This window comes from Cydia pomonella, chromosome 3 (assembly GCF_033807575.1).
Source record: "Cydia pomonella isolate Wapato2018A chromosome 3, ilCydPomo1, whole genome shotgun sequence".
Lineage (NCBI taxonomy): Eukaryota > Metazoa > Arthropoda > Insecta > Lepidoptera > Tortricidae > Cydia > Cydia pomonella.
Genome location: NC_084705.1, coordinates 9,923,739 through 10,067,917, shown reverse-complemented (window position 1 = coordinate 10,067,917; position 144,179 = coordinate 9,923,739). Strand labels below are relative to the sequence as shown.

Genomic DNA, 144,179 nt, shown 5'->3' with positions numbered 1-144,179 from the left:
GACATCGTTAGCTCAATTTTTTTTCAACATTCAATTCTATGAAGCTGTAACACTTATGGAGTTTTACAATGATTTTAGTTAGAAAAGTTACTTAAATATCCGGTTATTTTAGTAATATTGCCGTAAATATGCGTGTGTACAAATTAAGTTAACTATATGTTAAGTGCCTTCATCTCCCGTGTAATTAAATATTTGATGTTTTTTGTGCCATTATGTATGGAATATAAAGGAATATTGACTTGTAAACTATAGTTAAAATAGATTATTTTACACCTTACACGAAATAAAGCAATAGAACATTATAAATGAAGCATAGACTGCTGTCATTTTCTGACTATTCCCTTTTATAAATCTAAAAGAACTATAATAAGTAGGTACGTAAATTTCACTTACATTTCAAATACTGATATCACATATACGCCCGTGTTTTATTGAATTTCGTTAACTCTGGGGTATGGATAAGTAGGTACGTTTAAGGAAACTAAGTGGCATAGTTAATTTAAAAAAATATTTATATAAAAAGTAATTTAATGTTGCATATAGCTTTGTTGTAACACGGGCATTACATTTATTTCAAACAATAGGAAACTGTGACATTTCAATGTCATTTCGAAAATCAATCGTCCGAGATAGTACTTACGTTTAGTAGCAAATGTATTCACTTGTACTAAACACTAATCAATATGTCAACAGGCCCTGAGGCAAGTGTATAACTGTAGATAAAAATTAAATATTGATCATCTCCGAAACGAAGTTAATTAGAATACCGGTGTCCTTGAGAAAGTTACTTAATTTAAGCTCAGGAATGCACCCTTGAAATTAACGGAAATAATAAAAACACGGTGTATGCTTCATATACTTAACTCGGCTAATTGTGCTGATAGTTCTCATAAAAAAGCAGCTGATTCGACTTGTCAGTCAAATTTATACCCTAAAGAGCTCTCGAAATTCAAAAACGCAACAACCGCATCAGGAGACTTACAGACAATACAATAAATTACATAGGTCTACTTAAGCAATTCACACATGCTTTTATCATTAACATACACTTACAAGCCGGTTTCAAGTTCCGCTACTGGCAGTCAACTAAATTCTGGCAAATGGGTCACCTAATTGCCGTGTACCGGGCGCGCATAAAGATGAGGACAGTTTTTGGCGCGACACTTGCCTCCTGATAAATGCATAGCGCAAACAAAGGTTACGTAAGAACAAAATAATAAATATGCTCTATATTGAATTGAATACAGTTAAAAAATGTGATTTCAAATAGGTATTAGTTTTATAATCTACAAACAGATAAATGTATTAAATAAAATACAATTGCTCAAAACGTGGTGTTGGTGTCATCCACGATGACGCGCAGATTAGTCAAATCTAACCTTCAATAACATGAAAATACGAGTCAAGGCACGCGTCGACGTGAATGACACGATTTATAGGTACGTACTTTACGTTTAAAATTATTTTTTTGAAAAACAAATTAAAACCCGTAGTCATGGAGCTGTGTGAGGAGGAGTGAGGAGAACGTGTGTCGCTCTTGAAATATTATTCAAATAATAATGACAATAATGTTGATACCGAAAATCATTTTATCTACACACATATCATATGTGAACCCTCTATGATGTCTTCAAAACCCGTAAATAATGGCCAACATTACGATAAACTGTTTTGTTACAACAAATTTCTTATCTGTGGTGATGATGTAATTTCTTCATAACTACATCAAAATCGATTTGGTTATTCATTCAAATTTGGATCATCTCTGAAAAAAAGAAACAATTCGATTTGCCCTCTATTCTAATATCAATCGAGATACTTTTTTGTTCGGAATTAAATGTCAATTGCATACAATTTTGACATATCTCACATGTTAGTTTGTATAGAATGATACGGAAATAGGCCCCCGACTCTAGTTTGTCTCTGAATTGAAAAAAACTACGAATGCGTGACATGCGTGAAAAAAGTTTTTATTTACCGCCATTTGACGTACAGTTTATCTTTTAATTCGTTTTAAGTATAAAATGAAAATGTTTTGTTGTTTTTAATGTAACTATAGCTAAAGGTGCGTGTGAAATGAGCGATAAAAATATTTCGGTGAAGCCACCACATATCCGCGAGTTCCGCCAAGAGAGCAAAGATGCCCCAACGTTGGCTGTAATTTGGGTTAGTGAATATATCATAGAAAGTTTATAATATGTGTGTAGATAAAATAGTGTATGTAACTGAACATAATTAGGCATTAAAACACTCGTGTGATCCTATTAAGAAACTCACTTCGTTTCTTAAACCCACACTCGTGTATTTTAATGCCTTTTATTATGTAGCAGTCACATAAACTACTATAAGCTACATATGTAGATATATATATACCAGTCAACACATGTCATTTCTAACTACCTGCATGTAGATTTCCTTGTTCAAATTACTTCCCCACCTGTCTAATAGCGTTGACAATGCCAGAAGATTGCGGTGTCTAGTTATGGCACCATTTACGAGCAAGTGTGATGAAAAAGTTTTAAACACATTTGCACATTTTGCTATTTCGTGTAAGGTTCATCTCATATCAACTTTGTCTAAATTTAAAGTTGATGCCGCTATTACAAGCACTAGCTCTTAATTGAACATTTCAGTTAGTACAAAAACGAACTAAATGTTTTTTATGCTTTACGTTCGATTCAGAATGGCAACACATTATCTTTTCACCACACCAGCTCGTATAGGCTCACTTAATTCTTCAAACACTGATGAGAAAGTTGCATTTTATTCTCAAGAGTGACAAAGTAATTTGCTTAAGGTTGTAACCCTTAAAGTGCAGATGTCGCTAATGACGTTGTCACAGTTGCAATGGTTAAATTCGCGGTGAATGACGGATGGTCAGCTGGCGCAATTGGTAACGCGTTGAACCAGTAATCCAAAGATGTGGGTTCGCGTCCCATGTTGGCCAGAGTTGATCATCGTTGATGTTTTCATTGTGATTAACATCTGTATATACAATTTTTAAAGTAAATTGATGTAAATTTTGAGTTGTTTGCTTATGTTGTCTAGTTTAATGGACTTTTAAGTGATAGTTTAATGGACTTTGAATTCATATTAATTATTTGATTTGTAATGTTTTTAACTGCCTTAAAAAAGGGGGTTCTCAGTTTGACTCATATGTTTTTATGTGTATATAACGAACATATGTTCGTTCGCAATTATCTCGCGTTTGGGTGAACCGCTTTTGATGCGGTTTTCAGAAAAGTGTTTGTTTTATCCTGGAGAAGGTTTTGGTATACAGGGATGGTTTGAAAAACTAATTGGTAGGTGGCGCTGCTATCGGTGTATCGTCAAATATATTTATTTTATTTCAATCAAAGGAAGATTACAAAAAGCCTTAAACTACTAATCTGCTAAACTGCAGTACAGTTTGTTGGCAGAAAAAACTAAATCTACCCTCCATCAAAGTAGGTATAATAAATATTAATAACTATAGCCGCTTTTGCATACGGATGTATATTGAAACCTTGGTATGTTAAAACTTAAACTTCACGAGTGGTTATCACATACTGTTATTGATCACAGGTCATTGTATTATGTAATTCAAGCTAACATTAACATTGTAAATTAAAATAACTGCTAAGTTTAAGCTAGTTATTAGTTTAGTTTAGTCGCTGTCGTACCCTTGTAAACAAATGATTTCACACATATAACCGAAACAAGCCTGTCCATACTCCTCCATAGACCCACCACAGAACATTCCCACAGAAATTGTCGTAGTAATTTTAACTTTTTTAAATATACGTGATGCTAATGACGTTTTTAATGTGGAAAGGCTCCACACCGAGTCTGGGATCCATCTGATTAGTTATCCTTAGTAATTCTAATCATTATCCTTAGTAATATTGTCCACCGAAGTGACATTTTTCTTATATAAAAAAGATCTATATTACTTAGTTAAGTATTTATACTTAGTTACGTAGTTAAGATAATATAAGCGAGTCAAGAATTCTGCTCGAACCTGTCCAATAGTGATTTCTTTAGCCTCTTTTTATACACAACTTTGGACACATCATGACAGGATCTTACTTGATCGGTAACATTATTTAAGATCATGGGCACCAAGTATTTCCTAGTCCGTTTCCCAAAATAGTTACAAGTTTTTGGTATCAATAGTTTAGGTACGATGAGTTAGCTCCTTGGTAACGCATAGTTTATGATTTAACGGTTTTTTGAACTCGTTACGTCTATATTGTTCTAAGGCTATGAGTAGTGAGCATTTTTCATGTACTGGTAATACATTACAAATCGAAAAAAGTTTATCGTAACTATTTTTACATGACCATTTTGTTTTTTATCTACTATAAATTTTAAAAATCTGACCTGAATTGCTTTAATTCTGTCTAGGTACGAGGAGAAAGTCCGACCGTAACTGCTTAGACCGTAAGATAATATAGAATCTACAAGTGCGTGATATAATGTATATAATATGGCCCTGTTTGCTATACTTCGTAAATGATAGAATTTTCCGAGCACAGTACCCCTAGTGTAAATATTTTCGACAGCGAAACGTGACGTACGCGTTTGCGTTAAGTGTCATTTTGTATGAGATTTTTGACTTTCCAAAACGTCCCGCTTGGCGCGCTGTTCAAAAACCCATACAAAATGAGACTTAACGCAAACGCGTACGACACGTTTCGCTATCGACTAAATTCACACTAGGGGTACTGATCTAAGTTTGTCACATACGTTATTTACGTGTGCTGACCAAGACATGTGACAGTCTACTGTCAATCCAAGGTACTTATAGCTTTCTACAAAGTCGATTTCTGTTCTACAATATGGCGAACGTATATACATGCATTTAGTTTTGCTAAGGTTTATAATAATGCCATTATCGTGAACCCACTTAATTACGTTTTCTAAATCCTTCTGAACTTTTTGCATCGCAACCGTTACGTCTTTGTCTGCATACAACATGCACGTATCGTCCGCATACATATACATTTTACAGTCACTTACCACATTACATATACTATTTACGTGCATGATGTATTTGATTTGCTGAAACTGATTTAGATGTTTTTTTTGTGTTTAGTTGAACCAACCGACCACCGACTTCAAAAACTAAGTAATTTCCTGGATGGTGATAATTTTTATTATTACTAAATATTAATTGCTTTTTGGCAGAAATTTGCTTTAGGACGTGATAGAGACTGGACAAGGATAAGGGTGGGGTATATCAAAATTATTTTGCGCTTTTCAGTGGGTTAGTTTTTGAAAGTGATACCCGTTAAAAAAAAAGAAATGATATTAAGTTATTTAGGGTTTGTTTTGATGTTATATTTGATTTACAGCTAGTATTTTCCTCACGTCGTTGCGGTGAAAAATGTTATGTTTCACTCGGTAGCAAAGTTTGTTTAACCCTAGTGCCAGTCGCAAAGCTCGAGATTCCACATTCGAACCAATTTTGGCATATTTCGCTTCACTTCTCTTGCTTGCGGGGAGGAGTTAATTAAACAACAATTTCGCCCACTTGTAAAAAAAACTAAGTATTAACAAATACTTTGAGTTGTAAGCTTGTTAAAAATATTAGGTGTAGGTTTATATGTACCAGGCGCTCATAAAGAATGAAGCAGTTTTTGGCGTGACACTCGCCTCTTGATAAATGCATAGCGCAAACAATGCCTGCAACGGCAACGTCAATATTTTGTGGACGGTTTAAAAGATATACGAACCCTGTGATAGCTTAGCAAATAGCATTACCTACAGGGAACACGATTGTTCAGAAGCACAAGTACTGTATAAATATTTAAAAGTTATGTAACCTAACCTATACAAACTTAAATCGAAATGAAACTTTCGTGAAGCATATTCTAAAATATTATATTAAATACCACGGTTACACCCACTTGAATTTTTCGTCGCTGCTGGCGTTATGTTGTATTTAAGTAGCGACGAAAAATTCAAGTGAAGGTAACAGTGGTATCTAAATATTTTTTGAATGGTAAAATCGTATCTATATATAAATATTAATAATGTCCTATAATATTTATATTTATATCCACCGTATAATAACGTTGTGATTTCGGATAAACGAATTAAATTTACAAATAGGTATCTTAATCGTCCTAATTATTGACTTCTTAAAGAACATGACTGCGAAAACTATTTTACAATGAACATCTTGTTATTGCACACCTATTTCGAATGTATTCGTAGCTATGTTACGTTTCTAAAGCTGAAGGGCGCACTTCTCGTTTAAATCACTAGACTATTGATGAACCGTCAGTTACCTAACGAACATCGACAACACCGACCAGACAATCGCATTCGTCAATGACGTGAGTTTTAATAAGCTTTTGTCTCGCATGCTCAATCCGATTCTGAAAATTTCAACTTTATATTTTAATAAATATCTGGTTTTATCGACATAAATCTATTATGGATTACTCAATATACCTGCTTAACTGGAGTGGGCATAAGAGTAGGTACATAAAGATCAGGGGCCTAACGCGAATATCGAAGATTGCAAATTGCGGGCATCTTTCTCTTTTACTCCCATTAAAGGCGTAATTAGAGTGATAGAAAAAGATGCCCGTAATTTGCGAACTTCGGTTTTCATGGTTATAGCCCCGAGGCGAATCCGGTCTGAGCGTTAGTTTGAAACGAGAACGACAACAATACCTCGAAAATTTAGATGGTTTTTTTAGGCACGTAACTTCTTTTTAAGCGATCGATGACTACACCGTGTGATCAGTTTTATATCATATACTCATAAAAAAAAACATTATCTTTCTCTCATTTCCGTAGTCGTTTAAACGACAAAGAATGCTAAAGTTAACAACCTGCTGGAGTATTGGCGCAGCCGCCTTTGCCCCGGGCGACCACTCCGTGATCGATTGCTCTCAAAACGCTTAGCGTCACACTCACTGCAAGCATTTGTGCAGAAAAATGTTTTTGGGGCATTGTTGTTTTAAGTAACTGCATCTGTGTTATTTCTGCGTCATATTAAGGCCGTATCGATGGTACAATAATCGAATCCGCGTAGGTACTCAATATTTATAGCTGACTTGGATTGCCATGGTAATGGATAATTAAAATTACAGGCGAAGCGGTCCGTCAATCCTAAATTTCGACCAAGGCTTAAAAATGTATTTTTTCATTACACTTGCTAGGCGATGCGGTCCGTAAGTCCTAAATGTTTCCCTTTTTTTCCCACAATTGCGATGAAAAATAGTATGTGTGCCACGGACGGTACAGGAATTACGAACTCGTGTCGTGCCTTCGGCTTTAGGTTTCAATTCACACAATGTGTTTTAAACACTTTCATACTCGTACGAGTTAAAGGTGATATTTCACGTAGATTTAGCGTCGTCATGTACCTAGATTTAGATTTAAAAATAACATAATAACTCCCTATGGAGGTAGTGGTTTTTTTTTTCAAATTAAGTCAATTAACCTATTTAAAATAAAGCAATTAGAATAGATATACTATATCGTAGGTACGTCGCTCTAAATGATCATAAAAAATATTTTTTTAAACTTTGTAATGGTACAGAATCCTATGGTTGCAGGTTACTGCGGGTTGGACGCGCGCTTGGCTCGTTCGTTATTTAGTGAATGTTTTCAATCTTTTGTAAAATATGTGATTGACTGTGTCCGATTTGTTTTCTCGACTTAGCGGAGGTACTGCCGTGCCTCCAAGAAATATGTGGCGCTACAAACTCTGCTCAATTGGAATAATCGCTGCTCCACAAGGGAAAACTTTTCACATCTTATAAAAACTTAATGCGGAAGTTGTATGGCTAAAATCAAAGCTCTTTAGAAAAACGGCACTGCTAAAGCAGGTTGAACAAGTATTTTGATAAGAAAATAATTGTCGAGTTCACATAAATTTTCATGAATACGTAGTTTAATATTGCGTGTAATTAACACACTATGAAATGTGAAAGCTCTTGAAATGTATTATTAATATTAAGTTATTTATTAAAGCCACATGAAAGAGGAAAATATTTGAAAACCCAACCCTATGTAAGGTAAAATCGAGGGTCCTCAAAGAAACAAATATTTGAGGCTTTACGCCAAGTCTGTGAAAGCAAGTGGCGGCACTTGCTTGCATGAAGACACTAGTAGTTGCCTATTTGTCTTTGATCTCCGGGCTTGATCTTTTACAAATCCCATTGTTTTTCCGATTTATTTGGTCGGAAGGATAAACTTATGTAGTTGAAACTTCATTTTAAACATTCAAGTTATGAGTTAAGAGATGATCAATATTTAACGTTATTGATGTAAGAAAATAACACGCTGAGTTATTGTATGCATATACTTTTTGGAGGCACCGAAGATTTTAAATAAAAGCCGGTCAAGTGCGAGTTCGTTTTACTCGCGCACCAAGGGTTTTGTACTTTGAATTATCTCGTATATAGAGGCGAAAGACTTTTAAACAGAAGTACTTATATGAGCTTTTCTTTAGTAGTGCACAATAAAGATTTTATTATTATTATTATTACTTATACTAATTATAATTATGTACAGCGCCATCTATCGGCAAATTGTCTAACTAATTTGCGCTATGTAATACGTATGTTGGTTTTTGAGAATAATTCTCTATCCTGTGATCTGATTTCAAAAATTGATCTTTTATTTGAAAAATGTATCCTTTATGTAATTTCATGGAAATTTCAGGTGTAACACACGTAAAGTTGGTTAAATTGCAAACCGAATTCGGAAAAGTTATTTATTCATTTTAAACAAGTTATCAAGATAGAGGTCTGATTATATTTTTGCTGCAAAATTTAGAGTAATGTTACTATTATGTAAAAAACATATATTTTTCTTCGGTAAACTTCGGAGGTAAGGGGGGGGGGATGGTTTTTTTTTAACATTTTCTTTCCGTAATCAACTTTTTGTCACTAGGATAAAAAAGAAAAAAAAAATTGAAATGTAAAATTTGAGCTAATAAAAAAACATACTTTCAATATGTCAGGGTTAGCGTTGTATTCCAAATTTCACATTGGTAGCTTAATTGGTTCTCAAGATATTTAGCGTTGTGACTGACAGACGGACGGATAGAGTCGCACCATAAGGGTTCTTTTTGTACCTTTTTGGTACGGAACCCTAAAAAAGATATCAATACTCTTTTGGGGATTCGTACTCAGGAAGCTGATTAACAATTAGGTTAGGAGGCTCATAAACATCTAGACACATTGTTCGTGTCGTAGCTTTCTCACTTTGTTTAGCAAAAGTAATCTCGAATGCTATAAGAAACATAATCTAGTAAATGTTTGAGTGCGTCACAAAATATAAGAAAATGCCCACTAATTAATTAAAGGCCATCATGTTTTCCTCGTGCGGGTGTGGCTATTCTCCTTGTTTGCCGACTAAGAGAAGAAGAAAGTTAGATTAAATGCGACCCATTGTTCGACCATTGTTGTAACATTTATACGGCATCAACTGCCTATATCACTAAAGAACGTATTTTTAAGGGCGAAATGATTAATGTTTAATCTTAAGACATTAAGTGATATTTTGTATTAGCAAGGTATAGATTGAAAAAATATATAAATTTGGTAATTATTTAAATAATCATGGACCTGGCAGTGGCTGTTAGTACTCCATTTATTAGCATTCCTCATTTACATATTAATATTATATTAAATAATAAAAACAAAATAAATTAGCAGAGCAGTTAAGATCCTGTCAAAACGTATCAAAGGTTGTATATAAAAAACGATTAAAAAAAGCATTCATGCTTAGACTGAAACAGGTCACATGATTAAAAAGCCAACCGATTTCTTTATGTATTTATGTAACAGGAATTTAATACTTGCACGTGTTGCCGTAAAATGAATAATGATGTATAGGTAGTATATTAATACACTCGGAGGCAGTGGAATGCTGCACCCTGATGACTTAATTATTTTACCTACACACTTTATTAAGCTTTACTCCGTATGTTTGTTGTTTCCTAGTGTCTGGTTGAAATGAAATCGAGCACCTATACCTACTGTTCATATGACAACAGTAACAGACTGACTAAATAGGTAAACAAATCTAATTAGTTTGTTATTGCAACTAATGATTATTGTTAGCTTAAGTTTATCTAAAATCTGCCTATCTAAAGCTGTTACATAACTGTTTGTTTGAAATCGCACTCGCACTATAAATATAGCTATAAATTAAGTACCTAACCAATAACTTACTTAACAATGGTGGACGGTAGAATAAGTTTTCTGCCAACAAACTGCTATGCAGTTTGGCAGATAAGTAACCATGACTGGTGTAACTTCTCTTTATATAAATATATTTAAAAAAAACTTACCCTTTTTGTAACCTTATTACAATGTAGTGAAGTAAAAACAGCGCTACCATTTACTAGTGTTTTTCGGGTCTACTATATTATTATAGCACGGGTGATATTGAAATAGTAAACTGGAGTCATAAAAACCTGATAATAACTTTCCCACGGTATCTGGTGTCAAATGGAAACTTCTCTATCTCGTTTATAATTTTATCGCTTTGATTGTACAATGTATATTCATAATAGTCTTTCCTCGAATAAATATCACGCTTTTATATGTACAATTTAAACTTATGGTGTAGGTTTTTTGGATTGGTCTTGTAAAACGAATAAGGGTTTCCGACAACCATTTTTTAAAGTGTATGTTTTCTGAAATAATTGCTCCGAAAGATAAAAATTGCGTCCCCCTCCCCCTCTAACTATTGAACTAAAAACACAGAAAACCGCCTGAAAAATATGAAAAAAAAAATCGTGAAAGAAAAGCTGGATGAATATTTTCAACGAAAACTATACCGAACATGAATTAAGCCGTTTTTGAGTTATCGCAAAAAAACTCCCCTTTATAGTAAAAAGACGTACAAAGTGCTGCGTAGGTATACCCTTTTGCTTGCAATATACACACTACTTACTAATAGACCCCGTCAGCCTATAATAACAGAAGGGTAAATACGGAACTCTACACTGAGAGTGGCCCGACAATGTCTTGGTCCCATAGATCTAAAAAAGTAAGGATAAGCCCATGCAAACAATTGCGATCGAAAAGTCTCGTTAAGCAAAACACAGCGCCATCTGTGTAAACTACGTAGCCGATGTTCAGAGCAAAGATACAATCAAGTCTCTTTGGCCAGAGATATACGCGAAAGTAGACTGCACTCTCGCTTCCAAAAAACGTGTCTAGAATAATGGCCCGAGGGAGACCTTAAGTGCCAATTACATCCACACTTTATCAGGCCTGATATCAGACTCGATTTATGCATAGACAAAAATATCTAACAATGAACATTTTTCGCAATTAGAGACAAAGTATTGTTTACATTTCAAATATCGTTAACGATGTGCTGATATTCCGTAAAACAGAAAACGATTATCAGGTCCGAAATCGGGACTGATTTCGGGCCCGTTATCGGGAAGTGTGGATGTAATTGGCGCTTTAGTCCCTTTTCTTTAGCGTGACGATGAAGTGACAATTGACAAAATGTTATCATTGTTGCCACAGCTGTCAACTCATGCTACTATTTTTATTAATATAAATATCATTATTATAAATTTTGCCGTACTAGTTCATTACGACCTTCTGAGGGCGTTGGTGGAGCGCCTCGACTCTCCTCTCACTCGCTACTGGGTTGAAGCGGTGATTGGCGGGGCCAAGTAGAGTAGATTCTTAACCTTGCTTGCCCCTGTCAATTGATATCATATTATTATATCGCGTTTTTTTTTTTGATTTATTTATTATCACAAATAGTATGGTACATTTTAAACTTGTGTTAGGTTCGCCAAACTTACGTTTAACGGCGAAATGAGGCACTCATTTTCAACGTTAGTACCTTAATCTAAATTATATGATTAACTTATAATACTAAGGTTAATACATATTTATATCATATTAACACAGTATAAGTAGTGTAATATATATATATATATATATATATATATATATATATATATATATATATATATATATATATATATATATTGTTTTTTTTTTCTATTGTTCAACTAACATAGGTAGTTATTAAGATACTCTGTAACTAACAAGCTATGGATCAACTTGGTCTGAAATCAATTATTTATTTATTTATTAACTTCACTTAAGAATATTAAGTAGGAATAAGTTACAACATATTCAAATTTGTTAGATAAATAAATTATTTTTTAATTACATACAAAATACTTCATAACTAAAGAAGCTTGATTTTCACTAAATGTCAACATTTACAAGGACTATTCTGTGAAAGTGAGTCAATAAATTAGCCTAACCTCCCTAACCAATAAAAATGACATTTATTTTAATAAATATGGTAATAGCGGAGGTCTTCCTCGAACTATCTCGCTCGGCACGATTTTTGGAGGCGACAGTGCAGTCTACTTTAATATGTGTCTGTGTACTGCGTCTCACATCACACCGTGCAAGGTCAATATGGAACAAAATTATCATTTAAAATTTGTTTTAAGCAAGAAATTAATGTAATTTGATATGAGTTACCGATGATATGAAATCTCATTAGTGTATTAGATTTTTCTGAAATAGTTTTAATACAATTTCACAATACAATTAGGCAACACAACTAAATACGATTTTGACACCCATGAATTGGCCCCATTCGTAGTGCTCGTAAGGCCAGTCCTTACGAAGTAATATATAGGTCAAAAGGGAGTGCAGTCTACTTTCGCGTATATCTCTGGCCAAAGAGACTTGATTGTATCTTTGCTCTGAACATCGGCTACGTAGTTTACACAGATGGCGCTGTGTTTTGCTTAACGAGACTTCTCGATCGCAATTGTTTGCATGGGGTTATCCTTACTTTTTTAGATCTATGGGACCAAGACATGGGTCCATTTTTTAACAAAAATGATTGAAATACAGCGAAGATCCGCAGGTTTTGGTTTGTTGCTTTCTTACTATATGAAGGTACCATATCCATTATGCATGTTCTAACATGCACTTGATTATTTTGATTAAAAAATGCATTTATTTTAGAAAAAATATGGTTCATATATATTTAATATGAGAATCACAGGAAAACCATACAAATAGAAACATCCGTAATATCTATTATTTGATGACTGTTTAGTCCAAGGGAAACGAAGCGAAATTTGAGAAAAAGCAATTTGTAAGCGACCACTGGATCAAAAGGCCGAATCCTGTAAGTTACCGGGGGCGGGCTATTAAATTTTGAAACTTCATTTTAGCGGATAAATTGCTTCTTCATTCAAACGATCCTTAGTATAAATACAAACTGTAATCTGCGACCTCGCAAACGAATAAATTTTAGTCATAATGATTTTCTTGTTTGTGTTTACCGATTTCAATTGAGTGGCAATCCTACTCGCGTAGCGCGACGGTTCCTGAGATCCGGTTGCGCAGAATGTCGTCTAGAGCACATACTTTTTTCTTTTGGAGCGGTTATTTCCGAAAATATTAACTTTATCAAACAATGGTTTTTGGAGACCTTATTCGTTTGAAAGACCTATCCGATACCCCACACTATTGGGCCAAAGCAAAAATAATATATATATATATATATATAATTTTGAATGTGAGCTACCAAGTACTAACGATCACGTTTTAGCACTAAGGATCACGGAGCAAAGCCGCGGTCGGACAGACATGGCAACACTATAAGGGTTTCTAGGTGACTTCGAAACTGGAACGATGCTGAGCACGACCCATGCGCCATGATGTGCGATATACCGACGTGATAATGATGTGATATGTCTTTATACACTTTGATTATATGGATATTTTCTAAAAAAAAAATATATATATATTAATACATAATACAAAATATAAATATTTGGTGACAATCTTACTTAGATCGATCTAGCCTTAGGGCTTAGTTTAGACTAAGCAAAGCTTGTACGTTGGGTATCAGGCGACGATATAAATATGTATTTAGATAAATACATACTTATATACATAGAAAACAAACGCCCATGAATCAGGAACAAATATCTGTGTTCATCACACAAATAAAAGCCCTTACCAGGATTCGAACCCGGGACCATCGGCTTCATAGGCAGGCAGGCAGGGTTAATGACGACTTCTTTGGCCTTGTGGGTAGTGAACCACAAGGCCAAACCAGTCGTCTTTATAGAACTGAAAGCCGAAAAATCGGCTTAAGGAGCTAGACCAAGATAAGTCTGCAGCGATTTTGATTGCAGATTGATTTGATTTGATGCAGTGATTTTAGCACACGCATTGCAAGTGTTATTTATACATCATAATTTCACAGAAGTTTAACGTTTAAAATAACACTGTAGGTACTGCGTGTGCTATCAAAATCGTTGCAGACTTTTCATGGTCTAGCTGTGAGCTGGTGAGGTTATACGTGTTTTTTTTTGTAATAGTGACAATATCAAAATACATTCTCAGTTAACTTCTGTCTATCTACATATAACGGTTCTTAAAACGAGTTTCAAATAATAACGCATAAGGCATAACGCGAATTCGTCATGGGCCTCCGGATTTTCAACTTCCCATTCCCTATCCCGCCCCATTCGTTATCGCCCATATGTTGATGCTATCAAATTCCTTTTAATCTGAAATGTTACAGTTGTTAGATTTATTTTTGAACATAAAAATTTGTATTTTTAACACGTTCGATAAATTATAAATACATTTAGCAGCGCACGTTTAGATCCATTTCTCTTCTTGCTCGACTAGCCCATTTGCAGATCTCCAAACGGCGCCATTACTCAGCAATAAATTGGCATTTGCGCCGTCATACATAAATTACACGAGCGCACCGAAAACCAACTTCCCTCGCACTCATTTTTTTCGGTATTACGGAATAATAAATAAAAGTCATAAAGCTAGTTCTAAACTAAATGGCTGGCAATCAAATCTCTATTTTTTTTAGTTTCAGCGGTCAAAAACTAGTGAAACTAAGTTTGCTAAACGGTCATTTGAATAGTTTGGTATTTCATTACTTCAGAAATTTCGTTGTAAGTTAATACACATATAAATTTTTTTCTATTTCAAGGTTCTATTTTGGTTTATATACACTCGATGATGTACTTAACTGGTTTACTATTAACAATTTGCTTCTTAATGGTAAGAAAACCAAATGTATACGATTTTCTTTGCCGAATGTTAAACCAGTCGAGACTAAGATACTTTTGAATAATGAATGCTTAGAGATGGTAGATAAAGCACTGTTTCTTGGTTTAACATTGGACAAAAATCTACAATGGAGTCCTCATATAAGAACGCTAGCAAACAAATTAAGTTCAGCCGCTTACGCTGTTCGGAGAAGAGAATCAGGCAATTGACCAATGTTGAGACAGCTCGCCTTGTCTCTTATAATTATTTTCATAGTGTAATGTCATATGGTATTCTGGTTTGGGGCAAAGCAGCTGACATACAGACTATATTTTTCTTACAAAAGAGAGCCATTCGTTCTATATACTCGTATAACTTAAGAGCACGTGAATCATTAAGAGAACTTTTCAAAGAAATTAATATTTTAACTGTAGCTTCCCAATACATCTATGATAGTAATATTTATGTTGTTAAGAATCTAGACTCCTTCACTAAGAATTTAGATGTCCATAACTATAACACTAGAAATAAAAATAAGCTTTCTATCAGAAAGTTTCGCGTCCGCAAAGTACAAAAGTCATTCGTTGGACAATGCATTCATTTTTATAACAAGTTACCTGACGATGCTTTAAGATTACCCTTGCTAGCTCCTAAGAATTACTTAAAAAAGTCATTGATATTGAAGGCTTATTACTGAGTCGAGGACTACTTACCAGACGAACATGCATGGTCCAAGCCAGAAACTGTAAAAACAAGTAGCAATTAAAATCATTGTAGTTATTATGTGTAAAATCATTGTATAGGTGACACAGCTTAGAAGTAAGAAAGTACATCAAATTTTTTTTTTAAGTATAGCAATCTGTCAGATTTATATAATGTATATTCACATTTCTTTATTAATTTTATTTTTCTTTTCCTTTTGTAAGAATTCGATATGTTTTCGGAAAGAGCTACGTATATTTGTATGGTTTGATACGACATATATATATTTTATCAAATTTCATTAAAGAAAAGTAGCTACTGTATGTAATTGAATGATTACTATAGTAATCTAAATTGTCTTTTTTTTCTTATTCAATGCATGTTAATTATAAGGTGTAGCTTTATTTGACGTTCATAAGCACATTTTAATAAGCCTACTTGAATAATAAACTATCTTTACCTTATCTTTATTAGAACATGGCCCCATACTAGTATGAGATTACTTATTAAGGGGCTTAAAGTTCTTATTTAATTGTATTTTTTGTAGCGATAAAATAAATTCACAATTAGAGCAAATTTTAACCGTTTTACTTTTCATGGGTCCTGACCATGATGAGCTTACATATAGATCCAACACATAGAAACCGATGATGTCATGTAGAACGACTGCTGGAACGCATTCATTATATATACTTACCAGCAAACCGGTCTCAGATAGAACCGAAGAAATAAGTTTTTGAAACTCATCATTGAGGAACTAAGCCTAAAAGCTGTTGGATCTGTAACGTCAAACGAAAACCATGAATGGAATAAACAATAGCTTATCGGTTTAAGTTTTATCTTTAGGGTTTAATATTTTTTATTGAAAACCAGATGTTATTAAGAATGTTATTAATAGCAATAAACACAGTATAACATTTTCAGTAAAATAAGTAAGACACACGGCACACCTTCCCTTTATTGAGTAATTTCAAAACAATCACGTCGCTTTTAATAAAGGCACGTTCTAACATGAATCGCTCGCGGCTTCAGTACTAATGAAACTCATAAGCATGGTTCTAATACCGGTCCATTAACACCTCCCAATTGCTCTTTGAAGGGAGAAAAACTCCCTTTCTATAAGCCGCGACCCTTTCCTGCCTTAAGGTACTATTTAACTTGACACAAATTAACTAAAACATAGCACCCCTACGCTTGAGGTAATTTTATTTCTAACAAATAATATTGGGACTGAAAGTATGGTCTTATTTTCATCATTTGCACTGTATCCATTGGCATTAGATACAGATTTTTGATGTTGTTCATGAAGTAGTAACATTTTTGTTTGTTGTACCTATCACGCAAACACATTGGTGGTTATTTCAAATTGATCGTTAGTTAAAAAGTAAATTCTTTAGGTTTAGCGTAATTTTTCGATAATAACTTATCAGAATTTTCTGACAGAATGTAGTTTTTTCAGGTGTAAATTAAGTTAATAAAAATATATTTTATTGGCTATCGATACTTGATTATGTGAGAATGGACAATAATAGGTACCATAGGCAATAAAACTACGAAAAGCTTAATTTGAATCAGACTGTATTCGGCGTGAAGTTGATTTTGTGAAAACCGTAGGTTCGGCTTTGGCTCTAGTTTTGGCCGAAACCGATACTGAAACTTACACAGAAATAATTAGATTGTTATTATAAGAACGCTTTTATATACATAGTAATACTGCTTCGACCGTTAAGTGGCACCTTCATTAGGGGAGTTATGTTTCCAATAAAATAATTAATTTTGTGTGTAAGTACATAAATCTGTATATTAATATTGTTGTCCTACTTGTTTCCCAACGTTTGGTCTTTGTCTCATAGTTTAGTTTCATAGTAAGAAGTACCATTTCGTATGTTTCGGCCCGGCCGAAGGGTTAGGCCCTTTTTTGGCCGATACCGAAACTACGGTCGAAACATGATTTTTTTGACAGAAACCGGCCGAGACCGAAACAAAATATTCGGTGAGACTCGAATTTAAACGTGTGACTCAGGAACAAATATCTGTGCTCATCACACAAATATTTGCTCTTACCGGTATTCAAACCCAGTCGATGGCTCCATAGGCTGGGTCACTACCGACTAGGCCAGACCGGTCGTCACGAATGATAAAATGAAATACCACTCGCTTTTAATTCGAATTCAAAAAATGATTCATGAATTTTGATATTGAGTAGACGTCACTTACCAACTGAAGGGATGGGAAAATTTTAAGCAATATAAGTAGGTAATAGGTAGCTTATAGCGATAAATTTTTGCTTAAACCATGTATGTAACTGATTTATTCTGTTATGGTTGTAATTTTAACCTGTATTGTGTACAATAAAGCGTTTGTTCATAAATACATACCAAGTGTACTTAATAGAAGGTAACAAATGATGCTGTCTCGAGTAACCACCTAATGGGACACATTCTCATTGCGACTAACTTGCGCCACATATATGCTCTTGTGGCACGGACGTGGACCGACTGGGACACCATAGATTATCTTGTCAAAAAAGTGCAGGTCGTTTTTCAAGACATGCATCGCTTAATGACATAATCCGTCGATCTCTTGCCACCATCAATGTGCCTGCTCTTCTTGAGCCGACTGGCATTATCAGGGATGATGGCAAGAGCCCTGATGGGGTGTCCTTGGTTCCTTGGAGCTTGGGACGGATGTTAGTGTGGGATGCTACCTGGGTAGACACACTGGCACCGTCCCACCTCCAACGGACTAATGTAAAAGCGGGCGCAGCGGTGGAAAGCGCCGAAATTTAGAAACATAATAAATATATAAGAGCCTCGGTAAAGAGTACCATTTTATACCATTTGGCGTTGAAACTCTAGGTCCATGGGGTCCCAGCGCGCACAAGTTTTTTGGAGAAATCGCGAAACGTCTGGTTGACGTAACTGGTGACCGAAGAGCTGGCGGCTTCCTCGCACAACGTATCAGTATTGCGATACAACGAGGAAATACCGCCAGCATCCTTCGTACAATGCCTCAAGGGCCTATTTTAGATATAAGCTAGTTATAGTAATCATCTGTATACATTCATTATGTATATTATTATTGTAAATAAATATATATCTACGAGATAACTTAATCTATAAATTATGCTTGGTGTGATAAAACCTCTTTGAACTAACATTTGAAACCTAATAGTTGGTTAAAACAATTTTATTACTCGACCAAATTAAGAAAGCTCCGTTTCCATGCATATTATTAGTAATCAGTTAACAGTCCTTAACTTAGTCGGATAATATAATGAAAAAGCACAAGTGTTATATTATACTGAAAAAGCACGCGTGTTTAATATCTAGGATTATGAGCCAAAAATCGGTGGAATAAAATAAAAACGCCGTTTTGAGCAAGTGTGTTGAAAATCACTATTTTCTACTCGTCGACTGTAATGGTTGAATTAAGATTTCGTATACCAAGCTATAATTGCGTATTTTTCATGTATGGGCTCCCAACTCAACTATAATAGTATTTTATCTTTAACACATGTCATGTCATAAACCCTCTATGATGCCTTCAAAATCCGTAAATAATGGCCAACATTACGATAAACTGTTTTGTTACAACAAATTTATTATCTGTGATATTGTTGTTATTGCTTCGTAACTTATCGAAATCGATATGGTTATACATTCAAATTTGGAACAACTCTGAAAAAAAAGCAATTCGTTTTGACCTCTATTCTAAAATTAGTCGAGATACCTTTTTATTCGAAATGAAACGTCAATTGCATACAATTTTGACATATCTCGCATGTTAGTTTGTATCGAATGATACGGAAATAGGCCCCCGACTCTAGTTTGTCTCTGAATTAAAAAAAAAACTACGAATGCGTGACATGCGTGAAAAAAGTTTTCATTTACCGCCATTTGACGTACAGTTTATCTTTTAATTCGTTTTAAGTATAAAATGAATATGTTTTGTTGTTTTTAAAGTAACTATAGCAAAAGGTGCGTGTAAAATGAGCGATAAAATTATTTCGTTGAGGCCACCACATATCCGCGAGTTCCGCCAAGAGAGCAAAGATGCCCCAACGTTGGCTGTAATTTGGGTTAGTGAATATATCATAGAAAGTTTATAATATGTGTTATAATATTTTATAATATTTTATCTATAAATAGTGTATGTAACTGTACATAATGAGGCATTAAAACACTCGTGTGATCCTATTAAAAAACTCACTTCGTTCGTTTCTTAAATCCACACTCGTGTATTTTAATGCCTTTTATTATGTAGCAGTTACATAAACTACTATTGTCTACTTAAATACTTAGCAATTTTTTATTGCTTATTTAGGTTTTATAGTTAAAAAAAAATTATTTTTGTCGACTCTTACAAAAAGTATTGTAGAATAGTGATATAAACAAGCTTTTCAATCTTGTACCTCACTTAGGTAGCTCAGCAGCTCCTTATTATATCACGATTGTATAAAATACTATTTAAAATTGTTTACGACATACCATAAAGAATCTATCTAATATTGTTGATTATTGTAGTTTCCTCGCAAGCTTGGTGCTGTTTGCAAGGACGTGAACGGTTTTGAAGTAGTTTTTAGTATTTATACAACAGCAACAACTCTCCTTGTGTTCTATACAACTATAAAAAGTGAGACCATGTCAAAGCATTTAGAGTTGTGATGATGAAAATTCATTATTTAATTTTAATAGCTGTACTGTTTACATGGCTTGGTATATAAAAATTTTCAACAAAATATCTAAACAAGATTACGATTTTTAATAAACGATTTATTTTATGGTTACATATATATCAGGGTTCACTTCAGTGAAATTGGAAAATTATTTCCGCTTAAATGCTGCCGTATATTGAAGGAAGCCCCTGAAGAGCCACTTAAATAAATCTCGGTGAGATGCTTGCTGCTTCCAAGTTTGCTTAATACTTTAAACTGGTAATGAAGGCATTAAGGCGCGCTGAATGCATAAGGAATGAGTTGCTGCCACAAGCTTCATATAATTAGCCCTTATTAGGTCTGCGTTATCCTCTCAATAATGAGTTATATAGGGTAAAGGCACCTATTACCGTGGTAGTTAAGGAACTTTTCAAAAGAGATCCAAAAATTAAGGGTATCAATGCTGTCTAACAGCCAGGAATATTTTTTTTTCATCAGAGCATTTAATGAACTTTCCGTTTCACACGTTTTTGGATTCATTTTAGGTTATTATATGTATTAAAATATTTTTTGAAGCCAAAATGACCAAATCTTCTATTACCGTGGCAAGGGACAGGCTGTGATTCTATTATCGCGAATTGAGCTTTCATTACCGAGGGTACAATTGGCATGATTTTTCTGCACTCGTTAATAGAAATCAAACTCAAAATTCGAAACCTAATACCGAGGGTTAAAACGACGTGGGTTCTGTATATTATTTTTGTGTCATTAACTTTAATAATGACACAAAAATAAAAAATAAAACTATAGGAGTATGTTTAAAAATAAGAGATATATTCGAAGAGATTATAATTACACTTTGGCACAATCAAATACTATTAAATAGTTAACTTACCAAGTACCCACGAGTACCTGTATAACAAGTTATAAGTTGAATGTTTTACATGTAAAACAACAAAAATTACTATTAGTAAAGTTTTACTAAGGACGTATATGACAAATAGGCCTGCCTGTTATTAAATAAAGTAATTTTTAAATGCTATAAAGATTGATAAGAATTTGTCTTACTGACATAATTAGCTGCACAAAAAAACAAGTAAGTAACATTTACTCATAAGGCACAGCGTAAATTATAGTCGAAATTTTATAAGCTGGACGTTTACCACCTAAGTGAAAGTTTACTACAGTGAAATGGTAAACGTCCACCTTATAAAATTTCGACTATATATAAAAACATGAATTTTTTTAATTCTAATATTTTTGATAAGGTAATTAAGTTAAATAAAGTCTCTCACATATTATGTGTTATAATTTACCCGTTTATAATTAACAAATCACAGTACTTTTATTAATAAAATTATATAAAAAAAAATCTAATCGGAAATGTCCGGCAGTTGGGTACCCTTCCTTGTCAGAGTAATAACTGAATCAGAAAACAGAAGAATTTAAATCTGATAATGATAACTGAAGTCTAAATTTTATCAACGAAATCTGTACTTGCGGTACCCTAAATGCGATATTTCAATACAATACCAAATAGTCACTCGGTAATAGATAACTCTTTAAGAGCCTATTACCGACTCATTCGATATTTCTCTGGGTCGGTAATAGATTTCTATACATTCTATTACCGAGGGTAATCTGATCATACCATCGGTAATAGGCTTAATTTGGAGTTTAATTAAACCTAATTCCGACCCATAAAAATAATAAAACACAGATGGTTTTTCAAATCAAATCAAACACGTATATTACAAGCTTCTTGTAAAGACAAAATCACATAACTGGCAAGTAAATTTTAGGTTTTAACTCAAAATAAAAAAAAATTGACAGATTAAGGGTTCCCATAGAAACAAGGAAATCGGTGCTGAAGTTTTTGTTAAAAATTAAGGGTTAGTTAAATACTTTCCATACCACGGAAATAGCTCTTTAATAGCGTGAATAGATCAAGATTGGAATAAATAAAAGAAATTATAAAATTGATAATTTGTACCAAAACTAAAGAGTAAATAACAAAACTACCACTTTTTCTATTACCATGGCATACCACGGAATTACTTACCACAGAAGTAATTGGCGCCTATCACCGCTGTATTTTATTTTCAATTTTAAACGTATTTCCGGGTCAAAAACTAAGTTAAAAGTAATTCAAAAGCGTGTAGAAAACAATACACAACCTCTTAAAAGGCATTGCACTAGTTTATTTGCCATAACTATTACGTAAAACACTAAGTAAGATTGGAGTGCACTTACCTGTGGTGTCACGCGTCTGTATGGAACAACCGGTTCTTGCGCCGCCGTCGCACAAACTGACGAATCGCGAGTTTTTTGTTACACTCACACAAATGCACACTAATGGGCACGATAGACCAATGAATGAGCTTGTTTTGTGTATGCTTTATTTCTTAGGGGATAGATCTGTTTGCTTGCAAAATGCGTATTTGTAAACACCGCGGTGTTAGACGTCGATTTTGATACCCGCGTTAATAGCCGCCGTTACCCTACATCTTTGAATTCAGTTTTGTTTCTGTTAATTTTCTCGTTAGTTAAAATCAATTATAAAGTTCCTTTTCCTTAGATTTTTGTAAATACTATGGCAAGTATGATCCATAGCTAAAAAAATCCCAACATAAATAATTATCTTAAAGTTTCCTTCCACATGCTAGGATCAATATTTAAAACAATCAAGGTTTTTAGTTAGTAAACTTCTAAGTGATTAATTGGCAAACATACGTATCAACTCTGTCAAATTACGAGTCACCCAAGTATTTATTTTAGAAAATGAACAGTGATATTAGTCGCCTTGTTAAAATAACCTGGTATTGAATTTGAATACCACAATTTACTGGAAAAATAGGAACAATAAAACTTAATAAACAAGAAACAGGACATTTTTCAGAATTCTTGTAGTTTCCTTTTGCACGTTTTTATAAGATACTTTCATAATGTTCAGTGTGCACACAAAAGTTAATGGATTACTAGTTAAACGCAATATCCGTAAGTGTCCCCGAACATTAAGTTACAAGTTTTATTGCCTCCATAGAACGCTGGGTACTTTTCATCGCTAGGCGCCTGAATTCGATAATAATTTCAAGTGAATAAATACTCGTACATCATTATGAAAGTTTGCGTAGTAGATAATGTGGACTAAATCAAAAATCATTTATTTTCAGGCAATTAAGGCCCAGAGATACATACATACAATAATAAAAATTATATAGCTACTAAAAAAATATATTGTTGTGACGCAATTTTCTGTTGCGGCGTCTCCTGTGCTGGTGTAGGATTCGGTAGATTCCCACGGAACCGCCGAAATATTACACCCTTCGGCCAGAAGTCCGTGCTTGCGATTGTTTCCAAAAGCGGACGCGGCACGTGCACCACAAACGAGTTGAAATGCACATAATGTTTTGATCGCAGCTGGAACACCTTCAGCTCGAAACAGGTCTTCTTGCGAATATATTCCACCACATCGTTTATCGTGGCGGAATGGCGGAAACATAGAGACGCGATACATATAGCGCCGTATTCGGCGTGGCAGCCCTCAGACCAGAAGCAATATCTGGCTCCGCAGTGCCACACAATGCCTGCGTGAATCCTTTTTCAGCGCGTGGTGGCATACCTATATTTTATCAATAAATATTTGATTACTTGATTGATTGATTGGTGGCTTCTCATCACGAGAAACACATATAGCACCATTGGAAGTGTTTGTCTCTATTTTGCAGCTGTAGCGTAATCGCGACGAGTAAATAATTTGTAGTTTGTTTTTTTTTTTCATATTTTTGATAAGAGTATTTTACCGTAATGTTTAGGCGAACTAGGGCAATTTTTATGAAAAAAGTCGATTAATTTGGTTAGTCATAATTTTCTCTACATAATTACGAATATAGTTTTCTAATTCATGTAGAACCTTCATTTTACATAGCCACATGCACATCGATAGTAGCTATTTGCCTACCGTTGGTCTAGGCATATTACGCAAAAATCCGGACCCGTGTATGGTCCGGGTCCGTGGACCCGGGTATGTCTTTAAACTACGTCCAAAAGAGAGGTATGGGCATTGTGAATGTCATCTCGCTTTGTGTGGTAGGGCACAGCCAGCGGATGTCATTCCAGATCTAGAGCAGAGCCAAACTGGGGAAGTACCTCCACCTTACAGAAAACCGCAGCCAAATACTACTAGACCCTACTCATAGTGTTGTATTCCTGCCGGTGAGTAAGGTTGCCAGACCTCAACGAGGGGGGGGGGGGGATGCTAGGCTCGGCAACGCGCATGTAACTCCTCTGGAGATGCAGGCGTACATAGGCTACGGAGACTGCTTACCATCAGGCGGGCCGTATGCGTGTTTGCCACCGACGTAGTATTAAAAAAAAACTTCCTAATATGGGTTGCAGTATTAACATGGACCATTCGAGATTGTATATACCTACTCTATAAGTATTAAAGTAACTTGTAGTACCTCCCGCCAAGTAATATCGCAACACATTCTGATTGAAAGGGTTAGAGATGTTGAGAACTAATACCATAAAGTCATTGAGGAGTTTGGCTGGTCGGTATATCGGTACGTTTAATCTTCATTTACTGCCTTCCGATCTTGTTAAACGGCAATTTTGACGTGTTAATAGGTAAAGTTTATTTACGCCCATCGAACTGGAGCTATTTTATTACAATACGCTTTCGGTATAAAGCCGCTTTTGGAATGGGGGGGTCATGTAACTACATACCTAATATAAAATTCATACATATATAAAATATGATTATATTTGATATATGTGTTACTGTAAAAGCCCGAAGTACGGTAAAACCTAGGATATACCGGTAAGACCTAGGTTTTACCGATACCGATCGGTAAAAGCCCGAAATGTTTAATAATTATTGTTCACTTCGGGCTTTTACCGACATGGATTTGGTAAATCCTAGGTTTTACCACGGCGACCGGTAAAGGTTGAATCATGCACTGGTTCTTGACATTATCAGATGAAAATCTTGTAACAGTGTAAAGGACGTTACATGTAGCGCCATTTAGAGTGATGCTCTGATGCTTCGTATTGTTTCGGCTATTTTACTAGTCATGTAGATCTAGGTCTTTCGGTTCTGCTGAAGGTGAGAGTGAACGCTTACGCTCGTGAATAATTGTTTGTAATGCTGCTGATCCAATGCATAGTTTTTGCTTAAGCTCTACGAATGTAATTCGCCAGTTCTTATGAATATTTTTTTCTACATTTTCATATATTCAAGAGTAACTGCGGTTGGTGGCCGCCTTGTCTTGAAAACTGCCACGCCCTCTTTTGAATTCAGCAAACAAATTAAAAAATGTTGAACGAGAACACGCAGATTCACCGAAAGTTGTAACATAAAGTTCAAAACATTCTTGCGGCTTTAAACTGTTTTTTAAGTGTTACGAAACGTTAAAAAATGCACCCATTTATGATCCTTATTCATTGTAACGGAATTAATTAATGTTTGTTATAAAAAAAATCAGCTTATAATTTCTATACAATTTTAATTTAATATAGTAAAATAATCTCATATTTAGTTATATTCAATTTGCATATTTTTTATTAATTCAAATATTCAATAAAATGTATAAATTCAATCATAATCCAATTCTCTATGTTAAAATTTATGTATGGCAATTTTGTGTTCATAGTTCTCACAGATTCTAGAGCTCTGCCGGAACTTTCCGGTTGTTTTCCGCATCCCCAACGTCTATTCACTTTGCCACCTTTTGGATTTTTGCAATTTGTAATTTGGATTTTTGATGGTCCTTACGAAGCCTCTGAATTACGAGAAGGCAAGATTGAGGCATCGAGTCGAGCTCCAACTTTTCAACGGACCTTCTCCAGTGAAGCCGTGGGTCATCCAGGTTGGCGTAGGGCACATCCAGCTACGTGCAAGCTCCAGAGCTAACACTCATCGCGTTCCAGCAGTCAGGACGACAAGTGAATAAAGCAGGGACGGACATACGGAGCATAATAAATAATAACCCGAAAATCACGTCTACTGAGCTCCATCGTCGCGGTGGATTCCTGCCAGATTCGTATGGAAAAAAATATTAAAAAATATGAGTCTGATTAACTAGTTGTTCCATTTTTAGGGTTCCGTAGCCAAATGGCATAAAACGGAACCCTTATAGTTTCGCCATGTCCGTCTGTCTGTCTGTCTGTCTGTCTGTCCGAGGCTTTGCTCCGTAGCCGTTAGTGCTAGAAAGCTGAAATTTGGCATGGATATATAAATCAATAAAGCTGACAAAGTCGTACAATAAAATCTAATAATTTAATTTTTTTTAGGGTACCTCCCCTACACGTAAAGTGGGGGAGAATTTTTTTTTCGCTTCAACCCTAGAGTGTGGGGTATCGTTGGAAAGGTCTTTCAAAACTAATAGGGGTTTTCAAGAAACATTTTTTGATAAAGTGAATATATTTGGATATAATCGCTCCTAAAGAAAAAAAATGTGTCCCCTCTAACTTTTGAACCATAGGTCCAAAAAATATGAAAAAAATCTTGGAAGTAGAGCTTAAGAAAGACATTAAATGAAAACTATAGCAGACATGATCAGTTAAGCTGTTTTTGAGTTATCGCAAAAAGTTTTCCCTTCATAGTAAAAAGACTTACTTTAATTAGGTTCTGATTATGCAAATTTGCCTATTTGTTTAACTCGGGTGAAAGGTACCGTTTCATCCCTTGGTTAACAATTTACTATACTTTAAGCTCCAGTTTAGCTTATTGTGACGGAAGAGTAACTACGGAACCCTACACTGAGCGTGGCCCGACATGCTCTTGGCCGGTTTTTTTACTTTATAACTGAATATCACCAGCCTTTCAGATGGTGTATAACATGCCAGTATCCAAGGCTCAGGACCAGTTTATATTATAAAATACCGGTTTATTTCGATTTTTCTTAGAGCTTTTATAAGTAGGTGCAGTAGTGGAAAAAATCTATCATATTGTGATTTTTCTGTAAAATATTTCAAATTAAATGAAACCAATAACTGAATTTGTTGATAACTAATCAAATAAAAACCGGCCAAGAGCATGTCGGGCCATGCTCAGTGTAGGGTTCCGTAGTTACTCTTCCGTCACAATAAGCTAAACTGGAGCTTAAAGTATAGTAAATTGTTAACCAAGGGATGAAACGGTACCTTTCACGCGAGTTAAACAAATAGGCAAATTTGCATAATCAGTACCTAATTAAAGGAAGTCTTTTTACTATGAAGGGGGAACTTTTTGCGATGACTCAAAAACCGCTAAACTGATCATATCCGCTATAGTTTTCATTTAATGTCTTTCTTAAGCTCTACTTTCACAATTTTTTTCATAATTTTTGGACCTATGGTTTAAAAGTTAGAGGGGGGGGGGGGACACAATTTTTTTTTCTTTCGGAGCGATTATCTCCGAATATATTCACTATATCAAAAAATATTTGTTGAAGACCCCTATTAGTTTTGAAAGACCTTTCTAACGATACCCCACACTGTAGGGTTGAAGCAAAAAAAAAAATCACCCCCACTTTACGTGTAGGGGAGGCACCCTCAAAAAAATTAAATTTTAAGATTTTATTGTACGACTTTGTCGGCTTTATTGATTTATATATCCATGCCGAATTTCAGCTTTCTAGCACTAACGACCACGGAGCAAAGCCTCGGACAGACAGACAGACAGACAGACAGACAGACGGACATGGCGAAACTATAAGGGTTCCTAGTTGACTACGGAACCCTAAAAAGGTTATATTGATTTATTCTCAACCAATTATACGCTAGCAGGCCGATACATATTTCGAAATTCAATTGGAATTATTATTTCTGGAATTTAGCGTCCGTCACTAGTAGTATTTAAGTCGATAAAAAACGGAATATCGTGCTAATTCATAATCATATTTATAAGAAATATCAGTTCCGTCATGGGGAGACCTCGTGGAAATAAAAACTTAACAGTAGCTATACATTATAAATGGCTATAGAAATGGCTTCACACAATCGACGCTGGCTAAGCAATTTCAAGTTCATCAGTCTACTATATCGAAGGTTTTGAAACGGGAAAAAGCTCACGGAGGTGTCAAAAGGCTCAACAGACCTGGCTGCCCACGCTGCACATCAAGTTTGGTAGACCGCAACATTTTGCGAATAGCAAGACACAATCCACGACTCACGGCGAGCGACATTATGCGGGAAATATCGTGTGGAAATTCAGTTTCTGTGTCCGTACGTACTGTAAGAAATCGCCTGATGGATGGTGGACTTCGTGCTCGTCGTCCTGCAAAGAAACCACTGATTTCCAAGAAAAATCGAGCAGCTAGAAAAAAATATGCGAAAGAACATCTTTCTTGGACTGCGGAAATGTGGGAAAAGGTAATCTGGAGCGATGAATCCAAGTTTTTACTATTCGGAACAGATGGAATTAACTACGTACGATGTATCGACAATGCTCGCTATGACCCCAAGTATCAGCTCCCTACAGTCAAACACGGCGGCGGCTCCCTTATGGTGTGAGGCTGTTTCAGTGCAAGTGGAGTTGGTGCTTTACATCGAATTAACGGCATTATGACGAAGGAACTTTATGAAGGAATATTACAAGATGTGTTTCTTCCCTGGGCACGCCAAAATTTCGGCAGAGCGTTTATGTTTCAGCAAGATAATGAGCCGAAACATTCGTCTAATCTTGTTAAACAATGGTTCAAAAAACGTAGAAACGTTCAAAGTCCGGACTTGAATCCTAAAGAAAACCTATGGAAGGAGCTAGGTCGTCGTGTGAGTGCAAGAAATGTCAACGAAAGATGTGAACAATTAAAGGAAGAGTGGAAACGCATTCCAAGTCCTTTCCTCGCGAAGTTGATTGCATCACTGCCCCGAAGATGCCAAGCTGTTCTTGATGCAAAGGGTTTCAGTACCAAGTACTAATCTAATATTTTGATTTTCAGTGCAGAATCTGTAATTTTTGTTGTTTTCTTTATTAATAAACCACTTTTACCTATATTTCGAGTATTAGTTATTTTATGCACTTTTTAATTACTCGTACAAAACGAGTTTCTTAATATATGGTGTCATACAAATGTAGTATATGATTTTACTCTCCATCTAAAGGACTTTCAAATGATTATCGTTTAGGCAGCTTTAGTCGTTCTCATAAAAAAATACTTAAAAAAACCGGCTAAGTGCGAGTCGGACTCGCACAGGAAGGGTTCCGTACCTTTATCTATAAAAAAACGGTCACCCATCCAAGTATTGACCCCGCCCGACGTTGCTTAACTTCGGTGATTGGATGAGAACCTCAAGATTGGGAAAAATTATTTATTTTATTCTGTTTTTAGTATTTGTTGTTATAGCGGCAACAGAAATACATAATCTGTAGAAATTTCAACTGGCTAACTATCACGGTTCATGAGTGGTGACAGACGGACGGACGGACGGACAGCGGAGTCTCAGTAATAGGGTCCCGTTTGACCCTTTGGGTACGGAACCCTAAAAAACACAAATATGATAGATTATTTTCCGCTACTGTACGTGAACGTTTTAGAACTTTATTGTAACCTAAATAAACCGGTTTATTCGACGAGCGACGAAACGGCCGAAACTGTTCTCATGAAAATAAGGGTTTTTCGAGCGAAACCGAAATTAAAAGGTTTTGCGCCAAGTACAGTCAGCATCAATAGTAGCGGATGAAACAACGCACCAAAAGTATCTGATATTCCGGATAACTTTTCCAAATATAAATAAATCTCTAAAATTCACGTTCAAAAGTATAGCTTTTACTGTCTTAATTGTTCTACATATAGAACCATCACTTTATGTTATGCTTTTACAGAATGTTAGATACTTTTGACACCTTGTTTCATCCGCTACTTTTGATGCTGACTGTACATGATACCTAACGGTATAAAAATTTTACCGGTTTCCGAGCCTAGCCGGTATCAAACATATCTCTATTTTATGCCGAGCCCCTCGTACATCAGTGCGAACGAGATGGATTTCGATCGAGTTCACGCAGTCGCTAGCGTAAACGTCTAATGTAAACTAATGGTAGTCGCATAGGTGACAGGTGTACTTCATTAACCTTCACCTGCACCAATGAATGATACATGATTATTTTAGATATACCTCTTAAAGTACAGTTCTCATTTGCATAATTACGTTAGATATAAAATGTTTTCGTCAACACATTAATAAAATTAAAATTCAAAACTCTCCCACTCCTACCATTTGAGGCAAAGAAGTCTTTTAAAATTCCGCCTGAACATACTGAGTAGGTTGATATTACGAACAAAAACAAAAAGAGATATTTACTTCCTGGGAAATTAATTACGAGAAAATCTTCACTGAAAGCATTCAAAACATGAGGAGGTCGTTCATTAAAACACTAATTGAACACGATTCATTATTCGCCAGTAAATTAATTCAGGTAACCAGTCATTTAAATGCTGTAATGGACATCCATTTATCATTTGTTTACATGTCAGTTAGTATATGTTATGTATATTGTTTTAAACAATATAAAAACATATACGATACCATTTAGGTATCCATATATACCATGGGCTGGTAAAACCCGACAGATTTTAAAGCTATATAGCAGTTAGCTATATCGAAAAATGTCTGGTGAATGAAACTTCGGGTGCAATCACAGTGGATCCTTCATCTAATGCTGTCGTCAACTCTAAGTATGGCCCGCCCATTGTAATCGCACGCTTACACCTAGACAACAGACTGATGACAACGTAACTGAAGTAACTTGAGTATGAATTTTTAAACGTGGAATAGCAGACAGGCCATTTAGAACGTACTCTAATATCAAAATGAAGTCAGTTAGTTATCGTGCGTCTTGCTCGCGTCAATACATGTACGGACAATATCAAATTTTGTTGTTCAAATACACCGTGCAAGCGGCTGAGGGAGGCAACGGGCGACCCCCGCGCGGGCAGCTTTCTCGCGCAGAGAATTGCAATCGCAATCCAGCGCGGGAACGCTGCCTGCGTGATGGGCACCCTACCAAGGGCGAAAAATTTTGATAGGTATTTTTTAATTTTTAGCTTTAGTTATTTTAATTGTAGTTAGATTTAGTTTATTATTCATGTTGTGAAATTTTTGTATTTTAATAAGTATTGTTAACACAATAAATGTATCACCCCGTGCTAGAATGTTATTATTGTGACATATTTGAAGGGGTGTGTAATGTTTCATATAATTATGAATAAACTATCAGCCACATGCCATAATGCCATTTCATATATTATTAATTGTTATAATGTACTTATTTTTAAACCGTAATTGATATAATGCCCAAAATAGCTTTAGATTTTTAACTGGTATAAAGACGTATTGTGCAATGGCTTTTGTTATATTATATTTTAATATAACATTATTGAAAAGTAATTATAAATACGTAGTGCACCCATTTGCTGATTTGCGACTTTCGGGATTAAATATTGTGATTATTATTATGTTTGGTGACAACTCTGTTAACAGCCAATCAATAATTATTTTCAATTTACTTATTTTACAATGATGTATCGTTAAGTAAATCCTAGTAAAATCCTTGAAAAGTTGAAAGCAAATGGCATTAAACGGAATGAGGTACCTCAGGGCCCTAGGCGGGTTTATACCGGGATCAGCCAGAGCACGTCACAAGATCCTTCCCGTTAGCTACGCGTTAATAGGATCAAAACGGGCTTTATTGGGGACGTGTCCACGCGATTTCACCTAACTTATCGAATTTGCAAATCGGCTTACACTTCGTTAACCATCATCGTATGTGCTTGGTCGGGTACGTATTGTCTGAGCAACCTATGTAACCGTGTGAAAAAACCAACGCTCGAGTTACACAACTTACACACAAACGCTTTTCATCATACTTGCGAAGAGTTTATCTTCGAAACAACGAACTACAGGTCGATAAAAACATAGTATAAAACTTACTACAACGTTCTATAAAAATTGTCCTAGATCATGATCGCTTGGTATTAGGGTCCCAGAAGGCTGACGGCATTGGCCCTCTGGACAGCAATGCTGATCCGCTGAGCAAAGTATTGTCCATCCCTCTGGTCACCCGAAGCCTCTATAAGAAGTTTTGCTAATTTCTTATAGAGACGACACGCGCTAGGCCCCCACGACCCCGGGCTTTCAACCCCGAACGCCGCAAATTTGTAACTAATGCTTGCGACGTTTAAGGCTTTTGGCCGAGGATGCGGCCAGCGTCAACTTTACACAAGTAGCATCCCAGATAATGGGCCGTCCCATACTCCAAGGCACCAACGTCATTACGTCAGGCCTCTTGCCATCGACCCTGTCCAAACCTTTGGGGCCGAGGACCGCCAGCATCTTGCCACTGACAAGAGCCCTTCGGATGATGCCGTTAATGCTGGCGTGCCGAGTGATCCTCCCAGCACGCCGGCTGCATGAGAGGCCGTGGTGACCTAGGCTGTGCTCTTTGGCACCGGTGAGGCATGTTTATTGATGCTTTTATTCTAAGGCCATGTGGCCAACCGGAGTGTTACGTTGTCCAGCAATGTGTCTATTGTTGGGGATGGAAGTGCCTGTAATCACAGACCCGATTCCCACTGCGTGGTTGCAATGAAACGAGCTCGATATGTCAGACCAAGAGCTCTTATAAAAAGTTACAACTGCTACCCCACACAAGTAAATTATTTCCAGTAATGTGGGTTAGGTTACGTTAGAACTGGGGCGCTCACGAAAAAGATCTGTTGCTAGTAAAGTGCAGTGTTGCCAGGCCAATTATCGTATTTGATTGTAAAAATTATCGTACGCCCTCCCAAAATTTCTCGCAAAATAAGCTTACACGTCCAATATAATTATGAATATATAATAACAAACAAAAACCCAATTTTCGTCTAATTGGGCAAAAATCAGTTTCATATTTGTGTATTCATTATGAGAGATCCAAACGGTTTACAGGAAATTTCGATATTCTTGACGTAATCCAAGGAGCCGAACACCCAAAAGGTACTAATTGTAGCCCATTTATGAAAAAAACTGTCATATTTTGCTTCAAAAGCTAGACTTTTTTGGTGGCATCGTCTAAGGGCTGAAATTATCGTACTTTTGCGTACGATAATGCTCTTTGGAACATACATCGTACCGGAGCCCAAATTATCGTACGTTTACGATAATTATCGTCCGCCTGGCAACACTGAAAGTGAGTTAGGTAAGGTTAAGACCGCGATCCCACATCAAACATATATATCCAGAAAACCGGGTTTGGTTAGGTTAAAACTGCGACGATAACGAACTGTTTAAAAAAAGTAGGTTAGGTATCATTGCTCTAGAAATTTAATGTTCAACTAAATAACTATTCTGTATCCTTAATTTTGGTAAACTGAATTTATAATTAATAACTTTTCTATTTACCTACCTACCCATTATTCTTTGAAATGAAATTCGTATAATTTCTAGTTTTATTTCTTGGATAGTTTATTCGCGAATAAAATGTTTAAGAAATAAAACTAGTTTTTATATTTACCGAGAAAACATATAGCACGATCGGATTAGGACCAACCTCGAAATCTCTGGAACAGTCATGAAATTTGGTATGTATATAAATTTAATTTTCATGCCCACAACATTTGAAATTTGGGGACCTCGGGGAATCGCATACATCATGGAAAATGTATACCATCCAGGAGAAATTCGTGTTTTACTCTTAATCTACGTTCTTTATTAAAATATCGTGTAAGGCAATATTCAGGCTTATTAAATTCTACACAAAATAGTCCTTGACATCTTTGCGAAAAAATACATCTTGCTATAAAAAAGACTTGCCGAACCCAGATTTAGCACTTATACACTTACCACTTACTTGCCAGGGGACATTCTCTTAATAACGACTTAACCAGAAAGTAGGGTTATGGGTTTATGTACTCATGATTCAGTACAACCTGTAGCTGAGGATACTGGACGGATTTTTTTTAATGTGATACCGGTAGGTTCCTCTTGCCCTTCATAACCTATTTACACTTGTTTTATTACAGAAACAATAAACCATCCGCCTTGAGAGGACTCCGAATATTAAATCATATTTTTTCTTCTAGTGTCTAAACTATTAAGCGGATTTCAAGAAAATAGACATCTGTAGATCCACAATTAATACACAAGTCCTATACAATACAAAGTTACTAAAATTAACGGAGGAAAACTTTTTAGGGCTAAATAATGTGACTGCAAAAACAGATTTCAGATCTTAACATTAGACATACGGCTTTTCAAATATTGTTAAAAAAAATTATTTAAGCTAAAAAAATTATGCCCGTAATCGATTATAAACAACGAAATTGTAATCGATTATATGCATAATATTTTCATATATCATTGTGTTAATATTTTATACTGGTAATAAAATGTCCTAGAACAGAAAAGTGCCACTTTGATCCCTCATAGCAGGGAAGAAAAAGCCCTTTTCATTGGTGATGTGAACATAATATTATGTTAAATCTAAAATATTGTTTCCTTGGGTTCGTTATGATCAGTGGACGAAAGTTATTGATTGTTATTTCTATTTATCCTTTAATTCATGGATTCTGGCATTTCCTCTATACATTATGTATGCGGATTGCAGCGTCGGTGGAAACAAAACAATTTTAGTTTAAGTAGAAAATAGACAGAGAACTTCCCCCCGCTTAGTCTGCTAAATTATTAACCTTTGTAAGGGCGATACGCAGAAAGGTTCCGTCTTGTTTACGCGTTAAGGGAGACAGTGAAGGGAACTTAATACCCTATATCACTGTCGGGATAATACAAACTAGCGGGGTCGCAACCTTTTCCACTAAATTACGTATCAGCACATGGGATAATCCGAACTTAGTTGAATAACTGCACGTTAAAGCGATGAAAACTAAGTGAAAGCTTTATCTTCATCTGACCTTTAATTATTCCAAGTTTTAGTATCAACATTTAGGACGAATTGTCCTACCTTACACGTAAACGTGCTTTTAACTCCCATAGGAGTAATAGCGCGTAATGTCTAAATGCACCTTTTATGTATTTAATTTATAGTATGTACAGTCAGCATCAATAGTAGCGGATGAAATAACGCGCCAAAAGTATCTGATATTCCGGATAACTATTCCAAATATAGATAAATCTCTACAATTTGCATTCAAAAGTATATTTTTTACCGTCTAAATTGTTCTACATATAGAACCACCACATTTTGTTAAGCTGTTTCAGAATGGTAGAAACTTTTGAAACCTTGTTTGATCCGCTACTTTTGATGCTGACTGTACATAAGTAATTATTGTATAATAATTCCTTAATTGCCCGGTATCTGTTAATTAAATAGGTAACTCAAATAATTGACCCTCATTGTTTGAATTCGCGGTAAATAATCCATAAATCAATGTTTAAGAACGAGAAAACCGACGCAAGGGCGCCGTTTGTTTCTTTATACTGAACTGTTTTCATTAAACTCGAAATCTGTGTTATAGAAAAACGTTTTCCGCTTATTTGGAATTAAAACTAGAAATTACCTTGTACAAAATAACTGATTTAAATTGAATTGAATTAAATGTGAAGTATAAAAAAACGTTTCGAGCAGAATAAAACGGATCCGGACGAATTGAGTATCTCCTCTACTTTGAAGTCGGTTAAAACCTAATCGTATTGACTGAGTAAGAAGTTTGTGGGGATTGAATAAAATAAAGATTTGGATTGGAGTATCCTAAAGTTGATTTCAGAACTTACTTTAGAATTCAGTAAAAATATAATTTAGTAATGGTACATTGCGCATAATGGAAGAAATAGAGTCTAACGCGAATCGTAATATCATCGTATTTTTAACCGACTTCAATTTCATAAAAGGAGGAGGTTCTGTATTCGGTTGTGGCTATTTTTTTAAATTTATGTTTACCGATTACTCCTACACCCGTGGTCCGATTTGAGTAATTATTTTTTGTTTGATAGGAGTTACTTCCAAGTTGGTCCGATTTTAATTTGGTACTGATCTTATGATGGGATCCATGAGGAATTGAGGGAACTCCTCATTTTTTAAAGGCACGTGTATGGTGATTTGGGTGTACTCTTAAGCAAATTGAGCTTTTTCTCTGAAAAACCATCAATTTAATGAAGTGGATCTGATGATGATGATTTTTTTGGTGATAATGATTTTTTGGTGATAATGATGATGATTTTTAGGGTTCCGTAGCCAAATGCCAAAAAACGGAACCCTTATGGATTCGTCATGTCCGTCTGTCTGTCCGATTAGGTATGTCACAGCAACTTTTTTCCGAAACTATAAGAACTATACTGTTCAAACTTGGTAAGTAGATGTATTCTATGAACCGCATTAAGATTTTCACATAAAAATAGAAAAAAAAAACAATAAATTTTGGGGCTCCCCCACACTTAGAACTGAAACTCAACAATTTTTTTTTTCATCAAACCCATACGTATGGGGTATCTATGGATAGGTCTTCAAAAATGATATTGAGATTTCTAATATCATTTTTTTTCTAAACTGAATGGTTTGTGCGAGAGACACTTCCAAAGTGATAAAATGTGTCCCCCCCCCCAGGGGAACTTCTAAAATAACAGAATGATAAGAGTAAAAAAAATATATGATATACATTACCATGCAAACTTCCACCGAAAAATGGTTTGAACGAGATCTAGTTAGTAGTTTTCTTTAATACGTCATAAATGGTACGGAACCCCCGAGTCGGACTCGCCCATGAGGGCCGCTTTTTTTAATGTAGTATGTTCACCAATTACTCCGACACCCGTGGTCCGATTTGAGTAATTCTTTTTTTGTTCTTGTCTCCGAGGTGGTCCTATAATATTTTTAGTTCTGATGATGATGGAATCCACGACAAATTGAGGGAACTCCTCAATTTTTAAAGGCACATGTATGGTGAATCGACTATATTCATAAGCAACTGAAGCATTTCCTCCCAAAAACTACCAATTCGACGTAGTGCAACTGTAGCCTTACCACGAGTTTGACCTATATATTTGCTGACGTGTTCGTAACTTACCTTCTATACATCTCGCTCGCTCTAATAGGATGCCAGTACGAGCGAGATGCATAGAAAGTAAGTTACGCTAACGAATATGTCAGCGTCAAACTCGTGGTAAGGCTACTTACTGATTATAAAGACCACGGGCGATATGTGGAACTTCCCTCTTATAATTGGGTGTTAATACACTAATATGATTTTGGATGCAGGTAGTGTTGGAAATAATAAGAGGCTAGGGATAGGTGTGAGAGGTTTGTGAGGCAGACGGTGGTGGTGAAGGTAGACGGGGGAGGTTGGGGGTTGAGGGGTTGGGGCTTGAGCCAGGGTTTGAGAGATTAGAAGGTTTAGGGGGCGGTGAGTTGATGTGTCCCCCGACACTGACGGGTTGGGAGTTGAGGAATCGGGGGGTAGGAGATGAATCGGCGGCTTCGAGGAATCGGGGGTTGGAAGTTGTGGAATTGGGGGTTAAGATTAGGAGTTAAATGTGCAAAGGTTTCAGTGATCAGGGGTTGATGTGCTGTGAGTTTGAGTGATCGGAGGGTTGAGGGATTGGGTCAGCGGCGGGGCGGAGGATAGATTTAGAGTAGTGGTAGGAATGATTTCTCAGACGGACTGGAGGAAATTCCTGATTATGTATTAAAGTTAACGAATTAAGTGTAAAACATGATTTTTATTTTCATTCGTGCATCACGCCTGACTCATAAGCTCTTAACAATGCCTTAAAACTAAAAATGGTAAAATAAAAACTTTTACAAAAAAAAAAACCGTCTACAAAAATATTATCATTTTTTAAGTAAGTATATGTGTTATCAACTGATATCTTTGAAGTCGATGCCAAGCCAAATAGTAACAATGCTGGTCAAAAATAACCAGGTTTATGTCTATAAATCACATTACAATTGTGGAATTAATTCTGTCTATCTCTTTGTTACCTTTTCACGGTTAAACATCTGAATCGATTTAGGTAAAATTTGCCCTGAAGACTGTCCTTGAATTGTTTTATATTTATATTAAATTTGATCTATACTATATACTAACTAGTACTTTTAATATACAAAAACAAAGAAATAAACATACATAATAAAACTTACTAACAACTTAAACTAAAGATAAAAAAATTGGCCCAAATCGGCGTCAATGGGCAAGGTGCCTAGAAGGCTGGCAGTATTTACCCACTGTATGGCGATACTTATACGCTGTGCGAAATAGTGGCCAGCCCTCTGATCGCCCGAGGCAGGATCCAATGGAAGAATCTAATATTTTCCCTATAAGGCTCTGAGCACCATGCACCGAGGACAAGAACGCAGGTAGAGCAGGAAAAACATAAAGCAGTAGGTTGCAGACGAAGAGCCAGCATCGCCAATTGTTGTGCATGTACTCGCAGAAGTTGATGCTACTGCTTTATGTTTATACACTAAAAGCCGACACTTACCACACAATAAATCATTTATGCAAATTAACATATTAGTGCATTTGCTATATAAATCAGCCTCTTGCTCTGTTTCTATGCATTTTTGTTTCCCACGGATATTTTTTAATGTTTTTTTACAAGACTTGCACTTAATGTTTTCCATTTTCCACTACAAAATGCAAAAAACAAATGCGGATAATATTATGTGTCAGATGTTATCAAAGCTGACACGTCATCGTTGATGCACTCCAAATAGGTTTATTAGAAGAGTTTGTATACCTACACACTAATCTTCAAACTGCACTGGTACTTCTATCTGTACATATAATGCCAGTGACTACTTATTGGAGAATCGTTTTTTTTTTGACATGAAGCACGAACATTTGTGCAAATATTTTTATATATGTATGTAGTGGAAATTAGGAGTAGGCTACTCATGCATATTTTTTTTGGAGGTGTACCTCCGCGAAAAGTAAAAAAAAAATTGGAAAGAAAAAAATATTTTTATTTTTTGCAATGAAGTTTAAGGACAGGATGCTGGTAAAAAATATGCATTTTGTAGTTTTTTTTATTGTTATCAAATATAATTTTGTTTGGTTCACGTAACTTGAATCGTTTATAAAATATGACACTTTCAATGATACCCTAATTATTTTACGTTATCCTGAATAACTCGCAAACAAAAGAGAATCGAGGTCTGATGTTAAGCATGGAGGGTCCTTAGGACCTAACAGTACACTACCAGAAATATCGACAAAATCCGTCGTTGGGGGCACTTCTTGTTCGCTTAGCCTGCTAGACCCTTTAAAATTTTCGCATCGATGAAATTTTCAAAGGATTGATCTAGGACGGGACAACCAAGGAAGTGAAGTGAATAATTGTTTAGAATTTTGATATCAGGGGCGAGTTGTTTAAAAAGGTTAATTGTATTTTCCTTATCCGGACAAGAATCGGTAATAAAAAGTTCGCACTTGGAAAAATTAAGTGAGAGGAAAACTAGTTAAACCTAAAAATAAAATGAAGTATAGAAAATAACACAGAAAAAATAAAAATATACTTACCTACTAAATAATAATAAACCAACGTCCAATAAGTCGGCCTGCGGCATAACACTGGCGGCGTTACCTCTCTGTATCGCAAGGGAGATGCGTTGAGAGAGGTACGCGCCAGTCCTGGGGTCCCCTGTTGTGTCGACCAGCCGCGCCGACAATGCCTTCATGAATGCTTTCATGTCGGCTGACCAGTTCATTTTGAAATGAAGTTCTCTGGATACGGGACTGGTAATAACTCAGTCTCAATTCCACACTTGCGTGCTATGGACAGTTCGAAAATTAGTAAAAATTGCTCTTTAAAAATTACGATGGCAAATAAACGCATTGGATTTATACTAATATACTGACCGACACACATGGTACGGACTGCACTAAGAAGGTTCGACCGCATGTTCTTAGGTACCTACCTACAGAAACTATGTGCATTGCTGTCGTGTAGGGCAATCCAACGTATTGTACATACTTGTATAGCCGCATCCTTATTGAATCGCCCCAAAATCATGGTATGCTTCAAAATTTGGCTTGGCACCGACTTCAAACATATCAGTTGGTAACGCATATACTCAAAAAATGATAATATTTTATTTTATCCTTTTTGAAGTCGGTTTACTTTTTTTTGTAAAAAGTTTTTATTACCTATCATACAGTTTCATTTTTCTGATTTTTTGTAGAAACGATAATAGATTTAATTCTAAACACGATAACATCGACTGGACAGTGATTACCACTAGTATAGGATATATGTCACGTTACCAACGGATCATGTAATAAAGCAAATAATACATAAATAATAAGGCATCGATTGTTGCCTGGGGCGGGCCGGTATCGCCCTACGTGAGACCTGTGACGCAAACGCGTCAATGAACGTTAATAATGGATTATATTATCCTGATAGAATCAATCTCAGTTAGAGGACTAAGGCGGTGTTGGTAAGTAATGACACCCTACTTAATAATTACCGCCAAATTTAAGCTAACAAGTTTGTTAACGTAAAACAACTAGGTAGGTATTGTCATTTTACTGAAAAGGTCGTCGCTACGGCATATAATTATAATTTTAAATAGAAAGTTATTCCTGGGAAGATACTTACCTCTCAACATAATACGAATTTTATCTCAACATACGCTCTTATTTACTAATTTGTAGGGTGGGTTGTGTATCTGAGTGGGAGCAATTTAGGTTTACCCGCCGATTTATTTAACTATGCGTTAATTAATCTAATTTGTAATTTTATAATTAATTACCTACGAAGCTGATGGTCCCGGGTTCAAATCCTGGTAAGCCACATATTCGTGTCATGAGCATGGATATTTATTTTGTTCCTGAGTCATGGGTGTTTTCTATGTATTTAAGTATTTATATAATATATATATCGTTGTGTAAGTACCCTCAACACAAGCCTTATTGAGCTTACAGTGGGAGTTGTGTAGTTATCTCCTATTATATTTATTTATTTATTATTTTTTATAATTTGCCTATGTATCAGAATTATTTATAATTTAAAATGTATCCACGAATCTAATGCTGTGCATACCTTTAAGACTAGCTCATACTTGCCTCTCACTATGTGAGGTCAAATAGTATCCTGAGTAAGGAATTAAAAATGTATGCAGTGAAATAAAATTGCTTTGTGATTTCACCCTCCAAAGTGGTGTGAGCAGGATTTCTCTTCAGCTCTCGGGGCGACCGTAACCTGGAAGTGCCACTTACCCGTTATTGAATTATTTACGAAACTATCCTGCTTATTAGATTGAAATATCTTAGCTATAGAGCTTATTCTGCAACCGATAGGCTATTACAGTAACAATTGCCTTCAATAAACTATGAGAAAATTTACGACTGAAATCGTGATTGGTTCTTGTCAACGCTGACCACTATTAATTCTTCATTCGAAAAAGTTTGTAAGGGAATCGCTGGAAAGTTTAACATCGGGAACCAATTACCGCCTAAAATGGATGTTAATTTAATAGGCCCGTAATGACGTGAACTTAATACGTGGTCCGTCGTCTACGAGTAGTTAGGGGAGTGAAGTTTTATCGGCTAATGTGTAAAGAATAAGTACTTATTTCCCGTTTATTGCTCTTCGACCAGTCAGTTCTGAGGCAGTTAAATTCGTCGGAGACGTCACATAAAACGAACGGATCGATTTCGCATAAACGAAAGACGTATAGCCGTGTAATGTATGGATACTGACCTCGAAGGCGGCAACGGCATCAATCAGAATTTCAAGACGATTACAATGTAACATGATTACATGAACAACCGAACATATGGGCAAAATGCACATAACAAATATTTTTTTTAACTAGATTATTGTTTTATATGTAATATAATTTATAATTGTAATTTGACTGTTCTGACGTGTAAAATTATTATTTTATAAATAAATAAATTGAATTGAATTGAATGTGTTTTTTAATCGTATGTATATTATGTATGTCTAATTCTTTCACACAGCCTTACAGCTTAACCCCGATTTTGAATACATGAGATGTTATTCGATTTATTTATCCTTAATAAATTCAAAAGATTACAAAATCGAAATGGATAATTTAGGCGCCAGGTTGTAAAGATGATAACAGAAATAGATAAATACCTACGTTACTACTAGCTCAAAGTCGCACTGGTTACTACTTATAGTTATATTAGAATGTAATTTAGAATGGAGAATGACAAAAAATGAATGTTACCGTTCGGCTAATTATCATGTACGTACACTGAATAGTAAGTGCGCCAACTTAAGTACCCACGTCGCCATACTAGCTGTATAGAAAAGAGGATACTTATGTTAGAGCATTGACTGTACACTTAATTATATCGATTCGAGGAAGGCTAATTCATAAACACTTGACAAGACAAGATAAAGTTTGGTACATAGGTTTTGATCATAGGGAAACCCTAATTCAATTACAACTTTTGGGCGTGAGTGACCATCAGATTAGGACGGGCCTTCCTTTAGATTGAAATTAATTGGTTCATCTACGCTTTATTATGGCAAGAACCCTTGTGAATTTACGTCATTCCGAAAGATATCGATATTCCAAGCAGAAATAGATATGAAAAATAAAACTAGTATCTTTTTATTTTAAAAATACACGTCGTATCGGAATTTCCTTTCGATTGTGTAAGTTTATTAAATTTTCATTGATAATATTATAGTGGTTTCGTCGCCATAAACAAGGCACTTAGTCTTTAATCTGCCAAAGTCCGACAGCGTGAAACCAAGATCGAGACTACGCCACGCAATACTGTAGGTACGTTGAAGTTTAGTTTGTGATGTGGCATGTTACGGTTTTTGTCGATATGGCTAATTTTATACAAGGAGACTATAAAATACTGCACATTTCTTAAAAGTAAGTAAAAACACATCTCTTAAAAACACACACACAGCCATTATTAGTATTTTATCCCGAATTCGTTGTACATTCGCTAAGGTGTTTACAATTATTTGAACAAAGCTTTTATTATCAAGACCTTAACATGCATGTTTCGTAATTTTTGATCACTTTGGCCGCTCTGATATATCTGATGGCGACTGTATAAGAGACTGTGTAATTGGATAACGGTTTGATTAACGGTGCCATCCTTATTCTTACATATTATTCGTAGTTAGAACTTTTGCGGTACGCACGTCTGTTAGACGTTTTAATCCAGTTCAATTTAATGCTGTAACATTGTGTGTTATGGACAAACTCAATATTTAAAAAAATATGAATCATTTCGTAATGTTTTAGCGGACGGGAAGTTGTACGAAAATCCATCACTGTATTGTTTTTTACCTTTTTAAAACATGAACCGACAAAAATATCAATGCAAAAAGCCAATTTTTAACGCTGTGTCTACACGATCCGGTACACTTTCCAAGTAATCGGATAGAGGAAGATAGGGAGATTAATTACTTAATATCGATGTGTATAATCGTGCGAATACTGCTTTATAAAATTAAGAGCTCTATGCAACCTTTATATTGATTAAATAAACAAAATAGTGTGTATAAACAAAATAGTATATATACCTATAATATAATTATTTTGAGTAAAAATGTCATAAAATAATTTTCGAATTGAACTCCATAACGTCGGATGTGAAAATGATGACATTTTATCTAAATGTCATTTTGGTCGGATTGGCAGCGATTTTGATAGCCTAGGCGGTGCAAGTATTGTTTTAAACGTCAAACTTCTATGAAATTATGACGTTTACTCAACTCTTGCACCGTCTGAGTTATCATAATCGCTGCCCACTTAGCTTGGTCTGACTCTTCTCTAATTCTATCTACAATTCGATGTAGGATTTGTACTGAGACAAAAATATTTGCCTAAAATTTGGAGTGAAGTGTGTAAGTATAAATACGACATTATCGCTCTCTAACTGTATAAGAGAGCGGACAAATCGAATATATTTTGAATAAATGTCGTCTTTTTAGATAGGTACTAAATAAAAGGATACTTCTCCAGAATAAAAGGTATAAAGTAATGCTGCCTTAAAAAAGGAATGGTCTGTTAAGCTTATATAGTTTATGCAATATTCGCAAACTAAAGTGTCAATAATGTTTTGGCTCTCCTGAAAAGTTGTATTTTTTCACATCCGGCCTTATGGAACTCGAGGCAAAACTTAAGGAGCGAAAAGTTTTTGACTGATGTGAAGGTTCGATTCGAGTGATGCTTGATGCTTAAATGTTTCCTTTGCCGTGGCAGGAATAGTAGTAATTCGTGGATACATTTTCGGTCGAATCTCATCTACAAATTACTATTTCCCGGTATCTGCAATAATGTAGGTATGGTCATATTATTAGAATAACTTATTTTATGAAAATTATTGTTATGAATTAATATTACACCCAAGGCCAAAAGTATGGAAACAAGGTTGTTCTCTTTAATATCTCATGTTACTATCTTTATTGTTTATTAATAACCTAAAACTTACCTCAGGCAACCCCAAAACATTGAAAATACTTGCAAAATATCAAAACATCCTAAAATATTGTTAAAAAGATTTTTAAAAATTTAAACGTTACGTAATTATACCATTTTAATGTACAAAATGTTTAACTGGCAACTATCGTAGCCATAGTTTGAGTGATTAACTTTTTAAATGTTCTATTATTATTTTTACCATTTTGTTTTTTAATTGTTAATGAGTAGTATAAATTACATTGCCTAAAAATGCATCCTTTTCTATTTATTGTAATACAAGCTTGTTTCCATACTTTTGGCCGGGAGTGTATGTTAGGCTAGTTATCGACCTATAACTTTGAAACTATTTATACAATATTTATTGCGAAAATTATTAAAATTGCAGAAGGTTTGGTGCAACTCGACCAAAATATTTAAAACCTATCTGAAATGATTAGGTACGGATGCCTTATGTTATTATAAATTATTTACAAAGGCATATTAATTATTGTAACATTTGTATCATTACAGATTTTGGAAGATGCATATATATGTGCGTCATAGAGTAGATGCCTCACATGCGCTTCACAAGCTTTGTAATATGATTCGGTCAAGTTATGTTCTCATGGATGGGAAAGACAAACAAATTATATCCAGCTTAAAACGAATGTAGTATAATACCTTTGGGTATGGTGCTATACGCACACTAGCGTCCCCTCCCCTCCCCCTGACGCAACCCCCGTTTTAGCATGAAATATGTCCCAGTTGATGATTTATTTTCATTTTTGAGAAAAGTATTAGAGTAGGGAAAAAAAAGTCAATGTAAGAAATCATCCTTAATAAATTCTATTATTTTTTTTATATGATGCACTATTTTCATGTCATAGATCTTATAGATCTAGATGGACTTCGACAAAATTTAGCCGTAGAAGGGCTCAATTTGAAGAATGAGATACGATAACGATAAGTTCTGGTTTAGATAAGTTCTCATTTAGATATCGTTTATATTTCTTATATGTAATTGACAGAAGCAGCTCGTTTCGGGCAACCAATGTCACTTTGACGTTAGAAATATAGTATATAGATCTTATTGGGATCACAGCGGAATCGAAATAAACGTCCATTTTGACATGTCGTTTAGCTATCGATCTTTCCAAAATCTTAAGCGTGTCTTAATCATTCTTCGAATCGGGCCGCAACAAGCTGGTTCTCTCTATCCGATTTCTTTCAGTATTATGTTATATTCAAGTTTATCTAGCTGTAACATGAAAATGGTGCATCATATAAAAAAAAAATACAACCGTGTTTGTTAAGAATTTAATCTATCTATCTTATTGTTTATTGTTTATTGTTTATTCATGCAACACACAAGCTTACAGTTCAGGCACCAAAGCGCTTACATGTTAAATAATAATATTAATAATTAGAATTATTTACAATATCCACAAATAGTTAAACATTACAAACTAGGTACAATCACTCAAAAACATATATAAAGCTGTGGAGAACGATCCTGGGGAGTCATAAAAGACATCAACATCAGGTCTTTGGATTGATAGTTCGTTTAGGAGTGAGAGTGCCCGATTGGTGGGAGCATTGTTGGTTTGACGCGTACGCACCCCGCCCACGGCGAACAGTCTTCTCCGGCGTCGCGGAGGCAAAGCGCCGCCCTCACTGGCGCCTAATACGCACGTCCTCGGCGCTGGAGCGAGCAATCCTATCCGCTCAAGCACCTTAACATTACTGATTCTGTTTCGCAACAAGTTATAGTAATGGATCACTAATAATATTTTACGTCGCAGTTCTAGCGTATCCAATCCCACCATTCCCGACACAAACATCGAGGGGAAAAGAAGTGGATAGTATCCGTAGATCCTTTTATACATATAGCGAGAAAACTTTCTCTGTATCCTTTCCACCATGAGAGAGTACTTTGCCTCGTGAGGATCCCAAATACAGGCACCAAATTCCAACCTACTGCGAACATACGCATTGTACAGAACTACTGCAACATTAGGATTAGAAAACTGCGACGATACTCGCATAATAAAACCTAGCATTTTATTAGCACGTCCACAGATCCCGGTTATATGCAAACGAAAATCCAAGTGCGCGTCTAAATATATATATATATAAGATAGATAAGGTAGATAGGGAAATGATATCGTTGTTTTTACTATTTTCCTCCATATTTTCTCACCATCTTAACCTTCTCTGGACTTCTACGAATATTTCTCAATACCAAAATTAGCCAAATCGGTGCAGTCTTTCCACAGTTATGCGATCACATATATTTTGGCGATTCATTTTTATTTATATATATCCGCCTTCCTAATAATAATTGTGTAGATCCCTGGCACGCCTTCTTTACAATGTCGACCCAGCGGATTGGTGGATGTCCACTACCCCATCCTCCATCCACCATGCCAAACATAATGCGCTTTTCGAAATTGTCTGGCTCCCGTCTAGCTACGTCTCCAAAGTAACTAAGGATTCGGTGGAGACAAATGAATGACAACCGGTACTGGATTTTTAATTCCGTCAGGATTGACGCATTAGTCCGGCGCGCCATCCAAGAAATCCCCAACATCTTGCGCCAACACCATACTTTAGGTTACTTTAATTTAATATTTGTTTCATTTAATAATTTAATAACAAACATACAGGGTACTTAAATTTACGTCAAAAAATTTGACGGGCTGTCTGGTCATAGACGAAGGTTGACAGCGCTTTTGATATTTAATTTTACTTCAAGTAAAAAAGCACGAATAAAGCAGCATACCAACATGACGAACCTAATTTGGACTAATTAAACTTTGTAGACACAACTATATCGATATAGTTCTGTCACTCTGTGTTTGTAGATGTGTAGCGAAACCAACCGAAAGTTGCCGAAAATAGCCGATCGTCGTAAAATGAAGACTTTTATGAAAATTTCTTTAGATGATTGTGAAGTAAGTACACAGCTATAACGGAAATCATTATGCTCTTGTTCTATTCTCACATTTAAACAATAGATTTGCGTAGTTTTTTCTCATGATACGTGCGCCGTATTCGAGAAACGCGTCACCTAAATTCCAAAAATTTGGTAAGGCGCCATCGCGCTCCGTCCTTCGTTTTTTTCCCTTTCTGGCATTTTTAATTTTATATAGTAGATGATAATAACAATAAAAAAAGTATCACTGTCACAAAGGATTGTCATTGTTGGTTGTCGAAGTTTATAGGTTCAGAAATGGAATATGGTAATTATTAGATTTATTAGAGACCCTAGCTATTTAAACTACAAATAAAACGAAATTATAATCAGACCAAGCTAAGTTAGCACCGAATTTGATAGCCGACACGGGGCATATATTTTTTTTAACGTCAAACTTCTATGAAATTGTGACGTTTACTTAACACTTGGACCGTCGGAGCTATCAAAATCGCTGCCAACTTATCTTGGTCTGACTCTAAAAACTTAATGAAACACTCAGAAATTGAATGCTTTTGTGATCTCTGATCAAGATGAAAATCGATAGGCCCTTTATTATGAATCGGAGGCTAACAAACGACCGCCATCTTGTATTTCTGCATTTTTGCTCTGATCAAGATAAAAATCAATATCTGAGGATCCGAAAGACGCTTTTTTATGAATCTGAGGTTAAAATTGCAATATCAGCCGCCATTTTGAATTACGGCATTTTTGTTCTGATCAAGATGAAAATCGATATCTGAAGATCCGAGAGGCCCTTCATTATGAATCTGAGGTCAAAATTGATAAAAATAACTACCGCCATCTTGAATTTCTGCATTTCTGCTCTGATTACAATGAAAATCGATATCTGTGGATCTGAGAGGCCCTTTATCTTCTGATTCCTACAGAGGTTAAATTGGACTAAACGTTCGCCATCTTGAATTTCAGCATTTTTGTTCTGATTAAGATGAAAATATATTGTAACACCTCTACAGACAGGTAGCATGTACGACACAAACCTAAAGCGATTCCATTTGCAATTAAATCTATGTGCATGTACATAATAAATAAATATTGAAATAAAATCGATATCTAAGGATCTCAGAGGCGCTTTATTATGAATCTGAGGCCAAAATTGGAATAAACGGCATTGGAATTCTCTGCCCCTCTATCACTTTTGCATATTCGACCGATAGAGATGCAGGTAACGAAATATCGATTTTTGTGTTTCGCGGTAGGCCTTGTGTTTGTTACATCTTATAAATAGGGAAATACCACAACCGCTCAAAAAAAATGTACATAGTGTACTTATTTGATAAGTCAGTAATATCTGTAAAAGAATGATTGGATAATCCGTGACGTGCTAAAAGGATACATTTGGGACTATACATTTATTAATACGAATACGATAGGTGATACGAAGTTCACCGGGTCAACAAGTAAGGATTATTTCTTTAATTGACTCTATTTCTAAAATGTATACTTTTCCCATAAAATAAAAAATACACTGTCAACTGGGACATATTTCATGCTAAAAGGGGGGGGGGAGGGGTTGCGGCAGGGGGAAGGGAGCCCTTTCTAATGAGCCTAAACTCGATGTGTTAGTGTTCTCCATCGAGGAGAAAGTACCTTTAGGTAATTTCCGACTGCATGATCAGATCAGTCCTTATTAGCATATTATTGCATTGTCAACGGAATTACTCCAAATTTCAACTGAATCAGATATCATGAAGTGTTTCAAATTTGAGATTAAGGATTTTATTTTATACAATGAAATAATGTACACATTGAAGCGAAATAAAATTGTGTAAAAGTACATTTTACGAGTACATGGCAAATATGACGTTCTTAATCATTTGATTGAGATTTATCAGAGAGGAAAATATTATTATTTATCATGATTATAGAGCTGAGCTACCAAACAATTCTTCATCAGGTATTTCTGGTAGTGCCGCCTCAACATTCAAAGAGATCAAACTAATATTTTACATTAGACAAAACATACATACTAAGATTATAATAAATTGTATTTGTAAAAGGTAATGGGGAGCTTCTTATAGTTAGCTTATGTTATGACACCGCTTTAACATTGAGATAGGAGAGAATATTTTTTTTACAAAGCTCGCCGTGAAAAGACGGAGGCATGGTGTTGCAGATTCACGAGTAAAATGGCACATCTGTTACCGGTTCCTTCGCTCCCCTGACTTGTAATAATGGAATTAACGAGCTGGTTATGAACAAACGGCGTCTTCATTTCCAGCAGCCCGTTTATTCGTCCTTTGCCCTATTTCACTGCCACTCCATTTCACTGAATTAAATAATGGACTCGACATTGAGTTCATTTGAAAGGTCTCCTCCACGTTTGCGAAAAGTAAGTGCCAACATTAGTGCGATAACAATTTACCAGTACCTCTGTAATGCAGCATAGCCCGACAATTTGGTTTTGAAGTTCTATCGAAAACGTTTATTCAGAATTCAGGGTCCGTGCTTCATCTGCATATAGCTACATAATTTACGCATACCGCAACAAGCTATTCCGCGAAAATAACACGTAATTTGCCAAAACAATTCCAGTTTAATTATGTTTACAGAGAGATATATTAACCAGAAAACAAATCGAATTTACGCTGTCACAGGGACAAAATCCATTCACTAAATAGCCCCATCTCGTATAATGGGAGCGACCCCGTAATCCAATTAATTAGCAGCGAGATGAAACTACACGCTAGTTGCACAATATACATCGCCAGGCCGTCCGCCAGCGGCTCCTTGCACCTCGGCTTCTTAGATAGTGTAATGGAGGTGCTCAAAAGTAACATGACCTGTTTCAGGCCACACTATGATTCCCTTGCGTGTACTGGTACTGACACTCAACACAAAACTAACACATTACAATAAGACGAAAGAGCTTGTGTAAAGATATACATATTAATCTTTATTAAAAAGTTTGCCTCCTACGTGACAGTCTGACAGTAGTATCACAATCTTAGTGTAAGGATGTCAATATTATAAAAATAGTCGTAGATACTACCCAGTTAAAGCTAGCGCTGATTTCACATGTCAATTTACTACTCAGTACTAATCTTGCGTATGTTTTTTTCTCTTTTTTTCCCACTTTTGTTCCAGGTAGAAACTTTTTTTTTAAAACCGTTAAATGGATTTTCAATCAAAATATCAATTATTTAATCTATATTTTATGTCTCTATCAAATGGTATATATGATCATTAGATTAAACGCCCTAAAACCCTTCTCCATTTCATTTTTTTCTTCTTCATGCTTAAATTGTTAACACAGAACGAGTAATAATATTTTTACAGTACATATTGGCTAGGTAGTTGAGCTTAGTTTCTCGTTGTTTGAATTATGAATAGAAACCGTCAGAACGAGGTAAAGAAACTGTTTAACCTATTAGGGAGACTTATGTTTGAGTTGTAGAAGCTTCAGTAAGCTCAGCTGAGTTATAGATCGTTTAGCGTAAAACTGTAAATCAGTGTAATCCGGCAAGTGTTCGACAGACGTACCGCGGGCGGCTGTTTGTCGTCGATGTCCTTCAATAAATCACCGACCCTTGTCCGCGAATACACAATGGACAACGAGTCAAAATGTCAGGCAAACCCAACAGATCCTGCGGCGGGTGTATTACACAATAATGCAATGTACATTGATTATTGATAGTTCCTTGTAAACCAAATTGATCATGAAAATTTGATTGCTACCAGCATATCAATATCGATTTCTTATTTATTCGTCCAGCCATACATCATAATCATTTTGCAGGAGCCATCTATCATGCTTGAAAAATGTCAGAGATGTTGTACAATTGAATTTATTGGGTATTGTGCCGGCGTGAAAGTTGAGTTAATATATAGACTATACGCCTGTGAAAAAATTGGTCTTCAATTATAACAAGCAATCAATTTGGATAACTTTCCCACGAACATTCGGCCCGATTTGAACTTTAAGTCAGAAATTTGATAACGATATATTATGATAGTGATATTTACTATAGCGGAATGACATGTTGATTATTTCCCGAACTCAGCATTTGTTGAATTAGGCCCTTTTTATTTAATCACTTTAATTTAGTTTTTTTTTTAATATAAATTTTCAAACACAACTCCTATATACGAGTTAAACTAACATGCCGCAATTTGATGGATGCCTTTCCTAACTAAGAGTGTTTCTAAGTCTTCGGAGTTTTACTTAGCGCTGAAGTACGCAGCAAACTTTCGCTGCACTCAGCGGTTCTTGCGATACCGGATGGAGGTTAATCGATTGTCTTTGTCGAGAATTAAGTGTACTGACATTGAGAATTGATAGCGTGGTTGATAATTACCAATTTATAAAATATCGTTTACTAATTTGATTTTTACTTGTATCCGAACTATTTAATTACAGTGCATGATTATGCGCAACTTTGTTACCATTACTTATTGTAACAGTTTTTGCAACATTTAAAAACTTGGCACACTGAAAACAGCAGGTACATTTATTCCTAAAATTGCTTACACATATCATCAGCCAAGCATGCAGTGCAGTACAAAGCGTTTAGTATAAAATATTTATTATTTCCTAGCAGTTTGAGCCGTTATAAATTGAGTGGCAGTATTGTGAAGGGAGTTTTACAGCTGCACTGTATTCATAGCGTCTGCGCTTCACGCTTCATTGGCTCGAAGCGACGAGCAGACTGCAGCACTGGAATCTATCGGTTAACGTGCCCTTGTACCCCTCATTAATATTGACACCATTAATATAACCATATACTTGGGGGAGCTGGAATAAAATACTTATTAAAACGTCTGGAATGATGAATTTCAACTGGAAGCTAATCTTTGTTAGAACTGACGTTTTACACACAAAAATACTCAAGACGCTTATTACTTACTAAAATAAACAGTGTGTTTAACTTATACATATTATATAGATGCAAGTTAGGTTCGTTGATAATATCTGGCCGTGGTTACCGAGGATTTTTGCTATACTTGACCGATAAGACGATTGAATAATACAGACCGAGAAGTAAAGTGCTAGTCAAATAAAATTGATCTTGTTATATATCGTCTCAAGCAGGGACAGGGCGTATATAGTTAGTGAGACACCTTAAGAGGCCGTTATCGATTTTAGTCGCAAAAATGTCAACTTGACAGATTTAGCGCATGAAATTGTACACCTTTTGTTAACTATTAGAAATAACAAAAACTGGTTTCTATTAGCACGTCATGTTATCTTTGAAAACAGACTCACTTAATAAGTAATGATTTTTTTTCTGATAGACGTTTAGGTAAACGCGCGTAAAGCAGTGATTTTGTCGATCTTATTTGTAAAATTCGTAAAGTTTGAACTGCTAAAAATGGTAATTTTGTATTACACATATCCTGTACTTCAACTTTAATAAACTACATTCTTGTTATTATATATTTGAAGTAGTGTAAATGAAAGTTAGACGAAATCAATTTTCTCCAGAAATTACTTCAAAACAAGTGACATTCCTCTGAAAATTGACTTAGTTTCAACGTAATTTTCATACTTAAATAATCTACAACATTTGCTGAAACTGTTCTTATACATCATTTTGTATAATTTACTACCATAATTTTTTGATGAATTTTTAACAATGTCCCTTCTCGTCACCTATTACCGGGGAAGCACGCTTGCGACCTCATTATTAAAAGAAAAGATGAAAAAACGTGCTAATAGAAACCAATACTTGTTATTTAGATATTACGTAACAAAAGGTGTACAATTTCAACGAATAAATCTATCAATTTTAAATTTTTGCTCTAAAATCGTTACCGGGCTCTTAAGTGTGACAGTATATTTAAAAACGTATATTTTCTAAAGACCTGCCTATATATACACACGTAAGGTTGCGCTGACACAAGGTGTAAGCGTTTATATTGCAATAAACCCTGGACACCTCTTGATTTGCGAGGACAACTTTCTTTGATCTCGACGTTCTGGGTTAATCTGATTGCGTTGGTTTTTCCTTCTTTTTTAGTTATGGTAGATTTTTTCTTCTTTCTTGAGTGTTAGTTCCTTGGTCAGGATCGCCATCAAATAACAAGAGGGAGCTTGAGAAGCTGTCCCAGCTCGAGAAGATATATACGTCTCGAGCAGGGACAGGTGAACATAAACACTTAAAGTGGCTATTTGCCAATTACACTGATAGTATATACAATTACACATTCGTTTTAATTAAATATTCCTAATAAGAAAAAATCGAAATAATCTGGCTAAGTCCTTAAACTAGAATAAATGGATTTGCTCCAAGATGTTTCTTTTATCTCAAGGAATAAACGCACTCCAAAATTAAGTCAATCACGATTGTTTAACTCGATTTTCTTTTAAGGTACCTATTACATGCCGCAGGGACCATTTTGGGGCTACGATCTAAATTGCTCTGAGGTAAAACGAGTCAATTTAAATGTTAAAAGAAATTCATTAAAAAAATTGACATTTAGATGTCTGACCTAAATGTGGATTTTCTAACTTTGACTCAGATTGTCCTTGTGTCTCATATTCTTTTAAATTGTGTAATTAACATAGAACGAATTGCTCCGTAATTAGAAATTCTCATGTCAGAATTTCATTTGGATAACTCAAGATTCAAGTGATTTTTAAAGAGAGGTTTGTATAGTACAGTCAGTATCAAACAAGGTTTCAAAAGTATCTACAGCTGATGTAGTGTATAATCCTTTCCCATCGTATTTTCTCGGGATCGTCCGTATTTGTCATGCTTCTTCAGTCTACCTCAGTACATTTTGTACAGAGACTGACTGAAATAGCATAAAACGTTCGTACGTTTCCGTAAAAAAAAAACGGTGGGAAAGAATTATTCACTACATCTGTACCATTCTGTAACAGCGTAACAAAAAGTGATGGTTCTATACGTAGCACAATTTAGACTGTAAAATATATACTTTTGAAGGTGAATTTTAGAGATTTATCTATATTTGAAAAAAGTTATCCGGAATATCAGATATTTTTGGCGCGTTGTTTTATCCGCTACTATTGATGCGAACTGTACCTACCTGTTATTTTCAACACACTTGCTGAAAACGACGTTTTTATTCCACCAATTTTTGGCTCATAATCACATTAAAGACGCGTGCTTTTTCAGTATATTATAACACTCGTCCTTTTTCATTATATTATCCGACTGAGTTAAGAAGGTTGTTTTATACTACGTCGGTGGCAAACAAGCATACAGCCCGCCTGATGGTAAGCAGTTTCCGTAGCCTATGTACGTCTGCAACTCCAGAGGAGTTACATGCGCGTTGCCGACCCTAAAGACCCTAGGTAACTGATTGCTAATAATATGCATGGAAACGGAGCCTTCTCGGAGAAATTCGGAGAAATTTGGTCGTGTAATACATTTTTTTTAACCAACTATTAGGTTTCAAATGTTAGTTCAAAGACGTTTTATCATACCAAACATAATTGCGAGTGCATTGGAATCGTGCGTAAAAAAAATAGCGCGCCAGCCATTTTCCGTATTTGTCATAAAATTGTAATAGTTTTGCATGTTTTTAGTTTATATATATTGACGAAAATGCTTGAAAATAAAGAACACATAAAATTGACGCTGTCAGTGAATACTAATAGAGGCAAGAGCCGAGAACGATAGCCTTTTACCATCAAAATCGGGTGAAAAATAATTGGCGGCATATGAAACTTTTATTCAATGGAAAATCAGCAAAAACGCTCAGTCTTTCTTGGAAAACCTGTTGGTGTTGGTTACTTCAATGAATTGGCGAATAAGTGCTTACAAGCCCAGCACGTTTTGGTGCAATTATTCGATGTTAAAACTGTAAGCCACCATTTTGAAAATTGTACTTTTACTGTTTTGACAAAAAAAAACTAATTTATAAGTTTTGTTTTTTCCTCGCACGTGTGTTGAAAAACGTCGTATGAAACGCGTGTGCATTAGTCATTACCCACATCGGCTTTCTTATAACGAAAATATCATAATGTACTGTTACGCTGTCGTGTAACATAACTTACAAAACAAGGTGTAGAGAAGACAGAGGACTGAAAATATAGCTAAACATCGGCTTTAGGAGCAAAATAGTGACATCACGTGTATTTGTTGTTTAGCAAATTTAACAGCTCATTTCGGATGATAGTGTAGGTAAGTCTAAATCATAAAGTGTGGAAGTGTCTAAGCAAATGATGTAGAGGGTGCTGTGTGGAACTTTACTTCAGACAAAAAAGATGAAAATTATGATAGTAACTCCTTTGCCGTTGCCACCGGTGCCTGCCTCAAGACGATTTCTATTATGAAATCATGCGCAAAACTTCTACAATTCATCGGACAGCTCAAATTAAAGAGCTGTAAGAATTAAAGATACAAGTTAAAAGTAACCAAATCTTGCCCCGACTCACGCGATCATGCCGCTTCGACGTACAGCGAACTGCACAAGTGCATACCCACTTTATGAATGGAATGCATTGATTAAATGGGTAAAGACTTTTGCAACTTGGTGAACATCGATATCTAAGCGACTGGATCAAGTGAGTATGTTCTTCTTGTGAGACTTCACATGGTACAATTACGATATAAATGTATACCTATGTAAGATTCTGAAGGATCAATTGGTAGATGTACTTAAGTTTTGACGGTTTTTAATTTTGGTCGGACATGAGCAGTTTCCCAAAAAAAAAAATATTAGGTGGCATTTTTTGTCATTTAGATTTATTGCATACCTATAGGTATACGAAATAACTAAACAAAAAGTAAATATACAGCAATTAATGAAATAAAACATATTTTTTTATTTGTGTCTACATTTTACTAATTTTTATTCAACATTTCTCGTAAACGGCGACGAAGAATTTTTCCTCTCGGGTTTCTGGGTAGTTCCGGAACAAATACCACGCCGCCCCTCAGTTGCATATATGGCGGTACCTGAATATTAATAATATTAAGTAATCATTATTTCTCAAACAAGGCTTGGCTTGATTCAGCCGTTGTATATATATGCTACCGTTACAAATAGTTTTAATTAAAAACGCATTTTTTCTAGTTAAAACTAATTTTTCGTAAACGGCTTGGTGAAACCGCGTTTTATGGTTTAAGACATTTATTATCTCATAAAGAATTTACAAAATTCACTTACATGAGATACACTTATATAACAATACTTTTAAGACTAGCGAGCACTATTTAATTTTATAAAGATTAATACGAGTATAAATTCTACATATAAGGTTTTGTTATGCATGGTAAAGTGGGTAGGAATCGGCAGCTTAGAGGACAATTTACTTCGACCGTCCTGTTCAGATGCGTCACAGCATAGATAACGAACAAGTCGTGTGAATACAAATGTTCACGAGTTATAATGTAAGTAGCATGGATGGATGCGGCATAGCTGTGCACACTACAGATGTGATAAAAATATTTGAATTAAAGGTAATGAACTTATTTATAGTCATTTTAGTTGTTATTTCGTTTTAATCTTATTTATTATTAATTATACAAAGTTATTATTTTTATTATTTAATATTAGTTTTTATGTATTTACTTATTGTTAACTATAATAGTTGAAATTACTGTACTAATTATAAGAAGATTTTAGATACATTCTATAATTATTTATAGATTTATCAATATTTTTAAATAATATCAATCAATATTTGGGTAATTTATCTGATTTGCCCTTTTTTATCTAATTTAATTATTATACTTAATATAACAATTAACTAGCTTATTATTATTATTGTAGTTATAGATTATTGAATATATGAAATTTTAGGTGCTTTTTTTAAAGTAGTTATAGTTTTAGACTCTTTGATATCTCTCGGTAGCTTGTTGTATATTTGCGCCCCTTCATAGATGATGCTCTTTTTTCCATAATTCGTCCGTGGTGTCCGTAGTATTAAATTATCCGCATTTCGTAATTTCATTTTTTGTACTTGGTGTTTTTTTGTGAAATTTATCTGTGAATGTATGTCTTTTTGGAGTATTTTACGGACTAATAAACATGTATAGTAGATATATGATTGGGTAATATTCATAATTTTAAGAGTTTTGTAAATCTTTTTAGTCGAGGTACGGGAATTATAGTTAAACAGGGCTTTTATCAGTTTATTTTGTGCTATTTGTACTTTAGATAGATTGGTTTTAGCTGCTGCCCCCCAAACTTCGATTAAGTAGTCAATATGTGGCTTGATTAATGAATTATATATTAAATATTTTACCTTTTGTGGGAGACAACGAGCAATACATCGAATAGCACCAGTTAAGGAAGTGAGTTTAGATTTTATTTTCTCAATATGTGGCTTCCATGTTAATTGACTGTCGATTATTAAGCCTAGATATTTTTCGTTCGTTTTATTATTTATAAGTTGATTGTTTAGTGAAGGTGGGGTATAATTCTTGATTTTTTTATTTTTTGCAGTAAAAATTACATCATTTGTTTTTGCAACGTTCATGGTAAGCAAGTTATGTTGAAGCCATGTATTGAGAAGATCTAAATCCATTTGCACTTCCATCATTATATGTTCTATGTCACGTCCATAGTAAAAAAGACTGGTATCATCGGCATATAAAGTCAATTTACCTTTTAGCCCTATGTTTTGGATGTCATTTATGTATAGAAGAAATAGGAGTGGCCCTAAAATGGATCCTTGGAGTACGCCATATGTTATTAGCCTTGGGCTGCTGACAGATACGATTTTAATATTTCATGGGCCTTTCCTATAATCCCTATATTATGAAGTTTAATAAGCAGTTTTTCATGACAGACCGTGTCGAAGGCCTTTTTGAGGTCAATGAAGACGCCTAATGCAATTTGCTTTTGGTCAATTTTGGTTTTTATTGTGGTAATTAGATCGATTGTAGCTGAGAGCGTATTTGATTTTGATCTGAAACCATATTGATATGGAGATATAATATTTTGTGATGTCAGAAACTTATTAAGACGAGCGTAGATAACTTTTTCATAGACTTTAGAGATCATAGGGAGTACTGAGATAGGGCGGTAATTTCCGGGGTCTGTTTTGCAGCCTGATTTAAAAATCGGCGTTACTTTCGCGGTCTTTCAGGTGTCGGGAAAAGTGCCCTGTTCCAAATTTTTATTTATGCACTTCGTGAGTTCATCAGTTATTATTAGTTTCACAGATTTTAATAGTTTCTATATAATATAATAGTTTCTATATATAGTTTTTACTAGTTAATACTTGTTTTCCGAAACGCTTTGGTGGAATTAGGAGTATTAAGAAACGAAAACGCGTTTTCAATAATGCGATACGCAAAACTAGTTTTAACTAGGGAATACGCGTCTTTACTAAAAACGTGTTGTTACGGTGGCATATGTTATAGCTACACTGGTGTATAATTATACAATAATTACGAGTAAATTTAAATATTTATTACACTTATATCTGTACTTAAATACATATATACAAAACGACATAAGCGTGAACAAAATATTCCTCGAATAAGTAGGTACCTAAGTACATATTATCGTCATGACCTCATGACTCCTCCCTTGCGTTAGTCCGTGTAGGAAGGAACTTGGAGACATTGGTTTTTGGAGAAAGCGTCTTCACCTGCTTCACTTTATGTAACTGGTATGTATTTAAGTAACAAGCAAACCTCTGCAGACACGTAGTCTACAAGCTCCTGCTCGGAGACGCACGCGCCGGGTTGCTTCACGACGAAGGCCGTGGGCTCGTCGCCGACGTCGCCCGCCGGCTTGCCCACAACGCCCGCCTCACGGACCCCGGGATGTAGCAGTAGTATGGTCTCCAACTCCAAAGGAGCCACCTGAAAGTCGGTAATCGTTGAATATTTTTTTTAGGCAGCAAGTGGCCCAAAACTAAACACCTCAAAGATTAGCATACATATCATAAAATATAACTTATTACTAAAAACACAATTTAGGTGACACAATGGTGTGGCTCCGTTGAATCGTCTGCTCTTGAGTCGGATTTGGCAGATTGTCCCGAAACCTCCGGAACTGAGACCGGCTTGGTTTGGTAGAGCCTTTTATACTTTTTACATGTTTGAATTTGATCATTTCATTACATTTCTTCTATTTTAAATGAAATTAAGTAAAAGCATAGATGAGACTGATAGATTTTTTAGAGGCTCGATCAAGGATGGTTGGTCAGCGGTGGTGGGTACGCGGGAGACTGGACGCATTTTAGGTGGCGGGTCAAACATTAGTAGGCCGGTAAGTATATCACTGCTCCGAGTGGTCCGAGTTGGCGAAAACGAGATCTTAAGGGGTGTGCGGAAGGACTTTTAATGTAAAACGGAAGTCATAAATGGACAAGGTTCGCCATCTTGAATTTCTTCATTATTGGCCTGATCAAGACTTAAATTGACAACTGACGATCAGAAAGGCATAGTCTAAATCGGTATAACCATTAAATGGATTTTGTCATACAGGACGTCTTAAAGAAACACTCACACCAATCACGTAATACCTACCCGTGGATTATATTTACCTACTATGCTACCTTTTGCTAAAGTCTTTTGCTAAATTTTTTTGGAAACAATAATCGGTTTAAAATCATCTAACTTATGATTTTATTTTCACTCGTTAGCCAATTTATAAAATATCTAATTGAATTAAAACTTATACCTTATTTCCATCGTATGACATTATTTCTTTCAGCCTATCGACAATGTAAAAGTATTTGTCTTCGTCATAGTAACCCAAGTCTCCAGTTAAGAAGAATCCTTGATCGTCTAGGTACGTGGATGGCTCAATCCCAATGTAACCTTTCATAAATACGGGACCGCGCAAACATATTTCTCCTCGCTGGTTTGGGCCTAAGGTCACGCGCGTTTCTGGATCTACAACCTGTAATAATAATAAAAAAAACAATGCAGCATCACAATATATAAATAGGTATCTTCTGACCCCCTTATTCATAAGGGCCTGATTTAGTTAAATTATGTCTTATCCCTTTCTTACAAATAAATAAGTCAAAATGACAGATTAAGACAAACGATTCACAGCTAATGCAGGCCAGTAACACATTTATTAATAACGCCATTAAGCTATAAGCGTGAATATATTCCATGGTGTTCGAAGAAAATCAGTACTAATAATATTATAAATGTGAAAGTTTGTCTGTCTGTTAGTCTGTCTATTACCTCTCCACGCTTAAATCGCTAAACTGATTTAGTTGAGATTTAGTATAGAGATAGTTTATTGAGTACCGGGGAAGTATAAAGGGTAGTTTTTATCTCAGAAATTATCCTTTAAAAGGGTGAAGAATATCTCACTTTTACCCCAAAAGTGAGATACTTGATGCATCGCCTGATAATTGATTCAAGGATCAAATTGATTGATTACCTACCTTTACACTTTATCAAGGTGTTATAATTGTCTCTCAAATAAGGAAGTTTGTATAGGGAATCAATAAAAAGCAGGTTAGATACCAATGAAGCTACCCAACATTACCAATTCCACGCAGATGAAATCGTGGTAAAAGATAATTTATATATAATATAATATAACGCCAAAAAGAAGCGAAAACGTTTCGAGAAACTGAGACTTAATTCAATTTTTGGCATGGTATGCTAATAATCAGGCTAATTACATACCCCGCGAGATGAATCCTCCGAATTCTCCCCAATTTCAATCTATCAAAAACTACTGGGCAATCATGAAAAAAAAAATTTTTTTTTTAACAAAACTAGTCAAATTGTCCAGGGTATCAATTCATTGCGATCTACAAGAAATCAACACGCCAAAAATGTCGACAAAAGTGTTGTGCAGAAGATGAGTGGGGTTGCATTATGAAAACAGTTCGTAATTATTTACATAACAGAGATTATTTTTAAAATTTATACATATTTGAAAGCTAAATACATTACTATTTAAAATTCAACATTCATAACTTTTTTATTTTATTTAAGTACTTAAAAAAATAACAATCTCTAGTGCGTACCAATTCTATATGAACTATGCTTTAGGACCGATTAATCGGCTAATATTACAAATTAGGCTGGATAGGATAGCAGTATTTCCCCACTACTCACTACATCCCTAATACGTACGTTATAAATTCATGCAATACTATTAAATATACCTACGTAGGTATGTGCATGAATGATTAATGAAAATAAAACAAGATTTATACTTACTTTCAAAGTTATTCCAGGAGATGCCATACCAACACTTCCAACCTTGGGGCCCTTAGTACCCCAACTTTCTGACGTCAGTTCGCCAGATTCGGTCATACCGTATCCTTGTATTAAATTTCTTAGCGTCGGAAACCTATTGGCAATAAAATTTTAACTAGGTATCTTGGAAAAACATCAAAACCAGGCAGACAACTGCGAACCTCTTACTCTTAGGTACACTACTTTAACTTAACTCTTTTAAAAATGCTACGCCGAATTAATTAATCAAGAGCATGTCCGACCGGCGCGGCGGTGATTAGCGAAAAGTAAGTAGCGTTGAACGATTTTTTTTCCACGCGGGCGAATGTTTCTTTCAGAAAAAAGATTCCAGTACCGTGTACCGTACAGTAATCATTGACGGTCAACTATTAATATACAAATCGTATATTCTGGCGTGATCAACACGGATACGTAGTACTTATAAGTTATACGTATATTTCTTGCGTGAGAAAATAGTCCGTCGCTACGCTACTTAACTGTCGCTTTTGCGCCGCAGGTCAGTGATGTATATTATAATAATTCTAGCTTTAAAATTGGTTCTGAATAAAATGTTGGTGACGTTCAGGTACTCAGACTTATGGAAAATAACGGTTAAGTACATTACTCAGATTTACCTTCTTTTGATAGCTTCAATTGTTTTTCCATGCAGCGGAGATGAGCGACAGTAGATAATGTTTAATGAACTTAGATCATATTGATCTACTTGTTCCGATTTCGACAAGTAACCAACGAGTGACGGTACTAACATGGTGATGTTTACCTAAAATTATACACTTATATTAATTATCCTCTTCGTAGTCTATAGTCATGGAGCGGAGCGGAGGAGGAATAAAATTAACTAAAGTTATCTGTAACACACTATGCTGCGGTTCTGTAATATCAGTGATACAATGTAACCTCGGCAAGTGGTTGAACTAATGTGAAAGAGGTGTAAAAGCAGGTGAATAAATCTACCGGTTGGTGTAGGCCGCCATGCACTGAGTAGCAGATTGACTATTCAATCAGGACAAAAATGGAGCAGGCGCGCCGCGACGACGGGCAATGGCGTTATGCGCTGGAATTCTTTTTTAAATAATACCGGAGATTACATAGAATTAGGTCTTTTGACGCTTCTAATTATGCTTATAATAGCAATAATTGTAGCCATAAACTTTAGACATATGTTACCTGACATCGCTGAATACTTTTCAAAAGGTTTTCAGGTGTGACATTGTCCACAAAAACTACTCTTCTCCCTAAAGAAAGGAACTTGAAAGTCATGAAGGTGTCGTAATTATGATACCATTCTCCGAATAAAAAAACAGTTCTTAGGGAATCATCTTCGAAACTGTAAGAAAATAATAAAATTAGTTTTTAAAACAAAACCCTATCTGAAATCATCAGATTATATATTAAAAAAAAACTGTAACTTCACTTGATTTGTTTGTTTGTCTACTTGTTTTTTTTTTGTTATTAAAGTAATTATTTACTTACTCTTTTGGTAAGCTGTTTAAAATGCAATTCAAATGTGTTAGTTGGACTCCTTTCGGCATGCCAGTCGTACCAGATGAGTACAGGATTAAAGCGGTATCTGTTTGTCCTTGTACTGTAGCTGGCTCAAAAGTTGTTACATCTGTTTGTTTTCTAAGCAAATTCTTCAATGATATCTCGATATCATCACGCTCGTCCAAACAAATATAATGTTCTATAAAATCCATTGTTCGCAGTATGTCTCCATATGTTTTCCAAAATAAATCAGAACAGATGAAATATTTAGGTCTGGTTAAATTTAGTTTGTGCTTTAAGCCAGCTGAAAAAGAATTTATTCCATTTTAAGAATCAACCGAAACAATGAATAGCCTATGGTCCGATAGACAATTAGCCTATTATATCCATTAAGAGGAGTTTAACCCAAAATTGTAGTTTTTACCTATATTTCATTGTTACAAATTTAATAAAGAGCGAATACCTTGAAAAAATTAATACGGCTTTTCATACAAACGTAGTCCACATTCTCCTCTCTGGATTTTAACGTTATTGAATATGGTTTGAATCAATTTGTTGTATATCAACCACAGCTATGCCCCTACGTTTGATGTTTTTTAGAATGTTTAATTAATGTTTAATAACATCCCCTATTTTATAATGTCGATATCCAGAGATGAAAATAGGGACTACGTTTGTATGGAGAAGCGGCCGTCCCCTTTCATCTTATATCATCACTATAACTATTGCATGTCAGTACCTATAGGTTACAAGTAGTTATAACTATTTAGTGTATTAGGTTTTTTTTTAAATAATGTGGTGCTGTTTGTAGATGGTTTTGCAATAAACGTTTTCTATTCTATTCTTCTATATCTACTCGCAATCACATCCAGAATGCCATTCTGATTAGCTCGGACGCGTCCTATTGGCGATGAGTTTTTTTTTCCGCATAATCGCGTAGAACCTGTCAGTATGGCTCCTGTACACGATTACCAATCGTACCTACTGGCAAACTAAGATGGGCCAGCGTGCAGTCCACGATATTGGTTTTTCGTCCGCATTTGCACATCAAAGTTAGTGGGCCAGCGATGGTGCATATGCATCACGAGGCCAATAGTGCGTACACTCACAGAAGTATAATTTTAGTACAAAATAGCTAGTAATATAACAGGTCACGTCACAGGCAAAAAATTTAAACAGATGTATAATTTGGTATAATTAATCGAGGTAAAACGTAATAACGCGGGCGATGACCTTATATATCTTCCGTCGCAGGTTTACGCGGTGCGCCATATATCTTTTGCTTCCTAATGATTTCTTGGTTTTACCACTCCTCCTCTTAACAATAAAGTTCATGAGGGTCTTCTCAGATCAGTTTCGCGTACAAGATTAGTTCAAAATAACAATAGTTCAAAAAATACGTGAGTATTTTACGTAGTTTCATACATATTTTAAGTCACTCTCCTCCTAAACACCATTGGGAGCCAATAAATGCCATTCAGAACTGAAATAATGTATGGAAATGAATTGACTTTTCGTCGCATCTGTCATCCCAAGAATTTTTACTTTTCGATCGGTGTTTGTCGATTATCGTCTTGGCTATGGTTTCTGGGGTCTGTAAGGTAATTTGAGATAGCACTGGACTCGGCAGTCTTAACCAGAACACGATCATAAATAACAAGTGAAGGTAATAACTATTATTTGACACGGTAGATGACGCATCAGAAATAGAAAGAATAATATTGGCATCGGCCTTAATATAATAATTACCTTACATACCAGTAATTAAATACTGACCTCTTCCACTTTGTAAATCATATGGCGTATAAGCTGCCCCGGTAAAAACAACAGCTAAGGCGGTGGGAATAAACAGTACTCGTTTCTCGCTGCCGATGCCAACGGTATGACCACTCTTCACTCCCAAATCTGTTAGAGCGACGGATAGGTTCACAGCATATTGGGTAAAATCCTTGTACGTTATAGCCTCCCCCGAAAGAGCGTTTTGCTAAAGAAATAAATAGACTTTAGTCGAAATCTGGAACACATCAGCCAAAAAGACAAACACAAGGTTGTGATTGGACAGGTTTGGGCTATATAAGGAACGGGATAATAGTTTTTGTTTGGTATTGTTTGGAGTTGTTGTGAGGGTTGTGAGCGTTTCTAGGGTTCCGTACCAAAAAGGTACAATAAAACCGTTATGGTGTGGCTCTGTCCGTCTGTCCGTCCCAATGTCACATTACTTAAGCTATCTATGTATTTCAAATTTGGAATAGTTATGAACAACGCTAACCGAGACACATTGAACGTGTTAGGTATTCTTTTTATTGCCTATGTAAAATGCTTAATATGAAAAGGGGGCAAAAAATCAGTCTAACTAGACCAAGTCTACAAGGCCAAGTGGAATATTATTTTAAATAGCTCAAATTGAACATTTCAAAACAAATTGAACATGAAAAGAATTTCATATGAAAATGTGAAAACAACTCCTAACCAAAAGTATGTCATGTTTATAATTAATAATATGAGATAATTGAATGTTTGTAGGGAACCCTCGGCGCGCAAGTTAAACGAACTTACTCGTAGTTTTATTATACTATACGATAATCGAATATTTAACAGAAATAAATATTATACGAAAATTTTACACAGATCGATCACGTTCCACAGTACAGTAAGTTTGACAAGGTTTGTGTGGTACCTATATACATGAACCTGATACGAGTAAGCACAAAAATAAATCCCTTAGCGGGGTTCGAATCCGGGACCTCATAGGCATGCTTCATAGGCAGGGTCAGTACTGACTAGGCTTTGAGGATTAGGCTGGGTTTCATGTGAGAAACTCCCTATACTATATAAACATACTGCGAAGTAGTCGCTTAAGAAAAGCCACATCAGTCGTATTTTTGGAAATGGTTACTGTATGTTCCACATTAATATCAAGTATCAAAATTACTATGGCGTACCTACTCTACAACGTCTTAAAGACTGTATTTTCATATAGAAAAGCACTGCCTAGTTTTCTTCATAATTTACATAAAACCTTGAAAAGACCGCAATATTTTTCTTAAGTGACACGAGAAATAAATTACGTTTGAGACATTTGACATTTCAGTTAATCATTGTTGTCATTTAAAGAGTTTTTAATAAATCTCAGTCTCATATTTTGTTATCCCTAATCTAGGCTACTACGCTGTTAAGTATCTGATTATGTTAAAAAGCTTTCTACTCCGCATGGTACAGTCAGCGCGGATGACACAACGTGCCAAAGGTATCTGATATTCCGGATTACTTTTCCTAAGATAGATAAATTTCTAAAATTCACGCTCAAAAGTATATCTTTTACAGTCTTAGTTGTTCTATATTAAAGAAATCACTTTTTGTTAAGCTGTTCGAGAATGGTATATACTTATGAAACGTTATTTGATCCGCTACTTTTGATGCTGACTGTACTTCTATATTCTGATATTAACGGACCAATTCGAACTTTAAGATATGTCAAATGTTAGGTCTAGATATTACGATATGGATCAGATATGTCACTGTCAAACGTGACGTTTTTGTTTAAAGAAACGTCACTTTTGACACTGACATATCCGATCGATATGGTATCTTGACCGAATATTTGACGTATATTAAAATTGAAATCGGGCCCTTAATTGTACTTTGTTATTCTGACGGTTTTTCATTTGTTTGCATTTTTAATGTTTTTTGTTGATATATTTGATTTAGAAATTATATTGACTTTGATGGTTTTTCGAAAAAGACCATTCCTATACTCCCGAATAAATTTTTACTGGTATTTGCGTATAAAAGGATTTTTTGTTGCTTTGCCGATAAACAACATATAATATAATAATTAGTACGTTTTATTTGCCCCTGCCAGGTATTAGTAGATTATTAACCAAGGGATGAAAGGCACTCATTTTTGTCGAGGTAGTTTAGTCAAGTAGGTAGAATAGTCCGGGACCGAAATGAAGGACTACGAGGAAAGTAAAATACACGTGCATTTATGTAAAAACAGCCAGAAATAAACTTCAGTAATGTCTTGAGGGCAGTTTATTAACAATTTAGGTAAAAATATGGTTATTTATAGAATTCGGAGATTTATCAGAGAGGAAAATGTAAAAAAAAAACCATTTAAAACCAATAAATTAATTGTTTATCGTAAAAAAAATAAAAAGTACTTAGAAAGTACAGTGGTCTATAGCAGAATCGTATAATTTTCTACACACTTTTTTAGAAAAATTTCGACCCACTTTCAGAGCATGAGAAATGAACAATTTATTTGAGAATACCAGCGGTAGATTTCGACAATATTTAAGTATATAAAACTGCATTTACTTTCATTAATAATTTGTCAGAGCTTTGCGTTTTTTTTTTTAATTTAATTGAACAAAGTAGATAGAAAAATGAAAAGCCTCAAAAGTAAATAAGATATAAAAGTTAAATACGAGTAGGTGCTTTTTACTTATTAAGTAAGATATCCCAAAAACTTACCACGGCTACTTCGCTACTTTTGCACGCTCTTTTTAACCGCTCCAACATGTATTTGCCGAAATTCAAGTGCGCCGGTACTTGAACATTTTGATCTCCGTAAATGTAATTGCTGTTATACATTGCGACGAAATATTTTCATTAATTTATTAAAACACATGCAGTCCCTGATTGCAACTGCAGTTGTCAGGAATATTATTAAACATTGCTATCGGTTGGTCTCTTATATATTCGTATTATGACAATATAGATAACAGTATTATTATGACCAGTGTATAATTATTATATTCATTAACAATTTGTTATCTTCCTAGAAGTCAATAAACGTTTTATTGTATTTGTTAATTAATAAGATAATAGATATGCGTATTCTCTTTAATTAATATTTTGCTCGGGACGGAATTAGGTTTGTAGGTAAGTCGGTGGTTCTGGTGGTTACAATAACCTTCTGTTATCAGGTTTACTTACAGGGACGTGCATTATACAAAAGTAAAGACAATATTTCGTAAAGTGACAGTCAAAACTCACTAACCACCCACAATTAGTTAGTAGCATACATATCAAAACAAGGTTATTTTTTTGGAATTAGTGTGTTTTGTTTGTTAAATTATTATTAAGTAAATCACAATTTGTAACAGGTCTATCACGAATACGGGTCTATGAGGGATCAGCGATGCAGAAGTTAAGACCCCGTAGTATCGTGTTCTTCTCTCACTCTCACTGAGCGCAAATGTGAGCGAGATGGATGTGCCTGCTCGGGAGCGCAGATATGTCATGTTTTTGAATTTTTGTTGTAAGCGTGAAAAAAAAGGAATCACTACTTTCCCTCAATTTTCATATGTTTAGTTTTTGTACATATATTGTTACAAATATTTAAAGTGCGTTTTAGACCTATGTACGTAATTTTTTTCTACTAAGCGAAGGTCGAAATAGTACATTTCAATGCAAGTGTGCTAAATGTGTCATTATTTACGAGTAAACAATGACACATGCGCACGTTCATTGAACGATGTTTTTTAATACATTTACGAAATATCATATTAAAACTGTTATGTTGTCACTAAGCCAACTGAAGGTTACTGGTATCAATCTATATTAGTCCTTATGTTAAGCTTGTGAATGTTGTGCCAGTCGTAAAGTCTCCCAAGATTTACCTTTAGGACATATGGGGCAGCACAGAGAAGTAAAGTGGCCTTGGCAAGTAATAGCTATGGATTTTATGGGTCCCTTTCCAAAAAGTAAAACTTGCAACACCATGTTATTAGTGATAACCTGCTTATTTAGTAAATTCACCGTTTTATTTCCTTTACGTACGGGTAGGGCGGATAAAATGTGCGAAATCCTAGAAAAGCAATTCTTGTTATTCGGTGCGCCTAAAGTCATTGTTTGCGATAATGGAAAACAGTTCGAGTCGCATCTATTTAAGGATTTAGCGTCTAAATACTGTGTGGAAATCAGATACACGCCGCACTACCATCCGCAGAGCAATCCGACCGAGAGGGTAAATCGCGTGGTATGCACAATGATTTCTTCTTATATAACATCCAAACAGCATAATGAGTGGGATAAAAACATAGATGAGTTAGGTCATGCAATTAGAACGGCAGTTCATGAAACTACGGGGCGCACTCCATCTTACTTGTTTTTTGGTACTCCAAACCACGGTCTCGAATTTGTTACCCTTGCCGTCGGCGCGTACAATAGTTATTCCAACTGATAGTGTTGCTATAGACACGGTACCCTATCTCGATAGTCTGGAAGCAAGGGGCGAGATATTTAGAGAAGTTCAGGATAAAAAAAAAAATGCGCACCTTAAAAGTAGTTATCGTTATAACCAGAAAACAAGGCTAGCGACCTTTGAGGTAGGTGATATAGTCTGGAGAAGAACCAAGTGTTTGTCTAATGCAAGTAATAACTTTATGGCTAAGTTAGCTCCAAAATTTGACAGGGCTGTTGTAGTGGAAAAACTTTCAAATATTGTATTTAGATTAAATAATGCCCATGGCAAGAATATTGGTGTATGGCATATCAAAGATCTGAAACCCTATTATGTAAAAAAATAAAATAAATGAGATTTATTTATTTTTATTGAGGGACGGGGCATGTTATGTTGTCACTAAACCAACTGAAGGTTACTGGTATCAATCTATATTAGTCCTTATGTCGTTTCAATACAGTACAATGGTTCAAAGACGCATAAACTGGTTACCTATTTACAACAGCTAGCTATGTCTCCTGGTGGTCCAGTGGTATTCGGGCTTGACTAGCAAATCGGAGGCCCGAGGATCGATCCCCGACATGAGTGAACTTTTTGCATGTTTCATTGGTGTGTTTTAAATATTGGAGCAATGTAAATGTTAGATTTAAAAAAATAAAATTTGCGGTCATGTCGAGAAAAAGTTGAATCGGACACTTGAACTTGCAACGGTGAGTCAAGTAGACATCGATCTTCCACTGTTGTGATATCGTATAAATGAATTTATCGAAATAAGTAATTTGAAATAGACGTCTAGACATCCTGCCAGTGGAAGTGAATTTATATTTATAATATTTTGGTTATTTTGTGAGTGCCGTCTCAACTGTATGAAGGGCGTATCGACATGCCCTTTTGGTTCACGGCTATTAAAGTATTTATAACCGAATGACTGAGCTGGCCGTTACAAAGGCAGTGGTTTGGATGGGTACCACGTCGACGGTGGCAATCAAGCATACGGCCCGCCTGATGGTAAGCAGTTACCGCAGTCTATGGACGCCTGCAAGGTGTTACATTCGTGTTGCCAACCCTTTTAAAACCTGTACACTCCTTTTTTGAAGAATCCCATACTGTAGACATTAAGTAGGTAATATTATTATCCTCACTCACTCTTCTGTAGAGTTCCGAAATAATCATGTTTTTTTAGATTTGTCTCATTCTTACAAACACACTTTAGTGTAGTGTGGACACGCCTTATAATAATTAATAAAAAACTGGACAAGGAACTCGCCCACCGAGGATTCCACACTTTATAGTATTTCTGTTGCCGCTATGCAACAGAAATACATCATCTGTGAAAATGTCAACTAACTATCACGGTTCATGAAATACAGCCTGGTAGCAGACGGACAGACAGGCAGACAGACAGATGGACGGAGGGACAGCGGAGTCTTAGTAATAAGGTGCCGTTTTACTCTTTGGGTACAGAACTCTAAAAATTAAACCAAAACTGCATTTCAATTTAGACGATAGAACTTTAATTGATTTTACTTTAAGCACCCTAAGTTAATGTTTTTTTTAAAGACCACACTCCTTTTCAAATCATATGCTATGCGCTTTTACATATTCCAGCGATAAAGATTTTAGATTTTTCGGTGTTGATGGGATTGCACAATTTGTTAAGGTTTTAAATTTGTTGTTATACAACCTTGCTGACGCCGATTTGTGCGCGTGAAATTCATACGTAAATCAAAAGTAACAAATCGTAGAATCCGAATACCGAACGAATAAAAAATGACGAATAACTTCGAGATGTATTTATAAAAACCTACCACTGCTACTTCCTCAGTTTTGGATGCTTCTTTTAGCCGCTCCAAGATGTATTTGCCGAAACTCAAGTGCGCCGGTACTTGAACATTTTGGTCACCATAAACGTATAGACTGTTGTTAAGCATTGTAGACAATTTAATTTAAGAACACAATAACGATGTCAAACGTAAAATAAAGCAATGGCAGACACATTCGGTACACTTTATATAGGTACTGATAGGATATCTTAACGATGTTTTCTACTAAGTTAACAATTCGACTAATGTTGTTGGAGTAAAGATGTAAAAACAAATATTTGGTCATTTCCAAATTGTAATTATAATTATCAAATTGTAAGAGAATAATGCCTATGCATTAAATGGACAAGATGTGACGATCTCTTCATAATTAGAAGTTGATGTGTTGAAATCTTTATTCTTAGTACTTATCCAAGGATAATAGTACTTAACCAAGGTCCACGGTCACTATACCATCTTAAGTTTGATACCTTAAAATCTGCTGTTTTCTGTAATAAATACTGCCACGTATCAGATAGTAATGCTTTATTTAGCCTTTTTATTAGCGCTTGAATTGTTTTTATCAGATGGGCCTCCCGCGAATACTGAAGTTTGCAAATTGCGGGCGTCTTTCTCTTTTACTCTAATTAAGGTGTAATTAGGGTGACAAACAAAGATTGCCGCAATTTGCAAACTTCGGTGTTCGCGGTAGGCCCTTAGTTGCTGTATCTTATGTATTATTAGTCGAAAAATACAATTATTAATTTTAAGAAAAATACAACACAAATATTGAATCATCGACGTATCAAAAGAAGCTTTGGCTTATAAAACAATGTAACAAAAATATTATCTGTAATCCTTCAAAAAAAAGATAAAATATTACAAAAGTGGGCTTGGTTAGGCACTGGGCCTTAAATGGTTCACCTTACCTTACCTCATAAAAGGGATGATATTTTATTTTACCCTTTTTGAAGTCGGGTTTTTTTTTAAAGGTTTTATTGGTAGCTTGTTCCATGAAAAGTAGTGAAATCCTATTTTTAATGGGACATCTTAATACAGCAAGGAACTAATTCTAAAACATTCTAGTCTGACTTGTAATGAAAATAATACGAATAATAAAACGTGAGGCCGTAAATTGCTAAGTATCGATTTGCCGAGACAGTAAAGGGCACTGCACCGAGATTGTTCCATGTTACCTATTAATGGGAATAGCGGTCTCGGTTCTGTTCGAGTAGTTACTCGTTCACATTGCCAGACGTGAATGGAGTTGGCAAAATAACTTGCGACGCCACTTGCAGGGTATTTTATACAACCATAATATGTCAAAGCCAATATTGCTCAGCTATTCATAAGCATGATATAAAACAATAATATGGTATGAAAAAAAATAATAAAAAAAAATAATGATATGGTTCAATTTAACCAGGGAATTCAATATAATACAAATTATCTTTGTTTGTTTCTGTACATTTATTATCAACTATGTGAGGTATTCAATAAAGAGTATTGTATTGTATAATTTTTAGAATTATCAGCGTTCACCTACAAAGAAGCATACCCGAGCATATTGTTAAATGCAAGTGCTGCTGTTAATTTGTATTTTTTGTTCGCAAAAATTAAGAAAATAAGTCGACAGAAGTTAGACTTACGGATAATTAGACGAGCGCTTCTCCATACAAGCGCAGTCCACATTTTCCTCTTTGGTCATTAGGGAAGATATTTTTACATAATTTGTCGTAGGTATATCAACAATATCCATTTCTCTAGAGTCCAGAATTATCCAAAATGTCCGTTCTAAACCCACTTTCCTCTAAACTTTATAGCATGCACTCGCTTTTTAATGTTATGTCTTTAGTAGACAACAACGATAACAAAATAAATGGATAATCATATCACTATTCTGACAGAATTTCTTTTTCTGTAATGTTTTAATATACCTATGTATACTCAAATATGAGCTTTACATTTTTGTTACAAACACTATGATTAATAACGAGATAACCTTTATGTAATGACTAATATTTTAATGAACGAAATTTTGAACAAAGTAATGATATTTTTATTACCAAATATCATTTTTAATGATAATGTCTGGTACGCATTTGAGTGGTTTTTATGTTATTTTGTGAGTTATATATGTTATAAACTGATGGCGCGAAACTTGTGGTCAAGGTTGATGGGCAGGATATCCAATATGTTGACGAATACATATACTTGGGCTAGACACGAGTAGCATCCTTCACTGACAGGCAGTCAAAAAAAATCGATCGACGTATCGAAGAGCTTCTCGTCCATGACGGCGAATGAAGGTCAACCTTCCACTGACACTAAAGCTTAAACTCCTCGACATGTGTATCCTGCCTATCCTATCCTACGGCGCCCAAACTTGGTCATTAACGGAAGCCCAGAAGTCCCTACTCGAGATTTGCCAGTGAGCAATGAGGCGCAGTATACTAGGAGTTCGCAGAACCGATCGGGTTAAGAACACCGAACTACGTTCCAGAACTGGTATCGTAGATGTGGGTGTTCAGGCCGCTAAGTTTAAGTGGGGTTGGGCCGGACAGGTCTTCCGTATGCACTCGGATCGGTGGGCCAAATTGGCTACCGAATGGACACCGCAGATTAGTGGAGGCAGAGGTAGAACAAAATAACCGGCCAAGAGCATGTCGGGCCACGCTCAGTGTAGGGTTCCGTAGTTACTCTTCCGTCACAATAAGCTAAACTGGAGCTTAAAGTATAGTAAATTGTTAACCAAGGGATGAAACGGTACCTTTCACCCGAGTTAAACAAATAGGCAAATTTGCATAATCAGTACCTAATTAAAGTAAGTCTTTTTACTATGAAGGGAAAACTTTTTGCGATAACTCAAAAACAGCTAAACTGATCATGTCCGCTATAGTTTTCATTTAATGTCTTTCTTAAGCTCTATTTCTACGATTTTTTTCATATTTTTTGGACCTATGGTTCAAAAGTTAGAGGGGGGGGGACACATTTTTTTTTTTCTTTCGGAGCGATTATCTCCGAATATATTCACTTTATCAAAAAATGTTTCTTAAAAACTCCTATTAGTTTTGAAAGACCTTTCCAACGATATCCCACACTCTAGGCGAAAAAAAAAATTCACCCCCACTTTACGGGTAGGTAATTAAATTTTTAGATTTTATTGTACGACTTTGTCGGCTTTATTGATTTATATATCAATGCCAAATTTCAGCTTTCTAGCACTAACGACCACGGAGCAAAGCCTCGGACAGATAGACAGACAGACGGACATGGCGAAACTATAAGGGTTCCGTTTTATGCCATTTGGCTACGGAACCCTAAAAAGAGATGACGGGATGACCTTGACGCTTTTTGCAGCGACTTGCGGGAATAAATATGTATCAAACCGTGATGAGTGGCGGAAGAGTGGAGAGGCCTTTCTCCAGCAGAGGGACACAAATAGAAGGATTCGTAACTTTTACTTTAATATATGACATCTATTTCGGTTTATAATTTACATATAGGAGGAAAGCGATTACATAAAAACACAAATCAAAATATTTCATATTCAAGTTGAGTTAGGTATTTTGTCGACGGGCGATTTACCAACACTGGAAACAGTTACACTCTGTAGATGATATATACATAAATTCTACATAACAAACCGTAGGTTGTATTGTATAGTATTTTTATTGTTGAATTTATTATAAAATTGTAAGTACTAATAATTTTATTCGTATTACTTATCAAATGAATCCAAGTTGAATAAAGGTTTTAGTATTTTTTTGTTAGTGTACCTACAGTACACGTAAATATTCCCTTACTTGATCATATCTAGGAAGGTTTGCTGTAATATACATGTCTCGTACATAGGTATAACAGCATTTGATTGGTTGACAAACCATTTGTCTAATGTAAGTGGCTTCCCTTTGTGGGCAAGCGGAGAATGCTCGCGTGCAAGAAATTCTAGCTCGATAAATCTGTCTCTAAAGTACAGGCACATTAGTGGAATCTGTAGATACAGGCAGCTGTAGCAAGTTTCCAATACCACCTTACCTCTCATTAGCAATTTTCAATTTACAAAGCAAGCAAAAAATGTTAAAAATATAGACATATCACATACTTAGCTGTAACTTTTTGAACCAATTTACACTCTGCACACTTTTTACAAATAGTTTGTGCTGTTTCTCGGGTCAATACGAGTCAGGGCACGCATCTTCGCGAATGACACGATCTATATGACGCGTACATTCGCGTGCTACACGGGCGGTGCTCGCTAGCGTTTTACGAGCAATGTACGCTTTAGATTGCGCGCTTATTTAGATCAACTCCAGCAATAAACTCTTTTGCTCTAACTAAAACTGATTCATTTTGTCTATTATAACTTGCATCACCTTCAAATTTTTTCAAAACGCCGTGTCAGTGTCAATTTTTAATTACTATAAAAAGGACGGCCTTTTTATAGTAATTAAAAATTGTTTTGCACAGGTATATTAAATTTAATACAAAGAGTCAGTGGAAAAATATGACACGACACCATCACACAGCACACCGGTAATAGAATCAGATATAAGAAGGTATATTTATTTTTGCCTTGATGTATTATGATGATTGATGAGTGGTGTAGGTTTTAAAGAGTCATCATCATCATCATAGCCAACGTGCCAATCGTTAACGCACTGTAGCGTAGCGTAGTCATCATCTCTCTTCTCTCTATCACTCTTCCGTGTTAGTGCGACAGTGACAGTTACGTTTCGTCCACTACGGACCGTAAATTATTGGCACGTTGCCTGCGTACCCTGGATAGAAATGGAATCGATTGGCATCAAAAAAATAGACAAAATGTCGATTTTGTCACCGACTGTGATATTTTTACAAAATCACTAAATGTCAATATTTTTTAATGAATAAGTAAGGGAAGGACTTCTAAGCTCATTTTGACGTAGCATAATGAAATCTGGTAGTCGTATTTGGACCTCCTTACCCGTAGACTTACTTTTACTCGTAAGTACTAAAAATTTAAAAACACTAAGTATTTGTTTCTCTCACGAGTCAGGAGTTAAATATAACTTAATAACAGATTAATATGAGAATGGCATTATTCTAATTTGAATTAGTGTATCTGTTTACTTCCCAAACTACCCAGCATCAAGTTGATAGGGCGACAAGATTGCAGACTCTAGTTATGATAGTTTAATCTTTCAAAAAAATACTAGGAAAATATGATAAATTAAATAAGATTTCGGTCAGGCATAGTTTATTCAATCATTTTGGCAGTTCTTTTTTTGCAGTTATATTACAAAAGTCTAAATAAATTAACTAGGTAATAGAGCAGTTTCTAAATAGTTATTCTAATACACATTTACATCAGAGCCAAACATTAAACCTAATCTGAAACTGCCTAAGTCAAAACCAAAACATTTACACAAGTCTACTAAAGCGAAGAGCGGTAGGATATGTAGGCACAGACAATACTTCCAGAGTTCAGTGTTGATACTACATCTTTAAGATAGGCAAGTACTTACTAAAATCTATTACCCGAAGCACTTATGTATGTAGGTACAAATCGTCGTTGTAGTTCAAAGCATTTATACAAAATTGATTATTAAAATTAAACCTACAAGCTACCACACACATCAACATGTTGACTTTGATCACAGCTCACGTGGGTGTTATCATTCATTCAGGTCATGACATTTACTTAGTAAACAATAAGTAATGTCACCTAACGGTATGATTTATCATTATGACATTATCACAAGAAAACAAAACGGACGCTTGATTAAATTATTAGTTTACCCGTATAGGATGAGCAAGATAAATGGGTCACAAGAAATGTGATAGTACATATAATACACTTAAGTACTACTTGAAAACGTGTCACTTTTCTAACTAATCCGTTTTCATCGACTTTGAGTGTATTTATATCTCACATCAAACTTTGCTATATTGACCTATGTGGAAAGCTCAAACTAGACACTCGTTCGAAATACCTACGGTCCTATGTTGTATGCTTATGTATATGTAGGTACGTCTGAATGCATGGATATGAGAATTGCCCAACTGCACTGAGATTTATGAAATTCTTCAAAATATTTACGCTTACGTAGTACCGAATGTACTCGTACCACTTAGAATTATGACCTTTCTTTCCCATCTTTCTTTCTCGTAGAAGTTTGCTTTGAAAATGTTATTTTTTTCTCAATAACATTTCGATTTAGATAACTTTGTATTTATAATTATTAATTTGGATGGATAGTGCTTAATGAGTTGTTATATACATAGGCAGTTGGGCATTTTAAAAGCATTTTAATTTGACGCCGGCAGTATTACTAAATATATAAGTTCTTTCTGAATACAGTGTGTATTTTTTATATAACCGAAAAGTTAAACGGAATGTAGGTTTTAGTGCTACGAGACGATTCTAGGTTAATGTATTTCGTACATAGTGCTAATTAGAGAGCGGATTTGAAGTAGCAATCTCAATATTAGTATGAATATGACTAGTGCAATTTGTGTATCTAACATGTCATTATCATTATGCAGCTTCATAAATTATTTTAAGTACAGTTAATTTAAAATACAAATACTGACATAAACCTTTTTTGGTAACATTAAAGTCTGGTATCATTCGTCTGAAAAATTCGTCGTAAAAATCATAGAAAAATAAAAGAGAAAAAACTAAAAAAAATTGACATAGGTATGTATTATTTTTCACATAGACCATATATACTTCTGATTCAATGATGCAAAAAATATACACTTTGGCTATGTTTAAAATTGCTGCAATAATGAAATATAAAGTACTGAAATTCCTTCGAGAGAACGAATAACGAGTTCTTTTTGGATGAAAAGGTAAGCCGTAGTAGAAGAAGTTTCACAACTCCAGAATAGTTTTGGCTTTGTAAAGTAGGCAATCGCTATTGTCATTAATATAATGGATTTCTTGGTTTAGATGGCAACTAGAATTGCCAAGAGATTTAAGTATAATACTGTTTTTGCAATCGTTACCATCGTGGACGATAAAACATGTGACGAACGGGTGAAAATGTATTTTTCGACGGTGTATGCTTAAAATGCAGTGTGAGTGAGTATCATTATTGCTTTGGCTTCATTTGTGAGGAAAAACCAATAAACTGCCTCGAAATTAATGAATTGTTCTGTGACCACTGTGGAAGCGAATTATTTTCATTTTTCATTTCTTTGAGTCGTAATAATATTTTTTATTGTGCATTGTGCCGAATAAATATTAAAGAAGAAGAACTTAAAAAAAAAACTTTTTCTAAATTTAACAAACGATGTTTTTATTTATTATCATCATAATTTTTGCCCAATATTTAAAAGCTTCCAAGAAGGTTTTTACTTTTACGTTCCGATAAAATACATTATTTTTGTGTGTAGAAAAAATAATAAATTATACAAGTCATATCCATATTAATATTGAAATCGCTCCTTCAAATCCGTTCTCTAGTGATAATTTGTGACAGTTGTCAAGTCGCATTTGAGTTTTAAATTAAAACAAAGTAGTGATGAATTATTTTATTACAAAAATAAAAGTCGTAGGTACTTTTTTTACAAAACCTGTGAAAGTATGTTCATTCGGGCCTAAGCTAGCTACCCTATGATTATACGATAGTATGAAAAATACTCGCTGTATAATGGATAAAATGGAACGGTACATGTACTAGTTACCTGAGATGTTTTATTGGACGAACTGTTGGAAAAACGAACAGGCAGGCTACTTGTACTTATAAACAGCAGAAATGTAGAATGGTTCGATATTCATTAAATTTAAAGCAGAATTCGTACCTACTGATTAGTATTACTCGTAGGTACTGCATTAGAACGCGCTTATGTATGTAGCTAGCGGCCAGGGACTATTTTAACTGAATTCAAGGGAATGTATGTAAATTTAATGTATCTCCACAACAGAATTCCATAGTTACCTTATGCTTCTAATGGACATCCTGAAATATAGACATGTATGTATCCAATTTTAAGATAGGTAGAGCCAGCAAAACGATTAGCAGCTCTACACACATTTTCATATGCAGGGGTGCTAAGCTAATAGTTTTGCTTTGCATAGTTTTGCATCATAGGCATACTGTACTACAAACTAAAGTTTGACGAAATACAATACAATACAATATGTACTTATTGTCTGTTCAGCTCACGAGAAAAGAGACAAAGATTTTCACGGTTAATTTAATAATGTGAAAGCTATGGATGTTTACAAATCAATCATCAAGACAGTTCCCAATTTCTTAATGTGTTTATCAGGCGAATGACACAAAAAGGAATCAATGCGTAATTTATGCTGCTTCTCCTGACATTTGATGAGTTTTCTTCGTCACCAAATCCTGTCAAAAATAAAATGTAGTTAGCATTACGTAAAATGTATATTAATTATATTATAGTAGTATACGTCTTCAATTAATTGTAGATTATTCAAACGTCAACAACGAATTATAAAGGGCAAACTTATTCGCGTGAAATAAAATTCAAATTTCTGTTCGCAGTGTAGACTTACCCGTTTGGCCAGTTGTCTAGATTTTCCTTTTTTTTTAATAAATAAAAATTATAGGAAATTATTACACAAATTGACTAAGTCCCACAATAAGCTCAACTAGGCTTGTGTTGAGGATACTTAGACAACGATTAGGTATTTGAGACTAGGCAAATAAATAAGTGACGTGAGTAGGTGATGCAGTAAGTGATAGAAGTTGAGCAAATAAAACAAACAGCAAGCAAACAACTGTACCTAAACATACATTCACTACGATACATCAATAATAAAAGAAATATCGTATCATTACATTTATAAATATATACACCGTGTTTTTTTGATTTCCGTTTATTTAAAGGGTGCATTCCTAAGCTTAAATTAAGTTACTTTCTCAAAGACACCGGTATTCTAATTAATTCCATTTCGGAAATAGTCAATAATTTATTTTTATCTTATAAGGCCCCTATGAGCGTGTGCCTTTGCCTTAGGGTCTGTTTACATATTGATTAGTGTTTAGTACGAGTTAATACATTTGCTACTAAACGTAAGTAGGTACCTACTATCTCGGACGGTCGATGTTTGAAATGTCATTGATATGACATACTTTTCAATTGTTTCGTTGAGTTAAATGTAATGCCCGTGTTACAACAACGCTATATGCAACATTTAATAACTTTTTATAAAAAAATACAAAATTACAAAATTACCCCGGCCATTTAGTTTCCTTAAACGAACTTACTCATGCCCCGAAGTTAACGGAAGCAATAAAAACACGATGTATAAATCGCACCAATGTGATTTCTAGTCATCGATATTAAAAATAAAATGTAATGATTTTTAGTTAACTGGTTAAAACAAACACAAACATTCGCGCGGAATACTGAAAATGTGAATAAAGTGGGCGAACAGGCGAAATTCGGAATAATATTTGTTATTTTTTTCCATTCACGTATTATTTTTATCTGTTCTTAGCACTGGAGAGGTTTATAATTTGAATTCTTCGCTAACGTAACTCAGGCCTCCAATATTTATTTGAATGAAATACTTATTAAATTAATTACCAAACGTCCGTATTTGTTCACCGTAGACTTCTCCTTGAAAGTTTGAGCTTACTGCATCGTTGGTTACTGAGTTTTCGTGACGCCCTGTGTGATAAAATACATTTAATGTATTTTGATATATTAATCAGGTTATTACACTATAGAAACCGGTCTTAATCGCGTATTAAATCTCGCGCGACTAGAAGATGTTGATGTCAAGTTTAGTCAGTCTTCTCCGAGACCACAGGGACAACTCCGTCCTAGAAACGTCGGAGGTAAATTTAAAACTAATACACGATGATGTCCCGTTTTTAATAATGTGTAAAAATGATGAAACTTTAAATCAGTGTTATTAATCAGGTTTACAAGTATAAGGACCATTCTCTGATAGAAAGCCACAATTCCATAAATCATTTTGTTGCCTACCTTTTTTCTTAAATGTTTGATTGTCCAAAACTGCTTTTGGCGTCGTAGAAAACGCTGACGGTGGCGCCGGTATTTCTAAAATAACAAGAGGTAAATTAAAATTGATTACAAAATTCCGACATAATATCTTATTATTAAATTGAAGTTTAATTTACCGTCCAGTTTAATAATGCCGTCAGTCTCTCCCAGAGAATTCTTGGCGATACACTTGTAGAAGCCAAAGTCCTCCTTGGTAATGTTTCTTATCTTGAGCATCATAAATTTGTTGTAGCCGCTGTCCATGGGGAAAGCTTCATACTTGCCACCTACAATTTCCATTTCTGCTTAAATGTAAAACCTCTGTATCTTACAATTTTAATAAAATTATAAGAGTTTGTGTAAAGACAGTATTTGGAGCATTCCATGAAAGTGTCTACTGTTGTCCCATACACACGCGTTTTTCTGAAGATTTACAGGAATTCTTTTTTGTGATTAATGGTCAAAAATATGCACAGAAAAATAATCTCCTGATTTAAATGCCGAAATAAAATCGCAACACAGGAGATAACATTCGCACGGGACAGTTCGTGGAATGCGCCATTTGTATATTTAGCAGACAGTTATTATAGCCAAAGGTATCGGTAACTTCGTCCAACATCATTTTTACGATAAAATTGAGTTCAAATAAACAGTTTTTCTAACTTGATTATTGAATATGATTATTGTTAAAGTGATATTGATAGTAGGTATAAAGCATCTATAATTTATAAAACGGTCTTATAGGAACGTTTACTTTTTGCCGTCGATATCACATCGATAAAGGCGTCCATTATCCGTTCGCTGCTTTAAATACCTAGTTTTACATTTAATCAAATTGTGAGGAACCTACGTGAAATATTCCAAAAAGTTCACATGTGCCGATAAAGCGCAATTCACAGTCGTATTTCATTCAGTAACTTTCTATTCAGCACGAGTGAATAAATTCGGGACGCTCTCGTTTCAGCTTCCATCGATACAAGAGAAACTATTTTCATTATGAAGCCATAAATCAACAACACAATCGAGCCATACTGTATTTGATATACATCACCATATGTTCTAGAGGAATAATGTGTGCTTAATTTAGATATGCATGAGTAATATTGTGTGATTTCAGCGTGTGTTTCATTACGGCAAAGGGTATTTTTTAATATTGTCACAATTACCAGAAATGATCATATCTCCCCGGTCGGTGGTCCAGTAATTTATTGAGGAAGGGTATGCCTCGGTGTGACACTCCAGTGTAACATCTTGACCTATATATGCTCCTTCCAACTGGTTTGGTATTGATAACATCGGTGGAACTAAAAAAAGAAGATTAGTAGGTAACAGATATTCATAATTACAACTTTGTACTTTTGACATAGGACATTTACCTTAATAATATTTGAAGCAGATGTTCGTTCCCTCGAATGGCATTTAGTCATATTAAAATCAACCAGAAATTGCTAGCTACTGACGATACAGTTATTGTTAAAATGATCCGTAAAACACGTTGATAATCGATAAGTTTAATGTTTAAACACTTAAATATTTATAATTGCAAATGCCTCATCAGACTTCAGGTCCGAAAGGTTATACTCACATTGCACCATTAGCATAATGCGCTTGCTTATAGACGGCGGCACCCCGTTGGATGCTATACATAAGTACGCCCCCATGTGGAGACGAGACACCTTGGATATGGTCAAGGTTTCTCCATCCACCACGCTTACTGTTGACAGAAATCATGACTGGATTTAAAATACAAAGTACTCGTAAATCGTTCGATCAGTGTAGGTTTACTTATTAGTAGAAGTCCCGGAGGAATAGGTAGGTTCTTTAATTTGATTATATTTACTATTTATACAATACAATACAAATCCTCTTTATTGCACAACCTCTGAAAAAAAAATGTACATGGAAACACATATAATACATGAAAATAGAGGTAAACAACAGGCGGCCTTATCGCTACAGAGCAATCTCTTTCAGACAACTTGTTATTTATATTATACTTTACTATTGAAAGTTTTAAAGTGAATAATGGTTTGTATAATGTATAAACAAACTGACCCATTTACAATACACTTCAAAGTAAGTATTATATTATATAACAAACATAAAGATTGAATATTGACAAACTGAATTTTTTATTAAGACTAAAGTAGGCTACCGCCCTGAAACCGCCTTTCCGTACAAACGTAGTCCTCATTTTCCTCTGTGGATATTAAAATTATTGAAAATATTTTGAGAGTATATCAACATTATCAACTGCAATACCCGTTTGATTTTTTTTTCACACTTTATAAACTGGCATGGAATATGCTTTTCACTCCAAACTTTTTAATAGTAAAATAATCGACAAAACTCGAACGTGGCTAATATACATCAAATTATTTTAGCACTAATACTTTTATTTACAATAACAATAGATACAACAACAAAGAACAACAAAGGATAACAAAGGATATATTTTAATTAGTTTGTATTAAATTAGTTTATTTGTTGTATATAAACTAACTATAGAGCCATGTAAATTGAGCGATCAAGATATTTCAGAGAAGCCACCTGATATCCGTAAATGGAGCAACGATGCCGCGATACCGGTCGTAACATTCGGTTCTTGAACACATCATAGAGACCTTATAATATGTCAAGCAGTGTATGCAACTCTACATAAAATATAGTTCGTGTCATCCACGATGACGCGCAGTTTTGACAAATCTAACCTTTAATGACATGACAATACGAGTCAAGGACCGCGTCATCGTGAATGAGACGATCTATAGGCCATACGTTATGCTGAATCATAAAAACGTTTCTCATTTGTATGTGTTACCAAACAAATTTTACCTGATTCTCCGTTATAATTAAAGTCCTGGCCATCCTCGCGGCGCCACATGACATAGGGCTCGGGGTAGCCGCTGGCGCGACACACCAAGGTCACGTCCGAGCCCTCACGCACCACCATGTCCGTCGATGTCATGTTGTCGATGATTGATGGAGGCACTAAACAATAACAAATTATCTGAACCTCACATAATTACGACAGAAAAGCTAAAGATAAGATACATTGAATGTCATTTATGTATTTTAGTCACATTTATAAAGTTCTTTGTGGTGTTCATAATTACTTTTGATATGAATCTATAGTGTCGTTACCCGTTTAAACTTTAAACAATAGTAAATCATAATAAATGTACATATGAGTAACAGTAAGAATTCATACATTTAACATAAACTCCATACTTGATTTGGCCTGGAAACTTAGCGTGGTCCGACTCTAGCAACCCATAAGTGCCAAAAAGCGAGCGGGTTCTTAAGTTACTAGCATTAACATTTTTTTGGACAAAACTACAAATTTAGTAATTTCTTGAGTGCTTTCAAATTCTGTTGGTCGCGCTAAACATAACCTAGTATAGAGGCCAATCCGAGTTTTAGTTATTAAATCTCATTCCAATATGATAGTGATATGCTGATCTGTCTGTGTCAAAATGACGTTTTTGAATTCGAATTGTAGTTATAAGACCTCATTTCAAAATGATACTGATCTGGCAGTGTCAAAAGTGACGTTTTTGATTGAAAATCGACATAATGCGCAATTTAGCAGGTCCTCTAAAGGAGATTAGAACTATCTCATTTGGAATGATGTCAGATTCATATTAGATCAGTGTTACATTAAATTGTTGAAATCGGCCTGTCAGTAACGGCAATGCCAGTAGGTGAATACCTGATTGCAGACCTTATGTGCTTAAATTTATGCTTTTAACTGTAAAGTGACGGGTTAAAATAGTTGAAAAATACGTGATAGTTAAATATCAAAAAAATATATTTGAGGGCAGAAAAGGTACCTCTATCTCCAAGCGTCGAAATATCGCACACTCAATTTCAAAACGGAAATATATGAGAAAAAAAAAGTAAGGATTTGGATACCGTAATCGTAGTGGGAGTTTGAGGTTTAGACGGGAACACTCAGCTAATTTTATGTACCTACGTAAAAACATATTATCATACATAACATTCCTCACTCATTATAATCGAAGCAATTAAAACCTAATCATTTTGAATTATACAATTTAAACTATATTTCAGATTTAATAACGATAGGCGTTCTCTGAATTAATTTTGGCTTATTAGAAATTACTCAATTACGCATACTGGAATAATTTCAGGTACAGATTTAGTTCTGGAATTTTCATAACGTTATGTTTTTGGGGCATGTACTTTTTTTTTTTTTTTTTTTTTTTTTTTTTTGTGGTTGATATATTTATTGACAATAACAATATACATAATGGATATATACAGATGATTACTATAACTAGCTTATATCTAAAATAGGCCCTTGAGGCATTGTACCAAGGATGCTGGCGGCATTTCCTCGTTGTATCGCAATACTGATACGTTGTGCGAGGAAGCCGCCAGCTCTTCGGTCACCAGTTACGTCAACCAGACGTTTCGCGATTTCTCCAAAAAACTTGTGCGCGCTGGGACCCCATGTACTTAATTACCTCTACAGATATTATATTTAGTGTATAGTGTGTATTTTAACTTCGGCTGGTATTAAAAAGATACCTAACCATTAATCAAATCAATTAAATTATAAACATTTAGTATACGTATATGACATTATGGTTACAATTCGAATCTTTATCATATAATTTAGTAGTACAAGCCAAAATGATTAGCAGATTAGCTGAAAATTTAATATCAACAGCTTTTTTTCAAATATTCGTTGATGTGGACCAATCCTCTGTCAAACTTATTTTTAGTAACTGTTAGCTGTGACTTCTAAATACGCACGCATTTTTACAAGTTAAAACTAGTTTTCACAAAGCCCCTAGGTTTCACAGTCCCTAGTTTTACTAATTATTTTTCACTAAACTTTTAAACTAGTTTTCACAAATTATTTAAAAATAATTGTAGTTCAAACTAGTATTGTATTGAGTTGACTAGGTTAAAGGTGATGATTAACGAAGCGAGGAGGACCATGTTACGTTAACCGTGACCAAACAGCAGTGAAAGAACCGACTTTAAGTATTTTATACTTGTAATGTTAAAATTAACTTTTTTTATTACGTGCATCCTCTAGTAAAAACTAGTTTTCATTTAGTATCACTTGTTGGAGTAGCAGGTAAGCCCTTGCAAGCTATTAATCTAACTTGACATCTATTTTGTGCATAAAATTGAGATTTTGTACCTTTTTACAACATAACAAAAGAAAGGTTAAGGTATTTATATATGAAGACTGTAGGTTCCAATTACAAATAGATTTTTGTCATTTGCATTTTGTATTTATTGTGCTTTCATATTCATATACATATTCTTTATTCACAATATTTATAATATTACATGTCATTTTTACATTAATAGGTTGTATAAGTATTTCGAAATAAGTAATAATAATAATAATTCGTATATAAGTGTACATTCGTAAAAGATCAACAACAAGTAACTAACTAAAGCTCAACATTCAAAAATTCGTAATATATAAAATAACTGTAGAATGTGTGTTCGAGAAGCCAAGCCTTCAGTCTAGCCTTAAAACATTGCAGCGACGGTGACGAGGTGACTGTCTCCGGTAACCTGTTGTAAACAGTTGGACCTATTATGTGGGTCACCTTATTAGACCTTGCAAGTCTACGTTTTACTGGGACAAGTTGTTTAGGGTTACGCAGCGTGCGGGCTGAGTCGGCGCGTTTTTTATATAGAGTCAGGTTTGTATACACATAAATAGCGACTTGTTGTATCACTATTGACGGCAAAGTCAATATACCTAGTTCTCTAAAATACGCTTTCGCGGAGGTATCCTGGCTAACCTGTGCCACGCACCGCACGGCTCTTTTTTGAAGACGGAAAACGCGCTGCCAGTCCGCGGCGCGCCCTCATATCTCAGCGCCATACTGCAGCACCGAATGAATTGTCGCAAAGTAGCAACTTCGTACGACATGCCGTGGTACGACCCGCGCCAGGCGGCGAAGGGCAAAACATGCACCACCCAGTTTACCACACAACTGGTCGATATGGGTCATCCAGATTAACTTACGGTCTATTTGAAACCCTAAGAAAGTAGTGAACTCAACCTGCTCCACTTTGATGCCGTCAGCTTGGATCTGAAGTGCCCTTGGCGTCCGACCTCCAACGTGAAAGTGCAAAAAGTGCGTTTTGCAAAGGTTAAGCGCCAAACCATTCGACTTAAATCACTTAGATAGCTGATCCGCAGCATCATTGAGGCGTGTCTCCAAGCTGTCTATATTTGGTGCTGATATAATGCCAGCGACGTCATCTGCGTACATTAAAATGTCGGCGGATGTTATCGCTTCGGGAAGATCGTTTAGTAATAATGAAAAAATAATATTAGACACTGACGAGCCTTGGGCGACACCCATGAATGTAGCCAACGGATCTGACCTGACTTGACCCCCGTCCCCTACCACGACTTGCGATCTGCCCCGGAGAATGTCAATAAAGAGGCCGTGCGCATTGCCACATATACCATAGTGCAGTAGTTTTGCGCCAATTACGCCGTGATCTGCCACGTCAAACGCCTTGGAAAGGTCACAGCAAAGCATTGCAACCTGCTATTTCCCCTCCAACGCGTCGAAGATTTTGCGCACAGCCTCGCGCGCTAAGTCGGTCGTACAGCGTCCTGATCTGTATGCGTATTGTCGATCGGATAATGCGTTTGTTGCATCGAGGAACGCTGTTAACCGAGAGCATAATCCGTTCTCCAACACTTTAGCGATGCAGGGTATAATAGAGACTGGCCTGTACCCATCAATATTCTCTCTTTTCCCTTTGCCCTTAAAGAGTGGAGAGATCTTACTAACCTTCAGAGGGTTGGGGTAGAATCCTTCTTTAAGGCATGTGTTCTTCAAATGCGTTAGGGCGGGTGTGACGGTATGAACAATAGAAAGTAATAAATCCATCGATATGTCGTAAATATTTTTCGTAGACTTGTGTGGAATACGCGTCGCGATTATATTGTGAACCTCTTTGACGGTGAAAGGGGTGAGCCTAATGGAGCGGTCCGCAGGTGCGCGCGCTGCGCTCAGCTGGTCGCGCACGCGGTCAAGGTCGGCGCGAGGCGCACCACAAGCTAATGCAGCGCGTACAAATCTGGTGTTCATGGAGTCGGCTACCTCTTTTTTTGAACTACATTTTACACCTTCTGGACTTTCCACTACATCTGTAAAATCAACGACGAGACGTCTTGTTTTCCCTCTCTCTTTATTAACGACCTCCCACATTGTTTTGGACGAATTCTGAGTCATAGACATTTTTTGACAGTAGAAACGCGTTTTGCACTGTTGCAATTCACAGTTATACCTAATTTTTAAACTGTTAATGCGATTTTTTAACTCAAGATTCGTTGGAAATTTACGTTCTAAATAAATGCACTCAAACAATAATGATTTGATATTTAAAATATCCTGAGTTATCCACGATTCGCTATTTTTAGAGCCACACCTTCTTTTTAAGGGAAAGCATAAGTTGTTTTTTTCTGATAAAATACTACTTAATTGAGTTGATAGTGATTCAGCAATATTATCGGCCAAAAAATCTCTCCAATCTATGATTTCCATCGCCAAGATGAAGTTAACACGATTTACTCCAGAGTAATCTCTGGTTACGCGAGTTTGTGACATAGTACTTTTACTCCTACTTGAAAGTTCTAGACGCACAGCACAGTATGGATCGGTAACTGAATACAGTGACTGACTTAGTTGTATACTACAAGCTTTATTGGAGCACAATACGTTTGTAGCGGATTTTGCATTTTTTACATGTAGTAATTATATATATATATATATATATATACGCGAACGAACAATACACTAGGAAAATTAACGTAGTACCAAAAACTATGCTAAATAAAACTACTTATCTAAATTGTCCCGTTTCGTTATCACTAATATAATACACTGAACGGAAGAGATTGTTGCAGAATGTTGAACTTCAATCGATGACAGTCTACATGACATCCGGAGTATCCGGACAGTATGAATTTAGCACTATTTTGCTGCGCTTATTCAGTGTTCGATCTTTCTCTTTTTTTAACAACTCCCACGGTTGACACCGTCTAGTCCTGTGTAATAATATAAAGTGAAAATATATAGTTTTCAATTATAATAAGATACTTTTATTCATCCACCAACAGCCACAATATTGAGAATTGTAAAAGTGGAAGTATTTTATTTCCACACCAGCTTGATAAAGGCTTATTCTTCAAAAAAAATATCAAAATGTAAAGTAATAAAATTCAAATTTTGAGTTGTTACCTCTTAATTCTACTCTTTGAACCATTCGTTACACTCGTAGTTCAATTTTGTAATGTTTCGCTTGCTGGGGTTTCGTTATTGGCACAACTTTGCTCTCTTGTAAAATATTTTTTTACGCGATATTCTTTATATTTATTCAACTACATTTTTGAAACTTTACAATTAAATACGTAGGAAAGATATTTCAATTATTGTATCGTTATTTTATTTAAAAATATTCATCAATACTACTCAGTACTCGTGCGAGTTTTTGAAATTTCCGTTATGACTCCGTTTTGAGAATTGGCTATCATATGAAACTACTTATTTAAACTTTACCTACCTATGAGTAAATATTTAATAACGTTTGATAGTATTGTGTATTGTGATCTTTTCAAACTGATGTACAAAATAGTACATTGTGCAACGAGGGGGGTAAGTGAAACGAGGATGTTATTTCATGCCAGTCGCAGGCTGGAGTGAATTAAAGAACCGAATTTGTAATATTTTTACCCCTGGAGTTACAATGTTTTTCATCACATTTGCGAAGAAAAAACTAAATTTTAAATGAAATTATTCTTAAATTTGGTGACATTTCAAACATTCGTCAGGCATCGAAAGCACAAGACCCATCTGGCAATTAGCCATGATTGAAAATTTTGTAAAAATATTTTAAACGGCTATTAAATTTACAAATTTCCTTCTTACATTTCTATAAAGTAAGAAGTCAATCGACCAAAGAACGTTTTTGGATGCAGTTAAGATAAAAAATCCGGAGATCTTTGAGTGCTTAGTGTTATGGTGCAACCTTTGCGTTAGCTTTCATTAAGGTATGATCTGGGAAACGTTATTTTTAGTCTGGCAACCCACTAGCATTACCCAGCTAACCTCATAGCTTAACATTTGATCGACATTGCCATTATGGAGAATATTCTTACATAATTTATTGTATAATGTAAATATAGTTTTGCGCCTTAGTTTGGTTTATATCGATTATTATAAGAGTTAGGAAAGAAATTAATTCTTTTTTTTAAAGCACTTAAGTCTCGTAATAACCATCGAAAACAAAACAAACAAAGAAGCAAAGCTGTGGTTATGGTTAGGAAAATGGGGACTACGTTTGTATTAGAAGTGGTCACGTCATTTCATCCCCTTTCGTCTTAAGGCACCGTGACTTCTTTAATAAAAAAAGTAATAGATTAGTTCGATCAATTTTCATATTTTTAGCTTTAGTACAAAAATTGCTACAAAATTTTAAAGATGCGTTTTAGACATATTGTGATTTACTTTTATTAGGTTTCTAATCGATGAAGTTACAGAAGAAAGGCCTTAAGATCCTATAATCATTTTTTGGCAACAGTACTATGATCTAAAAAAATCCTACGATTTTTCATAAACTCAGCTGGCTGAACCCACGCCACAGCACCTTAAGCTTAGTTAGACGGTCATCAGTGTTTTAGGAACAATGCCTCGGGATACACTTTTTTAACAAAGCATTAAAGTCTTTCATATTTATTGTTACATGAGATAATTGAAAGTTTTTACAGAAATCTCGGTGCATGAGTTAATTTGACATGGTACCTAATTATTATTAAAAATCTCTGTGGTAAATAAAAGCTTTGCTTCAACAATAATGTATCTAGTATTTGATATGCTTACCCACGACCTGCAGATATCCTTTCCTGGAGCGCATAGGGTCGGTGTTGACCTGGCACATGTACCACCCGCGGTCCACCTCCTGCACGCTCTTGATGTGCAGGTACCACGAGCGGTGGTCGTTGTACGACAGGCTAATGCGCGGGTTCTGCGTTATGATGTTGTGGTGGATGCTCAGGATTGTCTGCGTGTCCATTCTGACCCATGCCACCTATCAGGAATAAAATAAATCAGCAGTTTTTATAATGGGTGATACCTGCCCCTGCCCTGCTTATAGGTTGATTTTGAAATGGCCACTTTCGAGCGAATATTTGAGTTTATTTACACGCTTTGTTTAGTTTTGGGCTAAGTCGATCTGTGTACTATGTCCCCTAATATTTCTTTATAATTATTTATTTATTGTTTGCAACAATGAAGTCTCTATTGGGATCAACAATAAATGGTTAGCAAGATAATACTTTTTTGAAAGTATCTCACTTTTTGTTGAAAAATAACATTAGTTAATGGATGTAAATAGGGATACCCAAGAAAAATTATAATTGAAAGATGTAAGATTTTTATTACAAAGTACAGCGCAATCTAGCAAAGGTAAATTTACTATGCATTTTGGAAAGTCTTACATAATAATATGTACTCGTTAGTTTTTTTTTTTTCTCGGTGGTATAGGTATGTCAGAAAAAATATTAAAAACTTGATATCTTGGATAATTCATTTTGGACCCCTGGTTTGGACTAATTTTATTTTTTGCAAATTAATATATATATATAAATAATATTTTTTATGGGAATTTCCGGGTAAAGTAATCGGCATGATCTTTTTATATGTGTTTTATTTGAAACATTATTCTTATAAAGTGGATTTCAGTAAAATTAGCGTCTTATCTTACATGTAAGTTATAAAAAAATCCAAGAGTTAATTTACGATTTAAATAAAAAAATGTTATACTAATTGTTGGTCGTATTTGTTTACAGGATTATCGAGCAGTATATTCTGAGCTCTAACTCTATCAGAGAGATTTATTAGAAATGCTAAAATCATGCAACCTTTTTCGGTTAAAATTTGAATATTGATAGGTTTCGATTTATATATAAAATATATATTCCGTAATAGCATTATATTATACATTTATATGTTATTGGCGTAAATTTCATGCTTTTATCGCTGACTGTACTTTTATTTCCACAGGCAACTAATACACGTCGAAACAATTCTCACAACCCCAAACACAATTAGTGTTCATTATTTTATCACAGAGTTCCTATGGCCACCTTTTGTCTCCATCATCAGATTAGCTCCATATCATCATAATATTGCATTGTCATTCGATTTGGCATATGTATCCAAAATTTCAGCGTAATCCGAAATCGGGAAGCGGGTCAAATTTAATTTCCGAGATTTGACCCACACTAAGAAACTAACATGCATATTAATAGGGCGAGTTAAATAAAAAGCTTGTAACCAATTGTTAACAATCAATTTCCATGAATACATTTATCGTCACCGTCATGAATGACTGTCGAAATAAAAACAAATAATAAATACAATAAAAAAGAAAAAGAACGACCTTGTGTGAAAAAAAGAAGAATTATAAGTGTTTGTTAAGGAAGCCGTGAAATTTTAAAACTGTGTCACGTTTTACACCAACGTCACGTTCTTATTTGTTTATAGGTGTCCAGGATTTGGTATGTTCGCATTTATAAAGGTAGGAAAGAAGGCATAGTAGGAAAAGTAAGGAAAAAATTAGGAAGGCACCTAGAGTATTAAATTGAAAAACACCACTACTCAACACTATTGCTGGTCAAGAAGATATAAAACATTTTTTTTTGTCAAAGAAACTAATTAGTTTCATATATTATTTCGTTACAAATAATAAGCCGAAGGGTTTGTATATGTGAGTGCCGACTTGTCCAGGTCAGATACATTCCCTTGAAATTTGTAGTATACCTAATGTAAGGTTGTAGGATGTTTGCATTAACTTGGAAGTTTGTTGTGAAGTAGACATAAATTGTTATCAATGTAAATTAATTTGGTGTAATGCGTTTTTGAGAAGTATTGTAAGTATTGTACACAGTGGGCTGTATTTATTTTTATACCTATTATATCGGTATCTGTTATTATAATACATTGTTAAAATATTTTTTGTAACAGTATATTCTAAGATATACTCGTAATTATAGGTCATATCTTCTGAATACAACTTTTTTTGTTTACCAGTCCACTAAACTTACGTTTGAATAGCACATTCAAGTGGCCGCTTGTGAAGTCACAAAATTGGTCGCAATTTTTAAGATTCTATTACGTTTCGGCGTTGTGCGTATGTTCAGTATGCCGATCCCTTCTGCCACATTTTCCCTCTCGCTCGCACTACAACGATGGATAAAACAATCTTGATCCTTCGTGACGGATATTGAAAACAACCATAACAAAACGTTGTACAATACACGTGTGGAAAAATAATTTGCAACTCGTGTCGATTTAAAATTTATCACCACTCGCGAATTTTCTACTTTACCGCTCTAGTTCGACAATTAGCACATTACGTAACTATGTCAAAAATGACAAGGGCCATTTGTACTGTAAAACGTTGTACAATACACGTGCGAAAAGGTAATTTGCAACTCGTGTCATTTTAAAATACTGCCTTCGGTCGTGTTTTAATCTATCGTCACTCGTTGCGAATTTCCTACTTTTCGCACTTGTGTCGTTATGTACTATGACAGTACGTATGGTGCTACCACAGTGTAAAAAGTAACAGTGGGCCGACGCCTTTGATGTTTGCGTAAATGCCGACACCGCTCAAGGTCACCGTACCTACCTAGGGTTGTCACATACTTACGCGAGAGGAGGGTAACGTCTTTAGGTTTCATGTATGCATGTATGTGCACTAATTTTACAAATGACGTCCATTTTGGAAATAAAGATGGCGGACGGCACTTTTTTGAAAAAGTCGACATGGGTGTCATTTTCTAGGTTTTTGGGGGTGTAGATTTCAAAAATAGCATCCATTTTGGAATTAAAGATGGCAGACGTAATTTTTTAAAGGCGTCATGGGTGTCGTTTTCTGGGTATTTGGGGGTGTAAATTTCAAAAATGGCATCTATTTTGGAATTAAAGATAGCGCACATCACTTTTTTTGAAAAAGTCGTCATGAGTGTTGTTTTCTGTGTTTTTGGGGGTGCAGATTTCAAAAATGGCATCTTTTTTGAAATTAAATATGACGGACGTCACTTTTTGAAATGGGTGTCGATGTGTGTAGCAATGATGTCAACCATTTATAATTCCAAAATAGACTCTATTTTTGAAATCTGCACCCCCAAACACGTAGAAAACGAAACCAATACGGTTTTTTCAAAAAAAAGAGTAAATAATCTCTAGTCACAATTTCTTTTTTACTTGCAAGTGTGAAGAAAAACATTATATGCATCTTGGGCGGTATAGGAATTACCACCCATGATACACAATGTACTACTTGCATGGCAGTCTTGTTTTGTAATTCAGAGCTTGTTAACCATTTAAATCAAATACAATTTTATTATTCAGTATTTTATACTTTACCTACTGGATCAGCTTCCGTTTTCTTATTAAATTCATCTAGACACGCGATAACCAAATTCAAAATAAGAGAACGGCCGTGTGTCCGCCATCTTGGATTTCAAAATCGACGTCAATATCGTAATCGGAACCCCGCAGAACCTCAGAGATGACTACCATATCGATTATTAGGAAAAATTAATGCCCGCCATCTTGGATTTAAAATGGACGTCATTTTCGTAATCGGAACCCCGAGAATCCTCGGCTATGATACCAATATCGATTTTTAAGACAAAATTATGTCTGCCATCTTGGATTTCAAATTGGACGTCATTTTCGTAATCGGAACCCCGAGGAACCTCGGAGATGACGCCCATATCAATTTAAAAAAAAATTATGTCCGCCATCTTGGATTTCAAAATGGATGTCATTTTCGTCATCGGAATCCCGAGGAACCTTGGAGATGACACTCATATCGATTTTTAAGAAAAAATAATGTCCGCCATCTTGGATTTCAAAATGGATGTCATTTTTGTAATCGACACCCCGAGGACTCTCAAAAATAATGAAAACATACATACCTATACAAACGCACATGTATCGTAATGTACTAATAAATGTTGTTCGGCAGTTTGTTATATTACTATTTACTAATATAATACTACATATAAGAACAAATACAGTACTAGGATCAAAGTTTTTGGTCGCAGTTTACACACACACAGTATAGCGTTATACACGGCGCCCACCGCACAACGATAAAAAACCTCGTCGTCGCCGTTGAAAACGTGCGGAGCCGACCGACACACGTGCTGCCTCTACAAGCTCTGCCGCGGCTAGTGATGGGTAGGACATCAATTTAAAATGAGTTTGTATGAGTACCTCATTCTCTAAAATGAGGTGTTACAATGTCTTACTTCAAATGAGGAGAGGTACTAGCAGTTTTGCAGCATCGACTATTCCATCAACTCCAACGGCAGCAAACCATATTTAATGTAAATACATATTTAGGCATTGCTAAACTTCCTTTTAAATATTTAATTGGAGTGCAATTCTGGAGGTTTAAAACAGAACTTTAACAACAGAAGACATACATTTAAGAATCAAACTAAGGAGTTAAAGTACATACATCCTATTGCAACTTAATTTGATGCTTTTATGAAACTTGTTCTAATTTAGCAGTTTATTATTTTTATTGTTAGATTGTTCAGTATCAATTTTTGCTACTTGATATCATTTTAAGTTTAACATTCATATATTGAAATAAATACTAACCATAAACTACCAAACAAACAATTAACAAACTAAGGAGAACAAATCCAATATTTTTTGTACCATTATTATATAGAAATTACTAACTTACCACCTCATAATTTATCAGTAATAATATCATTGTAATATGATAACAAACGAAAGCCTCAATAACGTTCGCGCGGTAATGCCACCGGCGTGTAATATACACTTGATTTTTGTATGCAAAAGACACAACGAAAGACCCACAGGTATATTTTATCGCGAAAACAATGTTAATATATTGTTATTTTGGCATAATTATAAGAATGGTCACTGATCACTATTTATAAAACACAACTAAAGATTACGAACAACTTTTTCGAGTTTCTCGTATTATAAATATGTCAAAATCATAAATGATCGAAATAGTTTACGAAGCACGTTAACAAAAAGTATTACAAATTCAAATCGTTAAAATGTACATGTTTATTTCACCTATACAAATTATATTTACTTTTTTTATTAATAAACTAATGTAAATTATCATATTTTGTGTACGCCACTATATTATATTTCAATAATTTTAATAATATTTTGGTCTCTTAAACGATAACTGTTTTTAAGCAAGCTTCGTAAATGCCCAGTGAGACTTGGTTGGCATTTCAATCGCTTATCAAGTAACCATTTCACTGTCCAGTCTAATTGATTCAGATTATACATGACACCAGCAATATGAGTCTTGAGGTCAGGTTATACTGGTATGCGCGTTAGTACAATAATAGCTAACAAATATGGAGGCCTACCGCGAACCACGAAGTTTTGCTTTGCTGTCGCACTTACGTATGAAATTACAAGTGCGACAGAGAAAAAAAACTTTCTTCGGTAGGTTCTTTGATGACTTAGATTTTTCGCTTTTGACAAGTAACTTAGCAATGCTAGGATCAAAATGGCGTAATATGTATGTAAGCTTGCGGACGCTTACACTTGTTTTCTTTCGTGTTTCATTTTTAACGTATTTTCGATGAGGTGTTATTGAAGCACGGCGCGTGTCTGTCTCACTCCCTCTTTCGGTAAATCCAATTCATTGTTTCATTTTGAAAGGATTTTTGAGGGGATGTCACAGTGAAGCGAGTGAATGGTACAAACACAACGCATTTCTCGGTGGACCTTTTGTCCTTGCAATAAGGTTTGTAGTTGGGCAGTTGATAGTATGAGCGATGAATACGATGACGTCAATGACTCATTTCTTCATTTGAATGTCGGCGAGCACCGAGCGCCTCGCGACTCTCTTGCGAGTTGTGAGGAACGCGAGTGAGTTTGAAAGGCTGAGAGTTTTTTTTTAAATTTGAAGTGTTTGAGTGGTAAGAGCTGTGTGTGATGCGCGCGAGTAAATGAGTAAAATTAATTGAGGAGTGATGTATGACATTTATGCGGTGTGAAGTTCTGCGACAATTTAACAAAGTGAGTGGTACAAATGAGGTGCCTCACGAGTGAGCAACTCAACACTAGCCGCGGCACTGAGATCGCGAGCGCGCGTATCGTTGATATTAGAGTTGTTTTCAAAAAATTGCCAAAAAATTATAGCAGAATTTCACAAGCATTAATGCATACCGACAGTATAAGCAAATGTTGCAGATTGCTTGAGTATGAAAATGACTTCGATATGAAGTAGATTTTCGTAGGAATTGACACTTGTTACGAATAGAAAATTGAATTCATTTTGCTCTGATTTTCTCTTTCTCAAAGACATGTAAGAAAAATATCGTATCGTATTCCTAAAGTACAGGATATTAGTAATACAAAGTATTCACCTTTAGCAGAGTAAACTTCTCAAATTTTACAAATAAGAGCTCACAATTCAGTGCTTCACGCGGTTTTTCGTAAACGACTATCGGAAAAATATTCATTACTAATTAAATAAGTCCTTTATTTAATATTTAACATCGTATTCCTAAAGATAAGAAGACGCTCTTACTGGAACAAGTACTCTTTGTGTTTAATAATGAGCGTAAAGTTCTGAATTTCATCGAGGAATATTTTCAATTTTACATTATTTCGACTTTTTCTTGTGATAGCGCTCTTTTCTCACTCATGAAATGTTTGAATACGTGATAGCCCCCCTTTAGCGTGTTTCAATTGTCGTGAACGTAAACGACATTTTAAATCTGTACCCAAAACACCAAACTGGCGTGACATGCCTCTGGGCTACAATTCTTTACCTTGAAAAACAAAGATACTTACCTTAAATCCTCGTAAATTATCGACAACACAAGCGAGCAAGGCATCCCTGCCCACTGTCACCGTGACGTTCGGAATTGGTTCAGCAAACCTCGGGTACATGGATTCTGAAATTAAAAGTACCAAGTAAGACATAAATTACTATGTAGATACTTATAAAAATATTAAAATATGCTCTTTGAATTATCCTGGAGGCGGGGACCCAACAAGTATCTACAAACGATTTAATTAATACCTACTACTTAAGTGCTACGAGTTCTTATAGGCAGGAGGTCAAATTACCCATTCTCACTGGGGTGAATGATGTTTGATGTTGTGTGATGGTGAATGATGTGTGAATGATGTTGGTCATGGAAATCTGTTCCTGGCTCGCGGTCTAATAGGTGAAAACCGCATGACAATCCATTCAGTAGATTTTAAATTTATCGCGAACATGTCGTGACTTAGAGTAACAAATCGTTTTGACGTTTCATTTAAAGTAAGTAGCTGATTTTGCTAGGTGAAATGTTATGATATATGATATAATTATTACAAAAAAAAAACAACTTCTTTCCCCCAAACCAAGCTTGAAGTATAAAAAAAAGTTATTTGCCCTACATTACTAGTACGGCTGTGGTGGTTGTAGCTGTCTACGTGACAAAGTGATAAAGGCAGTATCTGTCTCTTTCAATCACATGGTGTTCAAAAGTGACATTTATTTTATCACGTAGATAAAACCATCTATAGTTCGCCTGCTGGTTTCAGTTAAAAATGACTCATTTGCTGTCCACTGAACTAGATAAACTTTATAAAATTTAACATTAGTAACAACCCAACCGGTTAGTCTAAAATTAGAATGTAATTACGTGTATAATTCATTCGCTGTATCCAATTGCACAGTAAAACGTCCTGTTACGGTTTCTTTTTACAACAAATTTGGTGTTTACAAAATAGTCTCTCTTAGTCCCAAAGGAAAGAGTCGTAAGATATCAAGCGATTCACCCGGATGCGTATACATTATGAGGCGGTAGCGTAAGAGTTAGACCAAGTTAAGTTGGCAGCGATTTTGATAGCCCAGACTGTGCAATAGTTTTTTTAAACGTAATACTTCTATAAAGTTAAAAATAATAAATAAAGAAATATTGTAGGACAACATCACCGCCAACAAACTGTTTCACAGTTTGGCGAAAAAATTAGATTAAGGTACTTAAAATATTGTATTTTTCTTTTGTTAAATAAAAAAAAATACACAACACGATGCCGGATTGGGGTTTCAGTCCGGGCTATTCAAATTGCTGCCAACTTAGCTTGGACTAACTCTAGAACGGTTAGTAACGGTATTTTTCTCTTTGTAAATCACAATAAGAAATAATTAATCAAAACGTCAATAAAAAAAATTACATATCAAGTGAACTCATAGTGGTTTTATCAATAAACCGTGTTACGCTCTTGCGCAACTTGCGCTGCTCGTGTTGTTATGTTTTACCATAAATTATTAACATATCATATCATTTATTCCATTGAAATCATGTTCATTTGTACATTTTGGTCTTATAGGTATATGATACCCTGGGGTATACAATTTAGGATTTTAAATGTAATTAATAATTTACATTAATTACAATTTTAAATCCAAATAAAACAAGTATTATAGCTGTTACTGTACTTATGGATGTTATAAGATATTGTGTATCGTATTCTACAAGCGTTTCTACTTCGCATTCCAATAGTAGTGAACGTACTAGATGAATATCCTTACATAACATATAACACCAAATGGTGTATGTAACCGGCTTTAGTATCCAACACAATTTTCATTAAATAAAAGTTTTTGCCAAAAAAATCATATTTGATACAAGCTTTTAGTGCTGTTTTTTCAACTTTAAATTAATACTCGTCTAACATTTTCGTTGAACAAACCCAAACACAATCAGGTTATGTTGTTTTATCACAGAGTTCCCATGCCACCTCCTGTATTCTTCATCAGATCATCAGATAGTACCCATAATATTGCATTGTCCCCTAGCTTAGATAATGTATGCGAGGATTCAGCTCAATTGAATCGGCTCACGGCCCGATTCGAAGAATGATTAAGACACGTTTAAGATCTTGGAAAGATCTTTAAAAGATCGATAACTAAAAGAAATGTCAAAATTGGCGTTTATTTCGATTCCGCTGTGATCCCAATAAGATCTATATACGATATTCTTAACGTCAAAGTGACATTGGTTGCCCTAATCGTATTGCTTCTGTCAATTATACGACATACAAACGATATCAAAATGAGAACTTATCTAAACCAGAACTTATCCTTATCGTATTTGATTCTTCGAATCGGGCCGTCAGCTTGCTGCGCTTGTCGCAAACGCTACTCGCGTGGCTATAGGCGGTCGGAGCCGCGGCGTTGGCGGCGCGTCTGCCGGCGCGGCGCCGCGCCGACCCGCTCGCGACGGATAGGGGTGCTTGATTTATGCTCGGCCCGCGAACGACAAATAGCGGTTTGTCGCGATTACACTCTTTCACATCCAAAATAACGAATCAGAAACATCACGTTAAAAACTTACTCAATCTAAAACGTTGAGCGGTAAAACAAGGATTCGCAAGGGAGTCGCTGTGCTATATTCTGGGATTTAAAAAAAGGAGTTTGGAGTTATTTAAAAGGAAATTTACTTCTTGACATAATGTTAGCTCTGTTTGTTACGACTTAACGGAAAAGTAAAGCGTACTTAAAATGTGTTCCTCAACTGGGTATAATAAATACAAATGTGTGTGGGAACATACAGATGACGTATTCGCTAATGCGTTGAACCGAGCTGGATTTGTGATTGAAACATTTGAATATCCGGTCTTGAATTGATTTGACTTAGTTAAATATTCTTTATTTATTTATCTGTCTACATATTTTTTTATAAGTGAGGGAGATACGTGCCCTTTTAACTGTTATATATATATATATATCAGGAAATTAGACTTACCGTCGGGAACTTCTATAGGCGCTACTGACACTACATTTTGCCCGGTAGGTAATTCCCGACCTGCAATTAAAATTAAACAATATTGGCACTGAAAAATAACAGATAATTATATTGTTAGAGGTCAATTTCAGTTTAGTAGTCACTTAGCAGATATTTAATAAGCTAGTCACTTTCAAAAGTTATTGGATCGTTATCAGCATTATTCACTTGTATCAATTAGGATAATTTGTGGAATTATAATAGCGTGAAAAAAGAAAGCTTTATAAGTTTCAATGTAACCAACATAATGTGTTTCAGTTAGAAAGTTCAGTGCGCACATAAAGCCTGTTTTATGACTACGTGCAGTAATCAAGTTTATAATGGTACCTACTGTCATTACTTTTAATGAACTTTGTGTTTCAATGTTGTTAAAGTAAATAATTAAAAGATTGTTGCTTTTCTTCGCCTTGTTCTTGAGCCGCCCTCGATATTTAAAATGATTGATTTGATATGATAATAAATTGACATTACTCGCAGTAGTTTTGCTTATACATTCATAGGACTGACGACGAGCATAGATTGCATTTATTTTATGCACAAACAAGTTGTGTTTTTTTTTTTAATTCGAATACGGCTCCTATCGACCACAATCAAATTGAAAACTATGACGTTTGCCAAATAGCTATCTATTTTTAGTATCCAGTTTTCTTGACCATTAACACGGAGTTATTTTAACAAACAACCAACCTAGGGGCAAGTATGTACATATTTTCTTAGTATAACAAAATAATCATCACAAAAATAATTTATAGCATAAATAAAGCTTGCAATAGGCAGTATTTTCAGAAAGCGTACAACAACAGAGAATAACATCGTTCGACATCTAAATTATATTTGATACGGATATGGAGAAACTATAAGGGTTCCTAGTTGACTACGGAACCCTAAAAATATAAAACATTTACGCAAAAACATTTTTGGTCCGCAAAGGGCTACCAACTTTGCACCTTTTGGAGTTATTTAAAGAAGACATATATTTAATAGTATGAAAATGAAAGCCTTAATTTTCGCAACGCCTCCGTGGAGAATACTATTGATTTATAGAAAAAAACCTGTCCAATAACTAAAAAGGTAAGCCACGCAGTTGGTACCAATTATTATAGCACACCGGTGTTAACATAAGCCATACCAAGCACTTAATATTTATTATCTTTGTGGATCGATAAAATATACAAAAAAAAAAACAAGTCAATCACCCAGCGTGTTCAGTTTTTAATGGTGTACTATGTTGAAAATACGTTAATTGAGGCACACGTAATTGTAACTGTCATCTCCTGCTATTTTAGCTAGCTGAGATGGTTTTCGTGGGGGAGTACAACGTAATATCGGTACGTACATTACGGGCACCGCTGACAGGCTCACTCGGCGCCGGCGACAGGATTGTTCCATTATCGTCGAACGGATGAATAATTGACACTTGCAACTATGCTTTCTGGAGGAGAAGATACATCTTCCGAAGTGGGATACTTTATATAATACTGATATTAACTAAGTACCTAACACATTTTATATACTTATTTTATTTTCCCAACTAGCAAAAAAACCAACTTTTAAAAGTAGCGAATTTTAAGTTAAAATTATTTTTATGTAAAATTTCGGCTATAAACTGAGATCGCCATATTACTATTAGTCAAATATACCTACTTGTTAGATGATCTAATAGGTAGATTGTATCAAGAACTTGTCAATTGTGAGTTCATAGGAAATAAACACTTTTGCTACTTTATTAGGAAAGCGCATTAAAATTTGGCCATCGTAAAACCGTTTAGCACCATAAATATTAACGATTATGCTTCAAGTCAGTAACGAGTGAGAATTAATAACTCACCACAAATGATGGCGGAAAGTTAAATGAGGGGTCCGTTCCATTACATCAAGTTCGGGTGCAATTATTCGTGGTGCTCTATGGTCGGTAATTAATAGGCCACAATTTGGCTTCAAGCAGTTAAATTTTATTGGTACACAATTAATATATGAGTTTGGTTTATTATATTCGAATAAATTTATATGGACAATAAAATAAAAATAAATGAATACATACATTATTGCGTTTCAGAGGTATCTAAATTTTTGGGTACCGGTATAATTTGGATTATTAAAATTAAATGATCTTTAACAAAAACTTTTTCCTTTATTTGTTCAATTGTTCTTGTGATTCTGAGTCGAAATAACCCAATAGTTGATAGTTTTTTTCTAAAAGCCCTCAGATCGCCATCTTATATTATAATTAGGGTTTGCACGACAGATCTAAGATACATGGGAAGATCCACGGGTCCGGATTCAGATCCGGATAATTTCATACATTTCGGATCCGGATTGCAAACACTAATCTTAATAAATGGTCATAATATTATTTGTACCCAAGAATGCCTGTTTGATGCTATAAATTCTCCTACAACGACTACTTTAAAGTGTGAACCTCCAGGTGACGTAACCATGGCAAATGAGTAGGTACAAAATACTTGTTTCACACAGGTGCATTGCGTCCTTTTAATTTATTGTTTTGGGTGACTCTGTGTAGTAGTATTCTTAATGTGCAGCAAGAGTCAAATTGATAGTTCTGTACGAATTGCAGGTCGCAAATCGAAGGGCAGCCCTTCGGCCCGACCGGGTCGCCGAGAGGGTAAACAAGCGCTTCCACTTCAATTTCCAACTTATCCATAAGTATATTAATTTCGCAGAACTTCCATAATCACGAGTGGATAGTTTATATTTATTCTTGAATATTACATCATTTTATAAAAATACATCATGCGAAGTTACTTTATAGAATATATTATGTATACCTCAATTGTAAATATGTCTGCTTATTTAATAAAAGCTATTTTTCCGATGACCAGCAACAAATAAGAATAGATTTGTGACGCGATTTTAGTTCAATGTCGCAAACCTTAGTCGTAAGGTATATAAAATATTGGTCCGTTTACTTAGGTATCATAACAGTAAATGAGAAAAGTACAGGTTACACTCTAGACGTAACTGCATCAGCCGTATCGTTCTTGTATTGTAATCCGTCCGTCCTAAAATAATGTAACAACCCGTGCTTGCTTGCAAAATTTAAACAAATGGTACATAGGTACAATCGTAACTAGTTCATATTGAACTGTGATTTTCTAACAAAAGCTATAGTATTCCTATACTTATGTTCTTAATAGTTGTTTATTTGGTATCATTCAAGTACTTGTAATCGGTTAATAGTTAATTATAATTAACATCATAAAAAATGTTGAAATGACAACATGTCGCTATTGATTTATAATTCATTCAGAATCGTATTAGTAGCTATCAGTAATATAGGTTGTGTACTCGTAGTGTGTATTTTTTTAAATGATTTTATTACTACCTATATTTTGATATACACGTAAAAAAACCTCCTTAGACTTTTCTAAAAAACATTGTTTGATAAATTTATGCGGTAAATCCAGAATAATTTAAGTAACATAATGAATACTGGTTTTCAATTACGGAAAAATATAGACTATTAAGTTAAGGAAGCTTTATTTAAATAATTTAAAGACCGCTGCTATTACTGCGAACTGATTTATGAAAAAAGTTTTACAATCTTCAAACCAATTTATGAAAAGTTTCTTTTTTGTTTTACGTGCCGGGAAAGAAAGCCGGACAAACTGACTTCATTAGGACGGACGATACACTCTTTGGAGTAATTAAGGAGTCATTGATTAAGTTTCGACAACAATGTAGCAGATTAAGAATAACATACAGCATTCTAATTACTTGCCACTATTACTTAAGGGTTATAGGTATAGTTAGCTGCAGTGAAAAGTTACCCTCCCTGCATAGAAGTTTATATGCAAAGATGCGAAACGAATAGTATTGCTGACTGTACTTGCCTACCCTAGTTAGTTAGTTATTAATTTAGTTTAGTATTTGTACAGTTACTGTAATACCCTTGTATATATCTATTATGTAATGTAGTTAACATTACAATAACGGCCGGGAAACGAAGGGTTTCAGGCGAAGTAAATATAGACGGCCGAGCGTATCGAGGTCGAATAGGGATACGCTTTTCTTAAATTTGAAGTGAAAAAAAATTTTTTTTTTTGGCAAATTATGTTATTCGTAAATGTTCACAGCTAAAAACAAATTAGATATCGACTACTATTTGATGATTGAATCAAATTTTGATTTTATTTTATTATTATTGCCAAGACGTGTCACAATTCGATGCTAAAAAAGTGGCTGTAACATAATCGGACAGACAGACGGACATGACGAATCTATAAAGGTTCCGTTTTTTTGCCATTTGGCTACGAAACCCTAAAAAGAAATAAAGCAAGCGCTTTACATGCCTAGGTGTGTAAGGCTGTATGAAATTCCTTTACATAACCTCTTCACTCATCGCACCAGACGTATACGTATTTCTGGCCCTAATTTGAAATAAGTCATGTCAAAATTTCATTGCAAGCTTGAAAAAATAAAGCATTTTTACTTGAGTTATATTCTAACATCCTATTTAACAACAGGGACCTATCATATTTTAATTTTGGTTTGTTAGGGAATGCTTCAAATAAAGGCACACTGAACTGACTAGTGGTTCAGTACCTAATAGATTACGAGTAAATGATGATATTGCTGATATTTTGTTTTCTATACGTTAACCATCTCTAACACTATGCAGTCTACATGTATGGAATGTGAGCGTTGCATTACAAGTTTAGAGTACTTTAGAGAATGGGACAGGAATCTCGCGCAGCTCTTCTCAAACTTCCGCTCCGTAAACACTGTTGCTTAGAGTTTGTCACGGTTTTTATTTGAACTCGCTAACTCTGTTAAAGTACAAGCTCACCTATTAGTCATCCGGAGCAAAGCTTACTCTCCTTAGAATATTGTATTGAGTTATTATTATTAAAAAGAAGCCAGAACAATAAAATTTTCGCAATCGGAAGGCGCTTACGCGTTTAGGTCGCAAGATTCACGCCCAGCTGCTATGGTTTGTTGTTAAACTAACAACAACTCACGGCACAAAATACTTGTTCTCCGTGCCGGTTCTATACGTAGTACCTAATAATAGTTCTCTTAGTTTGCGTGGAATGATAATGACGATTGATCAAAACTACCTATGTCCTTCCCCGGGCTTTAAAATATCTCCATACCAGATTTCAGACGGATAAAAAAATAACAGACAGCCAGTCCAACAGAAAAAGAAGAATATTGAATATTCAGTCAGAAAGAATATTCAATAATGTTTGCAGAGATGTTTGTTCCGATAACTTAAAGGTCTAATTGTGATAAATGTTTAATAAGTAAATAAATAAATTTTAAGGCACAATGTTACACAAATCGACCTAGCCCGATTGTAAGCTTAATAAGGTTTGTTTGTGAGTACGAGATGACAATATATATAGATAAATATCTACTTAAATACAAACAATATTTCCACCACTTAGGGAAAAATAAATATCTGTGATGAACATAAAAATACCCTGGACCTCCTGCTTCGTAAACAGGGTCACTAGACGACTACCGACTGGGCTTAAAATATTATAGAGGGTGTTCTCTAATTTATAGAATATTAACAGTTAATTGTTTTGCTAACGTCAAAATATTATTCAAATAAAGGGTGTTTTTAACAGTCAAAAAAATGTTGAAGTATTACAATAAGAGCGGGCTCCCAGAATAGTTGTCATTATGTTGGCAAAAAATGTTAACCAGCTACATTATTTTATTAATGGTATAAACAGCCGATAGGGTTTGTTTTGAGGATCAATTGTTTATATGCCTTAAAGCAATACAAAAGTCACAAATGATAGATCTAACAATCGCACTCTCGTATTAATCAAAAAATCTTTAATAAAAATACTAGCATGAATATTAAACATTTACAAATAAATTAACTAACTCAATTATATAACATTAAAATAATCTATGTCAAATTACAGGTAAATAATATTAAATTACAATAAACTTAAAGTAAATGTCAATTTAAAAACGTAAGCATATAATTTTTATTAATTACAATCGACGGACGGACTAGAAGGTTTGCAAACTGAACTATTATTGCCATGTTATCAGCAAATACATCAGCGTCCTGGATCTGTGAAAGACCACCATTCATTTACCAGTGTAATGGCTCTGGCAATAGGTGCATTGCAGGCTTGACGGGTTCGAGGTTTACCGGCTGTAATGTCAAAAAGATTTCGCCCGCGTCTCCATTTACGTTCACCGCGTCTGTGAAGTTGTCCGGTACAAATAAGCTAGCTTCGTTTTCTATGGAAAGTACCACGTGATCACCGATCAGCCATCATAGAAAATGACATGTGGGACGCCTCGGCCCGGATGGTCTAGCGTGAGTCATCCTTTACTAAGAACATCTGGATTGCTCACCCCATGGCGGAAGAGCAAGCAGTTCAAGAGTATACCTTGTCACAGTGAAAATCATTATGATGCCGCTAAGGATCTCATATTACCGTCACTGTGACAAGGACCATTTCGATACAGAAAACAAATTCCTTGACCGTAATTAGTTAGGAGATAATAGATATGTGTAGGTTACCTTAACATTTGAAATCAAAATCTTAACTTTTTCCTGGGATAATAAGTATAATAACAGGGTGTTACCCTAGGGCGGTTTACACTGCTCCGCACATCGGAGCGGCGTCAGGTGCTTCGGTTTTTATCTTTGACTATGTACATATATAATGTTGATATGTATAATTATTGTACAACGCAATACGTCAGAAGTACTTAAATAGGAATATAATGGGAGATCTGTGCGAAAAGAAATACGTGTTGATGGTAGAAATGGTGCAAGGCATGTTCATACGGTTTTTATACAAGCGGTACTATGGGTTACTCTACCCAACTCTTTTTCCATTACTCGCGTCATAAAAAAACCATAAAATCAAATTATTGAAGGTACAGTCGCCAACAGATATATCGGAGCGGCCTAGGCGCTTACAAAAATCCGAAGTCCAGGGCGTTAAAGTGCTTGTTCAGATATTTGTGAACAGCTTATCGACTGTACCTATTACTTGAAATTGCAATTACTTAGATACTCTTTCTAGGAGCGTGGGTTGTACCTATTTCAGGTACAAATAAAGAATTAAATTAACTGCTTTTATTATTATCCCGTATATTGATTATGAATATCCGATATAGCTAATATAGCAGTATACATAAAAATGTAAACTACCGGTTTGTCCGCAAAATCAATAAGTTAAGAGGAGGTGTAAAGCCAGGAAGAAAAAATAAAAGATACGGCGCGCCACGTGAAACTTGCGACGGAGAATATGTCCGTCGCGCAGGTTTTTAACTTTTATCAAAATTACTTTAAAATTTACTTTTGAATAATATTGTCTTCGGTTACCGCGATAGTAACTCATAAAATAAAACTATGAAAACGGATTATATTGCGTATAATGAATTCATAATACATCCCGACCTTTCGAACCCTTTACACCGTTCGTGGTCAATGGATGACTGAGGAAATTACAATGTGCAAAATTACCCACATACAAAAATAATGAACCATAATAGTCGTAAACTATACATTTTAAGCCTGGTTATACATAAAAAATCGGTCATAAGGCTAATTATACATTACAACTATACACATATAACAAGGACGTAAATATGCTTATTTAATATTTGCCTCATTACATTAAAGTATGTGTGTGACACGTATAAACATGTAGGTCGTAACTGTTATCAGTAGCAATACCTAATAGTAGTAGTATATGGTGCTGAATATAACTCACACAAGCTCTTATGATGAATTTGTGTTTATTCCCCTTGAAACAGATCGTCGCTATGACTTGGTTTAAAATATAGTAAATTAGATCATGTACAAACCTTATATTTATTAATTTTAAAATTACGATTATCTACAACCGACTCAGCTATATCCCCTAAAAAGTCCCCTTCGCGAAATCCCTAAGATTTTGTCAGACTTGATGCGTCAAACGAAATCAATCCCCAAGCATATCTGAGAAGCGGAATTTTACCCATCGCTAATGTTTATTGCAAAGATAAAATACATCCATAACTGTCATGGCCGCTGGGGATGACTCCGGATATCCGTCGATGCGTCACGGCTAAGCCGGCCCCTGTACATTCTGTTTGTGATTCTGCCCCTTGTTAACTGAGTTATGTTATAGAACACAAGTGCTTCTCGTCTGCGACCCTCTGAATAAATCTTATACTTGAAGGAGCGCGGAATTTATTTCCTTGAAAATTTTTGTTTAACTAAGAGCAACTTTTCTTGATTGCTTAATATACAATGCAGACCAGATAATATGTAATATAAGAGCATATACAGTACATATGGTGCTACTTTCCTGCACGCGTTCGGGAATGAGCACTTTCCGTTCATTTGTCGAAACTTTAAAGAGCCATATGTACTGTAAAACGTTGTACGATACACGTGCGAATAGGTAATTCGCAACTCGTGTCGATGTAAAACATCGGTCGTGTTTTAATTTATCACCACTCGTTGCGAATTTCCTATTTCCTGCACTTGTATCGTACCTAAATAACTGTTATATTTACAGTTGTATCAAAATGTGTTGTATTATCTTTTGGGAATTTGTATATTATTTCTACTTAGAACATTATATTTTAAAATTAATATTTTTATATTATAACTACTTAGAAAAAGTGTCCCCAAATGTTTGATCCGTTTGGTAACGTTTTCAATACAACCTTCTATGACCGTAATAAAACGGACAAAAATGTGTATGAAATTTTGGAGACTTTTTTTCGTATTAGAATCGAAAGAGCTCGTGATTCTGAGTGGGAATAATATAAAAATTTCAAAATCTAAAATGGAAGTTAGGGCTACAACTTAAATGCCCATTAAATAATATTATTTCTTAAATTATAACATTACTCGTTATTGAATGAAAATGTAACGAAGGCATGATAATAATAGGTATTGCTTTATTGTGGTGTCTGGTTCGCAATAGATTTACACCGAATTCAAACATATAAAGTAATAAGTTTTAAAGCATACTCTATAACTTATCAATTTCTATGCAGAATAAACATAACAGCATACAAAGAAGAAACAAAGAAAATAATCAGTAAGAGTATCAGTACTAGTTGGAAGATTGCCCATACAACTAATAGCACAACGATGCGGCGCCAGAGAGGCTATAGATTTTTGTAAACATTTTTTGTCTCTGTTAATTTTTGAACAAACGTTACAACTGATTGATTTTATCGTTAATAATTTACTTTCATTCGATCATAAACGTCTATATATATAAACATATTATATAGTCATATATTAAGAGTGGGTATTGTGGCCACTACTTATGTTTACTTTTCGATGAGTTTATAAATTGCTAATAGATCATATATTTAGGCATTATTGAATTGAACTTTAATTTGTTTTGCAACTATTTAACTAGTTGCAAACAATCGTTGTTTCGTTATTCTTTTCTCGTCTACCATTTTTGCATTACAACAAACCTGATACCTACATTCTATTACCTTTTAAAACAGTTCCATTTAAACTTTTCACAAGTTGTCGCAAAACTCAATAAAAATGCTAATTGCAACTCACCTGTCGTGCTGCTGCATGAAGTCAATAGCGCTATCCATATAACACAATATAAACGTATAAAAAGAGTCATTTTTGCATTCACATGAGTGGAAGTTCTCATCGAATTCATCTATGTGTTTGGGTGTAAGCGCGTGTCGTGGTCGTGGTAGACGCTAGGGCGGCGAGCGGGCGTCCCATCTCTGGGAGGGTTCCGGAGGCACTGCCGCGGGGTGCCGTGCCGTGCTGTCGCTCCCGCTACCACCCGGCGCCCGGCACCCGGCCGGCACCCCCAGATAAACAAGGGCGCGAGAACTGGGAACAAGCAGACAAGCCGTCTCGCTAGCCATCCGACGGAGATTTGCTGTGGACCGAATATTATTATAAGGCAATGCGCTTAATGTAATTTCAAACAATAATTCTTTTGAATCCACTCACGTCTCTTCGTGATATTTGCATAAAAGAGTTAGGATAAACAAACTTCATGCGTATTAAAGAAACGACCTCTACGTTCACTCAATGTGAATTTGGACGTCACTGTAATTGCGGAAAACTGTTTCTATTGTATACCTATCCTACCTATTGGAGTAGCATAGGTACTTAGTAGTCGTTATGAAGGTGACATCGGGATCGGAATAACGGAAAGCCCCATAGAAGAACATATCGCCCCTGGCAGTGGCATTTCAATAGTAGATTGTTAACCAAGGGATAAATATACTCATTTCTGTCGATGTAGTTTGGAACAAACGCAGTGATAACGCTAATAGTCCGAGACTGGAATGGTGCTTTTCACCCGAGTTAAACGCTCTGCTTTTCATTTCGAATACCAGGAAAGTAAAATACATGTGTATTAAAAAAACATGACTAAGTACAAAATTCCATAAGACAAGGTAAGACTATCACCAGGGCAAGACAAACACTTGTATTACTTGAATCGTCATACTGTTTGTCTTACCCCGAGCAAAATAAACTATGCTCGTATAAATGCTAAAATAAAGCTAAATTTCCTACATCATCAAACTAGATATACAAAATAATTAGAAGTACCACAGAATATGCCCAATTTATTAAGTACACCTTCTGTAAAACAAAAAGGAAAATTGTTGAAATCCGTTCACATAATGAAGATAACTCCCTGAAAAACCAACTACAAACATAAGACCGCAAACTTTAGTTAGCCGATTTGCCGACAGTTGACGTGGTTCATATACTTTACTAAACTTTTGGTCAAAAATCTTTCGTTTTTAGGGTTCCGTACCCAAGCGGTAAAACGGAACCCTATTACTAAGACTTTGCTGTCCGTCAGTCCGTCCGTCTATTTGTCCGTCCGTCACCAAGTTATGTATCATGAACCGTGATAGTTATATAGTTGAAATCTTCACAGATGATGTATTTCTGTCGCCGCTATAACAACAAATTCTAAAAAGTACGGAACCCTCGGTGGGCGAGTCCGACTCGCACTTGTACTTGTCGTCCGGTTTTTTATAGTTTCATGAGATAAATCAAAGTTTCTACCGAACACTCAGTGCGCGAATTAAATATTAATAAATAAATAAATATTATAGGACATTATTAGGCACAATCCACCCCAATAATACAGTTGGATGATTTGCCTGTGGAAGTTGTTAAAAATGTATATTGCCTTGGATTAACCGTGACCAATATTTTCTCGCTGGATGCAGAGATTAATACTCGCATTGGCAAGGCATCCACGATGTTCTGGAAGCTTAATACAAGAGTATGGGATAGTAAACATCTAACTATAACTATTTATGAAGATGATTCTTTATCATACATATATTTTGTTCTTACTCTTGTATTGCGCTGAGACTTGGATGTCAAATGCTAAATAGGAACGGACATTGAACAACTTCTTCGACGCATTTTAAACGTCTCGTGGAATGATCGAGTCATTAACGAGAATATACTTAGCAACACACGTTTACCCAGTAGGTATCACAGCAGCCCTGAGACAGAGACTTTTGCGCTGGTTGGGGCACGTGCACAGGATGGAGCCCTCTCGTTTGCCACTTAGACTCTCCTAAGCGAAATAGCCAACGCTAAACAACCGATTGGGTGACCAATGCTTCATTTTAATGATAGGTAGTGCAAAGCGAGACCTGTTAACATGTTTTCATAACGAAAAACTATTGGTAAATATGATATTTCGTACATAAGTTCTGAGAAACTCGAGAAACCTGCAATCTCCAGACTTAAAGTCTTACCGCTAGACTACCGATGCTTAGATACATAGGTATCTTAAATATTTATATGCCTGTATGTGTGGGTACAGACCCACACATACAGGCATATAAATATTTACTTAAATACATGTGCTAAAATTGTAAATAAAATGCTGCTAAAAATATTGTCACATTTCACAGAGGATTGCGGTGTAAACTGTAAACAAACTCAAACTAAATATTTATGTAAATTTTCAGTTACATAATTATCTATAAATTTTCAGTGACTTCAACAATAAACTTAGGCGATAGGATAATTGAGTTAATCCGCAAATCAAGAGCAGAGACATAATAAATAGACGCCTTGACCCAGTTGCCTGAGTGAAAACTACGGCCGAGAAACGGCACTTTATTCCCTGATAGGTAACCGACAGAGAAAACAATGTTTTCCTTCTATATTTTCTAGAACATCTAAGTATACGGAGTTAGATAATTAAGGAAACGATTGACTTTCTTGGTAAACTTTTTAGTATAAATAATAAAAAATAACTTAATGCCCATAAACAAGATAAATAATTAGGTTTAGAATTGAATGAATCATATACCCAGAAAAGACGAGTATAAAATATGCCATGTTAACCCAATAGCATTTTAAACTACAAGGAAGGTAAAATGTATTTATGTTTCAAACCAATCACTTGGCAGCACAATAACAATGCAAGATAACGATAAACACTACGGATTGTTTCTGGAAATAAAATCATTCGTTTTACATTACATAAGCGAATATAAGCAATGCACTGCATAACGAGTGTCTGTGGAGAGGATGTTGAGTGTTATTGCGATATCATACAACGGTCGCGACACCGCTCTCGGACGCTAGACACTACTGTTGTGAGACCACTGCATCGCAATAATGCTCTTCTTAAGTACAGTCCCCTTACTATTAGACTGCTTTTATATCAGCATCTTGTCGTTGAGTTATATTTCGTTGATCTACTTTAATTGATGTAATTAATATTAAATGAAGCGTAAAAAATCATATATGTATTTATAATAAAAGAAGGCAGTCAAACCTAATAAAAGTTTAGATTTTGTTTGACTGCCTTTTTCATCATAATTATTATTTTTAATTAATTTTTCATTAGGTTTGATTGCCTTCTTTCATCAGGAGGAAGTAATAAAACCATTTAAATTAAGTAAGTTTGTATTTAAATTAAGTTAAAAAATATAATTAAAGTACCTACTTAATCATGCTGCGTTCATAAGTATGTCAAAGTAACAATAATCCGAATTATGATAAAAATAAAAGGCGCTGTTCGTGAGTCATCAATAGGCTAAGCAGCCCAGGATAGGAATTTAGGATGAGTGAATTAACCGAAGCATATTTCATCTACACGATAGTAGGGCACGCGACTAAAAATCTTGGCAATCTTTATGAATATGCTTTATTCTCTGATCGAATAGCGGTTGGGGGGTCATCCGGCTGCCAAGCAGCCACTGAGTCGCCGCCGTCGCCGCGAAGTCGCGTCGCGAAGCGGTTTGTTCACCCCGAAATGTAGGATAACGACGTTTGTTACGAGTGTTACTATCACTCTGCGTCAGCCTTTTAACATTGTTTTGCAGCAGATAATGTGTTTAAAGGAATAGCACGTTTGTGACTAGGTACGTTTATGTTCAATGAAAAACGAGCTCTAGATAAAAAGCAACGCTTACTTCTCGCGGTCACAAACAGGTATTAAATTTACCTAAGAGGTACTTTGGCATTAATAATACGATCTTTTATTTTAGAAGCCCCTTCGATAACAAAATGTCTATATGATGGTGACCTTTTTGTAGTTATTATTTAACGTCACCCTAATTTATTATTACCTTCATGAAAAATGATTAGGACCCTACACTTACTAGTGCAGATATAAATATCGATACCTGTTGAATATAGCCGCGGAGTACATAATTTGGCTGCTCAAAGTTCATTTACATAGCAGCTTTTATCCTAAACGGATTCCCGTCACGTTCACTCCATTAGCTGATTTACAATCGGAAATGGCCAGAGAATAAATGCCGTATTTAAGAGAAAAATTTGATTCCTTCCTTCCATTTCGAGGAACAACAGTTTCCTATTATTCATTTTCGTTGCAGAGTACGTTTATGTTTGCAGATGATGACAAGGTGCCAGACGGAATTATGTTTACATTTGTGGCGAAGTAATAATCCGACAGTATTTTTACATCAAACATAATCTCTAACAGGAAAAAACGGACTTAACGAAACAGTTTGAAATGCCATTAAAATTATTTATCACCATGGTTAGAGATGGGTATTGAGTAAATACTCAGTATTTACTCAATATACCCGTAAATACTCGTTTATACCTAAATTGGTGGGTATTAACTATTTAGAGTGCTGAAAGGGGCATATAAATTTGAAATATAGATGTATATTGTAAGCCGCTACTGGATTAAGTACTCAAAATTGTAAGAAATATATATTTAATGGGGACATTCCATACATGTTACTATTTGCCGCAAAAAAAAATTACAGAAATACTTTCTAAAAAAATGTTAGATACATTACAAAAAAAAAAAACCGTTTTTAAAGGCCGAAATAATTTATCCTTCTATAACTTTCAAACCATAGTTCAAGAAAACTATGAAAAAATATCGGGAGATTAGCCGTAGAATAGAGTAGTAAAAAATAATACTTTGAACGTAATCGGTTGAGCTATTTTTGGGTTTTCTTTGAAAAACCCTGAATAAAAGGACTTACGACCTTTTATTCAGGGTTTTTCAGTATGTAGAACATCGATAGAACTTAAGTCCCATATTTTTAAAGTAAATACTTTCTTCTTTAAAACAAAATTGTTAACTACACATTATCAAAAATTGCCTCTCATTGATGATCATCTCATCAAGCATCGTATATGCTTTTTATTATGTACTTATATATATTGTTAATACACGTTAACACACTTCATTAAAAAATAATTTAGTTACTAAATCTCACTTTTTATTTTTTCTAACCAATCGTTTTTACCCACCTAAATGAGTAAATACTAGTATTTATCAGGTGCTTTGAGTAAATACTCAGTATTTTCTCACCCCTACCCATCTCTAACCATGGTGCATCTTCTAACGTTTATAAATTAGTCCAAAGATGTAAAATACTTGTCGATGAGGTTTTTTATTCTGGTCCTCATCAGTAGTTACATATCATTAAATGCTTGATTTATAGATGAATACTCGTATACAAAAATCGCTATAGATATGCGTATAATTAAGACTTGGGTAATTCCCTCAATTCCTCATGAAAACCATCATCAGAACTGGACCTTAACAAAAATGTTGTTACCTTAACCTTACTTGCTCAAACTTAACGGAGAAGACAAATCGCCAAACGTGAATAAGGGTCATTGAGGGTTACCGTTCTGCTCTTCATCAGTAGTTCCACTTCAACAAATTACACTTTTTTAATGAAAATGCCTGATTTGTTGATGAAAACACAAACATATATACAGAGGAAGTATCTATTAAACAGAAAAATATTTCCAAATCGGTCCACATATGACGGAATTCTAAGGTAACAAACTCAAAAAAAAAAAAGTTGAGAACCTCCTTTATTTGAAATAGGGCTTAAAGTTGGTTAAAAATATATACTCGTTTATTAAGAACTATAAAATCGCGGGAGTAGGTATTCGTGGACTAAACGACGTTTGCACCATAGGTACATTAAAACCTCACAAAAAACCTAAATGCATCCATTATACACGTTTACGCATCTTAACGATGTTTTCACTTATTATATTTTCTTCATTGTTTGCTTAATATGCTCCTTATGGTTTTATTCACTGGATTAAATTCCAATAGTGACTTATCTAGTTAGGTCCATATCTTGCCTCTCCCGTATGGAGTAGAGTGTGTGTCTAGCCGGACAAACAGAAATTCAAACTTAGCGAAGAGAACCTGAATAAAGCTGACAGCCATATAATTGTTTAGCTATTGGTATAACGTATTTTTGTGACTAAATTCTCGATACTATTAATCTATATATTCGATAACTTGTACAGTAGTTAATCAAAAAACTTTATAAATATTAGCTACCTAAATATGGTTAGTGACTAACACAATGCAAAGATAAATAAAGCAAAGCGATACTATTTTATCACAGTACTATTTTACTAATAGGGAAAGTGCACCCTGTAAGTACCTAATAGTTTTTTTTATATTATTCTTAAGAGGGAAGTATACCACGTGATCGTCCTTACAAAAAGAGAAAACGTTTTTCCACTTCTAAATATTTTCCTTTTTTTCAAAATTTGCAAATACCAAAAAAATTTTTTTAAAGCAAAACCTGTAAACCTAGAAATATTATGCTGATGGGATCGACGTTAAGATTTAGTTAGTGGTAAACGTTTCCTCCCGAAATGAAACTTTATAGAAACAGCAACGTTATTTTGCAAGGATCGCTAAGCTATTCTTCCCTCTTAACATGATCCATCGTATAATTCTAAACCTCCTTCGTAGATAGGTTGATTAGCTTTTCATTCGACATTCAATGCCAACAGTAACTGGTTAGTTTACTATTCAAAGACATGTCTTTACTGAAACTATTGCACCTACCGACACTATAATTAGATCCTTTCAAAATGCAAAACGAACCGTGTTGCCCGAAACATTCCAGTCACGTGAAACAGGGCCCGCTCAGTTGTTAATTTTCCTGAATACGTCTCACTTGTGTCGGTAATCGAACTCGAAACTTTATGAGTGTGCTATCAAATACACGTGTCTATGGAAGACGGGAGTGGATAGTTCTACAACGAAGTTACCTATACGAGACTATAAACATTCTTGATTATGTAGCTTTCACATCGTATATTGAAAGATACAGTCGACTCGACTGGTGAAAATGGCGATGTTTAACTGATTTGGGCTTTCATTTGACAAAAGGCATTTAGAACTTTAAAAAGTTTTAGGTTGATCTTTGTAAAATTGTTCTATAATATTTATTATAATCTGATGTCCAATGCACACTTTCGTATTTTATACAATCGTGATATAATAGAGAGCTTTTCGGTCGAGTCGAGATAGAGAAGCTTGATTATATCACTATTGAATACAATCCTTTTTCTACGAGCCATCTAATATAATACTTTTGTTTACTATAGCTACATAATTAATGACTGCTACTGCTACATAACTGTATGGAGAACAATATAGATATCATTCTACACAACAACAATATTCACTCAAATCCTGTTGAAATTTGTAACATTTTTAATAATCACTTTATAGGTTCTCAAATACTAGACTCTCCACCAAACAATCAGTCTTGTAGATCCGTCTTAACTGATGCAAATTTTAATACTATTTTCTTAAAACCAGTGGACGAAAATGAAATTTATAAGATAATTGTCATTATCTAGCGGCTACGACAATATTAATACAAAAATGCTTAAGTTATGTGCCTCTTATCTATGTGCTCCTCTTGCCCACGTAATAAATCTCTCATTTATAGGTACCTTTCCACAGGAATTAAAAATCTGTGTTGTGAAACCATTGTACAAGAAAGGGGACAAGCAGGATCCTAATAACTATAGGCCTATCGCCTTAATCCCAATTATTTCAAAAATACTAGAAAAGGCATTCTACTGCAGACTTAATGACTTTTTAACAAAATATAATATTCTTTGCCCTGAACAATTTGGTTTTCGAAAGGGCAAATCAACATCTCTCGCTTGTTTTGACATGGTTAAGTTTATTTCCATCCATCTTTATGGACATGACAAAAGCGTTTGATTTTGTCAATCATTCTAGACTTCTACACAAGCTGGAATTATACGGTGTGAGAGGAATAGCACTTAACTGGATCAAAACTTACTTGGAAAACAGAAGACAATGCACAGAAATTAGCCAAATAAAAGAAACAAAACATACAACACTAAAGCAATCATAAAGGTCTCATTTCAAAACCGTGAATAAAGGTATTCCGCAAGGCAGTATTCTTGGGCCTTTGCTATTCGTTCTCTACATTAATGATCTACCGAAAGCCACTTTGAATAAGAGTATAATGTTTGCTGATGATACAACTTTGATAATCAAATGTAATAACAAAATTGATTTAGAACGTGACATAAATAATTCATCAATTGAAGGACATTATTACCTGGATGCAAGTGAATGAACTACAAATAAATATTAGACATAAACGCGCGACTATTTAGTCCCGCCCAACGCCCGTTTAGTATTTTCTACGGGAGCGCGGTGGCACGTGATTGGTTATTTTTTTATAGTTGATTACAGCGTATCGAAATGAATATTATAGTTGAATTGGGAGCCCATACATGAAAAGTACGCAATTATAGTTTGGTATACGAAATCTTAATTCAACCATTACAGTCGATGGGTAGATAAGGTTCATCATTCAGGAACATTCAGGGTGAAACGCAATCCAGAAACAGTCGCACTGTTTTTGGTTTGACAATGCCTTTTGTAGTATATGTACATTATTTGTAAATTATTAGTACTGAATATTCGATTACGTTGATATAAATACTTATATTATAAGTAAAAATATGAACAAATGATGTGCGTTGCGTTTGTGAATGTATCTACTTAGAATAAATAGAAGAAGGTAAGTATTGTATTCACATAAAGTTAGGTGGGTCAAGGAGGACAAGTAAAGTGCCTTTACCCTTACTCGCTTCTTGTAATTCTAACTAGACAAATACAGAGTGCCTTTCCGTGTAATGAATATCAGAATTTATAAACGAATAAAATATTTTAACTTATAAGATATGAATGTAATTGTCATATTTTCATTCTACAAAATAAGTTTTAAAATGTACTTAACTAATACAAAATACATTAAAACTATTAGCACAATCGGAATAGAACAAACCTTGAAATCTCTGGAATAGTCCTGAAATTTGGTATGTATGTAAATTAAAGGCCCCTTTTTCATTTACACACCATTTGACCTTTGGGCACCTCGAGGAATCGCAGCCATCTTGGGAAATGTGTACCATCCTGAAAAAACTCACGTTTTATTCTAAATCTACATCATCTAGAAAAATATAACGTAAGACAACTTTAAAGCTTAATAAATTCTACACAAAAAAGTTCTATCTAGATATTTTTGCGGAAAAATACATCCTGTTATATAAAATACTTGTTGAATCTAGGTTTAGCGCTTATACACTTCCAGGGGACATTCTCTTAATAGAAAACTCGGAGGAATATGAATTCCACTTTTGTCTATACATTTGTACATGAGTCGCAGTCAACTATCTATACCCGACGGACCCGAGTATTCCCGAGAGTCGGTCAGAGTCTCCGTCGATTCTTCGTCGGTCGGAGTGGACCCCAAGAGATCCGTAGGACTCTCAACTTTGTCTTGCATTCATTGGCCGGCCAGAGTGGAGACGTTAGAGCTATATGCTCCAGGGGCGGAAGTGGGGTATCTTAACGCGAGTTGGCACAGTGTTATCAGCCACTGGGTAGAAAGCGGCGTACACTTCTTGATACCCCTGAGCCGTCTGAGTTTCAGGGACCCATCTAGCGGTAAGTCATCGCCTACCTCGATAACTTGTGAAAACACTGTTATGGCAAGTGCGTGGAGTTCTTTGCAATAACCCAGTCTCATTGTCCATCCAAACTTCAATCTATAGACCATTACACTGTTCACTTTTTCTACAATAGTCCCAATGCCTGCTGCGACCGGTTCATGGGTGTCGGTGTTGCGCCTGTGATTGGGTTCCAGCAGGCGTTCTCTCCAAGGGGCGTCTACGTCGTCCAAAAAAGTTATAAAAAGAATACCCCTTCCAAAACCTCTGCCTGCGGCAACATCGCGTTAGCTCTCTGCATGAGTATTGATATTAGTTAAAATAAATAATCTGCAATTAACAACTTATTAAATAGGCAATAACATTAATTACATGTTCATGAGATCTAATAAATTAAACGTTCTTCATTTTGTACATGGGTAGTAGGTACTCATATCACAAATTTAATTAGCAACAGTTTATTTGCGGTTAATTATTTTAGCATTTTAAAGGCTAAAATAGGTAACGGGCAATAATGCAGGGTTTCGCGCCTTTATACGATATGACTCGAAAATTATTTGATGTTATAGTATAGGGTAATGTTCCGTAATATAAATACAAATTTTATTAAGATTTTAAAGGACTTCCAACCCATTACGCTTTATGAGATACCTTCTTCTCGCTGACAGACCCCCGGTAAAAAACATGTTTCTTGTATGGGGGGTAGAGGGTCGATATTAACCAGCCTCCGTAGCAGTAGTGTCCTGTCCAGTTCTCAGTGCTGATGATCCTGCGTTCGGATTTCGCTAAGGACATATATTTAAGAGATGAGCAGAACAAATTGCTGGGGTCAAGTATAAACTCTACTATACCTACTATCCTAACTAAATTATTTCTTATCTTAGCTTACCAACCGACAGCCGGTCTGGCCTAGTGGGTAGTGACCCTGCATATGAAGCCGATTGTCCTGGGTTTGAATCCCGGTAAGAGCATCTATTTGTGTGATGACTGATGAGATGAGCCTGAGTCATGGGTGCTTTCTATGTATTTAAGTATTTGTATATTATATTTATATCATTGTCTGAGTACCTACCCACAACATAAGCCTTCTTGAGCTTACTGTGGGGCTTAGTCAATTTGTGTAAGAATGTCCTATATTTATTTATTTATTTTGTTTACTTACCAAACCCTTACTTTACTACGTTTTAAAATGAAGATGATTGATATATTAACATTATCTTGCATAAATTACGATTCCATAAACATATAAACATAAAAAATCAACAATAAAAAACTTACGGAAGTTTAAATGTCAGGTCTGAGCTACTTTCTAAAAACACACCGGGACCAGGAGGTCAAAGTATCAATTTCTGTAATCAAATGACTACAGCTAAATCAGGCTATATCTGCACAGACTTGGACGAAGCCAAGTGTGGTAGTACAATAATAAACGTCATATTTTCATAGAAATTTTACATTTATATTGACTTTTATGTTGAATTAGCTTCCTTCGACTCTACTAGTTCAGTGGAGATAATAAATATGTAACTATTTTTAACTAAACCTAATTTTGAATAATTAGTGAAAACTAGTATTAACTGAAAAATCGCAGTTAAAACTTGCGGCGCAATTCGAAGAATGAAATATGATAACGATAAGTTCTCATTTAGATATCGCTTGTATGTCGTATAATTGACAGAAGCAGCTCGATTTAGGCAACCAATGTCACTTTGACGTTAGAAATATCGTAGATCATTAGATAGGTCTTATTGGGATCACAGCGGAATCGAAATACCCGTCTATTTTGACGTGTCGTTTAGTTATAGATCTTTTATAGATCTTTCCAAGATCCTAAACGTGTTTTAATCATTCTTCGAATCGGGCCGTTGTTTTCACTAAGAACGGGTTTTTAATTAATGTACATACATACATGTCGGTTAATATACATGTCGCAGCTAACTGGTAAGTAGCCATCTAATTAGTTGGCTGAAAAACAACCAGCCAAATCATTGATCGCAACGTTTAACCAGATGGCTGAACGTCGTGTAGTTATTAAGTTAATTTGGACATTGATGAATTTGATGTTCGGTTAGGTTATTATTTTATAGTAATTAATAATTTATTTTATTTTATTCGCTCTCGAAGCGCTGCGTCGTTTCTTTTTGAACCCTTATAACTTGGGTTTGGTTCAACAACCAAAATTCTCGGGATATTATGTCAATAGTGGACCTATTAAACATAAAAAGTTTCAATTGCATAGCTTTTATACTGTCGATTTTATTGATATCAATAAGAAAAAGATTTTGTCACTGACGCACTCACTCACTCACTCATTCACTGATGATCATCAAAATTCTTAGGGTAGTTCCTGAAGTCCTAGAAAGCTGAAATTTGGTATGTAAGCTAGTATTAAAGTACACAAAAAGCAAAACAATCTAAAATTTGGAACTTTAACCCCCAAAACCTCAAACAGGGCATCAAATTCGTATGAGGGTTCCGCAAATTTTGATGCTAGAGGTCTGAAAATGTACATATGGACTCCTTGTTATAAATAATAAAACATATATTTCAGGATTTTTAGTAAATTAGGGGATAGATCATTATCATTAACCAACTAAAAAAGAAGTGAAATCCCATCAAAAACATTTTCATGTAAAATGTTGCCAAGATGAACTTGTAGAGTTCTTCACCTTAATCCACTGCAAGTATGAACCCGACTGTACCAATTTTGGTTCTAGGCTGGATGTGAGGGTTTTTTGGAAGTCTAAAACCAGTCTAGCGTTGTCATAACTAAGAACAAATTTAGCTATTATGATTCGAATTTGTCACACTATATTATGAAGACATCGATTTGTCCCGCTAAAAGATCATGAATTGTCTGCTTACGGTCCGAATCGAAGATACTCAAGATACGTCAAACATGTCCTAAAGATACGATATGACGTTTTACTTTGAAGAAAATAATTCTTAAAGTTCGAATTGGGCCTTTTGACAACCGTATTGTTATTTACAGAACTACTTCATGAAATCCTAAAATAGATCGAAATGAGACGAGACGGCTAGTAATAAGTAATTTTACGTATAGTTGCTAGAACTTCCGTCTACTAAGTTTCCATCCTGTATGAAAGTTGGTAAATCAGCAAGAAAATGCAGATTGAAGGAAAGCTATTTCCAACAAAACGCTCCGCATCGGCTCAGAAATTGGTTCCTCTTTTCGCTTCACTGCCCGAAGAAAGTTGCTGCGCTACAACCTATTTTTATTATTTCGTTCCTGTTTCTGTTGTCTGATAGATGTTTGATTTTAATCTCCGGTACAATTTTATTGAGATATGCCACGAGGAAAAACGGCTTGTTCTAGAAATATGGACAGCTCTCTGAGTCTTCTATAATAAGTATAATAATTCTAGATTACTACATTAACATACACATACACTTGCAGCGGTGTAGTCATCGTGTCATTTATTTAACAAGAGGAGAGCGGGGCTGAAAGTGCCGGAGGTAAGTTGTTACGCTGAGAATAAGAACGCAAGTAAACAACGAAGCAAATTGTATGATGATTGTCGCGAAACGTTAGGACATTAGGCAGTTGCAGGAGCAGTTTTCTTAATTGAAAAAAAAGCGGCCAAGTGCGAGTCGGACTCGCCCATGAAGGGTTCCGTACCATTTATGACGTATTTCGGAATTTAGTTTCGGAAAAAAGTGGCTGTGACATAAACGGAGAGACAGACGGACATGACGAATCCATAAGGGTTCCGTGTTTTGCCATTTGGCTACGGAACCCTAAAAACGACTTCACAACTAACTCGATGAAATAATATATGTTTACTTTTTGTTGTAAATAATCATTGAATTCGTCGAATTGCTATCGTTTAGTGTGTGTGAACTCGAAGCGACGGAACAATCAAATCAACAAATCAGTCCCATAGCTTCATCAGCCGGGGTTAGTAGTTCTATTCCGACCGATCACAAAACAATATCACTATTCAGAAATGCAAATAATCATTCTGTTATGTCTACCCTACTTAGTTATAATATATTTAAAAAAAACATAAACAAAAATAACAATTAATAGAATCAGGCGTGACTTTGCGGAAATCCATGCTAATTAATAGATAATATGCTAAATAATAAGAAATATTACTTTGCTAATCCGCGAGAAAATAACGTGCTAGTCAATCAGTGCTAACCCGTTATACTTACTTGCGTATTTTTAACTGGTAGAAAAACAACAGTTTTCGTTTTCTTACAATCCAGTGATTAGCAAATGTAAGCGTGTTAGCTTATAAAAAAACCGGATCGTTCGGAAAACTTGCGCGGCTAGAAAAAAAAACTCTACGACAAAAAACGTTATGTCCCGTTCAAAACGTGATAAATAATCAAAGTTAATGCATGCGATAAAATCTCTTATATAAACTAAGCTTGTGGGCCTTTATTTAAATTTAATTAAAGGCCTTCATTTGGTAAAATTGTGAATTGAATAATAAGTAGGTAGATATCTTTTTAACTATTATACCGCATATGGTAAATAAAAAAAACCTCATTTACTTGCTTTTGTTGAGTTCCCTCTTAAAACAAAAAACAAAGAAAAGTAAATTTATGGAAAACTTTCAACTTTGATTCCGCTGTTCCTATAGTTCTCACTTAAGGAGAATTTAAAAGTGTATGCTCTTAATAATAAGATATTTATTATGTCATGCCTTTATGGATATAAATAAGTACCTACATATTATACATATATGGATTTTATGCGATTGAAACGCTAGTAAAATATTAAGCAGCCCGAATTTATTCATGTGTTTTGCTTAAAAGGAGAATGAAAAATAAAATTGTCCCAACTCAATTTCGTTGTTCTCTTGAACAGACGAAAACCTTATCTCTCTGCCTTTATTATTTTCCAAGTCCGTCCGCAATATTATGCGAGACGGCACGGCAGATGGATCAGAAAACATAAATCTGACGTCTAAACATGTTTGCGCTGAAAACGCTTATTCTTAGAGGATTTTTCTGGCTCTCGTCGCATTGATATTACCGGCTTTCCTTTCTTTTTAGCACACATTACACTAAGTGATATCGACTGTAATCTGCCGTTTAATTAATGTCCACGTCTCGTTGAGCAAAGTGATCACGCAATTAAACGGAAAGCACAGTATCTGCCATTGTTTCCTAATATTATTGACTATATTATAACGATTTTAGTAAGTTCGTACATTAAAAGCTCAATTGCATACTTATAATATCCCACAACTGTAAAGGGTATTTTGCACTTTGTCAAACGATGCGTATCGTCACTTAACTCCCCCAAAATCCATTTCGAGCGCATTTTATTTTGCACCAAAAACCTCTAAAAAGGAACTGAACAACTCATGCATTCATTTTATCACCTCCCCTTACGTATTTATTAGCTTTCATTCTCATAACGGCCGTTCTCACTCTGGGGCTTTGTCAAATTGTCGGCATTCCTTACCCGCGCCGCGCATAGTTCTCACATGCCCGCGCTGCGCGCTACGCCGCCGGCGTTCGACCAATCCTACAACACAATTTTCAAAAAATATTTACCTCTAAAATCTTAATTAAGTATAGAGAAATTGTGGTTATGCTCTTGATTGTTGTAAGATTCCTGCATTTTTGCTCACCCTTTAGATTAAGATTAAATAGCCCATGTAATTTTGAAATACCTACTGATTTTATACCATAAAATGTAGTGTGTTCATTCGTAGAACTATATAATAAAGCCAATATAATTTAAGGTACATATAAATTCATAAAACATTCAATAGGTGTAAATATTTTTTATTGTGGAACGTACCACATTACAATATATAAATTGTATATACCTACAGATGTCAATCACACTGAAAAAATCAACGATGATCAACTCAATGTTTCAATGTTATTGAAGCAGTCTCAAACTTATGAATTATGTTTACAAAATACGTTATTTAATAATCGCATCTCTGTAATTGAAATTGTAATATCTATGTAATATGTAATATTTTATTTAAATAAGGTACAAAAACATGTCAGAAACAATAAATAAAAACTTAAAATTACAATTAATCTAAATACAGACTATACAAAAATAAAACTACACTAAACTAAACTAAATCTAAAAAAGGTCCCTGCGGCAAGGTCCCGATGATGCTGGCTGCGTTACCCCGCTGAACTGCCAGACTGATGCGTTGAGCGAGGTAACTGCCAGCTCTCCGGTCCCCAGTTGCGTCCCTGAGTCTCTTTGAAAGGTCTCTAAAGAGACTCAGAGCGCCAGGACCCCACGGACCCAGGGTCTCGACGCCGAACGGAACAAAACTGTATTCGGCACCGAGACCGCGGTATTTCCCCATAATATGTAATATGTAATTGATTTGTAATATCTAATTGTTTTATTATGTGCTGTATGTTTCCCAATAAATAATAAAATAAATTTACACAAAAAAAAAAAATCTAATGGACCATCTCGCTCTCTTGCACCTAAGCCAGCTTAACGATAAGAATGCTGTAAGAAATTTTGAATATATAATAAAATACTCAGTGCTTCCTCTAAACCTTTATTTGATTACCAAATACTACAGAAATAACCTATGTTCTCACTACTATTAATGGCACCCTCTGTAAATGAGATAGATATTTATTTATACCTGGCCATCTGAGATACTGAGTAAATGGAAACCACTTTAAGCGAGACAAATTTTCAGGTCTCCCGAAGTTCCACTTATTTAGGTGCCATGTGAAAATATATAAAAAAAATGATTTTATAACACTAAAATGAATTACGTAAGTTTGATAGTATACAACTGTTTAGGACCTTCAATGTTTCTAAATTTAGATAAGCGGCGGAAAACGCTTGAAGCGCGCTCTATGCTATATGCGAACTATGTCTGGCTGCCATTAACTTGATTGAATGCACTGGCTTCCCCATTCCTCTGGAGTTGCAGGCGTACATAGGCTACGGAGACTGCTACCATCAGGCGGACCGTATGCCTGTTTGCCACCGACGTAGTATTAAAAAAAAACACTGAAATAATTCAAAACAGAACATTCGTAAATAACTACCCGTAGGAATAAGACACTCATACGAACAGTTCTAGCAGGACATCCGTGTACATTTTTATATTAAAGGAAAAATGGAAAAATTCCTCGCTTCCGGCAATACTCGCATTTGTGACCTTATAAAACACCAGTCCGGTCACTACTACAATGTCTAACAACTGGTTCTCTAAATTATTGCCGAAAGTTATTTTGGCGAATGTCATTTCGTAACAAATTTTTCGCATAATTTATTTTCGCCGAATGATCAAGTAACAACTTAACACAATAATTCTTATTATTTCCCAACCTAACAGTTGTGAATGTTTGGAAAGGGAACGCCAAATACTTTCCGATTTAATCGACCCTCGAACCGAACCAAAGCTTGCGCGCAAACTATGTATATGTATGTACATATAATGCTAAGATGCTTATTTATATATAGTTTTATTAATAGTTTCCCACCCCTCCACCAGATGTCTTTCGCACGTATTAGAACTAGAGGCTTATTCTAATTGTAATAACAGGTTATGCATTAGATCTGGATTTGTTCTGGCAATTTGTCAATATCAAAAGTGACGATTCTTTAACCAGAAACTTCACTTTTGACACTAACAGACCAAATACATAACACATACAGATCGAATTTACAACCTGTTATTACAATCAGAATAAACCTTTTAGACGTAGACATTGCAGTCCATAAAAGTAATATATTACCATAAGTCGCTTGTTCAGTCCAATGGATAAGCTTCTGGTCTCCCCAAACCTTCACAAAACTAATAGCAAATATTTATGACAAACATTACCCAAGCCTTTTAGAATTAGGGAATTTTAGTCGTCAGTAGAAAATAGATTGTGTTTGACATGAAGTTGATCAAGTTGATAACGAAGAGTTTTTATATTCGTAATAAAAAACTTGAAATTTCTGCTACTTCTACTTTAGAAGAAGCGACGATTTTCCATATATATATGCATCTCACGCGCATGAATTATTGCAACCCAATGTCACATTAAAACAAGATCAACTTTTTATCAAGTTGTTAAAACAGAATCGGCCTCCAGAAATAATTGTGTTACAAATAGTTTTTATTATTTAATTATCATATCACAACTGCCGTGTCACGCCCGACTCCGTTAACTCGAATAACATGAGTTTCGGATAACCTGTCTAAATCGTCTTTAAAACCGATAAATATATGTCTTCTAAACTAAAATTTTGCAAATCTTAATTATGTACTGAGAAAAGTATATGACTAAGTCATGTAACTTCTTCTTTTTTGCCAACGGCATTCATAACTCAGTTAACTTGAGTTGCATAATATATGCATGACTGACACAACCATAATATCACCATTGTTTCTTAAGAGGGAATATACCACGTGACCGTACATACAAAAAGAGAAAACGATTTTCCACTTCTAAATATTTTCCATTCTCCATGATTTTTTACCTGACTGCCAAAGGGAGGAGGGTAATCTTTTTCGAGTGTATGTATGTATGTCTGTTTCTTTGTGGCCTCCTGTGGCTATGTAGTGATGGATTTTGATGTATGAGGTATCGTTAGATTCGTCTTGATCACGGGAGTGTCATAGGATTTTGGGGGTAGCTAAAAAGTTATAAATAAAAAAAAAATATTATAAAAAAACAAAAACCCGACTGCACACTAAAAAAGAGGAAAACAAGCCCCACAAGAATATTGTTGTTGATGGTAAGTATCGCAGGCGGGGACCAACAACCAAAATGACTATAAGTAACCCTCTATTAAGTAACCCTTTGTTTGTTTTGTTTTCTTCTTTTTAGTGTGCAGTCGGGTTTTTTGTTTTTTTTTTTTATAATAATTAATTATTTTATTAGTATATTATTGGTACAATGAGAAACTAGGTTTATAGGTTTTTCTTTTTAAAAAATTATTTTTCAGAAGTGGAAAAAGGTTTTCTCCTTTTGTATGGACGATCACGTGCTTATACTTCCGTCTTAAGTTACCGGAGTTAGGCAAAAATATTAATTCGCTTGATTATAAATAAAATTCACGTTTTATCTAGTAAATATGGTAATGTGTATGCACATGCGGAATTATCCTTTCTGCTTAATGCAGGTATTGGTCTGGTTCTATAGAATTAGTTTTTAGGCTAAGACTTAATTCTATAACCGAAAATAGAATTTTCTTTACTACCGGGGCCCGTACATTTCATGCCGTTGACGGAAAAATGACGTCATGCTACATAGAGTATGATTCCAATTAGTCTTTTCGCAATAATTAATAATTTGTCAACCTCTTTTGTTAATTAATACAGATACTTGACACTCAGTACAGAAACGTCTAACTTTTACCTTATTGTCACACAACAAAATAATAGATTGTTAGTTTATTATTTAAATAATACAATATTTATGATTTTTAACAGTGTAACAAGTAATTTTTTACGCGTCAATATGTTAGCTACCAAAATTTGTAGTGTTGAAAAAAACTAGCTGCATGTGAAATTACGTTATTTTTACGTCAACGGTATAAAACACTTAACTAACTACTAATAAATGATTATTATAATCTAACCCCCTTATTCATAAACGTATACTAAAGTTACGATGCCGCTAATAATCGTTTGTCCCTTTCCATCATACCAATACGTCGGAAATGGATAAATGGGCTAAATGTATAATAAATATTTACTTTCATAAGTTGATGATCAATAACTTTTTCACGTCAGCAGCTCGAACAAGGGTAATTTGCTACTAAAAAAAAGTGAACGAAGTTGCATTTTGCTCACTGAGTGAGACCAATAACATTCAAGCGACCTTTATATTTGAATGTCATTTCAACGAGCGGGGCCTAATACAAGTTCGAAATATTTGGATTCTACGAGTATTGTCTTTCTCCCTTTCACGTCATTACCAAAAAGAAAGAGACAAAAAATTTCATACGTAATTCAACGGTATATTGACAGTTTATAATATACCCCCTAAATTAGTCAGACCGCATCGTTCCAAAACACCTTACGAGATTCGTAATAATTAATTAATGAAATAAAAGTTTAAACTTGAATAAACACGCCATATTTTACCTATTTCATTGTACAATCCAAACCATTATCTTAACAAATATACGCAAAGTAAATAATTTTACTTTTAACGATCTCTACTATAAGTAGTTGACGGATAGTTGTATCCACAATTCGGACCGTATCTTACAAACTGTTTTTTACACAACAAGGTTGTCGATTGAACTGTCAATTCATGTTCGTTATTTCATTATATCCGTATTATTTTATTGAAATTTCTTGCGTTTTGTTTTATTGCGGTAATTAAACTTAATTGTTAGAATATCTTAAGAAAACATGAGTGAAATAGTGATGAAGACTGCTGCTGTCCTGAAAAGTGGTGTACTACACGAAATCAAAGTTATTTACATCTGGTGCGCTTTTGTGTCCCTTACTCCGCTCAAGATTCTAAATTAGATTATAGAATCTTTCACTTGCACGGGACTCAAAATAAGCACTCAAAGAAACATCTAACTTTGCTCTCTTGTTGTACAATTATTATCTTATGACCCAATTCAAATCATACTTATTTAGGGATAGATTTCAATAAATTTACATACCTATTTGTAAGCAATTTAATTGATTCCATTGTTTAACAAAAGCCATAAATTGTGACTTTTTCGGCTAAAGGTACGACTTTTAAAAATTCATTTGGAACATTATCAACAACCGTCGCAGCAGTACCTTTTCTAAACTTAAGCACAAATCATAACATTTTATGATAACACAAAAGAATCAATTAAATTGTTGACAAATTTGATTTCAATGAAGGCTTGAAATAAGTCTGGAAACTTATTGGTAAAGTAATACGCGCGACGTCTGATCACGCGTACGAGTATGTCATGTAACTTGACTTACATGACTTCGTGTGACCATTATAGTACAGAAGATTTGGGTTAGTATCATATGGTCAAAAACGCAGGTCACATAGTCAACTCACCTAAAAATAATTTGGGCAAATTGGCAGATAGTCTAAAACGTAAGCGGCCTATAAAACAACTCGTCTAAAATCAACCCGATAAATAAGTGGTTTGTCCGATATGTAACTAGTCACTTTAGCTACTTGCCTTAAGATCATCTAGACCAATACACAAATAGGTTAAAACGTAATTGATCGATAAAGCAACTCGTCTTAAATTTGATTCGTACAAGTCGTTTAATACAAGAAATTATTTATTTATATAAACTTTATTGCACAAAAAAAGTGTACAAATGGCGGACTTTGTGCCTAAAGGCATTCTCTACCAGTCAACCATAGGGCTAAACAGAGACATTGCAAAGAGGTGCACAGAAAAGAGTAAGATAATATTAACTTAATCCATTTGAAACCTATTTAGTAAGGGTTAGAACCCTACTACCTACAAGTATTATTAGGCTTGGCAAAACTTCACATTAGTTTTGCTGCGTAAGCACAGACAAAACAATATAATAGCTTAAATATAGTTTGTAGTAGTAGTAATGAACATTTATTTTAGTTATTCCATTAAAACTAAGTTAGATTAATCAAAAATCTTAACTAAAATCATTTTACCCGAATTAAGGATGACTCGATTGATTTAAGACGAGTTGCTTCTTGGGCGACATGCTATTTAGACCACATACATTTTAGACGAATTGCTTTGTCGGCGACTAGCTATTTAGACGGTATGCATGTAAGACCATTTGATAATACGACAGTAGACGAAATGATTTTGCGACGAGTTGCTTCATGGACCGCTTACGTTTTAGACTATCTGCTAATTTGCCCAAATGATTTTTAGGTGAGTTGACCCTGTTGACGACCTGCGTTTCTGGCAATATGATACTAACCCGAAGATTTAGTCATGTGGAACTCTTTAACTCGAATAAAATAAAACCTGTTCAATTATGTGGAAAATAAAATTTAATTTCCTATTCTGTGACCATATTTCCTACATCTACATTATAAAAACCGTCAACGATAACAGCATTTGTCTTAAATGCTATTCAAAATAATTATTTATGTATTAATACGTTTCCACTTAACAAGCATTCAAAAAGCGCCGTCCTAGGCAATTTTAGTCAAACCCACTTTTAACTGGCGGTGAGCATTCTGGTTTCGTGAATTGTTTATTGCGGAGGCGACGGGAGTTAGCGAGAAAAATGCGGCGTCATTCATTCCCGCTCGTCACGGACACTAACTGCGTGTTCTGCGTTGTTTGGATTTAGTGCAAAAAATGCGATTCTCCCCTAGTGCTTTGTATCTTTACCCGCTGATTTGCATTACGTACTGCTCTTGAAGAAATTAAATTAGTACGCGTAACTTTTTGGCCTTTTAACAAACTGGTTATTAAAATTTTCGTACAGAAAATAGTAGTAACAAAGTTTTTAAAGTTTTCAGTCAGTTAAGACTAGTGATGTTTTTTGTGAAAAATATAGATCACATTTATAACCACTTGGGGAAGTATAAGAAAAACCTGAAGCAATCTCGTGATTCATTGCGTTTGAGACTCATTATGACGGCCCGATTCGAAGAATGAGATACGATAACGATAAGTTCTGGTTTAGATAAGTTCTCATTTAGATAACGTCTGTATGTCGTAAAGTTGACAAAAGTAGCTCGATTCGGGCAACCAATGTCAATTTGATATTAGAAATATCGTAGATAGATCTTATTGGGATCACAGCGGAATCGAAATAAACGTCAATTTCGTTATCGATCGTGTCGTTTAGTTATCGATCTTTTCAAGGTCTTAAACGTGTCTTGATCATTCTTCGAATCGGGCCGTTAGTCTATTGTCTCAAATCATGTTAGTTGTATAGCCATTCCGATCTCTAAGATCAAGTTCGCCATAGTTTTACTATGGCGTACTTGATCTTAGAAAAGCGGACAGACTATACATTGTTGTACGAGACCATATAATACAACAACTTAAGCAAAGAAAATATATTGAACATAAATGTTAACAAGCGCAAAACAAATAAATGTTTATGTTTAAACATTTAAGTATATACAGTAGAATAGAAACGTTTATTTGCATGAATATGTATTTACAAGGTAGTATAAATAAATATTGTCACAGTATTAATTTTCGGCATTGTTTGTCTTTTCTGTAGTCCATCTATTGTATCTTTTGATGTATTTAATGACTGTTTGTTGCCATAATAAAATAAAATAAAAATAAAATAATTAAGCCCAAACAGAATGCAAATGTTCAAATGTACTTAAAATATACTTATATTATTTGTTAAAATTCCATATCCACAAGAGTAAAAATATTTATATATTTCTATTGTACAAATATTCTTATTAGAAACGTATTTTTGGGGGGGTAAGAACTAATTATCATATTGCAATATAACTTTACCTCTATTTGAATATCCGTACTCAATTCAAATATCAACGTATATATTTTTAAAACAAGATGTAAAACAGGTATAGAAAAATGTAGAAGACTAAAAGAAATGATTAATAAATAAATAAAAGTTTGCAAATTTGCGATTCCTCTCACAAAGTAGCTTGTTTGCTCGTGAAAACGAGTAAACTGTACCAAATGAAGGCGGTCAGTGCTCGTTGCCGTTGGCCGCCATCCAGTACATTGATTTAAATGTGTAAAAGTACCCTGAGTAAACTCTCGGAAATATCAACTAAATGTTGATACAGGTTTGGTGTACAGTCAGGTGCAGAGAGATGACCTCCTTGAATAGATTTGATGGGGGGGGGGGGGGTTGAAAAACCTCTGTCTGCAGCTGACTGTACATACATTTATTATTTAAAAACCTGCAATATAAAGAATGATAAATATATAATTAGGATAGCAATTTGATATTTATTCATTATTTAATTGCTTTCTGACACGTATTTCTGCATAAGTATTTTAAGGTATGTTTATATAATTTGCTGTTATCGATTTATATTTATGGCCATCCTGCAATTGGTTATTAAACTATACTTCTCGTATTTCCTTGCTCACTCTAATTCGACTTTCATAATCCATATTCCCCTTGCTGGTTCATAATATAAGTGTTTAGTGTATATGATTTTAAGATCCGAACTTCTTACACACAAATCTTATGCATTGTTTACAAAATAAATTATCCTTAACTAAGCTACATTAAATGACTTGTGAGCCAAGATAACCACGGATTGGGTGCCCCACGAGTCAAACCGGGGATCTGGCAGACCTCGTCGGCGATGGCGAGATAACTTAGACTCCTTTTTGAGGGACTGGCCGGTCGTAGCTCAAAACCGGGATGAGTGGAAGAAGATGGGGGAGGCCTTTGCCCAGCAGTGGGACACAATAGGCTCGTTATAATATAATAAGCTATATTAAAATACAATACCAATTTAAAAATAAACTAAATAATTAACCATTTCAAATAAAAAAGCATATTAAAATAACAAAACGTTCTTACCATTATCATTGTAGATACCCAAGTAAAGATAACGATGTGGTCATTACTTAATGTGCAAGATACGTCTTAAATGAAGCCAGGTATTCACACCTCTTCTTTCTCTAATGATGTTGAACGATGCGACGCTGTCTGCATAGATAGTAAAGGCCATCATGTCCGTTATTAAAAAAGCTAGCTCCCTATTCATGGCTCGCCGTAGTATAAAAGCATCCTCTTAGTTATTCAAACAGTTTTGTACAGGCGGTTCGACTTGGCGTCATTGAAGCGGCTTGGGTGAATTATCAACAGTAATAGCAACTCATATATGTTCATGTCAGACCTTTTTTTTTTCGTGCAAGACTTATTTAATTTTACAAATGATCAAAAGTATCTATTAGTATTTAACAAAATTTGTTTGAACCAAATGTATTGTCACCGACGGTCTTTTTAGTTTCCACTAAGTTATGTATATTAAAAGGTTCACAAGAAAGCTAGGATACTTTTATTTTAATGATGAATAGAAAATTGTAAAACGTTTGAGGGAAACAAACCAAAAATAAATGAAAATCTAAACGTTTTGAACCCTAGGAGGTACCCTGTAATAAATATTCTTTTGAAAGAGACTCTGCTTATTTTATTTCGGCTTCTACCTTTGTGACGGTTACCATAAGATGAGACGCAAAGGTTTACATGTCATGGATTTGACGCCAACTTAGTCCATAAAGTGCAGTATTTATTTAATATGAAACGACATTATTAAACAAAATGATTGAAGGACGGTCTCCAGTGTTTGGAAATCGTCGTTAATAGGTAATTGTCTCTGTCATGACCGATGTGCAATATTTATCGCTCGCTCCCGATTAGGTATGATAATAACGTCTCTGATCTAATTGTATAATCAAACTTAAAGGGTATTTGCAAAATACTCGAAACAGGAGCAAACTTTCAAATATTAAGCCATATAAATTTACCTATAACTCAATTTCTGTATTTAAAAAAAAAAAATTTAGCTAAACACACATTGGTAAATCATATATTTTTGTTTACGGCTTGAGGAATTTATGTGTGAATTTAAATTAAACAGAAAAGAATCGAATGTAAATATGAGTGTGAATATTTCTGATTAAATACGTTCTTAATGTCCGTGCATCAATTTAATAAAAGCGGAATGTGTATCGAAGTGAGTCACGGAATTAATCGGACTGTGACTTCCTTCTTCCGATGGATGTTTTTTTTTCGAGCGGCAGCAATAAGCGCTCCACCACTCTCCCGTACTGAAAATACTCATAAAACAGCTTCTGTTCGCTTTGTCTTATTGTTTCGCATGAAACGTGATAATTTAAAAAATCTCACATATCTTCATACCAAGAAATAGTATAAAGTTCATACTATGTATTCTTAGCAAATACAATACATAATTATGTAGATACAATAATCCTCGTAATTATTGCCAGTGCTCCTTGTTTACTTATATTAAATGACGTACTAAAGGAAAAGTAATTTCTTTTAGATATATTCAGAATCTGAGCTCGATTCAGATTTAACGACTAGTTAATTCGGGTTTGAACTGGTTTTGATACTACCTCGACAATCGTCTTGGTGATAAGCGCACATTTGACGCACGAATTTCACTTTATTTCACATGCACCAATCATCATAAGCGGTCTTCAAAGTGTATCAAAAGAAGAACTAAACTATGACAAGTTAAATCTGAATCGGGGACGCTATATTTCAAACCAAGTCGTTCACACTTATATTAATAATAATGATAACCTATTTCTGACCTTTTATTTTTAAAGGGATAGCCTTTCAAAAATTTCCCCCAAAATTTTTGAGATCATAACTATTACCAGATGATACCTTGAGAGAAGTACCTCCTGGAACCTCACGGCATCCATCTAACCATTAAACTTTTTTTTCTCAAAAATTATGAAACTGACAAATATCAAATTTTGCATGAACATTGCTATGAAACTTAAAAAATGACAGCTCTCTACTAAATAAGTTTATTTCGCTGGGTATCAGTTACTGTGCAACCAAAGTACCTAAAATGATCCACACCTTTGTAGGTGATTGCTCCGACTACTAGGACTTCTTTCTTCGTTCTGATGTTCTTAGGATTAGGAGATTGCCTGTTTTCTGATCTTATTTCTTAGTCGGGGTAATTGCTCATGCCAAATTGCAGCAGCGATCAGTGAGCTAATTTGAGGTCGGACTGACGGACATGGTGAAACTATAAGGGTTGACTACGGAACTCTAAAAATTGTGTTACTCTTATGTAAAGAAAAAAATCATTTCTCATGCCCTGAAAGTGGATCGTTGTTGTTCTATAAAGTGTGCAAAAAGTAATACGTTCTGCTGCAGCATTTCGATTTTTAAATAAGCTATTTTCATGTTGTTGATGATACGCAATTAAAATTAGGTTTGGAATGGATTTGCATAATCCCATAAATCACGATAGTATCACCTAAATTGTTAAATGAAAGTCTTCCTCCTGCCCTTATCCCACGTTATGTGGGGTCGGCATAACATGTTCTTCTCTTCCATTCTCCTCTATCTTTCGTCACCTCAGTCCTTTCTTTCTCATATTCTCTTTCACACAATCCATCCATCGTTTTTTGGGTGTACCATCCGCTCTCCGTCCATCAACATTCGTTCCTAACATTCTTTTTCCTATATGGCATTCATCCCTCCTCATTAAATGCCCATACCACGCTAACCTACCACTCCTTATCTTCTCCGCTACCAGTGCTACTTTCAAACTTCCCCTTATATACTCATTCTTAATCCGATCCTTTCTCGTCACTCCACACATCCATCTCAACATTCTCATTTCCGCTGCGTGCACTCTTCTTTCATCCGTCACTTTCGTCGCCCAGCATTCTGATCCATACATTACAACAGTTCTCACGATCGTCCTGTAGATTTTCCCCTTAAGTTTAAGGGGCATTCGTGGATCGCAAGTTGTTCCAGAAACCTGTCGCCATTTCATCCATCCCGCATTTATTCTATTTTTCACGTCACGGTCGATGTTGCCGTCACTTTGGATCAATGACCCAAGGTACCGGAAATCGGAGCAGACTGGTAGGGATAAACCGTCTAAGGCAATATGGGAAAAACTGGATAAACCACCGAAATCGCAGAACATATGCTCCGTTTTGGTTCTGCTTTTCAGTCCCACACTTTCCAGCTTTTCTTGCCTTTTTTCCCAGTCTGCTCTGGACCTCAAGTGCATTTTCTCCGACAAGAACAATATCGTCAGCAAACAGCATACACCAGGGTGCTTCCTCCTGTATAAATTGTTAAATGAAAGTACCCTCAATAAATACTATGAAAGTGCTTACTCTTAGTCATGGTTTTTAAAACACATGTATTTTACTTTTCTCGTATTCGAAATGGAAGGTAGAGTGTTTAACTCGGGTAAAAGGCATCGCACTAAGTTCGAGCGCCAAACTACCTTGCCAGAAATGAATGCTTTTCATCTCTAGGCTTACAATCAACTATTGAATGCTTCCTTTTTAAGTAAGTAGGTATATTTTAAGTATTAATAAAACCAAATAAAACTCAGTACACCAGCACGCCAATCAATACTGCCCAAGCAGCCTTCACAAACAATCTTCCGATAATAATAACTAATATCACGGGAATGGATACACTTAATCGCTTCGCTCATGCCTGCGTCCGGCCGAGGAAAATAATTGGACTTCCGAGAGTATATAAACAAAAAAAGTATTATCCCTTCATTAAGGTATTGAAATACACACATGATGGCAGTGTTCTATCTAAAATTTGTACACAAAAAATTTTTTGGTCCCTTTATCCCGAGCGAAACGGCAGATTATTAAGCCAATAAGAACTTTAATATTTCTTACTAAAATAAGCAATATCCATTCCTTATATTTTCCAGCAATAAACTAAAAAAAACTGACCTTAAAAAGGATACAATAAAATAAAATCTCGTTTTTATGCGCTAGCAATTGATATGTTTCAAGTCGGTGGTTTGGTTCGATAAGAAAGAAAGAAAGCTTTCCATTAGTTGTTTGAGGCATAGAGCATAATTAAACATTTTCATGTAAAATGTTGCCGAGACGAAATCATAAGGCTCGCACTGTCAAAAAGTTATCAAATCTCTTGTAGAGCCAAGCTTCTAACTCTACAAGCCCTAACTTCACAAACTCTACTCCTTAGTCAAAACATGTGGCTTGGCCGGTTCGCTACCGTCATATGAGCGTAAGGTGAAAAATTTATTCACTATCCATTTTTTTATTAAACAATAGTTCTTGTAGTAACGAAACGGCCAAGCTACATATTTTGACTATGGTGTAGAATTTGTGAAGTTAGAGCTTGTAGGGTTAGAAGCTTGGCTCTATAAGCTATCTACATACCAAATTTTAACAAAATCGATTTAGCGGTTATTGATTCCCCATAAAAAAATCAATATCATTTTTTTTTTGTTGTTTGTGTACTAATATTATCCTAGATACCACATTTCTCCACCTAAGGGTTTTTATGATCATCAGTGAGTGAGTGAGTGAGTCAGATATGATATTGGTTTTTTTTTGGTACGAGTATGAATAAAATCTAAAGTATGAGAGCTCCGCAATTGAATTTTTTATGCTTAATGAGTCCACTATTGACATTATATCCTGAAAATTTTGTTTATCTGGTAATTAACCCAACTTGTGAGGGTTCAAAAAAAACGACGAAGCGTTTCGAGAAAAGGTAAATGTAATGCCCTTGCGCTTTGCTTTGCTGGTCTTGGCGGGGGCACTGCCGTGCCGTTTATACCGTTCTATGATTCACAAACGGTTTCTCGTGCAGAATTCTACAAGATGCCACTTAACAGTGTCAGCTGTAAAAGAACTAAACGTGTTGTGTGAAATTAGTGCGACTTCTCAGCTTAAGCCAGCGATTTAAAACGCAGAGTTTGTTTATAAAACCCGTTTATTAAAGAAGCAAACAATAAAATCAAGTGGCCAGCTGGCTGGATATCTGACACGGAACTAATTCCCACTATATTTTAATCCGGAAAATACAAAGGAGCCCAATTTGCATAAACCTCGACTGTTTGTTTCATGCCAGAGCTATATCCGCTTTACTGGGGACTGAATTCTGTACGCAATTTATCTGTTTGCAACACGCGGTAGAGCACTCTTTTGATAGCACTTTTTGCTATCACGAAACGGTAGGCTTAACAGAGTTATAACCAGGCCAACCGTCGTAGATCAGTTATTACCACAGAACAGCAGTGAATCGTATGGAAGTTTTTTAATGGAAATGTGATAAATAATACTGAGGAATATTTATTTATACACGGTGTTTTATTTTTAAACTCCATTAACTTCGGGATCTGGCCAAGTACATTTTTTTATATATTTCATAAAAAGTAATTAGTAGGTAACGTTGTTGTTAACATGAATATTATATTTAAATCCACCAAACAATTGAAAAACAACATAACAAAAAGGCATACAAAAGAAAAATATTAATATTAAAAAATAAATACGGAACATATAAAATATTTCTGACTTAAATTAGAACACGAATGTTTAACTACTTTTGTGCGTCGTGCTGAAAAATATTTTACTAGTAATACGAGACAATTTTGGTCGTTTGTCAAATCACGATCAACTCCCACGGTCTGCCCAGCACTATGATATATGGAAATCAGTTGGTTAATACAGCACAAGATATTTGTGAAGCCTTTTCTGATTATTTATTAACCAAGTTATCACCATCTATTATTTCGACCAGTTATAAATTGCTTGTCTCTAGCACTGAGTCAATCGTCAACATAAATTCAATTGAGGTCGACCCAGATCTCGTCATTATCTTATTGCTAAAGTTAGACCCCTCCAAGTCCTCCATGTGGTTGCGGTAGTGCGTAACCTTATTATAGTTTTTATTATTTTATTATTTATTTCAATAAAATACAATGGATACTGACTTAATATTAAATACAACGTCCCACAAAACTGTTTGCACAGTTTGACTGTGGGATCCGTGGGGTACCTTAGTTTAGTATTATGTCACTACCTGTGAGTTCCTATAATTGGCTTCCTGTATCTACTAAAAAATATGTTAATGAGACGAGTTGGATCTCCAAATAAAAAAAATAAAATAAAAATAAATCATTGATTATCTCCAAAATGGAGTTAATTAGAATACCGGTTTTTTTTGAGAAAGTTACTCAATACAAGCTCAGGAATACACTCTTGAAATTAACGGACTTAAAAAAAACACCGTGGAGTATGTACTTTAATTTATGTTAACAAGAAACTTCAATAAGATGCTCGCTAGCATAACAATAATACATACCCTGATTCAGTACTAATATAATGCCACCTACATTATATTAGTACTTGTACCTTATTCACGAGTAGCAGGAATAAAAAGCATAAATACTTAAATAAATCAAACAAACCTATGATAAAAATAAAAATAGAATTACTACAAAATGAGTACGAATAAAAATGGTGGGATTCAAATCAAAAACTTTTCGCGTATTTCAAATCTTTTAGAATATGTATAGTTGTCATTTAACACGCGATATAAGAGTTGTTTGGACGTGAGGAATCCCGAGGCGTTTGTGAATATTCATGTTCCTCGACAAACTTCGTGAAACTTGAACGAAAACTTTTCATACCTACTTGTTTTGTTGTGTCATCCACAACTACGGCTATGATAACCGTTTCATAAATTCCCGGAGTTTGATTTTCATTAGCAAATTTGATGTCTTTAATGATTATTAGTGTTTTACTTGGCTAATTACCGTTCCGTATGTAAGTTGTAAAAAATTACATCTTTGATTGTTGTTGTACCTACATACATACAAGGTTTCATATATGTATGTATAATTATAGTTATGTTACCGTAAAAACCTGTTTTTAATGAAAACGCATTTTTCCTGGTTGAAACTAGTTTCCGTATCGCCTCAGTGAATATGTGTTTTCACTAATAAATACTAGTTTTCGCAAGGTGCCGCGGTAAAAAAAGGTTGACACCGTCCTGATACTGACATATTTGCTAGCGTGTGCGTAACTTACTTTCGCATCTTGCTTGTACTGGCATATTAGTGCGAGCGAGATGTATTACACAGACGTTAGCAAATTTTACGGTAAAATATGACCTATATATATATATATATATATATATATATATATATATATATATATATATAGGTCATATTATAGTATATGTATAGGCCGAATGGAGGACAATATATATATATATATTTATATATATATATATATATGTATATATATGCGTATATCCATACTGACTGAGGGCCCAATTCAAACAATACTTACACGATGTTACAGCGATACAATACCGATCCTTCTGTGTCAAAAGTGACATTTATTCAACCAGAAACGTCATATATCGCTGTGACATCTTAACCCTTACTGTACAGGTGACAACCAGAGTTGCCAATTAGGCATCATCACTGTAGTACGGGTGTCAACTATAGTTGATCGAAACAAGGACGAAGTTTGAAATTTTTTTTCAACCAACTTAGACTTTATATGTTGGTAATAACGATGATATTTAGTAGTAGCATTAGTATAGATTCAAAGAAAAAAATGGCAAAACATTCTGGTAGATGGCGTTAAAACAAATATTTATTTAAAAATTCCGCATTTTTTCTGTCAACTGGGGTTGACACCCGTACTCCACGAGTGCAGAAAAACTCAATTCAATATGGCGGCAAATAGTGTTGTTTTATATTTCATCGAGTTTTAGTAGTTAGGCTAGTTGCAAGTGTTATAGTTGTATATTTCGTGATTTATAGAATAATTATAAAAAAAAGTTATTTAATTGGATTATATTACAGTGTATGGTAATAAATAACAATAATATGTTCTTAAGATTAAAATAATAATGATCTCTGCTACACTTTTTTATTTTTACCCTTGAGCAGTACAGATAAATATCGACAACTGTATCGATAGGTGCACATCACTATTTTATTCAAATGGCAGTCGTGTTTTTATGTTGCGTTAAAACGGTTGATATTTTTGCATTTTGTTAATAATTATTATCATTTCAAGGCCTTGTTCTATTCAAAATATCATAAACTAATATTTACATAACTAACAATAGTTAAAATCGCTTGTAGTAACTTACATTTATACTTTTTTTAGTGAGAGATATTACGCGTGAAATTTAAAGTACTAGTTATTATAAGTGCAATAAGTGAGGAGTTATCAAAAGTGCATAATGTTTTTAATGTGTGTACAAAATTTCAACCGCACAGCTGTTATATTTCAGAAAATACACGTAAGTGAAAATATGTCTAACCGCCGACTCTCGCAAAGACATGCCCGTATTGAGGCGGTGCTAGGCGTTCCAAGTCCCCGTACAGAAAGGGTTAAAACCATTGTTCGAATTACAAAAGCTACAAAACTTACTGTCTTAGTTAAGACTTCAACTCACGGCCTCTGGATCGATACTCCTGCGCTCTGCCATCTGAGCCACCAAGACCTCATCCATAGGCAGCAAATTTTCCACCATATGGGTCAAGGGGACCCTAATTCGATTGGATTGGGGGACAGTAATTTTTCCACTTTTAAATTTATTCTAAGCTTAATAGCATCGTTCGCAGACGTTTCTGCTTGTTAAAAATAAAAGCTAGAAAGTTGTAGTTTGCACATCAAAATACATTTATAAACTGTACAAGAAACAAGGCGCAATTTTGAAGAGTTCAACCTCTAAAGGGGTTAAAAAGGTGATGAAAGTTTGTATGTTATGCAAGTTTTTTTTATTTTAAGCTCTGTGAACTAGAACTTTGCCTCTTCATAAAAAATAATGACGCCTATTTTAGGAAAAATCCTCGCAAAGAGATAATCTCAGAGAGCAGTACAAATTTAATCTTGTATGTCCAAAATCAAACAACTCAATGTTTTACAGTAGTACATTCAATACTGCAATACGTGTTTTTAACGCCCTGCTAGTTGAAATAAAAATGTTCGAAGAATCGTCTTAAAATTAAGTTAAAAAACTGGTTGATTGAAAATGTATTTTATAACCTTAATGAGTTTTTTCTGGAATTACCAGTTTGATAATAATAGTTAGTCAGTACGCTAGTTTAGTTAGTAGTATTAAGTTCACATATATTGTATGCTCGAAACGGGCAACTGTTGGCTCGCTATCTCCTGTATATGACATCTTATGTACACAGTTAACAATGAATATATACTTTACTTTACTTTACTTCGGCACGTGATGACCTGATGACAACACGTACCCTACTCGGTACAGTGCTCTGCAGCAACCTCCTCCGCCGCTCGAAGCTGGGGATTTACAAGACCTACATACGGTCCTGCCTGACGTACGCAGCTCGCCTGGTATACGCCATGACGGCTGAGA

The 144,179-nt window shown here is 35.0% G+C and overlaps 2 protein-coding genes across 5 annotated transcripts; both read right to left on the bottom strand.

The window, feature by feature from the left end:
* Positions 1 to 56,433: 56,433 nt before the first annotated feature.
* Positions 56,434 to 71,484, bottom strand: LOC133516018 (luciferin 4-monooxygenase-like). Of its 2 annotated transcripts, none has more exons than XM_061848693.1 (9): positions 71,312 to 71,484; positions 65,090 to 65,297; positions 63,302 to 63,617; positions 62,996 to 63,155; positions 62,443 to 62,588; positions 61,790 to 61,922; positions 60,276 to 60,497; positions 59,282 to 59,452; positions 56,434 to 56,590 (listed from the first exon to the last, which is right to left on the bottom strand). In XM_061848693.1, exons 1-9 carry the CDS (start codon positions 71,432 to 71,434, stop codon positions 56,477 to 56,479), a joined length of 1,593 nt encoding a protein of 530 aa, XP_061704677.1. In that variant the 5' UTR covers positions 71,435 to 71,484; the 3' UTR covers positions 56,434 to 56,476. The 2 variants fall into 2 exon arrangements, with proteins under 2 accessions (XP_061704677.1, XP_061704678.1); XM_061848694.1 differs by lacking the exon at positions 71,312 to 71,484 and adding an exon at positions 67,790 to 67,988.
* A 5,043-nt stretch (positions 71,485 to 76,527) lies between these two features.
* Positions 76,528 to 112,117, bottom strand: LOC133516019 (lachesin-like). 3 transcript variants are annotated; one of them, XM_061848695.1, is made up of 11 exons: positions 110,695 to 112,113; positions 101,130 to 101,189; positions 98,179 to 98,282; positions 91,177 to 91,384; positions 84,113 to 84,268; positions 82,863 to 82,991; positions 82,444 to 82,581; positions 81,415 to 81,579; positions 81,260 to 81,334; positions 80,855 to 80,938; positions 76,528 to 79,647 (listed from the first exon to the last, which is right to left on the bottom strand). In XM_061848695.1, exons 1-11 carry the CDS (start codon positions 110,801 to 110,803, stop codon positions 79,532 to 79,534), a joined length of 1,344 nt encoding a protein of 447 aa, XP_061704679.1. In that variant the 5' UTR covers positions 110,804 to 112,113; the 3' UTR covers positions 76,528 to 79,531. The 3 variants fall into 3 exon arrangements, with proteins under 3 accessions (XP_061704679.1, XP_061704680.1, XP_061704681.1); XM_061848696.1 differs by having other exon boundaries at positions 81,415 to 81,564; positions 110,695 to 112,088; XM_061848697.1 differs by lacking the exon at positions 101,130 to 101,189 and having other exon boundaries at positions 110,695 to 112,117.
* Between the last annotated feature and the right edge of the window lie 32,062 nt (positions 112,118 to 144,179).

Coding starts and splice junctions, on each gene's coding strand:
- LOC133516018 (XM_061848693.1), bottom strand. CDS start 71,434: ATGCTTAACAACAGTCTATACGTTTATGGTGACCAAAATGTTCAAGTA. Junction 60,498..61,789: donor CTCCTGGAATAACTTTGAAA/GTAAGTATAAAT, acceptor TTATTATTACAG/GTTGTAGATCCAGAAACGCG. Junction 56,591..59,281: donor TAGACTACGTGTCTGCAGAG/GTTTGCTTGTTA, acceptor ATTAATATTCAG/GTACCGCCATATATGCAACT.
- LOC133516019 (XM_061848695.1), bottom strand. CDS start 110,803: ATGAATTCGATGAGAACTTCCACTCATGTGAATGCAAAAATGACTCTT. Junction 91,385..98,178: donor ATAATTTACGAGGATTTAAG/GTAAGTATCTTT, acceptor TATTCCTGATAG/GTGGCATGGGTCAGAATGGA. Junction 81,580..82,443: donor GGGAGATATGATCATTTCTG/GTAATTGTGACA, acceptor ACATTTAAGCAG/AAATGGAAATTGTAGGTGGC.